At 40.3% G+C, this 144,179-nt stretch overlaps 1 protein-coding gene across 5 annotated transcripts; it reads right to left on the bottom strand.

Moving 5' to 3' along the window:
• Nucleotides 1-35,593: 35,593 nt before the first annotated feature.
• cnih3 (cornichon family AMPA receptor auxiliary protein 3) lies at nucleotides 35,594-123,085 on the bottom strand. Of its 5 annotated transcripts, none has more exons than XR_010096373.1 (8): nucleotides 122,475-123,085; nucleotides 98,087-98,155; nucleotides 81,761-81,808; nucleotides 55,748-55,860; nucleotides 49,314-49,457; nucleotides 48,633-48,688; nucleotides 47,452-47,499; nucleotides 35,594-37,153 (listed from the first exon to the last, which is right to left on the bottom strand). XR_010096373.1 is itself a non-coding variant. In XM_063495845.1 (7 exons), the coding sequence occupies exons 1-6, from the start codon at nucleotides 122,550-122,552 to the stop codon at nucleotides 48,661-48,663; spliced, it is 480 nt and encodes a 159-aa protein (XP_063351915.1). In that variant the 5' UTR covers nucleotides 122,553-123,085; the 3' UTR covers nucleotides 35,594-37,153; nucleotides 48,633-48,660. The 5 variants fall into 5 exon arrangements, 2 of the variants coding, with proteins under 2 accessions (XP_063351915.1, XP_063351914.1); XR_010096374.1 differs by having other exon boundaries at nucleotides 47,469-47,499; XR_010096375.1 differs by lacking the exon at nucleotides 35,594-37,153 and adding an exon at nucleotides 38,764-39,281.
• Nucleotides 123,086-144,179: the final 21,094 nt, after the last annotated feature.

Raw genomic sequence — 144,179 nt, 5'->3', positions numbered from 1 at the left:
TCAGATCGTGCACTCATACAATTGCACAAGACATGAAGCAACAGGATACTCCCCATTTTTTTCTCTTGTATGGTAGGACTCCACCGCTGCCAGTTGACCTACTTTTTCATGAAGGGAAAGACACTGAGGCACATAACCAACAAATGTTTGTCCAAAAGTGGGCCGAGAGGATGCGAGTCGCTTACCAAATAGCTGCAAATAACAGCCGACAGTCCTCAGCCAAAAGCAAAAAGCAGTACGACAGACATGTAAGAGGTATCACTCTCCAGCCAGGTGACAGAGTACTGATGAAAAATTTGTCAGAGAGAGGAGGGCCAGGAAAACTGCGCGCCTATTGGGAGAAGGTAGTACATCGGCTGGTGGAGAGATTGGGAGATGGACCAGTCTATAAGGTACAGCCAGAGCCGTGACTTCCGGAGCAGGATTCCATGCTACAGACTTGTGAACCCTCAACAACAACGACCTGCTATTCAACAGGAGCACCCTCAGCAACAGGAAACTGTCATTCCAAAGCAGGATTCTCAAAGTCAGCCCAAGCTATGTGCAACAGCAAGAGAGTTCTGTCCTCTTGACAGGCCAGAATATGGGGGAGAGCAAGATGTTGTGGAGGCTGAGGAGTTAGCAGAAAAAGAAATGGAGGAAATGGATGGAGAAAATAGAGAAAATGACTATTTAAGCAGGTCACAGAGGAGGGGAAGACCAGCGGAAAGACTCACATACAACGCACTGGGTCAGCCATCATACTGCCACTGGAGGGCAGATATGAACATCCTTTCGGCTAGCCAACCCTGGATGTTGACACAAGGCATCCCATCATTCTTTCACCCCATCTATTCCCAGCCGTACTACCACAATGGCTGCACACTCATACATTGATGGGTCCACACATGAAGAAACAAATGTCAGGAGACATTCTTTTAAGTGGGGGAGAGTGTAGAGAGTTGAAAATAGCTTCCTCTTGTGAAACTGACATCAGCTCAACGTGTGTCCCTTTTTTTATTCTTTATCACAGCACCACACGTTGTTAAACAGGAAACCAGTTGCCCCTCTGGTCATCGTCTTAGGGAGGCAACAGATGCGTGTGGGTATGTGAGTGTGTCTCTTTGTTTCATTACTTTCATTCTTGGGCTCTTTGAACCAGTAAGACCTGCTCTGATTTCCCAGTGTGCACAGGGCAGCTCTCCTCCACTTTTCTCTAATGAAGAGTGAACACTCAACAAATAATGATGTGGTCTCTAACACAAACACAGGCATTTAGCTTAATTTATGCATTTCTATCTATACTCTGCACTACACACAGTGCAGTCAGTGATGAAAACGGGAGTTACATGAACTCTCATTAGCTTCTGGATAAACACTCTAAAGTCTGATTCAGTCAGTGGTCCTGCAGCCCTCGTAGCTGTCATTAGCTCAGCTGTCTAAAAATAGTGGTGTCACATTATTATGGATTGCCTCAGATATTTTGGATTACTGGTTTTAATTTGGAAACCTTTGACTACGGCTTTGGTAAAACTGCTAGTTGCCATCTGTTGCACACACTTATCTAGGAATGACTATAGGACTCATTTGACACATAATGTATGAAATACAAAACATGACAGGCTCAATAAACTTCTGTTGGCCTTATACTTATATATTTTTTTTTTTATTATTTTTTTTTGTTTGGGCAAGATGGCGGCGCGCACGGGTGCAGCGGCTCTTAGCTCTCCAGTTTGGTGCTCGTTTTTACTTTTACTGTGTATATTTTTAAATGTTTGCAATGCCGCCATCTCTTACAGTCGCCAGAACCTAATTGACCTAGGTTTCAAATATAGTTTGTCTGTTTCTGGCGAATATCAGCGAACACACAACATCCTGGAGGAGATAGCGAGACCGCCAGGGCCACCGTGGATGGTCTGCCCGCCCAGCAAGCGTAGGAGGCGACGGAGGGAGAGATAGCAGAAGAGGGGATGCCGGTCGGGCTCAGATGCTAGGCTACGCAAACAACCACACCGGCCAGCACTTCCGAGCCTTTTCGTATCGAACGCCAGATCCATCACTCACAAATTGGACGAATTGGAGCTACAGATAGCCACCACGAGCTTTGCACACAACTGCAGCATCATTCTTATTACGGAGTCGTGGCTTCACCCGCTGATTCCCGACGCTGCAGTCGAGTTAGCAGGCCGCACGCTACATCGGCACGACAGAAACAGCAACTCAGGTAAAAGCAGAGGAGGGGGGCTTTGTGTTTACGTGCATAACGAGTGGTGTTGTAACAGCAGGATCATTCACACACACTGTTCTCCTGATTTGGAGGTTCTGGCAGTCTCGTGCAGACCTTTTTACATCCCGAGGGAGTTTACAGTAGTTATTGTGATAGCTGTTTATATACCGCCGGATGCGAATGTCGGCACGGCTCTCAGCCTCTTGCTCAACACCATAAACAAACAACAGCTTGCCCACCCCGATGGGGTTTTTATTGTCGCCGGTGACTTTAACAAAGCGTGCCTAAAGACTGTGCTTCCTAAATTTGTCCAGTTTGTGGACTTTGCTACGAGAGGTGAACACACTTTGGACCGTGTCTATTCAAACATCAGGCATGCTTTCAGAGCGACACCCCTCCCCCACCTGGCTGGATCTGACCACCTCTGCATGTCCCTCACCCCCACCTACACCCCCCTGCTGAGAAACAAAGCCCCAGACAAAGACAATAAAAACCTGGCCTGAAGGAGCCCTCTCTCAACTGCAGGACTGCTTCTCATCTACTGTATGGGATTTATTCTCCAGCCACAACCTCCAGGAGTACACGGACACTGTACTCTCGTACATCAGGAACTGTGTTGATAATGTCACCGTCAACAAAAGGGTCAGGGTGTTTGCAAATCAAAAACCCTGGATGAATAGCGAAGTGCAATCCCTCCTAAAAAGCCGCAACACTGCCTTCAAGTCAGGGGACAGGGCTGCGTATAGGGCGGCCAGGGCAGACCTGAGTAGAGGCATCAGGAAAGCTAAGGCTGCCTATAGGAGGAGGATTGAAGATCACTTTGCTGACAACGACCCCAGAAAAATGTGGCAGGGGATCAATCACATTACCAACTACAGAAGCAATAACCAGGCGACATCCAGGATTGATGCCTCGCTGGCTGAGGATCTAAATCGTTTCTTCGCCCGCTTTGAGACGACCAGACCCTCAGCTGTCACACCACTTCCACCCGCCCCCAGCACCGGCACACTAACACTTAGGGAGCATCAAGTGAGGTGTGTTCTAAGGTCAGTGAATCCCAGGAAGGCGGCAGGTCCTGATGGAATACATGGAAAGGTTCTCAGAGCATGTGCTGATGAACTGACCGGAGTCTTCACTAAAATCTTCAACCTTTCCTTGTCATTAAACACCGTCCCGCCCTGCCTCAAAACCTCCACCATCATCCCCATCGCCAAGAAGACAGCTGTGGTCAGCCCAAATGATTACAGGCCTGTTGCACTTACGCCTGTAGTGATGAAGTGCTTTGAGAGACTGGTCTGTCAGCACATCAGGGCCAGTCTGCTTCCCACTTTGGACCCCCACCAATTTGCCTACAGGACTAATCGATCCACCGAGGATGCTATCACCATAGCGCTCCACACTGCGCTGAGTCACCTGGAGCACAGAGGAAGCTATGTGAGAATGCTCTTTCTGGACTTCAGCTCAGCATTTAATCATATCATCCCGGAGATCCTGGTCCAGAAACTGTCTCACCTGGGACTCTCCACCCCCATCTGCCTCTGGATCAAGGACTTCCTGACAAACAGACCACAGTCTGTCAGACTCGGCCCCCACCTGTCCAGCACCATCACACTCAGCACCGGGTCTCCACAAGGATGTGTTCTGAGTCCCCTCCTGTTTACGCTCTACACATCCGACTGCTCCCCTACCCATCTCTCAAACACCATCATAAAGTTTGCGGACGACACCACTGTGGTTGGACTCATCTCAAGGGGGGATGAGTCGGACTACAGAGATGAGGTCAACAGACTGACTGAGTGGTGTTCAGTTAACAACCTCCAACTGAACACCACAAAAACTAAAGAACTTATCTTGGACTTCAGGAAGGGCAGAGCAGACCCGGCCCCACTTTACATTCACGGGAACCGTGTGGAGAGGGTGCACTCCATGAGGTTTCTGGGCGTGCAGATCTCTGATGATCTCTCCTGGACTGCAAATACCACTGCGGTGGTAAAAAAGGCCCAGCAGCGTCTCCACTTTCTGAGAGTGCTCAGGAGGAACAACCTGGAGGAGAGGCTGCTGGTGACATTCTACAGAGCCACCATAGAGAGCATCCTAACGTACAGCATAACAACATGGTATGCAGGGTGCTCAGCTGCAGACAGGAAAGCACTGCAGAGGGTCATCAACACAGCCCAGAAGATCACTGGCTGCTCTCTGCCCAGCCTGGAGGTCATTGCAAACTCCCGGTACCTCAGCAGAGCTGGCAATATCATCAAGGACCATTCTCACCCCAGCAATCAACTGTTTGAACTTTTACCGTCAGGCCGACGATACAGGTCACATAAAACCAGGACAAACAGATTCAGGGATAGCTTCTTTCCCAGAGCTATCACCGTTGTAAATAAGCACAAAAACAATTGAACCTGCTTAGCCATACCATACTGTCACTGTCATTATATTATGCTGCTATCCTGTAAATATCATACTTACTTTTGTTGAGTACTTACGTTTGTTTTATTGTACCTTTTATATTTTACATTTATATTTATTATTGCATTTTGCACCAAGGGAGTGGCACTCCAATTTCATTGTACCCTGTACAATGACAATAAAGGCTATTCTATTCTATTCTATTCTATTCTATTCTATTCTATTCTACTCTTGTATTATGGTTAGCATACATGTGGCTAAAGCCATTGTAGTCATCTGTACTTGTGCGCTGGTGTGTCTACTTCCTTCTTCAGTTACACGACCATCTTTAAAAAGCATGTATTAAAAAGCATGTTTATTGATACAGTATCTCCCAAAACAGGCTCTGGTAAACAATAACTCTCAGCTAGGCGTCACTCGCGCTAATTACCTAAAAAGTAATTTATTTTTTTTTAAGTAATTTGGCCCGATGTGTGTAATGATGTTTGTGCTTCAATGTGGTGAGTGAAACTCTAGTGTTTTATGAGTCTGTTAATTTGCACTGTTTAGCACAATTTATAAATGGAATTTGTTAACAATCCTTGCTAGCATTAAAGCATTAACAGTAACCTTGGCACAAAGGAAACACAACTACTTCAGCCCTCTTGAAAAGAGTTAGCGAAAGTCATATCTTTCAACTTCCTTTTCTTTATTTTGTATGCCAGGTCCTGTTGTCTTTGACAGATGACAGGGCAGGGAGCCATCAGAGGCAGGAACCTTTTACAGAAGACCACCAAGACAAATGCATTTGCTCATCTAAACTAAATAAATACATGTGGATAACTGTCATATATGGGAGTTGTAGTCTCTAAATATATAGAGTCAGTTTTTTCATGTGACTCACCAGGTTTAAGCATTTACGGCACCTTTAATGCTTAAATATTCACTGTAGAATGGGTAGAATGCCCATTAGGTAATTTGGCCCAGCATCTAGAGTTAAACTTAACTTAGACTTTATTTTCCAGGAAATCATCTAGAACAACTAAACTGACAATCTTTTAACTGCTTAGCATTTGAACACCAACCCTAACCCTAGAAGGACCACTAAGATTTGGTGTATGTTATGTTCACATTTGATGACTGACACAATATTCTTTGTTGTTATTGTGATGAAATGGGACATACTGATTTTTATTCTAATATATATATATATATATATATATATATATATATGTACACACAAATTTCTGCAGACCATAAAAGCAGCTCCTGTGACATTATCAGACTGCTATTACTCTCTGCATTTGGACTAGCTGTGGTGAGCAGATGTGGAATTAATGTCTGAGATAAAGACTACACAGTGGGCTCAGAACTAATGCACTAAATCCACCAAAGAGCAGGTTCATAAGAGAAGAAAAATGTCTTTGATGTTGCAGTAAACGCATTAACAATTTCCCACTTCTACTACAAGGTAATTGGAGTGTTGGTTTGCTGAGCTTTAACTTTAAGTTGAAGGTTTTATTGTAATTGATTTTTTCTTTTTTTTTTCCTAATAAAAGGTTTTTTACAGTGGTTAGTGCTTCACACGCATACAAGGCCTAATTCCTTTCCCAAATTTAAACAAAACATGTTCATATTTCAAGTAAGCATAAACAGAGGATTTGTTGATGATTGAATACAATATTCCAACAGTTTAGGACGTTATCAGTCCAGTGAATGGCTGCTATCAGCTGGTGTCATATGTAGGCGGTCTCCTCTAACTAGCAGGCTGAGTAGGCAGTTATCATCTCATTTAATTGCAGTTGCTGAACAGATATAATGGCAACAAAGAAGACAGCCACAGCAAAGAGCGTTCGAGGACTATGCTCATTCTTCTTCTATCTCAATATCACTGGGGTATCCATGACAGCTCTCTTCTGGAAAGAGGTGTGGGCAGCTGTTCATTTTATTTTAAAGCTACAAAAATGGAAACCGTTGGCATATGGGCATGGCAGAACAAATGATGTGTACAATATTTTAAGCTGTATGCTGAAAAACATTATGTGGATGTGTGAGTGTTGTGGGTTGGCTCATGAACTGACAGAGGAAACGGAACGTTACACAGGGGAACAAAATTAAAACATCTAGGGGCTACAACCAAATGACATATGTGATTGAGTATGACGGCATGATGTTGAATATGATGTTGCAGTTGTGATTTGTGAATAGGCTCAAAGAATCCTAAATGAAATCCACAAAGGAATTGTACAACAAAGAAAGAGGGGGTTTAAATCAAAGTCAACAGATGCTGTGACATCAAACACAGTAGCTCACATTATAGTCTCTGTGCAGCACGTTACCCTGTTCCCCACATAAGACAGTTTCTGTATGGAGGTGTTTCTCAAGATTATGTCGACTCCAAGTTGTCTAGCTGAACTGACATTATAAACCACAAATTTATAAAAAAAATGGCAACACAAACAACAAAAATCCCCTGTAAAAACTGACAACGAACACCAAAAACTGAGACAATATTTGGTCCAGTGAGACAAAGGAGACACAGCCAAACGGCACATACTACCACAAAACCACACAAAGTTACACTCTGTCCCTTTAGGAGCATTAAGCTATGATGTGAACTGAAATATAACCTGGTCTTAATCTTGCTATCACCCTCGATTAAAATTCATCATCCGAGCAACTATGATTAATTTCTGAGGGTGCCACTGCTCCCTGTGTTATAGCACTGATAAGGCTGCTGAGATACTCACAGGCTTCTGCTTCAGCCTTATCTTATTTAGCTGGAGGCTGTGTGACACAGCTTCTCTGAAAAAGAACACAGCCGATGCAAAAAGCCTTGAGAGCATCATTTAAAATGCAGCAGATGGTGCGTAATGATGCAACAGCAGCTGAACTGAAGATGTTTGGGGTTTGGAACTAACTAGATGTACAATGATGCATTCTCACTGCCCTGAAGAGTGCACAGAAACAGATTTTTCCCTCTTTCAAACAAAACTTTGAATATCCCTGTCCTCATACCTCCACTAAAACCATGTTCTGCCACCATAACCCAGGGTTTTAAATATGTTGACGTCAGTGTTGTTTTGCCAGATCTTACCGTTACGCAAAAGATGTCTTCTGTGTGTTGTTGCCTTTAAATTGGACCAATATTTTCCATAGAGAAACACTAATTTTACAAAAGAGATCTTCAAAGTCTGCACTAAAGGGTTGAAGGAGTGATGCTAGCGTGAGCTAATTGCAGGTTTATTAGTCAGAAGACCTCAGTTTATGACCCTTTAAAAAAAATGTTGTTATGCATTTAGTTCAGTTTTTTTGTTCTTGCTTTTTACATTCACTTTCAGTTACTGGTTGGTGTTTTGGCACTTAAAAGTAGAAGCAGTCATGTGAAAACAGCATTTTTTATGCCCTCGTAATGAGAACAGCCTGGAAATTTACAAGAAAATAAAGTCAATGCAGAAGTGCCAAAAAGTGCAGTTCTAATGACCACTTGAGGCTGGCTTTTTAAGTGACTCATGTTAAAATGCCCTGTTTTACAAGAATCAAAAAGCATTTTTACAGCCTACTACAAAAGGTTTTTTTGGTTGTTGTTTATTTTATAACTAATTTTTCCCTGGCAACTTGCTGTTGGGTTTAGCAATTGAATTCACAGTGACTGCCAGCAACGTTCAGCAACCAGTGGCAACCAGTTGGGGAGTACTCATTTTCCACTAGTAACTAGTGGTTGCCAGGTTACAGCCAAATGGTTACTAGGTCTGTGTGACTGGGCCAAATGCAGACTGGCTAGTCAATAAGACAAAAAAAAAGTCATTTACCATTCAAGTAGGATTGTTAACTGACACAGAGGAGCACTGGTAATAGTAAGTAGTTTTTTAGTTTTAGTAGAAATATTACTAGGTACAAGTTTGTTGTTGCTGGATATTTCTAAGGACGTGTCCCTGATCTCGCATGAAATGACTTTCAGACTGCCATTTGAGTTCTGTGGACCAACAGTAATATTCTTCCTGTTCTCCAAATTGTAATTGCTTTCAATTTCTGAATGTATTCAATATCAGCCTAAATATGAAGAGGAAGAAAACAAAGAAGGGTATGGCCATAAAATAAAGGCAAGTATAGCAATACACCTGGGGATATATTAAACAAATACTTTTGAAATCTCAGCTAAGGGCATATCATACAGTAGGTGCGCGATGCTACTCGCTGGCTACCTAAGCTAATCCACGAAATACCTATTAATCAAAAAGCTTTCTTGCTTCCAGTCACTTACGCATAATGACGATTAGATTTTAACTTTATGACTGGAACAGTCTTGATGAAAACATGCAGTCTGTGGATGTCAGTCAGGCTGTTGTGTCCTGCTGAGGTTGTTAATATTTACACGCTGGAACCATGTGGAGCTGGGTAAAAGCTAATCTAAAGGTCTTCCTCCAACACCGGAGATACACACTGAGAGCAAAATGGAGATCCTGCTGAGACACGTTTAGCACACACACACACACACACACACACACACACACACACTGACACACGGACACATGCATAATCCCAGTGGAAGTGAGGTAAGAGCAGCTAAATAGGTGTCATGTTGAGATATTGAAACAGGAATCTTTCCCTCTGTCATTTAACCAATTGAAACCTTTTTACTTCAGCCAGTATAACTTTCTGTAAATGTTCTGCAACGTGTGTGCAGACACACTGAAGTTGAAATGTCTTTGGAAGCTATTGTTTCAAACTGAATTTGACTCTGTAGCAAAACATTGTTCTTGTTACATGAATTTTGAAGACCCTTTGTTATCCATTATATTCATGTCTTGTTCTATAATGTTTTCTGGACTGTTTCCTTTTCCTTTAATGATGTAGCTATTCTAAGTAACCTGTAATATGTACCACTGACATCTTTTATGGACATCTTCTATCTCATATATTTCTCTTATTCCTGGGTCATTATATCACTTTTAAAAGGAGTGACTGATTCCTCTGACCTTACCAATTTGTATTCTTCTGTCCAGTTCATGGATCTTATAGGTCCTACCATAAACTGTAAAAACTAGAAAATGGTATCACTAGTCCACTTATTATATTATTTTCCATGCCACTTGTGAATATGTCATCCATGAGAGTGGCACAGTACAATTTTGGGTAATTTTAGGGTATAAGCTCATTAGGTATATTATGTTTGGACTATTTAATATATTTTGATATAGTGTTTACCAGGGTTTGGTCTTTTGTGTTTCTAGCGTCCTCGGTTCTTTAGTTTTTTGTGATTCTCAGTTCTTAGGTTTTGTTCTTTTGCCTTTCATGCTTAGTTACTCTTGTCTCCATGTTTCATGTCACTCTAGTAGTTATGTTCCTTATGTCTCCCCAGTCACTGTGTTAAGTTTGTGTGGCTGAAGTCTGAGTTTCGGTCTGTCTGTTTCCTGTTTTATTATGATAGTCCTTGTCCTGTGTGCAGCATATCTAGTTTTGCTTCGCCTTTTTGTCTTGATGTCTAATTAGTCCCAGCTGTGTTTCCCTCCTGTTTCTCACTCCCTCCTTACTGCCTGTGTATTTAAGCCCTGTGCTTTCCTCTCTTTGTTGGTAGTCTGTCTGCATTTTTTCCACTTGTTAGTCCCTGTGTTTCAGGCTGTACCTTGTCGTTTGTTTTCTGGTTCTGTGTTCTCTGTCTCAGGTTTTTATGTTTTGTGTTCTGGGTTTCTAGTCCCAGGGTTTTTGTTCCTTTGAATCTTTTTTAGTTTCTCACAGTTTAGGTTTTACTTTAGTCTAGTCACTGCCCTGTTCTGGGGCATTGGTTTCCATGGGTTTGGAAGTGCTGAAATAAAGAGGACAGGCTGGTGGTGGAGGAATAGGTTTCCAGGGAGAATGAACCAGCTCGGCTTTGGCAGGTAAGTTGATATGTAGCCAGGGCCGACTCTTCAAACAAACTGGGAATACTCGAATATCAGATGGCAAAAACGTTGGAACAGGATATGCAAACCAATACAGAAAAAGCATGGAAGAGCCTGATTTCCACACTACTATATGGAGACAAGGTGGTGATTAAGAGAATGAGGGTCGGGAGATAGTGGCAGATAGGCTGGGTTGGGTAGATATGGCTAACAAAAAATACAAAATGTAACCAAACACACACAAAACCATGAGGGAAGCAGATTTTTAACGTCATTGACTTCCTCAGCTGTTGTCCCCGTTGGCTCCATTTAACCCAGTTTCACCAGTGTTAGCTCAGATAGCTGTTTACTGGTCAGCTGTTACGTTCTGCCAGCCAGTTCAGCTGTTGGTCAAGCCGCTTGTTGGCTAATCATTAATTGCCTCTAAAATTCTAGCTTGTGTGACTTTAAGAACAGAGACCAAAATTTTGAAGTTTTAGAACGACTTTGGAGTTTTGAAAAATCAAAGCTTCAGACCAGGTGAGTCCGCGGTGGAGAGTGGGCAGGCAGGTAAGTAACTGTAGGTATTTCCCCAGGCACATTACGACCAGCTTGAGAATGCAGGTAAGTTGAAGAAACTGTCTTTTCACAGAAGAGTTTCATGCCCTGTAAACATTCGACAATAGAAAATTCATAACACATGGGTCAAGAGAGAACACAAGTGAGCCCAATTACCACCATTGAGGGGGAATAACAAAATGAGCATTTAGTGTTTAGGCCTCAGGGTGGACTTTAGGATTGGGCCACAGAGTGCTTTGCACTCCATCTTCTGAAGCCTTATTTGACAGCAATGTTTGACTGCAACATTGGACTGGAAGCCCTTTTATGGAAAAGATTTTTATATTTTCCAGACTGGAAGCTACAACAAGGAATTGATTCATTCATTCAGTTCATGGCTGGAAGAAGAAAAAACATCACCTTAATTTTGTAATCACAGCATTGTCATTTTATAATGAGGGTATATGTTGCAGGGTTATTGCTACATTACACACTTACATGTGTCTTGGCTGAAGTTACATGGTAACAGAATTTGGGTGGAAAAAAATAAAACATAACCAGCTTTTGAAATGTGACTCTGTGATCCCAACATATTGCTCTTTCTGCACTTCAGGCACGCGTCTAACCATTACATGGTGACAAGCTGCAGGGCTTCTGCAGCATGGCTAACACAAAGAAAAACACAAACCAGCTTTTGAAATCCCTGTGTGATTCCACCACTGTTACACCTCTGATACACTGAAGTCCCCCCACCACACAAAGAATTAAATCTATGCCTGTGAGAACAAAAAGGTGTTGAAAGTTGACACAGTCATAATCGACCTCTGGTCGACAGGCAGCTTTTTCCAAAGAGCAGGACCACTGTAACTGAAACTCTAGGTTTTCTAATATATTGTCAACATTTCCAGATGACTGGGGGCTCCCCGAGCCTAGTTTTGCCAAATTCCCTGGAACTCTAACAGATCTAAAAAAACAACTTGTCCAGTTTAATTTAGTTTTCTGTCACAATAACTTGGTGCTTGTGTAGAACATAAACCGATGCAACATCCAGCAAATAAACTCTACCTAACTTTAAGCAAATCACTGCATTAAATGAACTGCAGTCATTTCTATTGTTTCAAATTGCTACACTGTTTTTTGTACTGTATCATTTACATCAACTAAAAGGCTGTTTTTACTTAGGCAAGCATTAAAATAGAAAGAAAAGTCAATAATTGATGTAATGACTAATAATAATGTATTTGGATAATTGTTGTCCTTTTAGAATTATATTTTATATTCAAAGCATTTAAACTGTGGTAGTGTGAGTGCCAACATCAAGCCATCAGTCTGAGTCATGGTGTAATAAGTAAGAGCAAAAGAGTGTTTACAGAGGTTACTCCCACCTGGAACAAAAATGTATAAAACCTGTTTATACACACACGCACACGCACACACACACACACACACACACACACACACACACACACAGACAGAGAATAGGAGAGAGATTTATGTGAATGAAAGCATGGAGATATTTTATTTATTTATTGCTAGTGGGGGATTTTTTGGTCATTCTTTTTAAACCACACTAGCAGAGTTGTTTTCTTTGTGCGCTTGCTTTGACTCCAGCTACTGAGGACTGTTGTATTTACTTAGCAACTGAATAATAAAAGCAAACATGCGCCATCCAGCAGCTCAGTGTGACTTCTTAATCTGTCCCTTTTCTCAACAAACAGGAGAAGCCACAAGAACAACAACCTTACAAACCTTACAATTTTCTACAGTGTTGAAAAGCATCTCATTTTTATTCTCTACATAAATCCGTGTAATTCTTTATAATAACCATCCTTTGCAATCATAGACTGTAAAAATGAATGGAGCTTCTGAGACTTAAAAGTGATACTAGTGGTCAAGTGCCCTAAATCTTTCTAATGTCCTGTAGGGAGTGACTCCTCTGGTTGCAAAAGGAAGTCTGGTTATAAGTTTTTTATTTTTGGTTTGTTTTTACAGGCCTCAAGACCTATTTTCAGGTCTTTTGTAAATTGTCTCATTTACAAGCAGCATTAGAGTGGGCCTACTTTGTGAGTGACAAGTTGGTATCCTCTGAGCGTGGAGTGTACCTCGTATTCTCAGTCAGATCCCTTACTTGACACACCAACAGAGAATTGCTCAGCTTGAAGCTTCAAAACTATGATAACTATCATAAGCTAACAGGTTACATCACTGTAGCTGCATTTATCTTGTATAGACAGTCTTGTTGAATTAACCCTAGCAACAACAAGGCCATGTAAACCATAGCTTATGTTTATTCATTTTAGAGTTATAAGACAAAAATTTAAGAAAAGACAAGAAAAAAGTTTGCCTTATTAGATTTATTTAGCCTTTGAAAAAAATGTCTAGGTAGACTTGTACAGATGTTTCTGTACACTATCACAGGCTGGTTGAGCCTGTCAGTGTACACTATCCCACCCTGCACCTTTCATCCCGTTGGATAGTTTCTGGGGCATCTTTGCACCATCCGTAACATGGGTCCTGTATACATCTGGTGCTTAGGGCGTGTGCTGCCGTGATCAGACCCCCAACTGGTTGATTACCCCCAACCAGTCAGATGGCTGGCCCTGCCTGAGCCTGGTTCCACTGAGGGGGTTCTTCCTTCCATTGTCACCAAGTGCTTGCTTATTTAGTTGTTGGGGTTTTCTCTCTATTATTGCAGAGTCTTTACCTTACAATATAAAGTACTTTGAGGGGATTTTTGTGATTTGGCGCTACATATATACAATTGAATTGTGATGTCTTTTAGACCGGCCTTTTCTAGTCACTGGTAGTCCAAGGAGCTTGGAAAGAAAAGCCGTTTTCACACTTTGGCTCATGTGATTAGGCAGAGGATCATTAAGGGGTTCATCATCCATCTCAAGGGGGATACTCCCACAGGGCTTAAAATCTGGGACTCTCCACCATTTGACCCTAGAACTGAAGAAGCTTCTCGGATGAGAGGTGAAACATCTTCATGCCACTTAAAGAAGTCCAGACGTTCTTCTTTCCAAGCTCCTTAGACTACAATGACCTGGATGACTGAGAACCTTCATAGACATATCTAGTCACTGGTAGGATTTCTTTTCTTTAGATGCTGACAGCTTGTCTTGGAGGCCTATCTTCCTGATCCATTGATGGATGCACAGATATTTATATACTGTGTGTGCATGTGTACACTCACCACAGTAAATCTACATACGTTACTGGTGTTAAAGACTAATAAAGGAGTCTGTTTGATAACTAATGCAAAGCACAACCTCATGTTTGAAGGTGTTTTTTTCCCCCCTGTGAAATTCAAGAGAAACAGAATCTGTAACACTAGCATAGAAATGTAGAATAAGCATGAACAGTTTTAGCACTACTCTATGGAACTATAATATATCTTAGGCACAGCAGGGAGCTGACATGAACAACCTCAACCTTATGCTTATGGCCGCTGAGCAGCTTAACAGCAGGTTAAGAGTCTCAGCTGCAGCTGAGGGAGGACCGCTTCACGCTGCCCGCCCAGATTATTAATAGGGTTCTGAGATATCTTATGGTATTACAGCTTGAGAAAATATCTCATTATTAAAGTGTAATTCCTTCATAGCAACAATGCTTGCTTAATTGAATGTGTCAGTGGTGCCAGAGGATGAAGTAGGTTGTGAAAGACTGCTGAGGGTAAGGTGCCACAATAGCTTCCAGCAAAACACTGGGTCGAGTGGCAGAAGAGAGGTCGCTGACTGTGACGCATTACCCAAACACAAAGACACAATTCAATACTCGAGGGCTGGGAAATTGATCGGCAACTCTCTCAGAGGAGGCTTTGTTCCCGGCTCCATTGTATTAAATGACAGAGAAAATACGAGAAAATGATAGGAAAGAGAGAAAAAAGGGCTAGGCAGGATTGGATAGCAGGGAAGAGAGAGAGATAGGCAGAGGAAAAGGACAAAATTTAAAGAGTGAGAAATGTCTGAGGTTAGATAAATAAAAGAAACTTGGAAACAAAGAGGGTAAGGTACTGCTCAATAGTAGTGAATTCCCACTCGTGTAGAGTCCAATAGTAGCAAAAATGGGCTCTGTTCCACTAACTTTTGTAACACATGGCGTCACTTGTGAAGGATTTCATTCGTCTTTCAGAAACATTTTCTTGTGCCTTATGCTTTGTCAGTAATACAATTCATAGAAAAATGAAAACATGTAACCCTTAGAGGTCTAACTCATCATATGTGATAATCCTAACTCTAACTGTAACTTTTGGAGAAAGACAAAATCAAATAGTTGTTGATTTATGTATGAGCTGGAATGATTATTATCTTTGACCTGATTGCCAAGACTTGGAAGATCAATCCATTAAAAAACAAAAATAACATATACTTAATTCCTAGTTAGAGTTTGGGTTAGTGTTAGGGTTATCACTGAATCTGTTTGTTTTTGTTATTGTGACTCTCAGTAAGGATAGGTTTTTGTATAAAACCTTATTCAAAATACCCAGTCGTACAAAAGACTGAGGACAAAAAGGTGAAAAGAGGACAGACCAACAAAGGGATGTGATTTTTCCTGTCACAAAATGACTATAGTTTACAAGCATAGCTGCCAATACCTCTAGGTTAGATTTAGATTGCTTTGATATAGGAACTCGGTACTGCTACATGGATCAAATGATTAATTGTTTCATGGTCAGTCCCCTGCTCCAAATTTTAGCAACCAATCATTACACAGACGACACTGTCACCAAATTAATACTTTTTACCTGTGTTCCTAATGCAGCATTCACGGCTCCACCAGTTCAGTTTCTACTAGTGCCTCCAGCAGCACAGCAACGTCAGACACAACAGCAGTGAGGATAGATGGAAGAAGGAAAGGACTTTCCAAGCTAGCGGGAAAATGATGAAAAAACAAAGTCTTTTGTTTAGGTTTGAACTACAGCTAAAAATATGAGTGAATGCTACCAACAGGCATTGATACTGATCGAGACATGATCTCACCTTTGTTAAAGTAGGCTTTTCAAACTGGGCTAAAGCACTTGAGCAAGTCATATCTGGACCCAAGCGCTAGCATAATTGTAGCTACTAATGTTAACGTTGCCGCTTCTTTATCTGTCAGCAAGCATAAGGTGGATGCTACAGTCACTTTCTTGGCTATTCGGTCCTCTCTTCAGTGTCTTTTGCATTGATGGATTAAAGGAAAATAGACACAGAATCCAACTTAATCCACATGGTAAGTTTGTGTATTAAGATACGATCAGTTCATAAGGAGAACAAATGGCTATCTCATGATATCCTCAACAAGATAACTGAAATTATGGCCCTGAAGTCCTGAGAACGATACCTTAAGTCTTTAATTGTGACTATGGCTCAGACAGCTGACATTAAAGTAACATAGCAAGTGTTTATTGTGACTGAAAAAGGTTAAGCGGGAAGAATTATTTCTGAGGTTTTATAAGACAAAAAAGTGACTGACCTGCTCCATAAATTTCAGGGCAAAGACACACCCTCTCTCAGACCTCTATGCTTGATGCAGTAGAGCTAATGTTTTCAAATGAAAAAGGTTATGCCTAATAGAAAAGTCAGAAATGTTGACTTTTTTTCTCCCTGAAGCTCATGATGAAATTCTGCTTCCATTTGGAAACAGGATTTTGACACTGGAAAGAGTAACTGCAAAAATATCATGCAATTCCATGGGGATGATATGGATTCAGCTAGACATCATGATGCATCATGATGTCTCATTTACAGTAGACTAGCCATTCCTAAAGTCAAGAGTAAAGTGGCCAATTTAAAAAAAACAAAACAAAAAACCCCAAAAACAGAAAATCCCATGGGGCCCACCCAATATTAAATCTTCACTGTAATCAAAATACACGGGAAAGTGATGTACTTCCTTGAAAATCTTATTTTAAAACCCATAAAAAAACACAGGCTGTTGTCTATAAATTGCTAATTTACCCTGCCATATACAAAGTGTTGCTGTAACAAGAGACACTTTACCTTAAGACAGTGGTTCCCAAACTTTTTTTTTGCTAGGCCCCCCTTTGTTTTACAAGAAAAATCTTCGCCCCCGCGCACAAACACATCCTCCAACCACACACACCCATATTTTGTTTTCAAACTCCATTGCGGTTTATTTCACACCTCAAACATTTAGTAAACAATTAAACGAATAAAAGTAAATTGCAATAAATTACAGGTAGCAATAAAATACACTACTAACTCTTTTACGCTATGTTCACACCAACATGGGTATTTTTGAAAACGCAGCTGTTTCTATGCGCTTGGGCCTTTCGTCCACACGTAAACGGCGTTTCGAATCACCGAAAACTGAGATTTTTTAAAACTCCACTTTTGCGTTTACGTGTGGACGAGGAATACAGAGTTCGTCACGCAACATCAAGGGTATGTGCCTTTTTTCACGTCACGCTGTGTGCCACGTTATTGTTTACATGAGGTGAATTTCTACAATGGCAGATAGAGACAAAGTACTGTTACTGTTAATCTTACTATCTGCAGTTTTTACACGCTTACATATACATATGCAGTTACTGTCCCTCCATTTAGAAAGGCAGAGGCATCATGGTGTAATTATTTTAGGTGTAGTTGTTTTTTCCTGTGTAATAATATTCAACATTGTTATCAATACATTTTTCAAAAAATGCCTCTCTGTGCAAAATGGGTTTAAAAACATAAACAACTGTGGGATACTGTTTGTCCGTGATTTGAACCAGGGAACAAATGATGGCAGGATAAGCCTGATATTATTTGTATCCCACTGTAACTTTACTGTTTAAAGAGCTAACATCTCCAAAATGTCAGGAGTAGTTAGTCATTATGAGAAGTGTTTGTGAACTAAAAATCAAGAATGTAGGATCCTGTTTGTCCGTGATTTGGAGAGCCCAGCAGCAGGGAAAACCAATTCTGCAGGGGAGACATACCTTGGCACTTGTGCAGGTGAAGCCAAAGGGAAGATATGCTTCACCATATTTTCTAGTCTTTGGCTTGGAAGAAAGTTGGTTTGGAAGCATATTTGGCGATGCTATGCTTCATCTCCTGCTTTGCGTTTGTGTGGGAGCCCCGTCAAAAACCTGTCCATTATGCTAGCAGTGTCCAAGTGTTCTTTTTTTTTTTTTTTTTTTTGTCCATACCGCTCCCCTGCAATGGCTCTGCCCCCCCCTTAGGGGGCGGGCCCTACACTTCGGGAACCTCTGCCTTAAGAAGTAGATTAATTGTAATTGTGACCCACCAGAGGGCTCCACTCACACCCAGGTCAGGAGGAGGGGTTCTGCTGGTTTTTGGCGCAATGTGTCCAGTTGGAATTTGGAGATGAATAAAGTCGGAATGGAAAGTTACAGCTCCTGTGTTGTCTGTACAATACCTCCACAATTGTGTAATTCTGATGTGTTTTTCTGTTAATCAGACCTGTAGTAGTGTCAGACATGGTGGTAATGGACTTTTGTTGTAGTTTGTACTTGAAATTATTTATGTTGGCATTTTCACTAAATAATCTGTTGACATTTCTTATCACGTTCAAGTTATGTGGTGCCTCATAAGTTAAAATGTTCATGTCCAATCAGATCTGTTGGCTAGTGAACATCTTTGGAGCTGTGGAGTAGGTGGGTTTGGGAGCATGAAATCAGCATGTGCTATTTGCTGAACAAGTCGTTGCCACCTGTCAGTAGTATGATGTTGCTGCAATACTATGATGAACTGAGCTGACGGTAATACCGCACTCTTATTTATCTTATGTGTCAGCTGAGCTTGCATAATGCCATCAAGGTTTAGGTGGCCCATTTAAACTAAAGTTTCAAACTTGGTTGCATAATATATTTTTAAGGCTGTAAAAATAGCCACACCACCACTCACTGACTGATTGATGTCACCTTTAAATGATGGTGGCATGGATCCAAAGCTTAAAGCCTATAAAAAGAGAAAAATAATAACCCTGGATCTGAATACTTCAGCATGGGGTGTACTAGTCAGATGTCAAACCACCTCAGCTGGTTCCTTTTGGGTAGTGGCTCTGACTTGAGTCTCTCTCAAATGAATGAACGTATTATACCTATTGCTAAGGGAGGAAATTCATTTCTACAGTTTTCATCGACAATCTCATTCTTCCCAGTCACTATCCAGAGCCCGTGACCATGGGTCACCTAATGAAGCCAAAAAAACCACATCATCCACAAAAAGCACAAAGACACGGAATTGTAAACATTGTACCACTTGCCTGTGCCTAGAAATTCTGTCCATCAAAAAACATGAATAAATAAGTTGCCCTTTGGTGATCTTGCTATAAGTTCAGCAGCGTATAGAAACAGGCTATAGGCTGCTGTAACTATAGCAACAGACCTTGTTGCTATATAAGGGGACTTCCCATGATGCAGCTCCTTTTACCCACCATGTGTTCACCATTTGGCACTACTGCACATCATTAACTCTATAATCTAGTATAGATTAGTATAGATTATTATAGCTCTCCCAGTTTGTGTTTTGTCCAGTTTGTTGACTTGGTGAAACACACAGAGATGAACTAAATGATATTATGTGGTTTTGTCATGGTCTGGGTGAGCTCCAGTGTTTTTCCTATGCCCTCCCTGTGTTCCCTGGTATTCGCCCTGGGCGGAGCTCTCATCACGCCACCTGCTCAGCTCACCTATTCCTGATCCACAAGCAGTCAGGTGACAGTATTTAAGATCATCGTCCCCATCTCTCTTTCGCCAGTTTGACAGCTAAACTTATGCTGGTATCAGGCCACCTCGTTTCATGTTCCTTGTGAAAGACTCCTACTTACCTTATCTTCTCTGTGCTTCTAGTCGCCACATTTCTCCATCACTCTACTACAAGCAGCTCAGGATTTTCTGGACGCTGATCTCCACGACAAGGCATCGCTTTGTTGCCGCACCCCTTAGGTTTGCATTGTTCATCATCTCTCCCTCTGCCCACAGTTTAGACCCGCTCTCCTCGTGCCAAGAATCCCTCCTTTGTGTTGCCATTATTTCCTGTGTTCCAGTAAAATAAACTCGTTGAAACCTTACCATTACGTCCTGTGCTTGAATCTGCTTTGGGTCCAAGTTCTCGCACTAACCTCTGGGTTCCCGTGACAGGTTTAAGAGGTGTTTACGATAAGAAGGGTCCAAGCTTTGTTGTCATCTAGTGTTATCTGAAAAAGTGTGTGCATGCATATGTGTGTATTTGTCTGTGCATGTGTATGCAGAAGGCATAAGTCTGAATGTTCTTGTTATTTTAGACTTCCCAGAGGCGAGGTACTTCACACTCAGGCTGCCCAACAATGTGACATGTACACTAGTATGCCTGGAGATGTATATGCCTGTCTGTACTATACATATCAGTCTAGAACTACACACAAGCATGAACACACATACTGTATATATGATTTTTCATTGTCTTCACTGGAACTGAGCCAAACAATAGCTCAATAACCACTTTGATCAGATCATGGATGAAGCAGTACTTAAGCAGAGTTCTGTTTACAGTTGTAACTATACAGGAAATTCTCTCCTAATAATGGTGAATCACTAACAACACTGTAGCCATACAAAGTGTGGCTTATCAAGCTTGGCACACACCCAGCAAAGCACACTTCTAATAATACATGCGCTCCTCATGGAAAATCATAATAGTGTCCTGTGTGGGTGTGTGTGAATGTGTATGAATTTGTGTTTGAGGAATTTATAAATAAAGAATCTAATCCAACTGGCAACTTTAATTTAAATAGGATGAAAACCGACTGTTATTACATTAACTGGAATCAGCATCATCAACCACGTAAATCACATTAATGTACCTTTTATTGAACTCTCTTTATTGAACACTCTTTATAGGAACAAACATGTACGTCCTGTAATATTTTCAGTTAGCTCTGATCAGTCAATGTCATCAGACTAAGAATTTTTGGTTTTTCAGGAAACATACGCTAATAGTTAACCTCTTAAAATCCAGGCTTGGATTGAGTTTGCATTTTTGCCATATGCTAAAAAAAAAGAAAAGTTAATGACATTAGAAGATGTAAGTTTTCAAATCACGTCTCTTACATGCACTAGTGTGACATGAAGGACCAACACGTACACACTGTTTTATTTTCAGCTTTTCCAAATTTGCTCTCTGCAGCTTTTCAGCTTTGTTCCTGGCGCCACTCTCTCCCCCGATCCCAGATGGCCACTGAAATAGCATGAATGATCACCAAATCAGTCCCAGCTGCTCTGCCAGCCTCCTGGCACTGCCCCCCGGACCCTACTGCACTACCAGTCCTCTGCAGCAAAGCCATAGACCACACCCATGCCACATACCGCCACCGCCCAACTATGGCCGGGAAGTAATCCAGCCTATCCTACTCCCCCTGCCCCGACCTGGGAGGGGAAATCAGCCACGACCATTTGCGCTACTGGACCATGGACCACCTTGAACTTAATGTGACAAAATGGTACAAACTGTACAGAGTGGTGAAGTCCGGAGATTGAGGTGATATACCTGTGTGGCCCCTCCCCTATCCTGACCACTTCATAATTGAAGTGTCCTTGCTACTTGGTGAGTAACTTTGACCCAGAAGAAAAGAGTTATACAATCACTTTGTCTCCCAGTGAAAACTGAATGAGCCTAGCCCCTCTATTGTACTGGTGACGTTCCGAGACCTGGAGCTAATTCTCTCTTGATAACCTCCCCAATTTGTGTAATGTTTCTCTCAGGTCCAGAACGTACTGAATTTCATTTTTAGCTGGGCTTGGACCTTCTCACAGTTGTCTTCAATTAGGCTGGGGCACATCCCAGTCAGTATTTCTTTCGGGATGCTGACTCAGTAGACGATCTGAAACAGCGCTTGTGCAACACTCTTTGCAGAAATGATGTGCAGCAGTGCTTCGGGAAATCGCATTGCATAATAATCTAGAACTAATACTAAGCGATATCTGCGTGCACTCTGGTGAGTGGGCAACTGAATTAGCATGAATGATCACCAACTGCTTTGCTGGCCTCTTTGCACTGAACCCAGCTGCAGCATCGCTCCTCTGCAGCAGAGCCACAGGCCACACCCCTTCCACAACAAGTATTTGAGCTCTTACAACCTCTAATTTAGATGCATTATATAGAGAACAATTTTACATAATTGGTGGGTGTGAACTCAACCATGATCAGATTACCTGTTACCTATTCAGGATTAAGTTTTCATAACATTTTTTTTGAATCTTTCTGAGTTGAGAAACATTAGTTTATTGTATTTCGCATTTTTTGGTAGTAATATCCTAGAAAAAACTATAGGAAAACACGTATAGCCAAGATTTCCACAAAGATTTTCTGCCAAATCTTATGTTTTTCTATTGACTGAAATAGGGATTGTGGAGGTGCTCACCAGCTGTTGTTACCATTGGTTATTGAAACAATTAACAAACTGCATCTAGGTGAAAACGAAAACAAAACAGCAGTCACCTCAAGGTGCTTTTTATATTGTAATGTACAGTAAAGACCCAGCAATAATACAGAGAAAACCCAAACAATCAAATGACCCCCTATGAGCAAGAAGTTTTAACAAGTAGAAACCTCCTGCAGAACCAGGCTCTGGATGGGGCAGCCATGTGCCACGACCAGTTGGGGGGTCGCTGCAGATGGCTTCAACCTTATCTAAAAAAATACAGTGGAAATTCGTCGTATGACTTGTTTCCTGATAACTGTGCAAAAATGAAAAAACAAACAAACCCCAAAATAGAATAAAATACCTTGGTGGAAGACAACGTCATATTTTTGTTATTGGGTTCTTGGATAATAGACAGATAATTTCAGCAATAGAAACACTAGTGCTGCTAGTTTGGCTGTCCTGTGTAACTCTGTTACTTGATATTGACCCAATTACTCTCCCTCCCCCTGCACACTGTGTACAAAATGAAGTGAGTGAGGGAGTTGACTGACAAATTCAGGGCTCACAGTCTGGAAGCAGTCACACAGACTGGGTTAGTATATTATATATTTTTTTCAATTTGACATTTCAAAGAGTTTAAAGCATTTTACCATAGTACAGTGTCAAGGGTGACGACCACCCACCACAACAGAGAAACCCATATACTTGGGCTAGTGAGCAGTTGAACCATATATATAATCAGCTAATCAGATGTTGGCAACTCAGTTATTTAGTCATGTAGGCATGGTCAAGACAACCTGCTGAAGTTTAAACTGTGCATCAGAGTAGGAAAGAAAGGTAATTTAAATGACTTTGATAAACTGCTGATTTTTCCAAAGAACTATCTGTAGGGTTTACGGAGAATTGCCCAAAAAAGAAAAAATAACTAAAAAGCCACAGTTCTGTGGACAAAGATTCCTCTTTGATGCCAGAGCTCAGAGGAGTCCAGACTGCTTCAAGCTAATAGGAAGACAACACTAACTAAAGTAAACTCTTGTTACAGCCAAGGTATGCCGAAGAGCATCTCAGAATGCACACCATAGCCCACCTTGAAGCAGATGGGCTACAGCAGCAGAAGATCACACTGAGTGTCACTTCTGTCAGCAGGAGACAGAGCTGCGATTTGCATGAGAACAGAAGAAAAATTTTGCCTGGTCTGATGAAGTCTCAGTTTCTGGTGTGACATTCAGATGGTAGGGTCATTGCTGACCAAGTCCATGCTGCTATGAGCTCCCCACGAGGAGGGAGGGAGGAGGGAGAGGGCCCACTGCACCACCCACTCTGAATAAATAAATAAATAAATAAAAAACACCCCTCAGCCTGTAAGGAAGGAGCCTGTTTATAGGGGTCAGCAGTTCAGTGACTTTGATATTAAGTGTATGCGAGAGCATAAAAATAATAACCTGGAATACCCCCATTCTCCTGAGACATTACTCAGCTACAGTCTGGTCAAAAGAGAAAGGAAGAGCGTGAAAACGAGATTCATGCCCATTCATTTTTGAGTATGAGACACTTTCAAAATCAAATAAATAAATCAGGCACCTGCAATTCCACAGGTTTTCAATTATAATTTAGTATAGTTCTGAGACATTCTATAATGCTTTAAAATAATTATTCTCCACTTTTCTCATTTAAAATAATCCCTGCTGAGTCAGCACATGAACATTTCTGTGTGGAGTTTGCATGTTCTCCCCGTGTTTGCGTGAGTTCTCTCCGGGTACTCTGGCTTCCTCACACAGTCCAAAGACAGCAGTTAGTGGGGATAGGTTAATTGGTAACACTAAATCTGACAGTACCTTACACCAAAGGCATCAAAGCCCCTAACACCACTGGCTGAAATGCGGCTCCAAATCTCGAAAGATCCTCCACCATGTTTTAGAGATGGTTGTGGACACTCACTGGCACACCTCTCAAATTAAGGTTTGGATTCACCACTCCATAAGACCTGTTGCCAATGATTTTACTCAGGTTCTTGTGTAATTTGGCATAGCTTAGCCTTTTCTCCTTGCTTCAGTTGACAGACACCTTTCAAATGAGAACTTTCTGGTGAGGCTTCATTAGATGGATAAACTGAAAGGACAGATGCAGCTCTCAGGTCCCGTGTCTTGATTTGCTGGATTTTCCCTCTTTTTATTAAGGACATAACTTTCAGATACTGTTCATCTTCTGTAGATTGACTTCAGTTTTTTTTCTGGTCAGCTTGTCCTCCACTTGTCCAGTTTCCTCAGATTTTTTAAAGACACACTCCAAACCATGCTGAGATATGAGCCGTTTTCAGCTAATAGCACTTTGAGAATTACCTTATTGGTGCAAAAATGCTATTTCATGCCTAACAAACTGTGGTATCTTCTTTGTGCTGTATTTTTGTGACTAGGAATAAAGTGTGAAATATACAATTTAAAATTGTCTGTTATGCCCAGACAATCTTGAGGTGTCCTGAATGATTTGATGAAAAAAAGAGTAAAAAAAGGAGTAAAAAAGTAGCTAATATCCAAATAAAACTTTGAAAGACCTTCAGAAAGCCGGATGAAAAATGACAAGATTTGTATTGTAAATCATTATTTGACTGATTGGTGGAAATACTGTTAAAAAAAATTAAGATATTTAATTTCTGAAAAAATAAAATAAACAAACACTTGAAATATTTCACTTTATATGTAATGAATATAGAATATATGAAAACATATGAAAATATATTAACTATTCATATTTTTTGAGATATACCATATGTGAAGTATTTGTATCTTGGCAGCATAGGCACTCCTATGTTTATTTTTCCAAAGTGAATCGCTTTGTCACTGTGTGTTTTCAAAAGTACATGTAAATACAAGTAAGTACAAGTAAATGTATTACTAGAGGCAGATGGAGAACAATGACCTGGACATCCAAAGTGTTTCCTGTGTTAGAGGCCACAGACAAACAGCTTCCTAACCAAAGTGGAGAGTAACTATTTCTCAGCAGTATGAGCATGCTCAGTGCTTGTGTGAGCTCTGCCAGGCTTGTGGTTAATGCAACAATGTTGAAGGTCATCTCAGCTTCAAGGAGAGGAACATATCTGGTAATTAGCACTCCCACAGGGAGCCCAGCATCTGTGTCTAACTAAACTACATTCACTACCAGCACAGGCATTGCACATAAACTTGTGATGCTTTTTTTTAAATTTTTTTTTTTTTTTTTTTTAGAAATGTAAGAAATATACACTCAACAGTTCATTAGGTACACCTTGCTAGTACTGGATTAGACCCTCTTTCTTTCTTTAAAGGTGTTCTATTGGGTTGAGATCCAATGTTTGTGGAGGTCACTGTCACCTTATCCATCTTATACTTGGCCTCTTCTTAAGGTTTTGCCACAGTAGATCATTTTCCTCCATCTCACTTTATCCCTAGCATCCTCCTTTGTCGCACCTACCCTGCATGCTCCCAAAACGAGAGTTAATTAAATATCTTGTATAAATACAAGCTTAGACTAGACAACGGGAAGTAAAAATAGGAAGAAACCTCTGGCAAAACCAGGCTCAGGGAGGGGAGGCTATCTGCTGTGATCTGTTGGCGTTGTTATTTATATTGATATTTTTATTAATATGTACTGCCCCCCCCCCCCACCCCCCCACACACATTTTTTTTTTTTTTTTTTTTTTTACAAATGAAGCAATGAAGAAATTACATATGACACAAAGCTATTTTTGTTTATATAGAACTATTAAGAGTTACACAGCTGGACACTAGGGGTGGGTGGATTGATTCAAATATCCATAGTATTGATACCAATGGTGCTATTGATATCAGTTTAGTATTAGCATGACAGGATCAATACTTTACTTTTCTGTCCTCTAAGTTTAGTATGTCGCTCTTGTTCATCAGGAAGTAAACATGTCCATGGAAACACCTTCTCTCATGCCGGCACACTTTTCTCTGCCCCTCTCTGCTGTGTTTAGTTGTTCTGTGGTCACTTCACTTGGCAGCACTGAGGAGAGACATGCTGCTGTGAGTGAGGAAGCCTAGTATCGGATAGAAGTACGTTATAGCTGTAAATGAAATACTGCATACAATGATGCATGTTGCAAGGAACACATGAAAGACCAAGAAGAAGAGAGCTTTGTCCCCGAATGAGCAGTGAAAGAAATGAAGAGAAGAAAAAGGAAAACCCTCAGACAGATCCAGACCCCCAGCACAGAGACAGATCCAGCTTTCACAGTCCTTTCATAGTGGCAAAGAATAATGAGGTAGCTGAGTGTCGGCGTGGGTTCTACTGATAAAGAATGGTAAATAGAACAGATTCCCAGTCCCTAAAAATGGTGATGTTCTGTAGAAAACTGGTTACAGGGCTGTGCTCAAGTGACTTTGCATGTCCTCATACTGAACTGACCCCTGATTGTTCTAGAGCGAGCTGTGTGATGTTTTTCTTTTGTGTGTGTGTGTGTGTGTGTGTGTGTTTGCATGTGTGTGTATAAACTGCGGCAGACAGGCCCTGACAGATTGGTGACAGTCTGTCTACCCAGGATGCACCTGGGTGCTGTCCACATCACTGCCATATATTTCATGTTAATTAAACTGGGCACACACTGCTGACCTTTTGGCCCCTCATTGTGTGTACTTCTGTGTGCATCTTTGCAGACTGGGACTGATGTATTTGGATTACCCCCCTCTCCTGCACGTCCTCCTCTCACCTCCCTCTGTTTTTGCTCTCTTCCCCAAATCCTTGCCAGCATTCAGCTCTCCTCTTAAAGCTGTGAAATGACACTGAGCTCTTGTCCTGCGGCTCTGGCACACTGTGCTCAGCCATCTGGAACCTGAGGTTTGTCTGTAAAACTCTGTTTCTTCAACTTTTCACAGCAAGGGAGACAATTTTAATCTTCCTCTGCATGGGACAGAAGCTCACTGATGCATATTGCTGTTTTCTCTATGAGAGGGCTCGGCAGAAATAGCCTGTGTGAGTTCAAACACATGGTTTCCAAACTGTGAAGATTGGATGGTGAGTCAGCTTTGGTAGAATGGACTGACAGAGGATGCAAAGGAGCTGTACTTTTTCTAGGTCACTGGTTTTCCAGTGTGACTCCTGAGCCTTGATAGTGCAGGTTTTCTTTGTCATAGATTTCCAACACATCCTCGTCCCAAGGCATGAAGCACTGCCAAAGCAACAGCCACATAAATAATGGGCCCAGAGAACTGGCCTTTATGCAAATCTAAAGTCTGTTAATGAGATGGCCGTGGTTTATAACCCATTTAGACAGTATAACCAACAATTTACCTAAGGGTAGGTGCATTCAAATGTCATGCAAAGCAGTCCTGATCATGTGTCTGATAAGAGTTATCATGTTATATGAAAAACCCATTACCTTAAGATGTCTTTAGCTGATGAACATAAATATTAGTTGTTTTTACTTTAAATATCTTAATTAGGGTCCCTGGGCCACCAATGCTACTCAATCTTATCTCGAAATATGAATATATGCAATGGTTTTTATACAGCACTTTCCTACTTAAATCACTGTATATAACTCGTAATCACCCATTCATAGAAGCACTTTTTTCTGTATAACATTTACACTCTGATGAACACATGAGGAGCAACTCTGGGTTCAGTATCTTGTCCAAGGATACTTTGGCTGGAGTAGCCAGGGATCGAACCACAAACCTTCCCACAAGCAGATGAGATGCTGTACTTCCTGAGTTACAGCCACCCAAATTGAGGGACTTACAAATAAAACTCTACCAATAAGGACGCCGGCTTGCTTAATGAGCTATGCTTCAGATGCTGGGGATCCAGCATATACCATTGAGAGGTGAGCTACTGGAACAAAACACACATGGAAAAGGACGGACAACACAGAAGCACTGGAACTATGTCCATGAGTGGAGTCTATATATTTAAGTTTTGTGCAGATGGGACTTCAAGTGACCTGCAGAAATAACCCCCGAAACCATTATTGAGCTGGCTGCCAAGTGTCGGGCCCACCCTCCAGAAGAATTTTGAATGAATAGATGCCATTTGTACTAAGAAAGGATTCTGACTGGTCCTCGGCTGGATCAATATCTGTTGACCATATTATGCTTACTCTCACTCTAGTGCCACTTGTTCAGATAACAGATGACAAAGAAGAAAAGGACTGTTCATACTTGTAAAATGCAGTTCAGCCTTTTCTGCTTCCTAAGAAATGTATCCAACCCAACGGTGCTAACCAGCATTGTGACTTTTTGTATAAAAGCATGTGAGTCAGCTTTTGTTGTTCTTTGAATGCTGTTCTCTGACTCAGCCACTTTGTCCCTGAATTACCTTTTAACAGTTATATCATCTGAACACACCCCTGGGAGGTGGACTCTTGTTTTCCATCTAGCCACACAATTTTCCTCTGTTGTTGTTTTTCTTTTCTTTTCTTTCTCTGCACATCCTTCACCTTTTTTGCTCACTGCCTCCTCCTGTGATAGCTTTATCCTCAGACTCAGAGGAAAGGTAGGTGGAGGTGGCTGTTGTACTGTCCTGCAGAGCTGGATGGGCAGTTTGTCATTGCCATGTGTGCTTCACAATGTGCAATCCTGTCAAAATGCATTACCCACAAAACCCCTGCTGATACATAGATTATTCCACGTGCAGTTGACTGTGTGTACACTGAAGAAAAATTATATTTTCTTTTTTATTTCTAACAGGTCAAATCTCTAGACTCTTTCTACATGTTTAAATATGATGCAGATTTATTTTAAACACAGTTTAAAATAAATCTGCATGTCTTTTGGATTCTCTGAATGCTGACATTTCTGATTACATGTGGCAGGCTTTCTCCTGCTTACTGTCTGTATTTCACATATAAAATTAGCCACCACTCACTTCCTTCCTAATCAGCTTTTCTGTATTTTCTGTAGGTATCGTTTAAAAAGTAAAGAGTTGCTTTTGTTTTTGAGGCTTTTGACCTGTTTTATGCAGGCTCACAGTCACATGGGCACACCTAGGCCTCAGTCACAGAGACCCACAGACTGGTTGGTAAACCGGTGGCATTCTCTGGCTGCCAGTGAAAAAAGGGTTATTCCCTGACCTGTTGGTGACCGAATGCAGTCACTATGTGAAATCGGTTGAAAAGAAGGTGGTGCACCAACTCCCTCCTGTTGCTAACAGATTGCCACAGTAGTGTGCCCATAGTTTGCATGGAAGATGATGAGTTGTCAGCAAACACTCGCCAATTATTTGCTGAGCAGAAATGACAGTTGAAAAAGTGTGACACAAACCAGAAATCTGTGGCGGGTGCTGGATCTCCTTCAGCATGTCCAAATGTTGATCTTTCAACTTGAGTTTCATTTTCAAAAGTGTGCAAAGTCACAGGGAGATACATTTTGTAAATAGGTTAGGTGACTTTTGGGTTGGGCAAAGAATTATTTTAAATATGCTCTGAGCTGACATGAGATGGTACACTGGAATACACAGCAGTTCTGATCGTTTCCTGTAGTAGAACTCCACAATGACATTCTCACCTGGAGAACAAATTCTAAAATCTTTAATGAATTCAGTTCAATTCAGTTTTATTCATATAGTGTCAAATCACAACAACAGTTGCCGCAAGGTGTTTTATATTGTAAGGTAAAGACCCTACAATAATAAAGAATAGATCCCAACAATGATATGACCCCCTATGAGCAGGCACTTTGGCAACAGTGGGAAGGAAAAACTCCCTTTTAACAGGAAGAAACCTTGAGGAGAAAAAAAAAGAAAAGAAACTATGACCTCTATATCAGCAGATACACATGTAATTCTAGGCAAGTCAACAGTTTGCCTTCAATGACAACAACCTTTTCTTAGACTTAATGTAAATTATTACTATTATCAAATTATCAAATGTTATTATTTGGTGATTTGTATATATTGTACTATTCCTAATATCTTAACATATTGTACTGCTAACAGTCTAGTCTGTTTTTGTTTCTGTTTTTCTTAATATTACTGTACTGGAGCAACTGTAACCCACATATTTTCCCTAGGGATTAATAAAGTATTCTGATTCTGATTCTGAAAAATTATTCACCTTAGCAACTAAACTAAACTAAATCAGTTTCAGTTCAAAGAAAGCCACTACTACTGGGGCCTTTAGACACCAGCACACTGCTGGTGTGCACATTGTACACTGCTTAGAAATGTTTTAGAGGTGAGTCAAGTCTGAAATGTCTAAAGCAAGACAATGTGCTAAAGGTAGGCTACAATCCCAGGACACCGTAATCCTCAAAATGGTTACAGCAATCCTTGAAGAGTCATTAGGTAACACCATCAAAAAATCATTCATGAAGAAGGATTAGGTTGCCAACCCACAGAACATTATTTGGCTGTGATTATAAAAGACAACAGTGAATATTACTTAGTCTTGGGTAGTTTCCAGAATTGAAAGGCTATAATAGAGCACCTGCTGGTAGACGTCACAAGGCTCATTTTTCTTCTTCTTACTTTTGGCAGAAACACGTATAGTGCTGTAACAGGGTTCACAATGGACTAATATCCCCATGCAATACCCTAATTAATCCAGTCCTTTTTCTGTCTGAGCATCTAGAATAAAAATTCTTTATTAATATTCTCAATGAACGAGTTGGATTTACTCTTTAAGAGAGAGAACAGATTAACACTGTTTATAATTCATGGTTTGTTATTTTTGGTTTCCTCTGAAGGGTGTCTGGCTACACACATATAGTTACCCTTCCACAATGAAAGGGACAACTTGAGGCGGTACACCTGCAGCAGAACCAAGACACGATAGATCTACCTAAACTATATCTATTTAGTTATAAACGCCTAGAGAGTGGTTGGTGACATGCTGGCAGGCAGCAGCTGCTAAGGAAAAATGTGAATTGTCTGACCAATTAGTGAAACAGCAGAACTTCTACTGAGGGATCACAGCTGTACTGAAATGATCCTGAGAAGATGACCTTGAATCTGAGATTTAGTATAAGTCAACTAAGGCTTTGGATTTTTACAACTTGGTCTCAGATTTTGATAGTACCCTGTTTATTGAGGTTGTTGCTATTCCCAGGGCATCAAATAATACATTCCTGGCCAAGCCATTTATGGGATATGCATTGGTTTCATGGCACAAGTAATACCAATATTGGACATTTTTTTCCCCTTTTTTCCCTTGGCAACAACAGTAGTTCTTCTTGATAGTTTTCAGCACAGAGTACCTTTGTCTTGAGTATTGTTGCACTGCACCTTTTTCTTATTTAAATGCAGGAAATTAAATATTAAATAAGTTATCACTCCGTACAACAACGTCGTCGTCCCCCCCCCCCCGACCTCTGTAGTTAGCTTCACCATCATGAGCTGTTGTTTCTTTAGCATCGTACTGAAGAAAGCAACTCATATTTGAAGCACTGTACAAGGCTATGTGACATTTTTCCACTTTTCGCGAAGTCTTGAAGATTTAAATGAAGCATTTTGGGTAGACACTGCCTTACACAGATGTGACTTCTCAGGCCCTAAAGCATACCTTGCTTTTCTCCTTTTTGACTGTAACTGGGGCACAAAATGCCAACTATCAAAAAGAACTCAGATTAAGCCACTGCTGCTTTGGTGTGAATACTGTCGAGCCAAAAGCTGCATGGTTATATCAACCATTAAAGGTTTCAGTGGTGGAGGTTTTGGGCAAGACTACATATTTGAAGTTCTTGTCTTTTCCTCTTTAAAATATGGTCAGGGAAAAAAGAGTGAATCAATGAAAAAATAGAAAGATTAGTGAGTTGTGAAAAGTAATTGTTACATGCTCCCTAATAGAAAACACTGAACTGTTCTCAAGTGACCAACAAAAGAATGTGTGAGCATGAGTAGTGGATATAAATGTGTAAAGTGTTGAAGTGCTTGGGACACCAGAATTTTACTGTTAAATGACTTATACATTAAGGTGATACATTTATTCACCAGAGAGAATTAAGGAGTGTTTATGCATCTTAATTAAATATTTTCTTTCCTTGTTTGTTTAACAATAAAGTGCTCTTATATGTTAAGGTGCTCACAGTGTCTCTTTGATGAAGGGGGTGGTTTACCGCAGCAAGATGCCAGAAACAGTTTGTTTTATAGTTACGTGCTACTGGGAAGGAGGATATTGCTGACTTCAACATTTTTTTTAAATATTATTATAATTTTCAGTAGAAAAAGAAAATATATCAAGTATCTCCTGTGAACCCAGCCTGGGACACACTCACATAAGCCAGTGTACCCCTTCTGCTATTCCCTGAATAAATGGGTAGGGTTGCGTAAAGAAGGGCATGAAACATCAAATCTTTACCAAATCTTTACCAAATCAACATTTTCATACCAAATCAGTTGGGGCTTGTTAACAATGATTGCCTCAGATGCTGTTAGACAACTGGGTGCCAGTGTAAACTTTGGTACTATGGGCCAAAAACAAATGAAGGGGTGTAAGTAGGTGAGAGTAGGGACTTTAAATATAGGAACTATGACTGTTAAAGGGAGAAAGCTGTCTAATATTATAGAGAGAGGGAAGGTAGATATATTGTGTACAAGACACCAGGTGAAAGGGAAGCAAGGTCAGGAGCACTGGAGGTCGATTTAAGCTGTTCTACCGTGGTGTATATAGAAAGGAAAAAATGAAGTAGTGATAATCTGGAAGGAGAAGTATGTGAATAGTGTTATGAAGGTGAAGAGACTGTAAGACAGGATCAGTTGTTTGAAGCTGGAAATCAAAGGGGTTATACTGAAAGTTGTTGGTGTGCATGCCCCACAGGTTGGATGCCAAAGCAAGAATAATTCTAGAGTAAGCTTAATGAAGTGATGTGTCCCCAGGCAGGAGAGAATGGTGATTGAAGCATACTTTTAATGGATACGTAGGTGATAAGGAGGTGTTGGGTGAGTTTGGTGTTAAGGAGAGAAATGCAGAACGACCGAGTGTAGTGGATTTTGCAAAAAGGATGTGGCAAGGAAAAAATGGTGAAACTTGGAGAAGGAAAAATGCTGCACAGAGTTCAGGACAAACCCCAGACAGTCCCTGGGTGTTAAGGAAGAGTTATCAGATGAGTGCGAAACTACATCACAAATGGCGAGGGAAACTACTGGGAAGGCGTTTGTTGTATTCTCTGGAAAGAGGATCGAGGAGAAAGAGACTTAGTGGTGAAATGAGGAAGTGCAGGACAGTATTCAAATGAAGACGTTAGCAAAGAAAACATGGGATAGTTGGGGAGATAAAGAAAGGAGACAAGCCTAGTGGGAGGTGTACAGGAAAGTGATGTGTAGCAAAGAATAAGGCTTATATATGTATGTGTGGGCTGATTAGCTAGGCATAGATGTTAAGCTGGAAAGGATGTGCAGCAGGTTAGGGTGACTAAAGATAAAAAGGGAAATTTGTGTTGAGAAGATGGGAGGAATAGTATTCATCAAGAGCTGAATAAAGCAAATGAGACAGAGGAGACAAATCAGGAAGTGCAGAGGATTAGGAAGGGCAAAGAATGATAAGGCAGATAGTCCAGATGGCATACCAGTGGAAGTATTGAGGTGTCAAGGAGAGAGGACAGTGGAGGTTTTGACAAAACTGTTCCTCAACCGTGGAGAATGAACAGATGAATAACAAGTGTCAAGTGCCAATTTTTAACAACATCCACTAGCTGGGACACATCCTCATTTAAATTTGACAGCATTTCTAGTAGATGATGACAGATGGTGTTAGCATGAATTGAGGCTTGGGGAAGGCCTGAGAGGGGACTGGAGGCAGCTCCCTGGCCAGAAGAGGTATCTATGGAGGTGTGGTTCCACTCCTGAAATTCAGGTAAAGGGTGATGTGCAGAGCTGTAGCAAGAGGGATAAAGTCATGATACCATGACCATGGCAAAGTTGCTGAATCTAGGTTGAGCAGAGAGGTGATGATTATTGAGCATTTGTGTGGCTTCATGTTGATAATCTGAACAGATGTGATGTTTGCTTCAAGAGTATTGATGGAGAAGTATAGAAAATATCAGAAGGACTGTGTGTTTGTGCATCCAACTAAGCATAAGCCAAGAGAGGAACAGTTGTACCGCATGAGCAGTTCAGGAGTGGCAGAGATGTATGTGAGGGTGGTGCATGAAATGTATGGGGGCAAAGAGATTGCGGTGAGGTGTGTAGCAGGAGTAACAGTCAAAATGGAGATGGGATTACATCAGGGATCAGCTCTAAGCCTTTCTTATTTGCAGTGATGATGCAAATAAGGCAGATAAGTTCAGACAGGTGTCTCTGTGTAACATGATGCAGATGACACTGATCTGTAGAGAGAGTAGGGAGCAGGTGGACGAGAGCCTGGAGAGGTGGAGGAATGCCCTGGAAAGAAGAGGAATGAAAGTCAGTGGGAGCAAGACAGAATACACGCGTGTGAATGAGAGGGAGACAGGTGTAACAGCAAAGATGCAACGAGTAGAGTCAGTAAAGGTGGATGAGTTGAAGTATCTAGGGTTGACCACCGGACGGGTTAGAAGAGAGGTTAAGACGCTGCCTACAGTCTCTGTAGGCAGTGTGAGTGGATGGAGACAAGTGTCAGGGGTGATTGGTGATAGAAGCATAGCAGCAAGAGTGAAAAAGAAGGTTTATAAGATGCTAGTGAGACCTGCTATAATGTATGGGTTGGAGATGGCACTGATGAAATTACGAAATGTTACGATTTTCATTTGAAGCGAAAAGAATGGACAAGATTAGAAATAAGTGGATGGAGAGGCAAGGCTCAGACGGATTGGACATGTGCAAAGGAGAGATAGTAGATAAAGGATGTTAAATGTGGAGGAAGATTCATAGATTTGTGAAAGATGATATGTGGAGGATTGGTGTGACAGAGGAGGTTGCTAACGACAGGGAGCAAATCATCTGCTGCTTACACACTCCCAATGGAAGCAGCCAAAATAGACATCAGATGGTTAAATCCCTCAATGGTTACCAGTGACCTATCTAGGGTTATAACCGAGTTTTGGTATAGTCAGAAGCTAAAATGGCATATTTTTATAAACCAGAACAAATCAAGCGAATTTCTCTGCATTATTGTTTTTCTGATAGGTTTTCATTTGGGTGATCAAACTGGGGGGGATTCCTGTCCCGATGCAACGAGGCTAAATCAATATGCCAAATGTAACATGATGCAGAGAGGATGCCACAGAAATTATGTTTGAAATAATATTTGAAAACATTGAAACATTGAAAACACTTTAAGTACAGTGACTGAGTCTTTAGATTTTAAAATACTTTATTTCATAAACAATATCTAAATTCAACTTTGTTGGTCACATACATACAGGTTACGTTAGAAAACGCTTGACTTAGAAGAAGAGAAAACAACAAGAACGGGGCATTCCTATCTGCTCTTTGCTGCTGCCGCTTTACAAAGTGAAGCTCATCAAGCAAAGATGGTGGGGAAGGTTTAACGAGTTTCTTAATAGTTAGAAAACTGTGCTACACATTGATGATGCAGGTTCAACCACCTGCCCTGCTGAATTAATTCTGGTGATTCATGACAGCCTCTTCACAACCTCTTGCCAACATCATTTGCTACAGTTGCTTTCATTCGAACCAGAGAGAAAAACCCAATTAATACCAGGCACCTTTCCCATCTTCTGCTTTGTTTGCTCCTGGCATTAGTTACATTGGAAATTGATGTTTAAAATAAAGCATGGAAATGAGCAGTCACAAAATAAATAAATCCAAATAGTGGAAAAAAGACAATATTTTGGTCCAAGGTGTAAAGAGAGCTAGAAAAGATTCACATTGTTTCCCTATCTTCAAATAGGGCTGAAAGGTTCTTTACATGTTGGAAGACCGTCACCTGTGTGGACAGACCATTATAAATGTTCTCTAATATAGCCAAATATTGAGCACATTGTGCAAGATTAAAGACACTAATTGTGCAAAGAATGTGTGCTCCTATCAAAGCTTCACCAAGTTTCAGTTGTTAGCTTGAGTTTTCGAAAAGTTTACACAATAGAACAACACTAGGACGACACTAAGAAGGCATTGCTGTAAAGAGAATACGTTTGCTGAAGATCAATTTGAAATGCCTTTGTTTAAAGAATACACCAAAATGCACACATCACAAAAGCCATTCACGTATGTTTGAAAGAAAATCCCACAGGCTACGTACGGACCGCGTGTGTTCCTGCTCAACTCCCCCAAAACCCCACCTGCAATGACTCATTTCTCTTTTCTATACAGTGTGATCCGTTCATCTATCCCTCGTTCTGAGCTCACCGGCGAAGCTACAGTTGGTGAGGCATCGAAGAGGAGTGACTGAGGGTTCGGTGAGTTGTGCTGGGCCTGACAGTGCTTCACCGTGCTGTGCCTGAGACAAACTGTGCAATACTGTGCTCTTCGTCCTCTGGGCTACCATCGCCGTTACCGTACAGCAAGTACAGTAGCACTCCAGAGGAGGCTGTGGCTGTTTGTGTGTCTGTGTATGTTTGTATTTGTGTGTGTGGTACAAACGTTGGCCAGGCAGTGATTAACTTGGGTCTCGCTATGAGGAGTCAAACTGTAAACAGTAGATTTAGTTTTCAATTTTTATATACAGTTGAGGATAAAGCATGTCCTTTCTTCTTTTGGGTATGAAGCAGAAAACAAGCTTCAACCCCATGTATGTTCGATGTTTGGCTTCACAGCAACAAGAAAAAAAGAAAGAAGGTTTTTGTTATTCTACTTTGAAATGTATTGTCTTTTAGTGTTCTTTAGTCCCGTCGTATCAAATGCCTCGAAAGGTGTTCCTGTTTCTCCCCAGTTGTTGATAATCAGTTGTTATGAGGTAACCAAGGAGTAGATCATACTGAAACACAAGAGGAAGAAGAAGAGGAAGAAAAAGGACAGGAAGAAATAGGAAGTGAGTCATCATGTCTGTGATTGAACAGGCAGGCAAACAGGAAACTTTCATAAATATTGAAATGATCTAATTTCTTGTTTTGGAATTATTTAGTATTCCAGCATTCCAGTGTGTGGGGGTTTATTAAGCGAGACCACTAATTCTTAATTCTTTTTTCTTGTTTGAAAACAGCTTACTCTGCTGCTTTCTGATTCAATTTGAATTATTTTGGTTGTTTGTCTGGGTTAAGGAGAAAGAGTGTGTTTACTTGTGACCAAAGGTACCTTTTCTAGTCTTCTTTTCAGTTACCTGAACTTTTTTCACCAAAATCTCAAAAATCTAAAGAAGACCAACTCAACTGACCATAAATGTTTTATCAATCTCTTAATTTTGTCTTCTAACTTTTGAACCTTTAAGGGCAAAATAACAGTTCTTTTTTAATTTAATGTACACTAAAAAGGACATAAAAAGATGCAAGTTAATGACAGACTCTTTACTACTGTCTGACTAGCTAATGCCATTAGATGATTTTTGTTGTTTCAATGTTTCTTCCTGAGTTTATGGGCTCAGTCAATCATAGTTGGACAAGGAACGAAACCACTGTCTATTGCTACTGTCTAAATGAGTAGATAGTAGCCTGTGTTTAGTCATGCCTACCCCTCTTGGCACATTTGTTTTTTGTAAACCAAGATACTGATGGTGAAAATGTTAATCATGAAGCTTCAAAATATGACTTCAGAAACTGGATGATGTCACAGTAGCTACGTCCACCTTCTATACTTTCTATGGTTATCAGTCTTTTTATCCACTTTAAGTCTGACGTCCTTATTATTTCAAATAAAAAAATATATAAGGATGACTGTTCTCTCCAGAAAGACTTATGTCCAGGTATTCATATGATGGGGATTTAACAGGTTTAATGGAGTTAGAAAATACCAGCATGGAAAACAGGGTAGACATCTAAAGATCAAGAACAATATTCTGTCTGAAATCTTAAACTTTGGATTAAAACAAAGATGGAAAACTAAATACCAACAATGTTTAGGGGGTTTGTGATTTTGGGCTAGCTGGTATTACATGGGTAGCTACAAAGCTCTGAGTAGGCTAACGAACCTGAATGCTCTTGTGTACAATGAGTCACTAAAACTTAGCTCGAAGCTGTGCTACACTTGAATAGTGCTAATAAAAAGCTACACATGGCTAGAATGACAACTGAATACTTTTGGGAGGACCCATTTTCAAAGAAAAATTGACAAATTTAGCAGTTTCTTAAAAAGGCGAAAGCTTTTTGCAGTGTAGGACCAGGAAATAGGGTTGATATGTCATGACGCAATTAGTAGTGCTAACTGGCCAAAATATATTAGCATTCATCCAAATCCCAGTGAGACCTCCAGTTTGTGTTTCATTAAAATTTGTACATCAGTTTGAGTCCAACACAACGCATTTAGTGATAATTAGTGATGTTTAACCTTAATAATGAAATAATAGCAAAAATACATATGTATATTCATGCTATGTAAGAATATCATATTCTGTGGTTTGGGCGTTTTTTTGTCTTTCAACTACCATCACACAACATTTAAGAAAAATGGAATTAAAGTATATCTCACAGACAGAAATACAAAAACACATATTTATTTATTTCAAACTGAAAAAAGTAGCTTGTCTTTAAAGGGAGGGGATACATGTTTGACAAAACGCTTCTTGAATGCAGTAATAACATAATGCTTTGCAGTAAATATCACAAATTCACATTTTTAGGTATTTACCATGACCTAAAAATGTAAAAACAACTATCCTTCCTGGCATGTTTTTTATTATTTCCCAAAAGCCAGCAAAAAAGTTGCCACTGGATGCAAAATAAAACAAACAAACAAAAAAAAAAAACCCAGAAGCCAATGAGCATCATGTAATGCAATGAGGATGGGACAACGAAGCTGTCAAACACACATTTGCAAGAAAGTGGCAAAGTGATTGCACCAAAGTTTTTCTGTAAGTCAGCTAACAACACTGATGAGCTTGTGACCAAATGTAGAGCAGATACAGCACTATGGCCTCATTTGACCACAAAGAAGAAACGGTGTGTTGTGTTTACCTAGAGAAAAGAGAGAGAATAAAGAAGGGCTGAATGACATAACAGCAGCACAAATCACAGATCGGGGGTTTGACACTTGTCTCATTGAGCTGTGACTTGACAAGAACAGATCAGCACTTTGTTGACAGTAACAAACAACTTGAAACATTTGTGTTCATCTCAGAAGTCTTTGCCAGCTCTCGACACCTCTGTTAATCTCTGGTGGTGAAAAGCAGGCAAGTGTGCTAAGTTGACTCATGAATATCCGTGGACAGAGAGAGAAAAATGTGATTCAGAGAAAACGAGAGACAGGAACAGATATCAAATGTGAAAGGCCTCATTTCCCCTCTTTAATAGTAACCAACTTCCTCCTGTTAAAACCTCTGAGAACTGGCCTCATTATTAATAGTTTGACTTTTAGCTCTTTAAATTACAGGTCTTTCCCTTTCACACCCAAAGTAGATGTAAACTAAACATAATGCAAATGATAAAATATGACCTTTGACATTTGTAGCTGCTCACATATGTGGTTTTGGATGATAGATTTACAGTTACATCCCAAATATTTTTTTTATACATTTAAATCAATCTGGAAACTCCAGAGCTGAGAAATGAAGCCAATGCTGGAGTGTCAGAAACTGTGTTCCTCTAACAGGTGGGAATCCCCATACGACTACCATGTTAAAGTGCCCAGTTTTACAGCATTACATGTTTACAGCCTCGAATACAAAAACTGTTTTGCCCTTTAGAACTATTGTAGACTGGGCGAAAAATTTACCCTATATCATTCATTTGGATTTATTTAGGATCAGAATTAAGGGTAGCTGTAGTTTGTGGTGCATTATCACATTATCTTGTGCATTATCACTTGTATTTTTTTTCTCCCATTTCTATTTCTTGCCTCAAAGTTAAAATAAGTTTAATTCCTGGGGGGCAAATCTTCCGTGCTAAAAGTGATTTCACATGAATTTTCACGCATATTCCATGGACGGTCATTACATAGCCCCCAGTTCCCTGTCCATGGGCGTCCTTCCAGTTTTTGTTCCAGTCATTGTGCTATACACCATATGGATATAAGTAGCTTACCAAGCTTGCTAACTGATCACTAAGCATTCTAATCTAATCTAAACATGGTAACTTTGGATCAAAAAACAACATCAATGTTCAGAAACCAATTGGCTGCTACATCTAACTTTTACATATAGCCTATGGTTTGTGCCTAGAGCAGTGTTTCCCAACCACTGTGCCGAGAAATGATCAGGTGTGCTGTGGAAGATTATCTGGTTCTGCTTGATTAGTACTCTAAGCGATCAACATGAGTAACGGGCAGAACAATTACATTCTCTTCCACTAGGGGGCAGTACAACTACCTGTTCTAATTAAATTGGTTGCTAACTGCCAGTAAAACAGAAGAAGATGAAAAAAAATACATAATAGTCATGCTGTGAGTGAGACAACGCAGCGCTTAATAGCAATAGATGAATATTTGAATAAAAAAAAGTAGTCAATCTGACCTGGGACCTGGAGAAAATTCTGACCCAGATGAAGGCCCTAGCATGAGTAGTGGTCATAAGAAAGCAAAAAAGGTATACTGGGGACAAACCAAGCCAATTCTGCTATACCTGGTGGTTTTGTTTGGTGGTGTGCCGTATGATTTTTCTAATGTGAAATATGTGCCAGGATTCCAAAAGGTTGGGAAACACTGAGCTAGAGAATAGGAAGAATAATAAGAGTCTAACACTTGCTGTTGGCATATGCTACCATGCATATGGTGGACTTGTATTATAAATGCCCAATTAATTGGGCATTTATAATATAAACTGAATTAGCGGTGAACATGTGCCCTTTGAAAGACGCCTTATTAGACAGGAACAATGTGTGTTAACAAGTTAATGTCCAATTAGTCTGAGTCTAATTAGAGTGTAGAGCAGGTTTGCATATCCTAAGGACAGTTTTATAATAATATTGAAACAGAGATCTCACGCCAAGCTCATTACAAATAGCTGCAATACTTTATTCATATGCACAACATGACTGAACTACTTAACAGGTGACCCCAGAGGTCGTTTTTGTAGCAGCCTATTACGACCCACAGTTACATTTTACCATTAACTGTTTTAGCAACAAAACACATCTTTTTTCTTGCTGTGAAAATTTAGTGTGACAGGGAAGTCAGTAGATTTAGCTATGTGCCAAGTCAATAAAGTGAGGAGGTTGGGATCGATGGATGGCGTCAACAAAACATCAACAATATGAAAGACCACTTTTTGTTTCACAATTCAAACCAATAATCATTGTTTCTTTGACCGATGACCTTTAACCCTATTGTTCCAACTAGGGTTGTCAGAAAAAATCCATACTGAGATATTAATCGATACTAAAATGAATATTGAATTATAATATTCATTTGCACCAATATCAAAATAAATAGGTCCAGCTGATTCACACAGCACCACTGCAGGAAAATCAGGGGCACTGATGTTCTCCTAATTAACAGCTGATGTAGTTGAATTTCATAACACTGAGCAATATTTTATGAGAGATTTCAGAAGTAATTAAAAGTTATCAAAAATGTTACACAGTGCACACATTAACGTTACCTGATTAAGTGTTTGCAGTTACCTGACTGGCACATTTGCCATCTGTTATCATGGAGCGGAGGCAGTGACTGGTTCAATCTTTCACACTGAAGGCGCCATTTTTAAAATATCTTTTTTATTTTAGCATAACTAATACCACAAAAGTTCATTTTTAAGTTTTTCATAATACTTTTGTTCTACAAAAATTGCTATGATTTAAATGTGTTATGTATTGTGTTGTTTCATTTCTTTATTAGTTATTACTTATTAGATATTGTGAAGGTAAGATACATGTCACAGATAATTGATTATCTAATTTATAATTTGGAAAATTGGTGGAAAATTAACAACTTATCTTTTTCAAAAAATGGCTTCTTTGCCATTACTTCTCTTGTTGCAGGATGAGGTCAAAAGTTTAGCTGCGATATGAAAAAAAGTATCAATATTAAGTTTGAAATTCTGGTATTGTGACAACTCTACTTGCAACTATGACAAGAAAAGTTATCTAAGTTTCCTTCTCAACCCTCTCAACATTTTTGTGCACTGAGCCCAAACAAGCCATTATTATAGCATTGTTACATCATAAAGGTTACTTATTTATTTATTTTCCAACAGTAATATATAACTGTTGGTGTATGTGCTGTCATGAGTACACTCTTGTGGGTTCAGTTATAAGGTAAGATCAAGCTAAAAAACATGTTTAGGTTACACAGCACGTCATGCCATTTCTCTCTAGCATAACTGGAGGTAAAAAAGTTGGCTGACAATGGTATCAGTTAGTTTTCAGCAGTCAGTTCTAATAATATTTGCTACCGAATAGCAAAGGCATTACAGCAGCAAACATCAAATCAGTTCTGGTCCACTGGCAGGTACAATTCATTGAACATTGTGACATAAAAGTGAATTAACATGTTTTGCTTCTGCTTCATTGAAATGTAGTTTGTTTCCCCGACCTCAAATATCACCCCAGTAGCTAACACAGTAAAAAAAAATACAATATGTAGTTTCTGCTCATCTGCAGTCCTGCAGGTAATGGAGTGTTACATCATCTGTGGTAAATTTTCAGTATATTCTCTGTATTAAGGGTTAATATAGTAACAGATGTGGGTCCTACAAAACTGCTCAAAGAAGTCCTGCCATTAATTAATTCTTCAGTCTTAAATATGATCACCCTATCTCTAATAATCGGCTATGTACCACAGGCCTTCAAGCTGGCTGTAGTTAAAGCTTTACTTAAATAGCCATCACTAGACACAGCAGTCTTAGCTAATTATAGGCCAATCTCCAACCTTCCTTTCATATCAAAAGTCCTTGAAAGAGTAGTTGTCAAACAGCTAACAGATCATCTGCAGAGGAATAGCTTATTTGAAGAGTTTCAGTCAGGTTTCAGAGCTCATCACAGCACAGAAACAGCTTTAGTGAAGGTTACAAATGATCTTCTAATGGCCTCTGACAGTGGACTCATCTCTGTGATTGTCCTGCTAGACCTTAGTGCAGTGTTCGATACTGTTGACCATAATATTCTTTTAGCGCGATTAGAGCACGCTGTAGGTATTTCAGGTACTGCGCTGCAGTGGTTTGTATCATATCTATCTAATAGACTCCAATTTGTGCATGTAAATGGAGAGTCCTCTTCACACACTAAGGCCAATTATGGTGTTCCACAGGGTTCAGTGCTAGGACCTATTCTGTTTACATTATACATGCTTCCCTTAGGCAGCATCATTGGAAGACATAGCATACATTTTCACTGCTATGCAGATGACACGCAGCTCTATCTGTCCATGAAGCCAGATAACACACACCAATTAGTTAAACTGCAGGAATGTCTTAAAGACATAAAGACCTGGATGGCCGCTAACTTTCTGCTTCTTAATTCAGATAAAACTGAGGTTATTTTACTCGGCCCTGAAAATCTTAGAAATATGGTCTCTAACCAAATTCTTACTCTGGATGGCATTACCTTGGCCTCCAGTAACACTGTGAGGGACCAGGATATGTCCTTCAATGAACATATTAAACAAATATGTAAGACTGCTTTCTTCCATTTGCGCAACATCTCTAAAATTAGAAATATTCTGTCTCAGAGTGACGCTGAAAAACTAGTTCACGCATTTATTGCTTTAAGGCTGGACTACTGTAATTCATTATTATCGGGATGTCCTAAAAACTCCCTGAAAAGCCTTCAGTTAATCCAAAATGCTGCAGCAAGAGTACAGGGACTAGAAAGAGAGAGCATATTTCTCCAGCATTGGCTTCCCTTCATTGGCTCCCTGTTAAATCCAGAATTGAATTCAAAATCCTGCTCCTCACATACAAGGTCCTAAATAATCAGGCCCCATCTTATCTTAAGGACCTTGTAGTACCATATCACCCTATTAGAGCACTTCGCTCTCGCACTGCAGGCTTACTTGTTGTTCCTGGAGTATTTAAAAGTAGAATGGGAGGGAGAGCCTTCAGTTTTCAGGCCCCTCTTCTGTGGAACCAGCTTCCAGCTTGGATTCGGGAGACAGACACTATCTCTACTTTTAAGATTAGGCTTAAAACTTTCCTTTTTGCTAAAGCATATAGTTAGGGCTGGACCAGGTGACCCTGAATCCTCCCTTAGTTATGCTGCAATAGACGTAGGCTGCCGGGGGATTCCCATAATGCATTGAGTTTTTCCCTTCCAGTCACCTTTCTCACTCACTATGTGTTAATAAACCTCTCTGCATTGAATCATATCTGTTATTAATCTCTGGCTCTCTTCCACAGCATGTCTTTCATCCTGTTTTCCTTCTCTCACCCCAACCGGTCGCAGCAGATGGTCGCCCCTCCCTGAGCCTGGTTCTGCCGGAGGTTTCTTCCTGTTATGGTAAAAGGGAGTTTTTCCTTCTCACTGTCGCCACAGTGCTTGCTCATAGGGGGTCATATGATTGTTGGGTTTTTCTCTGTATCTACTGTACAATATAAAGTGCCTTGAGGCGACTGCTGTTGTGATTTGGCGCTATATCATGATGCCAGGTCTCTCTTGAAAATGAGATTTTTAATCTCAATGAGATTTTTTACCTGGATAAATAAAGGACTAATAATAAAAAAATATATATAAATAAATTGAAGTGAATTGAATTGGGTTATTTCATGTTCCATTAACTTAATATCTTTGAGCCAATGTTAAACTTATATGTGTGCTGAGTGAACGGCTGACACAAAAACAAAACTTTCATGCCCCAGGAAGATCAGAAGAACAGCAATCGTGATTTTTCTTTTTAAACAAAAGGTCAGACTTGTAGAATATGCAGGCAACAGCATGCCAAGGCCCAGTGTTTCAGAGCACAGGGGTAAATCCAAGCTGAGGAAAGACACAAAACCTGTATTGATCTTGCAGGAAGGGAAAGTGTTTGTTAGTGTAGTGCACCACATTCCACACAGCATCCCTGTGACAGAAATTACACGAGGAGAGAGGGAAGAAAGAAGGTCAGAAGTTTGAGGGTTGAGGTCAGAGGTCACAGTCCAAAGGAAGGGGACTCCATTTGTCAGGCATGACTTCATTACCATCCGGTGTCAGGAGATTGAGGAAGGTGAGAAAGCACATAACTCACCTGGGTCTAAGACAGAAAACAAGCTAGGCAGGCGTGAGGAAACTAGCAAGTGCGTTATCTTTCAATTTGTGAAGTAAGCCAGCTTCGTTATAACACATTTTACTGTTTTGTAATCTTGTGTTGTCTGATAATGTATCTCTGTAAAGTAAATATGAAGGCACAGATGTAGACATCTGAGAAGTATCTGTTCACTAAGTGCCCTTCAATGCATCTGGCCTCCCACTGTGTCCAGATGGACAAAATCATGTGTTACAGAGTAACTACAGCGGATCATCTGCACAGGCTAAGCTCCACCGAGCAACCAGAAAGGATTTTTGAATTATCCATTTCCCAGGTGTGAAGGTGAGTGCTCAGGTGGAGCTGTGTGTTCATTTGTGCCTACACAGCATGCAGAATTTCATTATATGCATACAATACACTGGGATTTCGGTGTGTGTGTGTGTGTGTGTTAGCATGATTGGTTGCAAAGGTGTGAAGGTCACAGATGCAGACGAGTGCGTTTTGGTTTGGGGAGCAGTGGAAAAAGGAGGGTCGCGGAAACAGGTACAAGCTGCACAGATCTGGTTTCAGGCTGCTTCACTTTCAATTCAACCTCATGAATTCTTTATGCAGACCATCACTATAGTTATATAAAATTAGAGTTTACTCTTTGAATTTGTTATTTTTAATCATTAAAACAAAGCTGAAGTGTGATTTCTGTTGCAAGGGCCATCATTTCAACGGGCCACATTGACCTTCCAGTCATCAGCTTTAGAGCTACAGTACTACAAGTATGTAGCAACAGCTCTAAATGGAAAAAAAATTGAAGCTTTATTTGATAAAATTCAAACCTCACATAACAAGAAAAAGAATTGCAACATCAACATAATATTATTGATGTTCTCATTATTGATGCCAGTTCAAGTTAATCCCCTGCTTAGTTTAAGACAGTGTTTCAACATGAATTTTCCACTTTTTAGTTCATATTTGTGAAAATTTCGGAAGATTATGTATAGGCCTTGCAAATCCCAGCAAGACAATGGTAAACACAATACTGTGTCTATTACAACAGAAGAGTCAGTTGCTGAACTAGCCTGCCTACAATCTAGGTCTTCAACCAGTTGAAAACATTTGGTGTATCATGATGTGAAAAATACAACAAAGAAGACACAGGGCTGTTGAGCAGCTAGAATATGATATTGGACCAGAATGAGACAAGATTCTTCACCCAAAAGTCCAGCAGTCTTCTCAGTTGCCAGATATTTATGGCATGTGTTTAAAAGAAGAGTATGTCCTTTTTTTCTGGTAATTTTGAGATTCATAAGTCATAATTAGGATATAAAACCTTCCTTTAGTGGATGCTTATGTGTGTTGAAATCCTATTTAAAGTGGAAAAAATTTTGTAACATTGTATAAGTCCTGCTTATAGAGTGTTACATGCCAGTGTTAAGGCTGTTGACCAGTTAACACCAGCCCTTCTTTTTTGTAACTACAAAAGGGCTGAAAAAAGTCTCAGTTTTAGAATTGCTACTCATCTAATTGGCAATGAATTTATGTTACACGCACTCACCTTTTAGGCATGCAGATGTGGAAACTTTATTAGCCTCAAGAATCCGTTGTTGCAGTTGTACTGGGGACTTAAACAAATTAACGTAATAGTTTCGTGAGGTTTTGTTCTTTTGGTTTATGCATAATTTGTGCAATTTGATTTGTAATAAGCCAGTGCCATTCAAAATATAGTAACAGATTTTTCCCTCATACATTCCCTCTTAGGCTAGCCATTGGGAAAGGGGTAGCATTTTACCCAAATGCAACCGGATTGAAACTACTCAAATTTGGCTTGCTTTGCTTTCAGCAGAACTTCCTGATACTGTAACAAACAAACTGTTTAATCCTTGGACCCTTGATCAAGAGTGTAGAAACAGGGAGGATCATAAAGGTCAGCAAGTCGCTACAGAAATCACACCAAAAAATCTTGGGCGGAAAAGAGGCAAGGACAAATTCTCTTCAATATGTCTTTGGCTTTAGATTTGAAAGTGAATGCACCATCACCTTGTATTGTAGAATACCTGCTGCTGCTGCAGATCAGTCCAATATGAGCTAGAACAGGACAGGATGAAGTGAGATGAAAAAGCAAGATGATTTAACTTTAAGATGAACACTGTCTTTATAACAATAGGCACCCAATTCAGTTCAAATGATGATACATTTTTGATAGCCAACCAATCTTACTATAAATGTTTGTCCCCATACTGTAATATTATTTAATAAAGACACCCTCTGTTGGTTGAACCTTCCACACAAGCTACTCCATCTACTGACTGATGTAGGCTCTGGTATGAAAATGAATGGGATACATGTGAGCGTAACACATTAGCTCTTTTTCTTTTTCATGCCAGGAGGGAACGCATTACAATCCAACTACCTTTGTGATCTCGGATATATTTTAAAACTGAAAAACCTTTGAGATTAGTTTTTTCTTATTGGATATAACTAGGTTCATGCCATGTGTCCTGCATTAGGGCAGGAAGGGCAAGAAGTGATATTTAATATTTCATCCCAAATTAAGCCTGCATTGCCAAAATGCTGCACACGTCCTTAAAAATCCAATTAATCACATGCCTGTGGTATACATTTACCCAGGGGTCATGTATTGAAACTTTAAATAGACTGTGTTTAAATAGCTCAATGTGTTTGGAAATTTAAGGACAATAAGTACCGCCTCATATCTCTAAAATATGTTGAGTAATTGCAGCCATTCTCAAAAACAAACATCAGGATTTTGTGCAAGAGTCTAAGATCAACACTCTCATGACGTTGCTTTTCTACCTGTGTGGTATTGCTGCGATAAACATTGCTGTTAGCAAAGTATTTATACCCCAAGCAGATACATAAATGCCATTTTTCTACAAGATGAGGACCTTACTGCAATGTTAAGTTGCGGCATTATCACACACATACAAGAGCAGCTCCACGTTAAAGTTGCAATCCTTCTTTAGTTGCCATCAAAAACCGTCATCTGAGTTCTATAACTAGACTTGGAAAAAATGATGTAGTCTGGTCAAAATCATCAAATCCATATAACCACAACAGCCATTCACAGTCCAACATATCAAAATTGAGAAAAGGGCAAATACTGGGGTGGTCATATGGTCAAGATTTCTTCTCAATAATGCTGTTCTGCCTCAATATACTATCATAGAATGAAATATCAAAAAATATAAGGATTGTACCTTTAAGTGTTTCCACTGATAAGACCTATTAGAGGGATATTTCCAGGTTCCACACACTGCAGCACCCACATGACACATGGAACAAGAATCCGGGGTTAATAATAACAGCATCGTTAGACATGAACAAGAAAATTGATTTTAGCAGTAACATCAGGACATGGCAGACAAATTATACAACAATAGACATGTGAATATATCATCAATATTATCGATTATCTTGTTGCACACAAACAACATTTGAACCAATATGTAGTAGTTTTACCCATCAGCTACACACAGCATTATTGTGGTGCTTGTCAGTGAAGTAAAGAATCAAATTCTCTTAACATCACATGCATTAGCAGTAGTACACATTACTAGCCTGACATAGCAAACTGGACTTCACAAAGTCATATGAGTACATGGAATTGCATGTGATTGCTGGAGAAATGGTTACTTTATTCAGTGATTTGCACTCACATTGCTTCATCAGTTGGGAAATCAAACCAATGTTACATGACCTGCTGATGTTTAGTCCGGGCGGAAGTCAAACACCTCATCAACTGATCCTTTTCTCCCCATGCTTTTTTAAAAAGTAGCTTCAGTTCAGTTTTACTGCTTATTTATGTGTTGTAATTAGATTAATGCAATCTATTTACATGTAATCCAATTATCTCCCCATACCACCTGCCCTGTGCTCACCAGTAGAGATAGTAGAAGAAGGAAAGGACGAAGAAGGACAGCTTGCACCAGGCCTCCTTCAGGCAGAACTTGAGTGTGTCGCCATTCATCACGGACGCTGGGTCGTACAGCAGCTCCTTAGTGTCCGTTGGGGAATGGAAGTACCTACCACAGAGGGCAAAGACCACACCACGGGTAGTTGACCCGTTCCAGACCACGTGGGAAGGGGTGGGACGTGGGAGAGATGATGGGTGGAAGTGGAGGAGAAGACAGCATGGAAAAAGATGGCATGATGAGTTTTGAGGTACGCCATCATGCAGAAGAAGTGGGTGAAATTGCAGTTGAATATGTTGATGGAAACAAATCTTTTGATAAACCTTTCCCCTTCACAGTGATTGCTCATGGTTTAACAACTATTTCTAGCTATGAAAAACCTGTCAAGCTTTTGGACTTTATCTGCCCTATTAGCAGCAACTGATGCATTCTAGCTTGCTCACAACCTTTAAAAATCAAGGCATTTATCAAAAGGTATCTAAAAGATTAGAAACTAGTCGAGCATGATGGGTCAGAGTTATTTACTGGTCACAATTTTTCTCTTTTTAATGCTGGAGTTAAATAATAACATCCTCAAAGTAAAACACATTTAAAAATGAGTTTATACAGCTAGCATCCAAAGTTTTTTGAAGAAAACATTAAGACAATTTTAATACATGTGCAAATTATCTACTGAGGAAGTCAAAACCACTACTGCTTCAAAATTCATGTATTTTGCCATTTGGTAATTTTTACACGGCCTCAGAGTGAGCCTTTCCAGTGTGATTCATATAGAAATAAAAGATGATTTTTATAGATACGGCAGAGCTGATACATGATAGTCCAGCTCCTAATAATTCAATAAAGAATGCTAACTAGTGTTAATGCTAATAAGCTAGCTAGAAAACAATGATCTGCTATGACGTGATAGTTAACAACATTGACAGATGCTTAAACGAATGTTCCTAATCACTCTACGCTGGGAAGAAATCTGACCTTGATTTACTATCTGTTATTAATAGTGTTACATTTTTACATATTATTGTAGGAAAGCAGTGCTAGCTGTGAAAGGGAGGCAAGGTTTAGCAGCTACTTGACTCTGGAAATATCTTGCAGGAATTCCCATTTTCAAGAAAGTGAGCAAAATATGACATCATATTTGAATAGATATTCAAATATATTTTCACCCAGGTCTGTTATGCCCTTCTAAAAGTATCAGGGCTGGGGTTTTTCAACTCAGTTAGCTCATTAAGCTAACAACAAATTCAACAGCAGTAGATTAAATATATAAACTTTATTATGAATTTTCCACTAATTTTTCCTTTCTTCAACTGAGACCTACTGACTGATTCACAAAATAAAGAGAAAATCCAACCCAACATCTACACGTCCCAATGTTGTGCTTTTAACATAACCAATACTTGTGAACACTAACAGTTCTCTTCCTTAAAGCTGTGTACAAAGAAGATGTGCAGTGTAATCAGAACACAAAACTTAGTGTGATAGGGGAATTGTAAGATGTTTCCTGGAGCTTTCCAGTGAGACCTACTTCAGGATGTCTGTTCAAATTATGACATGGAAAATATTCTATACAGGAAATGAGACATGAGGAAGGAATTGCTGCCTGTTGCTTTAAGGGAGAGCTATTACTGATGCACATTGTCGATGGGGTAATTTGCCCTTAAACGACCCCAGAACTGATATAAATGAACAGCAATCTGTAACATGGAGTGCTGTGTAACAATGCACCAGGCCAGTTGCAATAAGAGAGTTGGCTTCAGGTTATTTTTCTGTCTCCTGCTGTGTTTTGCAGGATTTAATGGGAAATGAAGTCCAACCAGGAAGCTGCCATCATTATGCAACTGGTATTTCTGCTTCGAACCAAAGCTAACAGATGGCTTATGTTCATACTTTATGGTAATCCATGTATATTTGTCATTTACAACTGGGAGATGGTTGTACATTTAGGTGTCAAAAATGAATTACATTGTAAATTCACATATTTACATATGTTTGCTGATATGTCATGCATATATGAAATATTCAACAATGCATTTGAAAATGAGCACCACACAAGGGTTCAGTAATGAGTCACTGTACATGTCCCAACTATACATTACTGAGGATGAGGTGAAAATGTCTGGGTAATCATTAAGAGTCTACTAAATATCTAATTTACATACTAAAAATATCATTAATAATTGAATAATAAATGGAAGTCCCTCGAGTAAAGGTGACAGATGAGACATGAAAACATTTGAGACACACTTCTTCCTTTATGCTAGACATAGAGATGTTTGGTGTTAATAATTTTGTTCACACATAACAAACAGCACTCTCTTGCTTGCTCTCTAACTCACACACACAGACACACTCTTTGGGAAGGATTCAGCTGGCAAGCAAAGAATTTTAACAACAACACTACAGTGGCCAGGCTGTCTTGGAATTCCCTCTACAACCCCCTACATTGATATTATTGCATTCTAAACTAGTTTTTAAATAATCAAGAAAATATCCCTCACGAATGGACAAGTTGTCAGTTAAATCACTGCAGGCTGTATGTAATTACGGTTGCTCTACCGAGGCCTTAATGTTCCTTGTAGCATATGTAGATCTACTTTTGTACTGTGACTTTAACATCCAAAGGATAATTTGAAAAGTAGACAGGCAGTCCTACAGATTATTTCAACTAAGTTACAAGAATTCTGATATTTGAAGATTATCTTTTACAAAATTAAACCTTCTCCAGTTATTTCCTTTCTCTCTACAGACTCAGTCTAAGATCCTAGCTAAATACTTTACGCTTTCTGGGGATTAAATTGCAAATGTTGAAAATTTGTAATTCTCCCACCACGTGACTAGAATAAGATCCAAGATTTTAGAATTTAGATAGACTAATTAGGTTTTTTGAGAATCTCAAAAGAAACTTGAAACTACCTGACATGAAAGTTAACCATGACATGGTTAACTGTTATAAGCCATCTTTAAGTATCAGTAAATAGCTTACTATCAGCTGTTTTTATGAGAAATCTCATTACAGTAGTTATTAATACATTCACTCCCCCATCCACAGCCTACTGTCCTCTGTCCATCCCTCACTCTCCTCTGAATCACCTTGTCAATATTAGATCTTTCACCCATCACTCACTCACTCACTTTCTCTGTTCTACTTCCTGCCAATCCCTACTTTCTCCCCATCTTCCTTTTCTTGTCTACTCATCTTTCAGCTCACACATCAGTAGCTGGTGGGCATCTGCAAACTCTGCAGTTAATGAGATAGCAAAATGTTTTCTCTTCTTTCCTCTCCTCTTCTTCTGTAACTTCAACCAGCTGAGCACACGAGCTTGAACCAATGATGCTGCCAGCAGTCCATTTCTATCCCACTAACCAGCGGGAGGACCAGCAACAAAAATGACAACAGATAAGAGGGAGCAGCAAAGGAAACGTGAAGATCATTGAGTGGTGACTCATCTTTTAGACTCTGCATTTAAGAGTCTTGAAAAGCAAAGAAAAATGTACTTGCAACAAATATGGATTTGCTTATACAAAACTGATGTTCTCAAAAATCTGGTCAATTATGCTTAGGCAATATCATGGTATCACAGTATAACATGATTTTTAATTTCTGACTATTAAACTCTGTTCAGGTGATGAAGTGAAGGTTCTGAAGTGTGCTGCAAAAAGCAGTATTTAACCATGGACTAAAATAGAAAGAAAATAGAAAATCTGAACGTAGCAAGCATTATGTTATCCACTAATTTGTGAAGTCCCATACTAGCCATCTCTAAAAATTTGTGACGGTCACTAGCCAATCAGCATACCTTGGTTTACCCTCCTTTCTGACACTCACAATTACCTTTAAAATCATGCTGTATTATAAATGACTTAAACTAGCAACTGAGTTGATAAAATCATCAGGAGAGTGTTTAATGTGGTCCAAGAAAAAGGGAGCACAAGGCCATTTTTTGGCCACAAATCTCAGACCAGAAATTGCCCCAGTGCAAGTTGCTCAACGAAACCAACATAACCATCTCATCGATAAAGCACAGATATGACCACTGTGATTACTGAACCAGACTCCTTTCACTCATTTTCTGTGTTTAGAAGTTCCATACACAGAAATTATGAATAGAATTAGTGACAGAGAGCAGTCCAATTTCCAGCAGTCCAACTTATTGCTGGCAATACAGCTATAGCTCTGGCCATGGTTGAACAGGGATCGACTAGCCTGTAGCCATACTCCTGTGACTCCCTCAGGACACCATGGGGGACACAGTTTTATGCATTCTCCACAAAACACATATAAACTGGTTAGGCAAACTCCCAAGCACCCTGAAATATCCTACACAGGATGAAGAACTGGTCCAGTGTTTAATGACCAGCATGCATTGTTCTTCCAGAATTGCTGGTTCAACTAACAGATGGACTCTCCTCACCTGTACCCTAGCATAGACTTTCCCAGTCAAGCTGAGAAGTATGATACACTTAAAGTTGAAACATGCTCTCCAATCCCCCTTCTTGAAGAGGGGAACCATCACCTCAGTCTGCCAATCCAGAGGCACCATCCACACAGTGTTGCAGAGGGGTGTCTGCCCTGACAGTTCACAACATCCAGAGCCTTGGGAAACTCAGGGTTAATCTCATTCACCTCAGGAGCTCATCCACCAAGGAGTTGATTAACTGCATCAGTGACTTCACCTCCAGTGAAGGGTGAATCAGCTTCTTCGTCTCCACACTCTGCTTCCACTACGAAGTAGTGCCAGTGGGATTGAAGAGATGCTCAAAGTAGTTCTTCAATCATTTGACTATGTTCTTGAGGTTGAGGTTAGCAGAGTCCCATTCCTACTGTATACAATGTGGATAGGGAGCTCCTTCCCATTCCCTGAGCTAGGGTTAGGGACTAGCTCAGTGCCTAACTGGAGTTTTTGCCTTGAGCTGCACTCTGGAATCACATAAGTTGCCATGCTCAACAGGACCACTTCTTCAGCTTGACAGCTCTCTTCACCTCCAGTGTCCACCATCTGGAGATTACAGCCAAAACATGGAGCATAACATACAGCCTCAAGTCACCTCTGCAATAGAGGTGCTGAAGATGGTCCATTCAGACTCAACGTACCAAGCCTCTGTCAGAATGCTTTCAAAGTTCTATCAGAGGTGGGAGTTGAAGATCCTGCGGACCGGGGCCAGCACATCCTCACTATTCACATCTGGATGTGTCAGTCCTGTCCAGTATTCTCCCCTGCAGCTGACACCTCTGCTCCTCTCTTCACTCACGTGTCTAGAACATATGTGTGAAGATCTGACAATACAATTACAAACTCGATCATTAACCTTAAGCTTAGTTTCTCCTGGTGCCACGTGCACTTATGAATACTCTTATTTTTGAACGTGGCGTTCATTATAGACAAACTGTGATTACCACAAAAGTCAAACAACAAAACACCATTTGGCTTCGGATCATTGTTGACTGTTTGACTGTCGTTTAAGATTTTTGGGGTATGGAGTTGTGGTTCAAGGTAGTTTTAACTGTGTGGTCAAGGCCACATCTACTTGCTATCATCCCTTACCATAATAATAAGAGGTAAGTTTACTTTTAATTTTTCTTGGATAAATGTATTCGTAATGTGAATTTGCATGGCATTTATTCGGCTCTGGTAGGATGAACTGGCACTCTGTACTGAGCTGTTAATAAGCAGTCAGGTTTTGAAAAACCTGTACATGTATTTTTTTTTAATATCCCTGGTGACCATTAAAGCAAAGTTATAGATCTTATGACATTCGTTAGATAGGAGATTTAAAACTGCCCAAACGCTTCACAAAGACATCTGCAGAGAAGTACTTCGAGTACATCCAGACAGAAAAAAGGGTTCTAGAATTAAAGTAGTAAACTATAAGACTTCTTCTTAAGCAATGGTTGAAAATTGTGCATTAACATAAAAGAGGTTTATAGCATTAAGTAGCATTTTTATTCATGTTGTATTGCCACTATTGCGCAATACAGTTATCATTTATTTAGTTCTCTTTAAAGGCTCGGTATAAGTAGTTTACAAAGAAATTTTGCTCAAATGACAGAAAAAGTACATCTGTTGGGTACTATTTCCATCTCAGGATTTATACATATATTGTGCTCTAGTAAGTATTTACAACAGCAGGATAAGGGATTCACTTCAAATAGTGCTGAAATAAAACATTAATGTTCAGCTACATATATTGTATATGTTAGGTGAAAAATTCATTGCTTGAGTCTCTTGCTAACAGGTTTTCTTATAAATAAAATAAAATATCTGAATCATAAGCATCATCTTTTAATGCAAATGTCTTTGGGCCAAAACAACCTTAGCCAATAAGATGCCATCTGAAAAATCAGGGCAAAGTGTACACATTCACACAGATACACACGGGACGATGGATTGGATAGTTACCTCCACGTGTTGTAGAAGAGCAGGGGAATGTTGAGGCCCACAGTCAGCCACTCCTGAGCACACAGGAACATGATGCAGAACAACACATGGATGGAGTACTCTGGCAGCACCAGCTACAGGACAGAGAGAAATAGGAGAAAAATCGATTGCTAAAGTTAAAGACCTTTTCAGCAGGCTTATGTCTCCTTGTTGCATTACTTGGGACCATTGTTATCGGATATTGGGTGAGTGGCATTTGCTTTAAGACAAGGACTGAGTGATAGTCCAGAACTATATTTAATTAAACACAATGGCAGTTGGTGAGCAGATGCCACATTATCATTTTAATTCCCAACAGTGCAGGAAAACACTTCATTGTTAGCATTTAAATCCTTAACCCAACATATATTTACCCATTAAAAATCTGCTTATATGCAATTCAAATGGCCAAATGCCCCAATTCATAATACAGAGAGCTTTGCGTCATAATGGTTATTTCATATTGATGGCAGAGCTTCGCTGTTATTGTTATTGTCATAATTGTTAAATATTAAAATACATATAAATTTCCTTTTAAATATTAACATGTCAAAGTATCTTTATTTATCCTTTGCTTTTTGTGGTTCAGTTACTTAAGTTACTTTAGGTCAAACTAAACAGATATATATTTGCCTGCCAAAGGAGTTGGCGTGCAACCAGCCTGGCTAAAATTGCTTGTCATGCAAATCCCTGTGAACACCTGAATACCCAGTATTTTTGTCCACTGAAATCAGTGGCAGCTTTTTACCACTTTACAAAATATAATTCACAAAGAAAGCCACTTCACTTTTCATGTATATTTAACAGCATACAGGGCCATGAATTATGGTGCCATTCAAAACCGCCTGGCCTTGAACATTGCTCAGTACGCTGCCATAAAGGGGCAGTGTTCAGGATGCATTATTCAGATGGCTACACGTTTCCTAATAAAGGAGAAACACATTTCCATTGAATAGCTCTTTAAGTGCAGGAGACCAGAAATATGCTGCTAAGACAAAACCTAAATATATCGATTCGAGTTCACACATTCAGCAGGGATGCTCCACACAATGCACAATGCACATGCCAATGCAGCATTCATGTTGTACATTGACAACAACACAGACACACACACACTCCTCTCCCACCAGGGATAAAAACGTATTAAAATACAAAGAGTGACACTGAGCTGAACAGCAGCCCTCTTGTTCAAATCCTTAATTCATGTTGGTTGACAGCACAGATGACGGTATAAACACAATCCATCAGCGCAGAAGACACGCAGGAAAGCTAAGCACTTAAAACTTTTTTCCTGTTCTCTCAATGTTTAAAAGGATTTTAATGTACCTAAAGGCCTTGTTTAATGGCGTGACACTGGTCGCAAAATTGTAAAACAAGAGTAAACTCAGACGAAAAAATGTATAAAATATATTATGTGTAATTCTGAATACTCTCAAAGGTATTTAAAAATTTTTTTTGTGCGTACAAATGTGTAAATATCTGGGCAAACAGGAATTTGACCACAAGAGGAAAACTACAGGTAACATCAGGAGTGCGTTCTACATGCTGGAAAATTTGTTTGGGATTAAACTTAAGAAAGAGCTCTCTTCCTGGAGAAGGTTGGCTACTGATTATAAAACTCAGATCTGCAGTTTTCTACTGGGGGAATCCCACTAGAACCCAGTAGCCATGATAGTGTGAACAAGTCTTTTCTTTGGTCTGTTTGTTTTTAATTTCTTTTTCTTACTAGAACACCCTGTTGGCTGCTAAAGTGGCGACATCATACCTTCTTAAAAAACTGCACAAAAATTGTTTCAGGTGACAACACACATTTAGTTGACCTTCTAACGTCTACAGCTGGAAAAAAACAACAACCAGGCACTGCGTCAGCTGTTTACACTCTTACAAATGGGCATTCAGACAAACAAAAGAGTTAAATCAAATGGTCTGATCACAAACTATTCAGTCAAGGTCAGCTGAGCAGTCAGCCATATTTGTATGAACAGCTGTTTAGGAATTTGTCATCCTAATAAACTACTATTTTTTTATTGTGTGCTGTCACATTCAACTTGGTGACCACATAGTATAGTGGTTTACCCATTTGCATTACAAATAAAAGGTAGCTGGTTCAATTCCAGCCAGAGACAGAAATCCCCTCTGGGCCAATGTCAGACAGGGAAGCAATGAGAACTCTGTGGAACTTCCTGCTGTGATGGTAGATTCTGCTTCTTCACAATCATAAGTGCATAGAGATTAGTACTGAGATTGCCATTACTGCAACCACATACATGAATCTGTTACAGCTTTATAATTTATTTCATGGCACAGAATGGAAATGCAGAAAAATAACGAGAAATGCAAATAGTGATAATTATTAAACCCATTATACAGTGTTGGCAACTCTGCTGTGATTAATTTGCATTCAGTGAATGTGTTCACAATACAGAAAGTATATTTGTATGTGAAAATACATGTACATATGTGTAGGGGGATTTTGTTTGTATGCCTCAGTGAGGATTATGAACTACACACTGACCCATTAAATGGGAGTTTTTCCTTCCCTCTGTCGCTGAAGTGATTGCTTACTCTCTGTATATATATTATTGTAGGGTCTACCTTACAATATAAAGTGCTTTGAGGCGACTGATGTTGTGATTCAGTCCTGTTTAAATAAAACTGAACTGAATTGAAAAAAAAAAAATCAAGACTATTGCCGCCATTTTTGTGTTCCCTATGCACCCAGACTGCTATTCAAGGGTTAAGTCTTGTTTAGAATTAGGGTTCAGATATAGAGTTGTGATGGTTAACATTAGGGTACGCTTGAGAACACATTATTCATCAGTCATCGGATGTCTTCACAAGCACATATAAAAAAAATGTGTGTGTTGGAGCATATGCAATCAAATTACATGCTAATGGGTATCAAACTATATCTTTCTGAAGCTCTCTGTGTGTCTGTGTATGTGTTGACTGAAAACCCATCTGGGACTGCCTGGCAGGGACTGGAGATCTGTTTCTCTAGTTGTGGAGCCCAGGGGCCACCCTTACAACCATCTGATCCATCGTTTATCAGTCTTCACATGGGGCTCTAGATTTTACCCCCATGTGAACACTTTGTAGAGCTTCCTCCACACCGAGCAGAGAGCACTCATGACATTTGTGCTATGACACTGAATGGATACATAAATGCACGAACATGTTTATTGCTGTGACTAAAATATGACAGGCACAAGTTAAAGATGCAATATGTGACATTACCATTGGTAGGAAACAACACCCCTGTAACACATGTCCAACCAAGCATCAGTCTCCAGGGCTGAAACATGAAGCCATTGTGGAGCTGCCAAGGATTGCACTTCTTCTGATTGCCACTTGAAGCTGTCACCAATAGTGAGTCAGTCACCATAGATTCCCATTTTGAAATGTTTACAGCATAAAAAAGCACGTTTGTAGTCTTGTTTAGCCTGGATATTGGAAGTGTTGCCTTTCATGTCAACTATATGTTGTATGTTGATTGATTTTTTTCTTGTATTACTGGAGTTCATGGTGTAGACACTTTGTTTCACAGGTGTCCTTAAACAGGAAACTGTAGCTGCTAGCTGTTTGCTAGGCCTCACCTTCCACTAACTGGAGCTGCTAACCTGTCCAATACATTTGTGCTGCAGTGTGCGAGAATGCTATCGTAATATTTTATCAGTTCCTATTAAGCAACAATTTAGCAAGTGTTTGTTGACAGCGCACTGCAACTGTACAGTTTATGAATGATTGCACTAGCAAGCTTGCTAGTCAAGCTCCCTAGAGTTCACTGATAAATCCACCCACTGTTACTAATAAGGCTGCTTCTAGCGCCAAAAAAAAAAATAACAGAAAATGTCAAGGTTCAAAATGCTTAGCCATCATGATGCCACCCACTGGTTTCGAAGTTTGTTTTCTATATTTACTTATACATACATAGAATATCTATGTATATGCAAAGCTATTGCATTGGATTGAATTAGTATGTCAAGAATTCATCATAATTTGCTGCAGCATTTACATCATATTTAGAAAGTTTAAAAACAGCTTTATAGAGTTGCATCAGACATTACACTCCTTGGAGTTACCACTCAGCTAAACCTCCCCCAGAATGTATAATTATAAACCGTGTGATTTTCATTTCTCAAGGTTATCCTTAGCTCCAGTATCCCTCACATACTTGTAAAAACATACACATACTTGTAAAAACATACAATCTGAATTAACTCAGATTGATCACATTTTTTCTAGTATCAAAGCAACAGTTATCTATTTATCTATGTAGATATACATAAAGAGGATTTAGCATGCTTTCTCTGTAGGTGTCAGTCTTATTTTCTAACAGTCAGTACTGAATGACTGTTAAATTAGGGTTGCTGAACCACAAGAAAACTGGTTAAATTGCCACAAATAAAGAATGTGTTATATCAGGGGTAGGCAACCTTTCTGATGATGAGTGCCATCTAAAATTTCCTCAGAAGTCAATGTGCCATATGATTGCATTAGCAATAAATTTAATAACGCTCTATATTTTCAGTTTCAGTTGATGAGAATGAATCAAAGCACCTATGGAGGATTTTGGGAAGATGAGTTCACTGTTCACATCAAATTACCAAATATCTTTGGGAAGAATGGCGAGCCGCTCTTCTCTGGTTTAAGAAACTTGAAGAAACCATGACAAGGTGGAGAGAAGCTGAAACTCTGCTCTGATACAATGTGGTGGCCCAGGGCCTTAATAAGACCTCATGATGTCATTATATTAGAGTGGACATTTGTAAGAAACACATTCATCTTGTGTCTCTTTTCTCCTCCATCCATTGTATTTCCATCCACTGTCACTTTGTCTGGAAAACAGCCTATTTTCTTACAGGCGCCTTTTCCCTCTCATTACCCCTACGCTGAGGCAAATAGCTCCCAGACGCCTTACTGCATTTCTCCATCCAATGTGGTAAATGCGAACTCCTGCCCACGCTTCTTTCAGAACCCAAGTGGAGCCTGACAGGGCTGTCTCAAACTCGCCCTCAACCTCTCCTTGTCCAATTAGTGAGGCCACCTGCCATGGAGTGTGCTCGCTCACAACAGCTTTTAGAAAATGTGTCTTTTCAGGCAGTCCCACTGAGGGATGCAGGGTAAGAATGCCAGGTCACAGAGCAACACTCACAGCTAATAAGGGAAATAAATCAGAGGATAAAAGACATGAGAACGAGAGGGAAACGATGAAGCTGAGCAAGTATCACCACTCTTCATATCACCTCAGTCATGCTGACGCCTAGTTTGTCACCCGCCTGACTATGCTGAGCAGACTGTCTGAAAGCACACAGAACAGTGCACTTCAATGCAGGGATTTACTCACTGACTGGACTTTGATGCGGTGACTGAGTTCAACCATCTGCTCTAGGTAGGTGGGTTGAAAACAGCTCCTGACTCTGATGTTCCTTTCACCATATCACATTCTTATATTGTTTATGCTCTGAGTCACTCTTTGATATTTGACTTTATATAAAAGATCGATGTAGCCACCGTAGCAACACCCATCTGTTAGCAAAAAGACTGAAGCAGAAAGATTTAGCTGTTGCCATGTTAGCTTTTTTAAATCAGTCATCATGAGCATGGAATAGCATGCAATAATGGCACAATAAAGCACACTCTACTTTATCATCCAGAAGGGCATGCTTTAAAGCCAATCCAATACAGGTTTATTTTTTACACAATCAAATTACAACAACAGTTGCCTCAAGATGCTTTCCACTGTGAGGTAAAGAGCTTCTATACTGATGGGCACCATAATTTACAAAATATATAATGTTCATTGAATCTAGAGATTAGAGGCAGAAACTCATTAGTAAAATGTTTAACGGGGACAGAGATTAGGGGAGCCAAGAGCTAGACTTCCATCTTCAGGAACAGAATGAAAGGAGTGACACAGAACCATGATCATATCAAAAGGGTTATCAGATTTAGTGGAACAGTGAACAGACTCTCAGGCAGTCTACACGATCTTGCTACTGTATATACGCAAGTCCTGACAGAGCCAGATGATTATTTAATGGGCATAATAAAACCAAGGGATCACTGAAGACAGCATGCAGCTATGGAAACTGAACCAGGGAAAACTGGTGTATGGCTAAAACCACTGCTTGATTAACCAAAACTCTTTTAATTAGTGATATTTATTAATAAATATTTTGATATTTCATTTTAATGAAGAACACAAAGCTAACCATTTGCTTCCCCCAGCTACCTTTCATGCTGCTTTTTGTCATTCATGACATATTTGGGATTTTTAGTGGGACACATTAAATTTTTGAATAAACACAGCTCAATTTGTACTACAATAGCTCATATACTTTCCAAAACAAGGGCACAGTAATCAGTTTCTCTACAAACCTACATAACTATGTATACATTTTTGAATGGTGAAATAGTACAAATTCTACTTAACAGTAGCTTATTCATTTGTGCCCACTTGGGGCACAAATGTGCACTTGTACAGTGGGGTGGCTGTAGCTCTGGAGGTAGTGCATAATATATAACTAATGATAAAGGTTGATGGCTCAATCCCTGAATGCTCCAGTTTGCATGCAGGCAGGATAATAACCCCAGGTTACTCTCTCATGCTTCCATCAGTGTGTGATTGTTAGATGTAAAGCACTCACACAGAAAAAACATTAAAAAAGCGATTGTGTGAATGAGACATGTTGAATAAAGTGTTTTGAGTGCTCAGGTAGAGTAGAAAAGTGCTATGTAAGAACAGGGCCATTTCTGACTCCTCCATTGAAGAAATTTATACTTTTATTTTTTCCTCACAATACAATCCATGATGCTTTGGGTGTTTATTTTAGCTGCAGATGCTTTCCCTCCCCAGCTTAGCATAAAAAGACTTAGTTGTCAATTATTGTTTCAAACCCCATCAGAGAAAGGAACTGTAATTAAGTTTGGCAAATAAATGTGTATATTTTTACTAACTTTAAATGATTCATATCCCTGTGAGATGCCATGTAGCAGAGACCTGCATGGATCATTTTAGCTTCTCAAACAGATTTCAGATTATTAAAGCCATATTCAGAACGCTCCTGTTAGGTGGGGATGTACTATCCCTAACCTTTATCTGGTCTAGTTAGCAGTTGTATTTGGTAAATTAAACTTAAGATGTGAAATGCCTGCTGAAAGCCAGCAGGTTATTTAACTAAAAGCTTTTACATATCATATTTCGAGCTTCTTACTTTAGCATCCCCTAGTGTATGTGGAAAAATAAGTTGTGGCTATTGTGTCAGTTAGGCCAAAAAAAAGTAACGCCAGGCTATTTAATGATGAAATGAGATAAAACTGTAGCAGCAGAATGAAAGAAGGAAATTAACTTAGAGACCCGAGTCAGTGGTTTCAGACAGAAAACAGTACAACAGTAATAACAGATATAAACACAAAAGGACAATTTGGCTGATATTAAACAGCTGGTATGGCTTTAATTAAAAGCATATAAAGGTGAACCAGAAAAGTGTAAATACAGAAAACAAAAAAACAAAAACAAAACAAATAATACACAAAGAGAAATCTGGGCTGTAGTTACATCGTAAGGTTTTAAAAACTGAGCTTTAAAATGAATAGCGGTAATAAAAACCGAGGGAGGCCGACAGTGATCACTGACTGTTTTTAGGGCTTGTTCAGATTAAATACAACAAGATATAAAGCATTAAAACATGTTAAAAACACAACAGCCTTAATAAACGCTAGCGCTTTGAGGGGTCCCGAAAAGCGCTATATAAATGCAATCCATTATTATTATTATTATTATTAAACGCAGAGTAGTTTGGAGTTCATATGTCATCACTTAAAGACGGGATATACACACTGACTGGGCACAGAATCAAATTTTATTTAGAAATGATCCCATCATCCATGAATAAGTATAATCACAATGCAAGGAAAACATTACAATACAGCATACATTTCCTTTAATTTAAAACACATGCTCTTGGATGAATTGCTAAATCTAAATTATTGATGTACTGATATCATTAATATAAGGACAAGACTATGACAGGCCAACCCAAGAACTGCTTTCATGGAGTGCTGGACTGCTGAGAGTCCACTTCCCCTTGAGCTGAAACATCAAAGTGTGCTCTTATTCAGCTTAAATAAACTGAGCCCACTACAGTATTCTGCTGATGCCCTTTAACCCCAAGGGCAGGAATGATAGGCATGAAATTGGAAGTCTTTCTGCAATTGAGTTGATGAAATTCTCCTTCTGCATGAGTTGGCAAGGAACAGCTGCCCAGGGCCTCTGTATATTCTAAAAGCCCTCACATACTCGGGTGGAGTTTTGAGACTTGCGACATATGCAATATTGCCTTCGGCTGGAACAAAAATTAAAATGGTCACTGAGACAAAACTGCACATAGAGAAAAAAAAACATCTGTTTATTCCAATTACGGCTAGTCATTTTGAGATTTCCCTATGAAAGAAAGGATTGGATTTTCTTGGAAATACTACCAAATATATTGGAAACTACAATAAATCCAAGCCTCTCTGTTTTCTTTTCAGACAACAGTAGTGATTTTCTTAATATGTAACTTAAAGCATATTCAAGATCTGTCATATTGTAATAAAAAATGGCTGAGTGTTCAAGTTGGAAAGATTTTTTTTTTGTCTTTCATAAGTCACACACAGACACACATTATCATATGGTGTTGATACAACCATCGAAGGATTTTTAAAAAAAATTTCCTCATATTTTATGTTTTTACTCATCACTGCAAAATGTATTTAGTGAATGTCAATTATACTGATATCACCTGCAGAAAATGATTGCGTGAACATTTATTCAGCAGTAGATGAGACTGGATATTCACACTTTTATTCTTTGCTACCAAACAAATTTCATTTTGACAAATGTCAAAATGTGGGCTCGGAATAAAACTAACTACACAGTTCCACTTTATCAATGTTAGTTATGCTGTAGTGACAGGAAGTAAAAGCAAGGACATGTGGACAAAAATGATGAATGAGCTGGAAAAGGGTGTGAAATGTTTTATGTGAATGTCCTACTATGTTTCACTAACAAGCAAATAAATTGCTTTTGTATTTGCTCAAACAATTAATTATGTAAACATTTGTAAACATGTGACAGGCCACATGTTTACAAAAACAATAAGCCTACATGGAACTCAGTCAAATCCAGCCAGTAGCAGTTCTCAGTCTAGAGCTTAGCCAGCCACATCCAATATTCGATTCTAGCTCAGGGCCCAGCTGTTTAGCATCAGCCCCTAGCTTGGAGTTTAGCCACCAACAGCTAGCAACACATTCGTGTATAGATGTAAGTCAGCCACAATCAACATCATGTTCCAGCCCAGAGCCCATCCAGAAACAGCCGACAGAATCTTCCAACACTGAGTCTAGCCAACCACTACCAGCAAGGGAAAGGAAGATGGAAGATAGGAAAGATCAGATTCTGTGGCCCAGATCCAGTGAGAAAAGAGAGTAGGAAACCATTGACTCGGAACTGGCTCTTATACTACAGGGTGGGCCATTTATATGGATACACCGTGATAAAATGGGAATGGTTGGTGATATTAAAGTCCTGTTTGTGGCACATTAGTATATGTGAGGGGGCAAACTCCTCAAGATGGGTGGTGACCATGGTGGCCATTTAGAAGTCGGCCATCTTGGATACAACTTTTGTTTTTTCAATAGGAAGAGGGCCATGTGACACATCAAACTTATTGGTAATGTCACAAGAAAAACAATGGTGTGCTTGGTTTCAACATAACTTTATTCTTTCATGAGTTATTTACAAGTTTCTGACCACTTATAAAATGTGTTCAATGTGTTGCCCATTGTGTTAGATTGTCAATGCAACCCTCTTCTCCCACTCTTCACACACTGATAGCAACACCGCAGGAGAAATGCCAGCACAGGCATCCAGTATCCGTAGTTTCAGGTGCTGCACATCTCGTATCTTCACACCATAGACAATTGCCTTCAGATGACCCCAAAGATAAAAGTCTAAGGGGGTCAGATCGGGAGACCTTGGGGGCCATTCAACTGGCCCACGACGACCAATCCACTTTCCAGGAAACTGTTCATCTAGGAATGCTCGGACCTGGCACCCATAATGTGGTGGTGCACCATCTTGCTGGAAAAACTCAGGGAACGTGCCAGCTTCAGTGCATAAAGAGGGAAACACATCATCATGTAGCAATTTCAAATATCCAGTGGCCTTGAGGTTTCCATTGATGAAGAATGGACCCACTATCGTTGTACCCCATGTACCACACCAAACCATCACTTTTGTTGTTCCAACAGTCTTGGAGGGATCCATCCAATGTGGGTTAGTGTCAGACCAATAGTGGTGGTTTTGTTTGTTAACTTCACCATTCACATAAAAGTTTGCCTCATCACTGAACAAAATCTTCTGCGTGAACTGAGGGTCCTGTTCCAATTTTTGTTTTGCCCATTCTGCAAATTCTGTGCGCCGATCTGGGTCATCCTCGTTGAGATGCTGCAGTAGCTGGAGTTTGTAAGGGTGCCATTTGTGAGTAGCTAATATCCGCCGAAAGGATGTTCGACTAATGCCACTCTCCAGTGACATGCGGCGAGTGCTACGCTGTGGGCTCTTGCTGAATGAAGCTAGGACAGCCACTGATGTTTCTTCATTAGTGACAGTTTATGTTTGATGTGTCACATGGCCCTTTTCCTATTGAAAAAACAAAAGTTGTATCCAAGATGGCCGACTTCTAAATGGCCACCATGGTCACCACCCATCTTGAGGAGTTTGCCCCCTCACATATACTAATGTGCCACAAACAGGACTTTAATATCACCAACCATTCCCATTTTATTACGGTGTATCCATATAAATGGCCCACCCTGTAGATCAACAAAAGGGTCCAGTTCAAAGGAAGTTAGAGAACCTGGGAACCATCATCTACAGCTATGGGGCGGTTTGGGGTAAAGAGCAAGACTCAGAGACAGCAGAAGGCCCTTTAAGCCACTTAAAGTCCAGGAGACAGCAGAAAATTGACAGATTAGTGAAAGAGAGAAGACAACTGAGGAAACAGTGGAGGAGGGCCTATGAGACAGAAAGGGAGGGACTTACTGCCCTGTCCTATAGAATAAAGCAACAACTTACTAAGCTACGAAGAGCAGAACACCTCAAACGACAACGTAAGAAGAAATAATGGACAAGGACCCTTTTCTTCAGCAACCCATACAACTTTGTTAAGGGCCCTTTTGTCGAAGAAAAGAGCGGGTGCCTCAAAATGCCCATAAAAGACCTGGAAGGTTATATGAGGAAAACTTACTCTGAGGATCAGCGGCATGAGCCAGTTACTATTCCGAGTGATATGCCACCTATCCAGGCACCTGAACACCAAATGGACACAAGACCACCTACATGGAGTGAAGTGGAGAAGGTAGTGAAGCAGGCAAGAGCAGCATCGGCCCCAGGACTTAATGGCTCTATAAAAACACCCCACGAGTCCCCAAATACCTGTGGATGCTGATGAAGGTACCGTGGCAGAAAGGAGTGATTCCAAAGGCTTGGCGAAGAGCAGGAGGTATTCTGATCCCTAAGGAGAAGAACTCCTTATCCATCAACCAGTTTCGCCAGATCAGCCTGCTGAACGTAGAGGAAGATCTTCAGTTTCTTGGCCCAAAGACTATCTACTTCTTCTCAGGATGTCTTGAGCATGCCAGCGTCATCTGGCACCAGATTCAAACTGCCAAGAAAGAACAAAGAGACCTTCATGTTGCCTTTTTAGACCTTTGGGTCAGTTCCGCACGAGATCTTGTGGATGGCCTTCAACTATTTCAGCGTACCAAACCACATCACCGGTCTGGTCAAGACCTACTTTGGGATTTACAGTTTTGTGTTACAGCTGAGAACACCACCACAGCCTGGCAGCAACTGGGAATTGGAGTTATGGTAGGCTACACGATTTCCCCTCTGGCATTTATCATGGCAATGGAGTTGGTCATGCAGGCATCTCGGTGGGTAGTGGGAGGTGAGAGACTCAAGAGTGGCCTTCGTCTTCCTCCCATTAGAGCCTACATGGATGACATGACCATCATTACAACAACAAAACCATGTACTAGGGGATTGCTACAGAAGCTCCAGGAAAACATCGAATGGGCAAGAATGGAGTTTAAGCCAAGTAAATCTCGCAGCATCTCCATCATTAAAGGAAAATTGACAGCCGAGCAATTCTATATCAGTGGAGAACCAATTCCAACAGTCTTAGAGAAGCCCATAAAGAGCTTGAGACGGTGGTATAATGCAGACCTCAATGATACATGGCAAGTAGAACAACTAAGGCAGAACTTGGCTAATGACCTCAAGCGGATTAACAACACAGCACTCCCAGGGAAACTGAAGCTCTGGTGCTTCCAGTTTGGGTTATTGCCCAGACCGTTGACAATGTACGAGGTTTCACTCAATCATGTCAATCGACTAGTGAAGCTAGTGAGCTCCTACGGTAAGAAGCGCCTCAGACTTCCCAAATGTCCATGCCCGCTGTGTACAGTCCCAGCCACACTCAAGCACATCTTGGTTGGTTGTAGGACTAGCCTCAGGGCAGATACACTTGGAGACACAACCAGGTCCTCAGGTGTCTAGCCGAGAAAGTTGAGTGCAAAAGAACCAAGAGGAGCGTCAGTTTTCTTCAGCATTTGTCCGGGAGGGAGACAAGCCGAGGGCAAGCCCCCTCAACCCTGGACCTGGGCCCGCTGAAGGTTGCCAGGGATTGGCAGATGCAAGTGGACTTGGATCAGAGGCTAATTTTTCCCACAGAGATCGTAACAACTACTCTGCGACCTTGTCCTTTGGTCTAACTCTCAAAAACTTGCGTATGTCATTGAGTTGACGGTACCATGGGAGGAAGCAATTGAGGAAGCATTTGAGCGTAAGAAGCTGCGGTATGCCAACTTGTCCGCTGAGGCAGAGGACAGAGGCTGGAAGATCAAGGTGCGCCCGGTGGAAGTGGGCTTTGTTGCCAGTACAATAGCAAAACTGCTTAGAGAGATTGGGATCGGAGGAAAGGCACAACGGCAGGCTATAAGAGAATTAGCTAACACTGCTGAGAGGACCAGTCACTGGCTGTGGCTAAAAAGGGCTGACATCACTTGGGCAGATAAGGCAGTCAGCTAACCGCAAAACACACTCTCAGGATTGATCAACCCGTGGTGGACCTGCCTCAACATGGGGCGTCAAAAGGGTAAAACATAACATTAGAAATTTCGCTGGTTGAGTGATACAGCTGTCTCAGGGCCTCCTGGGGACTGTGCAGTTAACCTCATGGTAGTGAAACCAAAAGGAGGAATGAAAGAAAAGAAAAGAAAAATGTTCTGCCCTTCTCCCCTCTGCTCTTCTTTCACTTTTCTGGCAGACAGTGGGGAGGTAGAGTGTACAGCCCGATCCGGCGGAGAGGTGTGGGAAGCCAGATCGGGCGCCCCCCTTCCGGCTCTCCTCTCTGCTCTCTCCTATCTTGTCCCTTTTGTCTTACTTCTCTTTATCACCTTTTCTATCCCTTTGAAGAAGTGAGTCTCCATAAATGTTAAAGAGGTAAGTATAATTTCTTAGTTGCAGTGAAGAGATAGAAGAAAATAAACTGTAGAAAACGAAACAGAAGAAAGAAGAAGAGAAATAACAATTTAACATAAACCAGTGAGACACTCTGGGGCCTGACCAACCCTGGCAGGGCCTTCTTGGATAAGGGTGTCTAGTGAAAATGGCCGAAACACCTGATGAATTCAAGGTCCACTACTGATGATATATCCCAAACCTGTAAAGTTTCTGGGCTGCCTTTCCTCATAACAGCCATCCCTCAAGATTTTCTCCATTTAAAAGAATGCATTATCAGGTATTGTAACAGCTAGTCCTTTTACTGAATCATGTATTCAAAGAAATATTTATGCCTAAAAATGCATGGTGAAAATATGTGTATTTTTCTCATGATATCTGAGGGTGTTTCAGAATTTACTTGTAGGAAAAATGTAGGGATATGCTTAAAAAAAATAAAGGTTATTATTCCTTGTGTGGCCCTTGAACTATAAATAAGTTTAATGCCGTTTCTTTACATTAAAACCCTGGTTTAGTTCCTAAAGCTAGTACTAGCTAGCATTTCACTGCACAGTATTAGTGGAATGACAATAAAGATTTACCTTAAAATTAAAATGGCATCGCTTCTTAAACTCGCACTAAACATTTATATTGGAGGTAAACTGTGGTGGCATCATCCATATGAACAGAATTCCTGGTAACATTTCAGTGAGAATTTTCTGTTGATTGAAATATTTTGGAATTTGTGTGGAAGCAATGGGCTTCCTCACAGTGTCAGTGCTTCTAGTCATTACTCTCTCCCTTTTTTTCCCCGCCTAGTCTCTTTGCTCCATGATTCAAAGACTCTCTGACAAGTTAATGAGTCCTCCTCTCCCACTCTTTCCTCTGCACACCCTCGACTTTGGCAGACCTGATTATACCCTGTCCTATTTTGGAAAAAGTTATGCTGGTTGTTGTTGAAGATACTACATAATGCAGGAAAGGGGATGTTAGGGCATTTAAAAGTGAAACGCCTGTTTTTAAGGCATATTTCTAACCGTGCTGTCACAGCAAAAGTTCTACTATTATCCCAACTGTGCAGTGATATTGTTACTTCTATCCATCCATATTTTGCCTCTTAACTGGGTCCAGTTGGCCGGGGGAGAGATCCCCAAACCTCCCTTTCCCAGCCATCCTCCTTCCAGTTGGACATGACTAAAACATTTATATCTGACAATCACAGTGCCCAAACCATCCCAACTGTCTCAGTTCAATATGAAGGACTTTGTACTGGCTTGACTCTGATCCCTTTTTGAATGACAGAGCTCCTCACCTTATCTCTGTGGGAAAGCCCTTTAGAGGAAGCTCATTTCCGCTCCATCTACCTATAACCTCATTCACCACAGCTTGTGACCATAGTTAAGGGTGGGAATGTAGACTGACCAGTAGACCGACAGCTTTGCTATCATTCTTAGTGCCCTTCACCATAACTGAATGTTAGCACTTATAATACTGCAGACGCTGCACTAATCTGTTTGTCTGTCACTGCATTTACTGCCTGTGTCAGAGTGTCAGAGTCTCTGACCATCCAACCAATGTGAAGATTTAAGCACGGCACTATCACAGTGGAATTGGTGAACATAGTCACCACTCTTTGAGCCCACTGCTGTTGCTATTTGGGTAAAACATGATAATGATCATAGGAGCCAGTTGAAGAAGACGACCAATAAAGATTCGACTGGGATCTTCAAATTACAGTAATTAACCAGAGCCCAGAGAAACATTGTTTCAAATGGCCCACATATTCTAGCAGCACCCTTACTTGTGACTTTAAATGACTATGAATATGTTGCTGTTTAAATCAGCCTTGGGATTGTAGCATGGTGAAACAGTAATGCAGCTAAACCTCTGTCACTGAATGCCTTGGCCCTGATCTGAAGCACTGTGTCATTAAGGGAGCAAATTAACTACAAATCGCACATAATGATAATGTTGCTCTCTTGGACCCTAGTTAGGATTTTTTTTCCTCTATCAAAAGTCAGTGGCGGCAACAGAGCTGGACATGAAAGGCATTCAGTGTCTTGCTTGAGGACATATAAGTGTGGAGAAACTCACTCCCCGCATGATCACACAGAATAACACATCTGCTACAGCAGATGTTGGCAAAGGAGTCTGAATGTATGAATGTAACAGTTAGAAGGCAAAAGCTCATATGTGCAGACAAAAAGAGTTGGTATGTGACTGTTGCTGTAATATTACTGTATGACTGACTAAACATATACAGGGCAGCTTTTCTGTAAACATGCTGTTAGACAGTGAGTGGCTACCTGTACCATCTTCACTGAATACAGTATAAACAATACAACTGTTTTCTAGGCAGCAGCAGCATCCAGGATGCTGTCAGTGTTAGGTTATTTCCCACCATGGTTCGCTGTTCAAAAGCAGAAGGTCATTTTCACACATATTCAAACAGTGACAGCTCTTCCTACTAAACTACATGTTGGGTTATGTGCACACAGCTGAGTAACCCAGAGAATTACGCTTGGCATCATGGATGAAACTTTTGACAACCAGCTTTTGCTGCTAGAATAAAAAGCTGTCACACTGGCACCGCAGCACAGGGTCTAGTAAAGGTTTAACATAAAGTGGTGTAATTAGCTAAATGTAATTAAGAATCAGTGAAGCTGTTCTGCTTTTTGGGGGGGATTTTCCCCTTTCATTTACAGTTTTGGATCTAATATTTTTATTCTTTTTTCAACTTCTTTTTCAGAAGTGCACAAAATGCCATAAAATGACATTATATAATTTAGCTATTTTTCCAAACTCTGAAACACAACGTATCATCAAATGACTGCTGTGTATTCTATTTATTACAACAAAGTAACTGTATTCTGATTACCACCTATTTAAACTGTAACTGTAACAGAATACAGTTACTCATATTTTGTATTTTAAATACGTAACATGTATTCCCCAACACTGTTCATCACAGGGTGTTGGCACAAGCAAAACTATTACACATATACATGAAATGGTCTTTTTTTGTTTTGTTTTCTAGAGAAAGTTTAAGTGAAATCAGCTAGCGTAAAATTAAACCACTCATAACAGGGATGCCCACTTGGAGTGTCAATGAAATTAGCAGTTACATGAGCAGTTGCTTTTTTTGATATACAAAATGTGCATATTTTGCAATCATACTGAATGATTATTGGTAAATTCAGAATTCTGCCTATCTGTCTAGAATCCGAGAAACAGAACTACCATCTGTGCAGTGCACCTATCGTTGCTTTGTGTTCAGTCTCTTGACAAACTTGAGAGTTTTATCTGAGTATGCAGGACAGGCCCTTAGTGGCCACACAACAGACACCACACAGATTACAGCACCTGTGTACACAGATGCTGACTTTCATGCCATGTATATATTTATATATACTCACAAACTTGTGTAGGAGTACAAAAGCAAAGGATGGCAAGTGTGAGATGTGGAGATGGATGTCACCTGCATGAGGGACAGTGACTGAGTCAAAGGCAGATAGTAAGTGAAGAAGAGAGGCATTGTAAACTTCAAAAGCAACATTAGAAGCACACATGGGTTCTAGCTTCATTAGTCCTTATCCAGTTTCTCTGCATCATCATTTCCTAACTCGAACGCGGAGCAAGCTTTACCTAGACATCAGTAACATGTAGAAGAGAAGGAAGGCAAGTAGAGATGAGATTATTGATCTCTGAGAATCCCATTTTATATTACTTTGACATATTAGGACCAGTCTTCAAGGTGTGGGAAAGTCAACGTGAAAGAGGACCCAATGTAAATTGTACTCTATATGAAGTGCAAAAAATATCATTTCATTAGGAATAGTTATGGTGTAAAAAAGAACATTTGGATGGGAGGTTAGTTAGTTTTTAGATCATTTATTTATCACAGCAGTCAAAGTAACTGTTACAAACTTTAATCAGTGGCCAGATTTGCTAATGTGATGAGCAAACTGGGTTTTGGCATAAAAAGAGTACTGTCTGTATCTACAAAGACAGCGTGATGACAGGATGGCATGCAAGAGGTGGGAACGCCGAGATTTTTGCAATTTACCTTGTTGCATATGTACTTTGAGTTCCTTTCCCGTGTAAAATATAGGGATGAGAATATTTCAATCAAGCATGCAAATAGATTTGCTAACATAGTTGTACTAACTGACATAAAAGTTAATGATAATTGTGCTGAATGCCAAAACAAGTTTGTAGTATTTCAGTTGGTTTCTGAAATATTAGTCTAGAAATATTATTTCTCAACTAAGATAAAGAAAACAACAGCAAGCCAAAGAGCAGCCACATGTCTGTATGAAATGACAAGCTCTACAACATTACAACCCAGCATTCTTCTAGCCTTTTGTACAGTAGGTAGATTAAAGAGTCCTTTCACAATGAAATTGTTTTTGCAGCCAACAATAAAGTCTTGCTTTTTGTTTAACCCACCTCATCTTCGGGTAGCTGCACTTGGGTCCTGTCACTCAGGACCTCATTGGGTTATAATTTTAAAAATGTTCCCACAATTTTTAAGTTGCTAGTACCCTTTATTAGCACACAATCTGGGATTGGTCACACATTAACACAATGCAGTTTACAACCAAACACCATCCATTATTTTAAACTTTTTTGACAAATTATATTACCAGTGTTCTGATTTTCTATACCTGCCATATACTGCACGATATATGTATCAGTAATGTGTAACTGGCTTCATGGACACATGCCGTCTTATCAGCTTGACTGGGAAAACAGCAATTTAACTCTAAAGGAAGAAAAGGCAATCCTGCATTCCATATAACTTGCAAATGTGCAGAACTATTAATGTATCTTATTTCATTCAGCAGATGGAAACTTACTGCCCCACCATATGCCTGCAAAACAGTTAACCAAGCAACCCCCATGATTATTTAATAAATATTCCCAATGCATTGAGTGCTGTTTTGCCTTGGGCTTGAATCCACAGTGAGTTAACTTTCAGCAGGGTGACAGGCAGAGTTGATATTCTTGTTGAGAGTAAGTCTGCAGTGTTCCAGTTTGGAAATCCTGCTTTCCATGCCATTTACAGAAACCTTGTGCTGTGGTTTGGAAAAGGTTCTTTGTAAGAGAACTGCATTTTTATGTACGTATGGAAGGATGAATGGAAAAGGTCTACAAGTTGGATTTGGATGGACAGATGATTGAATGGAGGTTGTACCTCATGAAAGAATTTTGCTACCATGTTTGACTCAGTGGAGGAATCAAACTAAGACAGAATTAAAGATTTCTGAAGAAATGTTCTGTTTTTTTCTCCCCAAATGTCAATGTTTATCACTTTGGGGGGAAAAATAAACAAATAAATCAGATCCATTTTTTAATTGCAATACATTTTTGGTGCCAGCAGGTTCTGCAAATATCTAACAACCCTCATAAATTTGCTTGTGAGGTTGATCTATTCTGATCAGTAATAAACAGAAAGAAAACCACAGTTCACAGGCAACTTGTTGTGGTTCTTGGAATACATTCATATGAACTTTTAGCTACTGTCCTTCAATCCAGTATCCTACCAATGCATATGATTCAAATAACAACAGGACTTGATACAGTGAAATTGTTCTAAAATAAAGGCTGAAAAGCAAAATGGAAGAAATGCAAAGGAAACAAAAACAAAACAAAACAAAACAAACATTATCCTAAATGACAATTCTGAAAATGCACTGGCACAAGAATTGTTATGCCAGTGCATTCTCAGAATTGCCAAAGTTTGCCAAATTTTACAGAACAAGATCATGGATACAAGCAGCAGAAATTAGCTTCCTCCGAAGGGTGGCTGGCTGGCCTCTCCCTTAGAGATAAGGTGAGAAGTTCAGCTATTTGGGAGGGGCTCAGAGTAGAGCCGCTGCTCCTCCACATCGAAAGGAGCCAGTTGAGGTGGTTCAGGCATCTGACAAGGATGCTTCCTGGACGCCTCCTGGGTGAGGTGTTCGGGGCATGTCCCACCGGGAGGAGGCCCCGGGGCAGACCCAGGACCTGCTGGAGAGATTATATCTCTTGGCTGGCCTGGGAACGCTTTGGAGGTGGCTAGGGAGAGGGAGGTCTGGGCTTCTCTGCTTAGACTGCTGCCCCTGCGACCCGGCCCCAAATAAGCGTAAGAAGACCGATGGATGGTTGGCTACTCCTAGCCATATTAAAGGAAGTAATAATTATTTTTTTAATGGGTTGAACCTTTCAAAATCTACCAGCTGTCATATGTATAACATTAACAAAGCTAGAGTGATTTACAATTGTTGAATACCAAATACAAATGTGGAATATTCTAATCTAATTATAACAGAGAAAAATACAAAACAAAGTTGTGAAATCTTGACTCTTTCCAGCATAAAGGCAAGTGCTATTATGCTAAATTGTTTTCTTCCTCTTATCTCTTACTTCCTTCCCATCCAGGTCTCCACCCTTCTCTCTACCTCCCCAATCTTCCTTCCCGGTAAAAGTGTGTGGGATACAGGAAGCTCTGCGTTTTGCATATAAGCTCATTATTGTGACTGACAAGGAACTTACACTGTTCCCGCAGTGCTGCACTGTACTTACAGTCTTTTTCTTCTGCAGAAGACTGGATGGCATTGTTGTTGCTTGGACTTGTTTAGTGTATGGCAGTTGCATAATTTTTCTTTCTTTATTAATTTACCCATGTGTCTCTGTTGGTCATCACATGCTGAGGCAGTTTAAAACTAAGCTAAAATTTAAATATATGTGAAGTTGTACACATTTTTCAGACTGGTCTTTTTTGGACCCCAGTTAGTTGTGTGGGAAAATCCCAGTAGATCAGCAGTTTCTGAAAAACCCAGACCCGCCTGTCCCAGACCTTGAGTATTGGTAGTTGGAGGCCACAGCAGATTTTAGCACAGACAGGACTGGAGACTATTTGGGAGATTCGTCCACATTTTGTGCTGCTGATATCACAATAATGATGACATTAATCTGTTTAGAACGAAGACATTGTGAAGTGAACTTTTAAATGCCCTTTAAAATAGTTTTTGTATTTTCCAGTAAAGGAAATCATTGGAGACCAATGATACAATTTGAAGGGACAGAAAGACTGAATGTATCTGCTTTTAACCTTATCAGCCAAGATGCAAATGAACTACTTAATGCTCTTATTGCAGTTTAGATTAACAGACAGTAACAAATATGTGTTATGTGTTACTATGTGTGTACAGACACGGCTATACTGACTTTATGTATCCGTGTCTGTTTTCTAGACTGTGGGTTAACTTTCATCAAGTCCAAACCTTTTAAATCATCGCAGTCTCAGTTTTGAGTTATTCTATGTGAAGCAGCTCGGTGAGTCATGTTAATACAGACAGGATGTCAGTAGACTGCAATAGGCAAATAAGTGCCATCATTCCTTTGTTACACCACTGACTGATTGACTCTTATGGAAAGTTGCCTCTGGTATTTAACCTACACTATGCTAATAAGCACAAATGGCTTGTGGCAACTTAGCCAAAGGAACTACTCTACAAATACCTTCAACCCAATAACATGCAGAGTTCTTGCAGACAGCTCACCATTTTAGTGATAGAGATAAATATTGGTGGTTTTGGAGTGCTTTTGCATAGACTGGATGTCATTATGAGTGAGCTCTGGCACAGTCACTTCTTCAAGAATAATATGCAGTGGTTTTTGTGTGCTATGCATTCACATGTAAAAGAAAACATACATACTTGTACTTTTTTTTTTTTTTTTTTTAAACATGCTGTTGTCTACACCAGCCATTACCATATCATGACGCCTATTTCTTCAATTCTCTGAATTTGAAGTCTGAAGCTTTTTAGTAAGTTTGCTCCTGACTGGGTAGTTATTTTCTTCCAGTTGTCTGAATACAGCCTTTGTTAGGCAATCCGTAGAACATGAACATGAGCTCAGCTTAAGTACAGGAAAACTCTTTGTTATTAATGACACCTTTATAATCCGACACCAGATGCCCCCACACTAAGCTTTTAGACAACAACAATATGTAATATATATGTGCTATTCCTGTTTAATGATGTATTGCTAACCTAAATCAGCATCATTTGACTTTAAACAACTCCAATTCCATAAAAGTTGGGACGCTGTGTAAAAATATACACTATGTTGCCAAAAGCATTCGCTTGTCTGCCATTATTCTCAAATTGTTCCACAATTTGTAAATGTTTCTTCCTAGTATCATTTACTGTAATCTTCCAGTCTTTTACTGATGCCATTCCAAATTTCTTCAGACATGTTGATCATCATTAAATTTAAACTGAGGTAATATTTTCTGTTTAAACATCAGATACTTTTTCTATTTTCTATTTGGAATAAAATATGCATTTGTAAGATTTGCAAATCATTGCATTGTTTTCATTATCTGTGTGTAAAATAAATGATTAAAATACGCATAAAATATTTGTCAAAAAAGTGTTGCCACAATAATAAGAAAAACAGTTTTGCCTCTTTTGGTGATCTGTCCAATTAAGTTCACTAATTAAATACGGTGGGGTTAATCCTCCATTTCTCTGTGTGCACACAGTTCGCAGTGACTCAGAGCGCTGGTATAACCTTTCTCTTCACTCTGTGAGTGCAAAATAAAGCCCCCTTTTCTCCCTTTCTATCATTCACTGTATTTATACATAAACCAGCTACCTCCACCTGTTTGTCTAGCTCTACCATACAGCTAGCATCATAGTCATAACATCATAACATTAAAGTAGTTCACTAGCTGGGCCCACGTCCTCATTTTAGGTTTGACAGCGTTTTAGTAGGTAAAGGTGAATGCTTGGACATGAATTGAGCTGTGGTTTGGGGAAGGCCTCGAAGGGGACTGACGACAGCTCCCGGGCCTGGCAGATCCCCATGTACTAAATAGGAGTGAAGAAGTTAAAGAATTGAGAACAAGGAGGGAGGGAGGGTGGGGCACATAAACGAGAATGAACAGCTTGCAGAACTGGGGGAACTTATATAGATGACAACTGGAAGGAGTGTGTTTGGAGGCGTGGTCCCGCTCCTGAAATTCTGATACATAATCTCCAAGTAAAGGCCAATCCACATCATCCCTTTCACAGCTATTTCGTTTAACGGCTCCTCTGGTAGGAAGTTTTCACTGTCAGCATATATCAGAACATGGCAAACATTAGCATTAACAGTCTTTACAGTCTAGAACAGCTTATTTTCATCATTTATTCCTTTGCTTTAAGAGCTGTCTCCGGGGTGAACGCTACTGTAGAGTTTAGTCATTTGGTCCTGCTTTCGTTGCTTCCGAGCAAACATTCTATCAGAGAGGTTTTGCTGATGGCAGTAAGTTTTTCACAACACTTTCCTTTCTTAACTTCCCAATTGACTAGGATATCTCTGTCATTCCCCATCTGCTTTTCCATCGTCATCCTGTCTTGTGCTCCAACAGAATTGGTATTACATAGAATTTGTTCCATCATGTGAAAACTAATTATAAAATTTTGAGCCAATCTCAAAAACTGAATGCAGGGCTTTTTTTGGGATACATCACATTCATTATTTCTTCTGATTGTGTTGATAGCATTAGCTATTCCTGGATATTTGTAAACTATCTTAATTTATGATGAGTACCTACTAGAGGGATGGAAAAAACTGCCTTTGCTGATTCGGCAATACCTCACTCATTCTCTCATTATTACACTTGTGAATCTGTGGACTAGGAGAGATGGAGAGACTAGAGTGAGAGGGATAAAAAAGAGAAAGGTAGAATAATGTTAAAATAGAGGAGAGAGAGAAGAAAGGCCCAAGACAGACCCAAAAATAAAGGAAGAGCACTAATGAATACGCTCAGGTTTGCTCAGTTGCTGTGACAACGCAGTGGCTTCAAGCCGCAAGAAAGCACATCTAATGAACACACACACACACACACACACACACACACACACACACACACACACACACACACACACACACACACACACACACACACACACACAAGAACACAAGAACACAGTACATCCCCTCAAGCTATTGTCATCTGCATGGGTTTCCAGTCATCCAAAACCCATCAAACACAACACACTCCATTGAGAACAAAAATGGCACGTGTCCATGTGCCTGCTTGTGAATGTGTGCAGTGAAAACTACCAAGTGCATATGCCAACATAAAGAAATACAGCCAAAGCTTTTAACCAAATCAGTCAGGACCAACATGCTGTGAGCGTGCCAGTCAGTGTGAACTGAACAGTTTTCGAAGGGGAAAGAAGAGCTCTCAAAAAAGGATTTAAAAAGCACCACAATGCAGCAGATCCTCATGCATCAGGACCTTAGGCAATCATGCTGACAGGCACAGTATGCAACACAGTGAAATATAGTTTCTAAAAGCGTGTAACTCATAATGTGTGATTCTGTCTGAATGTATGAAATAAGAAGCTGTCGCCTAAGGCACTTGGCAGGAATTTCCTCTCCTGCTGCTTCTCTTTGCCTTAGTTCTCTAGCCAGTGGATAATCGTCAGTCACCTCATATGCTGAATAATGGTTAGACAAAATTATGATCAATGTGTTGACAGATTAAATACATTTGTTACTCTATGGATTTTACCACTTTTTTGAGGTGGATATCTCTGCTTGTATTAGGCCTCTGTGCCCATTAAAGGCTTTATACTATGATTCATGACTTTTTTTTATCATGCACCAAGGTCACTAATGGCAGTGTAGGCAATGGATTTAGTTAAAAACAACCCCTTTTATAGAGTTTCCACCTTAAGACTGAAGATTCAACAGTCTTTATTGTTATTATGCTATCATAACAAAATCCTAGCAATATTGTCTCACATGGTGCGTAAGATTTATATACAAAAAGGGACAATGTGTAATCTTACAGTAGCGGCTTTTCAACCACAGAATAAGCCTGCCCTATACAGCATACCACTGGTTTATTGTCCTTCTGGAAATTAATTGACAATACGGAATTTGACAATCGTAATTTATAAAATATGCAGTTATTTAACAGAATAAAAAAAAATAACAGTGACTAAGGAAAAGTGTTTTACTAAGTTCATTCTATACAACTACACTTGTTTTTGCAACTGCAACACATAAACCCCCTGCTAGCCCTTTTAGATCCACAAGCTACATCCATTTTTTTTAAACAGCCTATGGTGTCCAGCAGCCTTCACTGTTACCTGCACAGTATATCACAGCTCCAAGCACAGCATGTCTGGATGTCTGTGTAAGTATGTCAGTGTGTTTATCCATCTCAGCATATGATCTGTAGGGGAAAATGTCCTCCCCGGGGACTAGTGCAGGAGCTGGGTGCTGGGGTTAACAACAATGATGATCAAGATCAGCTGTTCAGCCAGTGAACCTCCAGCATGACACAAACATATGCACAAACGCACGCTTGCATGCACAAATTCAAACAGTATGTGGTTTGCGTTTCAGAGAGGTGGAGGGAGAAACAGATGCCAAACTGAAGCTGGGAGGAGTTCTCTCAACCTCATACTGAGCCCTCAAGGCACACAAAACCTGAAACAGACAGCACAGCTCTGCAAAACACAATGCAGAACCTTTCAATGTGTGTCTCCCATTTGATTTCAGTACATTGTGAGGAAAGATAATAAACAAAGCATCCTTGTTCAAATTGAAAAATTAATTTAAAACCTGTAAAACAGTGGTGCACAACCCTGGAAACCAAAAAATATATTGTACACATGCTCTGACAGGCACTGGCGACTATGGGACAACATATAGGCAGGTGTGTGGCTTCCCAAATCTATTCCAATCTGCTGAATTTATCACATGTGGACATCCATGAAGTTGTAGATAAATCTGACAAATGATTGGTGGAAACAGGATGCACCTGAGCTTAGTTTAGAGCACAGGTGTCAAACTCCAGGCCTCAAGGGCCGGTGTCCTGCAGGTTTTAGATGTGTCCTTGATCCAACACAGCTGATAGAAATTGCTAAATGACCTCTTCAGCATGTGTTGAAGTTCTCCAGAGACCTGGTAATGAATTAATTATTTGATTCAGGTGTTGCGATCCAAGGTGATATCTAAAACCTGCAGGACACTGGCCCTCGAGGCCTGGAGTTCGACACCTCTGGTTTAGAGTGTCATGGCAAAGGCTTTGAATACTTATGTACACAATTTATTTTTGCTTTCTATTTTCAATAAATATGTAAGAATTTCAAGCAAAGGTTTTTCACTGTGTCATCAGGGGGTATTGTGTGTAGAATTTCGGGGGGAAAATGAATTGATTCCATTTTGGAATAAAGCTGTTACATGAAAAAAAGGTGGAACAAGTCAAGCGCTGTGAATACTTTCCGGATACATTGTATCAGATGTCACCTGAAAACGGAATTTTCACTGCAAGATGCATTTCTTCTTTCCCTCTTATTCTATGCACTTCCCTACCAGTCTCCAATCTGCTTTGTTTCTGACCATGTATAGGACTTGCACAAGATGAATGAAATTTGTTGTTCACTGCTTACCTTCCTCAGCAGGTTGCAGATCCTCTCGATGTTTCGCAGTCTCTCCCTCTGTAAGAGGAGCAAACAGAAAAGTTATGATGAAAGATGAAACTACAGAAATACTGCACATTTGTCCTTGCACTGTTAAGTTGCCCTTCTTTTGAGAGCCAGTGCTGAAGGTGAAAAATCAATGGTTATCCCAATTTTGCTACTGCACAGAATTAGTAACGACCTTTAAAAAGTTGACTAAAATTTTGAGATAATGTGGAGAAGCACGGTGGCGTGGTGATTAGCACTGTTCCCTCAGAGCAAGAAGGTCCATTAGGGACTTTCTGTGTTGAGTTTGCATGTTCTTGTTTGTCTGTCTGGGTTTTCTCCAGGTACTCCAGCTTCCCCCTAAAGTCTTTGGACTGCAGTTAGGGGTTAGGTTAACTGGTTATTCTAAATGGCCCATCTGTGTTAGCCCTGTGACAGACTGACAGTCTTTCCAGGGTGTACCCTGCCTCTTGCCTTATCACAGGTGTGATAGGTTCCAGCCCAGCCCACGACCCTGAATTGGATAAGCGGAAGAGGATGGACGGATGACTGAATTAAGATGTGCTCATTTTCCTTCAACAGAAAAATCTGTTGGAGAAAATTATTGGTCAATGAATTTAACACTTGTGTTGAAGAGAAAGCTGAAGACAAAGTTTTCAATTCACTTATTTCTAATTGCTTCCTCCATCTAGCCTTACCCTAAGAGTATAGTAGATAACTCACTCATTCAGGATCAGAGGAGAGTCACTGATCCCCCAAATCGAAAGCAGAATGTCTCCTGGAAGCTCTCATGTGTTTCAGTCATGTAAAACTGGGAGAAGACCCCAGGGCAGTCCTGGATATAGTGGACAAATTATGTCTTTTATTTGACCTGGGTATCCACCCTGGAAGAACTGGAGGAAGTCTGTGCATTTTGGCTTCAGTTGATGCTCCTGTGATACGTGGTAGTGGTGGGTAACATATAAATTCTGAAAACATTTGAATTTTATCTACTCAAAAAATATATCACAGTCTTAAAGTACTTGTACCCAGTTGAACATTTAGGAAACATCTGGTCTGGGGATCAGGTTCTCCTGCACTATGGTCATTTTTTCTCCACATTGGTAGAGAAAGTTATTCATTCATACATAGCTGATTTGTGGAGCTTTCTCCCAGCAGTAACGGTGGCTGCTACTTGTTTATATAAGTTTTAATATTTGAGTGTTCTCAGCTTGTATATTAAGCTGTAAGATGCTTAAATCAGCACTCACAACAATGCTGACTCTAAAAGCAGCTATTTCACCACTGCTTTTAACATCATGATCAAATATTAATCAATTCCTATGGATGACGCAACCTGCATTTGACTGGCGGTGCTGCAAGTCCACAGGGGGGCAATGCAAAATACCGACTGCTTATAAATCATGTATTGACCCGAGTGTCAGCCCGCTTGTGCTTGTGGACAGTCATTTTGAGTTTATCTGTGCGCCTCATAAACCGCCTGCAAATGTCAACAACAGAGGCTCTGTGGGAATGACGAAGTATATGAAAAAATATTTATCCACGTGCAGAACATCAAAGGTAGCATGTCAAAAGCTGAACCGATATTTAGTTACCACATAAGAAAAATGGTAATAAAATGCATGAAAATGAGCTGAAATAACTGGAGTGAAAAGACACTCGGGTGCCTATGAATACAGCGTTTATGAACATTGCTCTGCAGCGCTGCTTATTGTCATCCTTCCTCACATACTGAAAGCCACAGGCAGTCTCTGCATCTGTTTACAGCATAGTTTGACCTAAATTTAAGCCCTTTGCGGTTTTTAACCTACCTGCACATTTTTTATACCACATTTTTTAATGCTTACTGCAGGCGGGGAGCAGAAGAATTCGATTTTTCTGCAAAAATGTGTCAGCGAGAATCCTTCCCTGTGTGTGTGTGTCAGAGACAGAAGCAGGCTCTCATTGGAAAGACATAGGCTTAGAGAGACAAGATGCTGTGTGTGTGTGTGTGTGTGTGTGTGTGTGTGTGTGTGTGTGTGTGTGTGTGTGTGTGCATGCGCAGAGGCAGTGAGAAGTGGCTTCTGTCCGTTCTGGCAGTGAGTTACTTCAAACACACAGCAACACCATGAAATATGATTTGTATTCAGCCCGAGGCTTAACTTTGATTCTTATATTCACTGTAATTTAAAAGTGTTGAACTTTCATTTTGTGAATATAATTTTAGTTCAGAACGTAAGCTATTCATTAGTAACAACAACATTATTAATAGTATTCTTATTGTTATTATGAATTGTTTATTATAAGAATATAGTCAATGAACAGAAAAAGTGAAATCACTGTAGCTAGATTTGTTGGTAATTTACCAGGTTCAGTACTATTGTATGTATTAATCCAGTTTCCCATTTCATTAAGCAAGTCACTCTGACATGAGCTCCATATACTTAAAATATGCCAGTGATATCTCATATGTATCAACATCATATCAACATGTAAAAAATTCTGTGTTATGAGATATTTGACGTAACTATTGCTGTCCAGTGCCAGGACTTAGCTACCTTCTTGACACTAAAACTTTGGCAATGCCTAGTCTGTAACTGGTTTCATACTAGGGCTGTTCGATATAAGGATATATATCGGATGACGATATAAAAACGTCTATCGTTTCATTTTACACTATCGTTTGTTTCGTGGTGTCGCAAAATAAACTGTTTACGGCAATATTTTTTCATCGTTTTGATGGTCACTGTAGTGGCTATATTGATTTCTTAAAGTTCTCTCTTTCTCTTATATTTTATACAACCACACGGACAAGCGCCTGTTTTTATGCATTGTCGTTAGCAACAACGACGGTAAAACCATCGCATGTCCGGTTGTTTATTTTCCACATAAATCTTTCACAATAAAGCTCAAGATCCTGTTGAGACTTTTCAACATAAACTGAATCATGTGAAAGAGTCTGCAGAGTATTTACGGATGAGAAGCAAAAAAGAGCCGTCAGTTGCTAAAAAATAAACCTTAGACTTAAATGTTAGAACAGGCTTTTCCCCGCAGCACGCTGTGTAATAAATACTCACAAAGAAAACGGCGGCCGTTACAACTTATGTCTAAAAATGCATCCTTTAATGCATCCGTTAAAACACTCGACTCCAGGTACACGACACCCAGCTGGGAACACTTCACGCAAGTCGACCCGCCCGAGATTCACAGAATTTACAGAAAACGTTAAATCGTTGTGATTTATATCGTTATCGGGATGATAGATGTCTTATATCGGGATATGAGATTTTGGTCATATCGCACAGCCCTATTTCATACATTTCCACTGGAAAAAACTGAACAAAAAAAAAAAACCCTAGCCAGTACCAGAACCCTTGTTTTACAAGTCACAACCAAACTGCCGAAAACAAAGTTGCAATCAATGGCTATTGAGGGTGCTACTATGAAATTCACAAATGATGCACAGATGCCTTCAGATTCAGTCTGCCATGACTTTTTTCCATGAAAAACAATTGAACTTTCATCACTTTGGTTACATTCTTTCACCCATACATAGTGCATACCTTTCTTCTCTTACTTCTCTCTATCTCTTAATAAGACCTCAGAGGATGATCCTCAAAGACCTGATCGATGACAGTCAAATGCAGCTGTGTCACCAATTGGTCCCTCATTGTCACACTGATGTATTGTGGGAAAGCTATGGTCTTGTCTGAACTTCTTGATTCAGGTCATTTATCGAACAAACCACGCAAGAACCCACTGATAGGAGTGTACATTTATTTTATCATATCGCAGACCTTAAAATAAATTGTCGTTATGAGATAATACATTACTCTGTGAGTGGATCTGGCTCACTGGTATTTGAAGGTAAGAAGCAGAAATGTTGTTCTAACTCTGAACACCAATATATCATTTCCTACAACTGATGAGGATGTAAACATGAATATTTGATTATTATTTTTAAGAAGTACAGACTGCAACAGAGGTTCCTTCTGGAAAATGATTAATTTATGTCTGCGCTGTAAATAATGAAACCAGAGGTTCCTGGGTTGGAGGCTGCAAACAGCTCTGAGGTAACACCACTGCAAGAACAGCGAAAGATGAGAGTGTAGGACATAAATAAAACATGGTGGGAAAATGAAGGTGGCCACTGTATCTCTTTATAGCATTTAGGTGTTAAGAACCTCATTCCCAAAAAGATTAATGGGACTTTACCTCTACAGATAGATGCTATTTATACTCATAATTATTTGACTACTCTTAGAAAAACTCTCCAAAATCTGCTCTGAATGAACTCTTCAGAGTTTATACATCAATTTAATTCAATTCAATTTCAATCAATTTTATTTACAGCGCCAAATCAAAACAACAGTCGCCTCAAGGCGCTTTATAAGGTAGATCCTACAATAATACATACAGAGAAAAACCCAGCAATCATATGACACTCTATGAGCAAGCACTTTGGCAACAGTGGGAAGGAGAAACTCCCTTTTAAAAGGAAGAAATCTCTGGCAGAACCAGGCTCAGGGAGGGGTGGTCATCTGCTGCGACCGGTTGGGGTGAGAATTTAACATCAATCTGATTCTGGAAATTAAAAGATCAACAATTCTGGAGTGGCTGCAGCTGAGGAGATCCACTGATTGGAAGGTTGGTGGTTTGATCCCCACATATCCTTGGGCAAGATACAAACCCCAAGTTGCTCTCCGATACATCCATCAGATTATGAATATGTGTGAATGTTAGATAGAAAGTACTTAGAAAAAGCATGGATAAATGAAGCAAGTTGTATAAAGCACTTCGAGTGCTGAAGTGCTTAATAAGAATCAGTCCATTTAACGTGTCTAGGTCTTTGTCATTATCTTGCTGAAATACGCAAGCCTTTCCCCAAAAAGATCTGCATGGGAGCATATTTCTCTAAAAACTGTATATGCCTTTCAGCATTGATGTGCCCTCCAGATGTGCAAGCTGGCAGTTCTATAGGCACTAATGCATCCCCATAACATCAGTGATGGAGGCTTTTGAACTGAACACTGCTAACAAACTGATTGGTCTTTCTCCCTCATAGTCTGGAGGAAAAGAGATCGTCCTTGTCTTTGAAAAAGAATTTTACATTTTGATTCTTCTGAACCACAGAAATGTTTGCACTTTGCCTCAAACCTGTTTAAATGAGCTTTGGCACAGAGAAGATGGTGATGTTTCTGGATCATGTTCACCAATAGGTTTTTCTTTCCTTGATGGAACTTTAACCCATACTTGTGGATGGTATGGTAAATGACTTTGGAAGTGATCCTGAGTCCATGCAGTGATTTCCATGACAGAATGATTCCTATTAATAATGCAGTGCTGGGTGAGGACATGAAGATTACGGTCATCCAATAGTGATTTTCAGCCATGTCCCTTTCAGGCTTTTAACATCCATGAGATCAACAGTAACCAGGTGAGGGTTAGGGCTGAGTTTGTTTTAACCTTACATGACTCCAATTCACGGGGCCATGTCAATGCCAAGATATTCAGAGTGTTCATATTTTTACATTCAGGAATATTATTCTGAAATTCATCCACAATTTGTAGAGTTAGTTTACTGCAGATTGATGAAACTTGGGGAAAAACTTTCCATCTATACTTCTGAGAAATGCTGAGATGCTAAGAAATTAATAAAGTTGTGTCTAAGAATCTAGATTACTCACTGATGCTTATCAAATAAACACCAGGACTTTAGACCCTACTGGACAACGAGGGTCTGAAGGATCTTCCAGGAATGATGACACTATATTCCGGAGGACTGGTTGGTGATAATTTGATACCTGCTGATCTCTAATCTTGAACGTAACCTGCTCTCAAATAGGTCTGCACTACAACTTACCTTTTCATAATAATGAAAATGCCGGAAGTTGCCTGGATGAGACAAAATCCCAGTTGATTGCAAAGTCCACTGGTGGACGTTAACAGGTTAATGGTGGTTAGTAAATGGCTTCTAGATACAGTATCACCACCGTCTATGGTAGTAGTGTGTTATCTTCCAGATACAGGCAAAAGCATGGAGGAATGTACTTTTTAAAGGATTTAAAGGAAACTTTAAATATAAATTACATTTTATAGAGAGATATAGAGATTATAGAAAATTAATTTAGAAATTTAAAATATAAGATAAAGATGTTTTAGCTGAGGGAACTTTAACTCTGAGGATATGCTGAAAAGTTCTGGGTAAGAATTTATATTAACAGACAATTTGAACTCTCGCTCTGTCCTCTGATGTGACCTCAATCACTAGACTTAGAGACAGTTGCACATAGTCCTATCTTTCTGACATAAACAAGCCACAGCAGCCATGACGGACTCTGTCTGATAGCCAATTATCTCCACTGCTAATGTCCGAGACTGAGCATCTCATCAGGGACCAGTCCAATTCACTTCTGCACCGTCTCCCCTTGCCTTCATCTCCTGCCGGGTGTGAAAGACAAATATATTCTGCTATTATATGTTCAGTAATGTGTGTTTGTGGGTGTATGTGTGCACCCCCCACCCCCCCAAAACTGTCTACTCATTTGCAAGCAATTAGGCTGATGCCTCTTTGAAATGTTACTTTGGTTGACAAGCAAGCGAGCAGCATGGAAGTATAAACAGGAAATGAAAAAGAAGGGGAGAGTGGGTTGGAGAGGGATAGATGGAGTGGGGAAATTAAAGTTACCTTCATTTTAAGAGGCAGAGCAGTTTAAGGTCACCAGTGACCTGTTTAGCGTAAGGGTCCTAGTTACATCACAGCTACCCCTTTATATGTATTATTCACCTATTTTTCATACTTAAAGGGAACATCTTCTAGTTTCTAACCATGACTTAACCACACCCTAAAATGGTTTGCTTGTAGCCTGAAGGATGTTAAAAGGACCTGCCTAGCGTACACTTAATAAACTGATGGAGTTTGTTCATAATGTTTAAATTCTGCAAAATGATGTCACTAGGTGTCGAAAGGTGACAGGCAAAGGAGACAAAGTGTTGGATAGGTTGCGGTAGCATTTAAAGAAGTTTGAAGAGGCTATAGAAGCTGTCATCAGTTTTGCCTGCATGCTTGGTGTGATGCTGACGCTGAGCAAAAAATGAATATTGGAAACACTCAAAAGCCACAAAATCCCAGTTTCTCTTTTTGTCATCTCTCTTCTCACTTATCACTCTGATGTCAACTCAGACAATTTTATCAGTGCCGCTGGCTACAGGTTCATCCCTTTATAATAAAGTGGATGGGAATATGGTGGCACGAGGAGCCTCGCTATAGTCAGTCATATAGGCATCAGAGGTCACAAGGAGGAAATTCCACTTAAGGCAACAATGTAATGAATAGTAAAATGTGTTTTCCTCAAAGGACATCTGTGTTTGTGTGCATCGGTGTGCGCACCACTGAAATGTGTGAACTCCTAACAGCCATGCAAAGCAAGCTGTTTTTTAGGATTGTGTAGAACAGAATATGTTCTTGTGTGATAATATGTACTCCAGTGAACATTAAATCTTTACAATGTAGTGTTCTGCTCTGGCATTCATGTGGATGTTGCTTTGACTCTGAATACCCATCGAAGCATTGCCTGCAAGAGGTGTTTTTTCATGCAAAAAACTTGCAACTTGCACATTCAGGTTTGTTGTTGGGACTGTACAATAAAGCAACATCTGAAAATACCCATATTAATTGACACCACTGTAGGCCCACATTAACTTGATCCTTACTTGAAAATGCTTTCTCACATGGAGTTCTTGCACAATGCAGTAAAAGATTTAAAAGATCTCTATTTGACCTATTTGATCTCTATTTAAAATAGTTTGTTACTCTCTAAAAAAAAAGCCCTCCACAAAGCTAGAACATCTTACTATTTGTCACTGGTCAAGGAAAACAGGAACAACCCTGGAGTCAAAGATCTGTTGAGCCAATTATTTCTTTGATCTGAACTAGTATTCCAAAAATGTTGATTCTGTTCATCTGGACATAACATTTTCAGTGGAGAAACTTTTCGTCGCTCATACAAGTGACTTCTTCAGTCTCAGCTGTCTGCAGGTCAGCTAATTCAATAAAATCCTAATTCTGGTCTTCCATTTTCACGAGCTATCCTGATTGAAAAACAGCCATAAAATGATAAAAACACACGTACAAATTCTGGAAAAAAACTTTAGAAACCCACTCAGAACATCTGCCTCCAGTAAAAAACAGTCCATATGTTTTATGGGTAAAAACCAGTCCTCCATGTGATGTGACATTTTTCATAAATTTATTCCTCCAAGTTGCCTAGATTGCTACTCCATATTTGAGTGTGTGTGTGTGTGTGCGTGTGTGTGTGGCAGTTAGAGGGGAAACAACAAGAGAGCAACTTTTACATAAAGTTTACTGTGCAGCAGGGATGGATTGACAGTGATGCCGAGAGATAGCACCTGACCATGTGTCTGCATGAACAATGTGCCCAGTGTGAGGTTCCTCCCTCAGGGAGCAGGCTGACAGCAACTGCTAATTAGACTTGCTGGTTTCAAGCAAGAAAGATGGAGACAGACAGAGCGGAAAGAGGAAAAGAAAACTGAGAGACATTATGCAAAAGTTAGGGAGAGACAGATCATATGGACAGTTTCAGTAAGAGGCTGTGTGTGTGTTAGAGAGATGGAGGGAAAATTGTGGCTGTTCAGAAGGAAACCATCAAATTGCCAGAAAGGTAAATGAGAGAATGTTTTCTTATTGTATACCAAAAACCAAGATGTGCAAAATATGTGGGAAATTTGGTATTCTTAGTCCTTTTAATGGAAAAAAAACCAATTTATGTGTACTGTGTAAGTTATTCAGTAAAAATTCTATTATGTCTTATTGTAATTTCAACCTTTCAGTTAAGGCTTACATGGCCTAGTTAAATTTATTAGTGTGCACACTCACACTATATCCTTGTGGGGACATCTCATTGATATAATGCTTTCCCTAACTCTAACCTAACCATAACCTAACTGAAACTTTGACACTCAAACAACATTTTGAGTCTCATAAATGCCTTCAAACTTGTGGGGACCGGGATTTTAGTCACCCATAAGGGCTGTTGGTCCCCACAAGTATCGTAAACCTCCAATTTTTGGTCCCCAGAAAGAAATTAATACACACACTACACACAAAGAAAGAAAGAAAAAGAAAGCACCAGATGTCATACAGTGGCTCTTTAACACACTTTATCCTGAAAAGAGTTGAATACCCACTTTGCAACCCACTTCCTTTCATCCCCTCCTTTTATGCTGTTCCTGACTTAATCAATTAAATGTAATTTTGAGAGAGTTGCTTTATTTTCTTACAATCTGTTCTGAGGTTTTCCCATTCCCCCAAAATTTCTAAGATTTTCAAGGCCCCTGGGAACCCAGCAGAAAACTAAAACATCAAGTTGAACTTGCCGTAAAAACTTTTACGAGTAGCCAAAACTTTAACAATGCCTTTAATGAATGTGTATTTTGGAAAGAAATCATGCAATTCAAGGCCACATTTTCATGTTAATATTGACTGCAGTGATGCGTTTCATGTAAGAAGGAGGAGGAGAATGGGGGAGGGATGGGTTAAGGAAATGTGGGAGAGTGAGAGAAGAAAGAAAAATGGAAGAGAAAATTAGATGGAACCTTTTGTACCCATTCCCTCGCTGGTTTCTTTGATACGTTCAGCATTGCATAATGATATGCAAATATGACAAAATATGAAAGTGGTACTGAGCGGGGAAATCTGGTCTAATGCACTGTTTTCAGAGTTTTGAAAATGCCTTTCAATCTGAAGAGTCCTTTTCATTTGCCTCTTACGAAATCCTCATTCAGCCAGCTCTCCCCTTTTCTGTCTGCCAGCTTCCATCTCAAACTCTTTCACCCAGTTTGCAAATTTTTTCGGAAGTCTTGCTCTTTCTGCAACTTTTTTCCCCTGCTTCTGACACCCATCCCCAAGCATGTACGTATAGAAGTCAATAGTCCTAAGAAGCTATACAGTCCAGAGCTTTTAAGTCAATGTCACCTTCAGACTCACTGCTGGTGCTGTAGCAGTGTGCATTATTAAGAGCCAGCTGTAAAAGCTCAGAATACTCTGGGGAGAGGGGTTTAGAGCCCTGGAACTGATCCTGAAACAATTTCACCGAGAGTAGGTTTCCCACGCTAACCAACCCCGAAGAACATCTTTCTCTGCAACGTCTCCTGATCGCTTTTGGGAGTGGTAACACTGAATAATTTTATGTTTGGGAGGAAGAAGAAAGAGAAGGGAATGAATTAGATTAAAAAAAGAAATTTATACAAACCAACCAATCGTAAAGCTGCTGCTGGGCGCTGAGGTATGGGCAGAAATCTGTGCCATCAGAAACTGAATTTGAATAAGTTAAATTTGAATTTGAATTGCTCAGATTGAATCTGAATTGTAACTTGAATAAATGCTTTTGAAAACTGAATTTGAATTAGTCTAATTTGAAATTGAATTTATGGTTTGAAAATGATCATCACTAAATTGAAATTGAATTTTATATTTTGAAAATGAATTGATTTGCTTTGAAACGGCATTTTATCCTTTAAAAATTCAGCTCTCGAATAATTTCAGTTTCACTCTCACCATTCAGTTTCAGTTCTACAATTCAATTTCAGTTCCAAAATTCAGTTTTTTGGAACTTACATCCGGTTCCGGTTCAAGCGCAGATTAATAGAACTACGTTTTACTAGCGGACCGAAAGTGTTACTGAAGGGAATCTACAGCATCTTGAGCTGAATTAAGACTTCAGAAGTCATTCGTCATGTCGAATGACCAGCGGATAAACTCTCAGGTTGGTAATAAATGTATTACATGTATAAGAACAAGCGTCATGTTAACAAATGATAGCCGTAAGGTAACTTTTATGCTTATTGTAGCTGTTAGCTAAAAACCCTAATTTAGTGTAGTTTGCCCTGAATTCAGCTTTGACAAACAAATATGATCGACTGTTTCTAGTCGATCTGTTTCTTTCTCAGAGCCCTGTATGCTTGCAGAGACCCCTACAGTAGGGAAACATGCAAAACGCTGTCCAAACCTTTGTATTTGAGCTTTATTTATGTCTTACACAGCATCCCAACTCTTTAGCTAACTTAATAACTTTAGCTAAAGTGAATAGTTAGTCTAATTTATTAGTGCAGCATTACTGGATCACCTCTGTTTGAAGTGATATAATATGATATACAACTATCACTGTGTTTAACTACCATAACAATTCTTAGGGTACTGAGTGCATGCTTAATTAGATTTTTTTTAAACATACTGCTCCATTGCCATGTTTGACAGGCTGAAGTTGTCGGGTCACCTCCTAAATCGACCATCTTTTACAGGTGTTTTGTGCCAGAAATGGAGTGTCCACTGAAGACTGAAGATACTGAATCTCTACGCCTTGCCATTGATCCCTCTTGTGCCTTCATCTAGACAAGAGACATTAACTTAACCACTCTCACATGCTCTGTACCTACATCACCTTCCCTGACAGTCGTAGCTTGGCTCATCTGAGGGTGAAATTATAAGAATGTGTTATTTTGCAAAGTGCTCTCTAGGGTTCCTAAATAAAATATGGCATTGAGGTCATTTTTTTTGAATTAATCCCTTCTTCTGAAATATAAGAACCTCTCCTGGTTTTAATGGCACTTTGGATTTCCTTACTTTCTGTTCCACTTCCAAACCCAAATAGATGCTGACAAGCTGACACAGTAACATGGAAGAGGGAAAGAAGGTGGAAAGGACTACTACAAATAAACCTAATGCCTAACAATGAAAAATGTAAAATAAGAAGATAAAAGATGAAGTAACAAGTTTTTAGTTTTTTGTTTATTCCAAATGATCATCCAGATGTCTGTGACGTGATGACAAACACCATAATGGAAGGCCTTAGTCATCACATGCTTAAACTCATCATATATTTTTGCATATCCTGAACAGGCAGTCAGACATGCTGTAACTGTGGGGTAGAAAACTGCATGAACACCATACGGCAGGGGTCTCAAACTCCAGTCCTCGAGGGCATGGAAAAGTTGCATGACACCGGCCCTCGAGGACTGGAGTTTGAGACCCCTGTCATATGGAATATGACAGGTGTGGTTGAACTGCATGAAGACTCTGAAGTTTCTCTTCTCTTCTGGCAGGACAGGAATGTGGCCTTGTCCTGTGAGCCACCGTAAGGATGTACTTAGAGTAGAACTGGACTGTCACACCGGCCTCAGGCTCTTCACCTTTTCAAAGACAAAGCAGTCATTTAGATAAAATATTAGATATTGTTTACCTGTAAATGCACAAAGAGAATTTAGAAATGTAATTATTGTCAAGAGTGAACAAGCACTGATAGTGTAATCTACAGCTGTGGCCAAACGTTTAGAGAATGAGAAGTGTTGTTTGTTTATTTACAAAGTTTGCTGTTTCAGTGATAGTTGTATATCATATTATATCACTTCAAACGGAGGTGATCCAGTATTGCTGCACTAATAAATTAGACTAACTATTCACTTTAGCTAAAGTTATTAAGTTAGCTAAAGAGTTGGGATGCTGTGTAAGACATAAATAAAGCTCAAACACAAAGGTTTGGACACCGTTTTGCCTGTTTCCCTACTGTAGGGGTCTCTGCAAGCATACAGGGCTCTGACAGGGTCCAAGATGACAACTTTGGAATTCTACTAGAAACAGTCGATCATATTTGTTTGTCAAAGCTGAATTCAGGGCAAACTACGCTAAATTTGCGTTTTTAGCTAACAGCTACAATAAGCATAAAAGTTACCTTACGGCTATCATTTGTTAACATGATGCTTGTTCTTATACATGTAATACATTTATTACCAACCTGAGAGTTTATCCGCTGGTCATTCGACATGACGAATGACTTCTGAAGTCTTAATTCAGCTCAAGATGCTGTAGAATCCCTTCAGTAACACTTTCGGTCCGCTAGTAAAACGTAGTTCCATTAATCTGCACTTGACCCGGAACCGGATGTAAGTTCCAAAAAACTGAATTTTGGAACTGAAATTGAATTGTAGAACTGAAACTGAATGGTGAGAGTGAAACTGAAATTATTCGAGAGCTGAATTTTTAAAGGATAAAATGCAGTTTCAAAGCAAATCAATTCATTTTCAAAATATAAAATTCAATTTCAATTTAGTGATGATCATTTTCAAACCATAAATTCAATTTCAAATTAGACTAATTCAAATTCAGTTTTCAAAAGCATTTATTCAAGTTACAATTTAGATTCAATCTGAGCAATTCAAATTCAAATTTAACTTATTCAAATTCAGTTTCTGATGGCACAGATTTCTGCCCATAGCTGAGTTCCTAAAACTCTTACCCATATAACTAAATCCAAAAGGGCTATCTTTTGAATATATGTTGCCCTACATGAGATTTTATTCCTGCCTATAATTTTCTGCATATATGTGGATGTAAAAAATGATCCCCTTTAATCACAGCATCACAGTAACAAAATTCAAACGCAGCACATTTGTAGGAGAATGAAAGCCTTAAAGGTTAACATAGATGTTTTGTCTGCACACGTCAGTCTCAAGTCAGGAAGTGTATGACCTTTGTGGTCTTTAATCTTGGGATTGGACCAACTTCAAGCTCTTTTTGTGTGTGTTAGTCCAAAAGTCCAAAACAGTTAATGTTTACAGTCAAATCAATTAGTTTCAAACATTGTCAGGGATTGGCTTGCAGCTTCGTGTCTTTGTGTCTCCACGGTTCTCATGAGGGAAGAACCAGTCTGAAATGTGGAGAGCACATCAGACTCAAAAAGCAAGATTTCTATCAGTAACAGTAAAAGTCTCATCTATTCAGTTCAGTTTTAAGTTAAAGCTATCAGTAGTTTGGAGGTATTTTGCGATTGCTGTAACAGTAAGTTCTGGCATGTAGTTTTCAATATTTGCTAAAACTCCACATGGTGCCCAACTGAGCTGATGCAATTAAAAGACTAAGCTGACCTTCTCTGGCATCTTCTTTTACACTATAATATCTTTGGTAACACTTCTTGGGATCATGTGTTTATACACCACTCTGCATTTAGTCACTAGTAATTCTTGTCTTTTCCTGTCTTCCTCCCCTAACCGCCAGCCCATTGTGACGGCTGTCCCTCCCTGAGTCTGGTCATGCCGGAGGTTTCTTCCTGTCAAAAGGGAGTTTTTTTCTTCCCACTGTCACCAAGTGGGTTTTACCTCTCTTATTGATGGGTCTTTACCTTACAATACAAACTACCTTGAGGCAAATACTGGGACTATTGATACTGGTGCTATATAGATCTTTACCCGTTTAACTTCTGCTCAAAAACTAAGGTGTGAGGATCTGCAGTAATAATAAAACTGAGGGCAGGAAAAAAGAGATTCGCACAAATAAGAGCCATGCACATTAAAGACTTTCACAGTCAGCTGAAATAAAGAAAGTGCAAATTTTTCATGTTATTTATTGTGGTTCTCTTCTCTATTGTTTTTATTTTAAATGTAAATTGTGTACATTTATATATTTTGTGTATTAACTTTTTTTTATTTATTATGAGCCTCTATTCATATCAGAGCTGAAAAAATTGAATTGGTGTATCGCTTCTTATCTCACTATACTGTAGTCTTGTGTAAAAGCATTAATGTGACAACAATAATTTATTATTGTAAGACTTTTTCTGAGTTAAAAGATTGCCTTTGTTATTTTTATGGAAATTTTAGCAGAGTGTACTAATGCGCCATAATGCCAGCACGTTAAACTGCTGTCAGATCACCGAAAAAGCCTCTTTGAAATAAATAGTGTCACAAAAATCATTTTTAGAATCTCAACCAACAGATCTGAACTTTACTTGTAAAGAGTAGAAAATGGTTGTCAATGTTTTGCATCTTTGGAAGGTTGAAGTTTGGGTTAAGCTGCTTGTGGAAAACTCTGATAAATGATGCTGCCCTGCTGAAAGGGCTTCCAGATCAGAACTGCCAATGACACAATTTAATGATGTGTCTCTGCATGCTTTAAAAAAAAGAAATCACATATTTAGTGAGTCTCTTAAAGGAACACCTAAGTTTTATAAATGCCTTGTGTATTAGAGCAAGAATAAATGTACCAGCAGATACAGAGATTATGATTTCTCTTGTCTGTTGATGTATATTTGGTTGGATTTTTGTGGGTGGCTGTGGCTCAGGTGGTAGAGCAGATCAACTACTGATCGGAAGGTTGGTGGTTCGATCCTTGGCTTCCCCAGTCTGCATGCCAAATATCCTTGGGCAAGATACTTAAACCAAGTTGCCCTCTGATGCGTTCATCGGACTGTGAATGTAGTTTAGTTTGCACTTGTGTTTAGAAGTGAATGAGGCATGTTGTATACAGCGCTTTAAGTACTCCGGGAGAGTAGAAAAGCGCTATATAAGGATCAGTCCATTTACCATGAAATGTACATCATATTGCTAAATGATTCAGCAGGAACTTTAATCTATTAAGCTGTGATAGTATCTCCCACAACTTACAAAAGTCCTGCAGTAAAGAAAAAAATATTTTTGCACAAAAACCAAAAAGTTACACTCAAATAAATTTCTGCCTCAAATGCTGACTTTAACTGATTTTGTTACATTAAAAAATTCCACATAATTTTGTTACATAAGTGCAAAGTCATTACATTTAGTGGAATATGGTCAAGTGAAATTTACTTGCGTTTATTTTCCTTCATGATTAAAAATAAACCCTTGATTATATATATTTCAGTTGCTTTTTACCCCTGAATTATTGCTTCATGTTAGTGGAAGGTGAAGAATCATTTGAAATCAGTTGAAAGCTTAGGTAATGATGTCACAAGCTATATAGCTTGATTAGCATCCCTCTTATAATTGTGACTCAGCAAAGATTGCCATACACATGTGTCTAGCACTGAGCTTGTATTAAACATCTAGGGGCTTGAGGTTTTAGAGTTGACAGTTTAGAAATGGCTTGCATTGTTAAAATCATCATTGGCAGGCCACATTTACCTATGTTTGTGGCTTGTCACTTCGATTTTATTTATAACCATATTCAAGGTTGTTTTTTTGTAAAAGATGAATCATTCATACTTAATGCTTTGGCCTGAAGTCTTATAATAGGAGTTTGCTTGTCAGCCAGGAAGTGAGAAGAGGAGGGCATACAAAACTAGAATGTTGCCAACTGCTTGATTTGAAATTAATGGAAAGAGAAACAGGGAAGAAACAGTCAAATATACTGGGAAAGACTGAGAACGACTTCTTGCAATGTTTTTGCATTATGCGGGACTTTTCATTTTTTCTCAAAACGCAACACACAGACAGTAAGATAATCATGAAAAGAAATCTGTAAAAGAAGGGTGTATGAATAAAAATGAACAGGGAAAGCAGACCTACCGCATGGAGTGGGTTGCCCTGATCGATTGGCACCTTGAAATCTGCCTGAAGCTCATCAAAAGCTGTTATCTGACACAAAGAGAGGGAAAGAAATGATCACTGTATAACCAGTAAGATAGAGGGACTGTAAAGAGCAACATTTCTCACTTTGAAAGAACATCATTATTTCACAGAAACAGCCTGCAGTGTAGATTTATGTACCGAGCTGAGCTGCAGAGTGCCAGTGTTATTAGACTGTCTTTGCTTTATGCTAAATAAGTAAAATTAATCATAACCATATAAATCAGAAGTACTTTCCAAATACAATGAAAAAAAAATGTAAAAAAAAGTGTATGAGTTCAAAGATTTACATCTCTTTAGTCTGCTTCACCATAAAGCACTATTGCTTTCCAGATAGATAGAGCGAGGTAGAGAGATTCATATCCTCAACAACCAAGGACTATACAAGTACATTTCCACCAAAAATACTTTGAACTTTCAGTCCTGAACCTTGTTTCTCACACACACAGACAGAGGCCCTGAAAATGTCTTCAGCTCACTGGATGACTGCATTTCCACGTGGTCTAAAACCTCACAGATTAGGCAAATTAGTCCACTTATGTTTAAAATCCATCTGAATTATGTAAGGACAACATGTCTGCAGTTTGATGTTTCATTTGCTGAACAAACTAGTCAACCTGCTGCAATGCCAGAAAAGCCTTTGACATGGAGATTATATTCTGTACTGTAAAACCTCATCTCTCTCCACGTTGCTTTTACTAAGAGCCATTATTGATCCATCCATCCATCCATCCATCCATGAGTAGTAGCTCAGTGTCTTTCCCTCTGACAAACAGTTTGATTACATTCTCACATTGTGGGAGAGATTATTCGCTAAGTGTCCAAGATCAACAATTTTGATCCACTTCAACGAAAGTTGCACTAATATCAGCTAACAGCACCTAACAGAGGCTAACATCAACTAACAGATACTAACTGGACCTAACAAATGGTAACTGCCGCTAACAGGCAAAACATAGAAGTGAGCTACACTAACTTATCAACCCGTATCAGACCCCTTTCACAAAAATTTACAGCCTCCTCCAGAGTTAATAGACATGGACACATATTGACAGCTGAGGTAAACAGCAGACTGAAAGTCTAAACTCACAACAGAGTTATTTGTCCTACAGCAGCCACCGTAGCAATGATTATGCACTTGAATTGGGAGGGTAAGCAAACAGAGCTCAGGTGACTGCAATATGCAATCTACTGACATCAAGTGGTGAGATTTTACACACTGTAACTTTAAGGAAATATAAAACATTTTGTATGGGTTTGGAGTATTACATCATCTGCCATTTGAAAACGACACTTCAGCTTCATCATCATTCACACAATCTGCCATAATTAATCAGATCTACCCACAAGTGACATCAAGCCATTCACCCACCACTGCACTGTAGGTCTTAGTTGATAACAATGCTATTGATGAATAGCAGTAAAAAACGATGCAACAGTTCAATTGGTGTTATGTGTTGCAGTGGAAGCAATTGCACTACAAAGACAGATGCCACTGCTTGACTAGCTGGGCCTCATGAGGCAATGAGAGAGCTAAAGTGACAGTGCTGGAAAAGATTAGTGTATTTCTAAGTGTATCCATGAGATACTCTGTGTCTCCAGTGCGTGTATACCATGGGAGAGCTGTGAGTTGTGAGAACACCATCAGCACATATATCAGTGTGTGCGTGCCATGTTTAGATATCTTTGTGAGGACCAAAAATTGGAATGCTACTACTGGGGACCAACAGTCCCTTATGGGGACAAAATGCTCGTCCTCACGAGTTTGAAAGAATTTTGGAGACTCAAAATGTGGTTTTAGTGTCAGTTAGTTTATGGTTAGGTTTAGACTAAGGGTTAGGGTTAGGTATTCAAGTCTGATGAGTAAGCGGTTAAGGAAAGCATTATGTTAAGTAGATGTGGTCACTAAGATATGAAAACAAGTGTGTGTGTGTGCAGAGTCAGTAAAATTGGATTTCTGTGTGTGTAGTATAAAAATACTATCAATGCATTATATGTTATATGAGCAAGAGACCAATGAAGCAGTGTCATATGTGTTTGCACATGTGAATGTGTGTACGGGGAATTAACAGTGATGACAGAGGTTCACACCAATCTTAGTTATTTCCCTAGGCTCTCCCACACAGTGAAAGGAAGTGCTTTACATGTTATTTCCCAGTGGATCCTAACAGTGATCGTGGCTCATTACCTTGGTCTGTTACAGCGCGTTAGCTTCCCCCAGGCTGTTCCTCATGGAGGATACACACACACACACACACACACACACATATGTCTGGTTTGCTATCCTCGTGGGGACATCCCATTGACATAATGCTTTCCCTAGCCCCTTACCCTAACCCTAACCATTAAAAATGAATGCCTAACCCTAACCCTTACCCTAAACCTAACCATAACCTAATTGTAACCCTGACAGTAAAACCGCATTTTGAGTGTGAAAATTGCTTTCAACCCCGAGGGGACCTGGATTTTGGTCCCCACGGTGCAGAAAGTCCCCACCAGGATAGTAAAAGTCAGATTTTGGTCCCCACCAGGATAGTACGAACCCGTACACACACACACACACACACACACACACACACACACACACACACACACACACACACACATCAATCCAAGCACAGAATGTACTCTTCCACAGAGACTACACATCATGCAGCAGAAAATTATCACCTATACATTTTTATGAGCACGATATGAGAAGAAACACTCAATGTTCTGAGTGCATGTCATCCTTAGATGATCATTCACAGTTAGAAAAAAAAACAGTAGATACACCAGAAATCAGAGGATTGTATGCAAAATATAATTTAACACCTCTTATTCAGGAAGGGGTTGAATTAAAAGCAATATAGCAAACAGACTGTTATATAGTGCTTTTCTATTCTTACTGAGTGCTCAAAACACTTGTACACAACAAGCCATAGCCACCCATTCACATTCATATTAATAAAGTGCTTATCATTGCCTCCACTATCAGATGTGCCTTGCACTCTCCTTCTTTTTGATTCCTCTGGAGATGTGTCCAACCAGTGTCCTATCATATGTCCAAATTGCCTGGAATCGATGGTTCAATGGTTTTCAAACACCGGCACAGGCCAGATTTAAAAAAACAAACAAACCACATTTCAATGGAGAGCAAATGAGGTTCTGGTGCAGCAAATCATTTCACAACAAATTTCAGAGATGTTGATCACTATGTTGAATAATCACTTGGTTTTATGTATTTAGTTTAAAAAAGAAACTATGTGAAACCAAACGTTTCAAGGCGACCTCAACCACACTACAAAGAGAACTTACTTTCGTAGCTTGTATCTATGATCTAAATCTTTCAGTTTTAACCTGCAGGTACAGTCAAATATAACTTAGACTGAGCTGTAAATCTGGAGTTTCACCTCTTGTACTCCTTCAGCGAATCCTACGTTTACCATGTTAGAAAGTTTTGTGTGCCGGATTAAGAGGAGAAAATAGCTCCTGGCTGGGTCATTCAAGGTAAACAGTTTGGGCATTTTGAGAAGAAGCAATTTATGAAAACTTCAACATCTGAAGAAAGGATAGCACTGTCGTTTGCTGAAGCAAACCCTGATAGAACAACTCGCCCTGAGGCAAAGAAGCCTGAGGCATGGGTTTGGAGCAAGACAGCAGAAGAACCCTTGTGAAGTGGCAACTTTCAAAGAAAGCTTAAATTGCTTGGACTTTGTTTACTGAGTACCTTCTCCTGAAGCAACTCAGGGGCAAAAAGGGCTTTGAGTGAGGCAAAAGATCAGAGCAAGAGCCCATTATGAAATCAAACCAAAGCTCTGTTTGCTTGGATTACAGATACCAGAACCAGTACGGATGCTTTGGTTTCTTCTCCCAACAAACTTATTTTAGCAGTAAATCCAAATTTTGCCAGTCATATAGCAAAACTGTCAATAATATATTCCATTCTCATCTTCAAACTGACATTGCCTCTATCAGTGACAATGATGATGCTTGGCAACAAAAACACCTTTACAAACAAGCACGATACAAGCCATTGGACAAAAGAGTCAGAGCATCAAATTCCACATTTCAAGACTGAGCTTATTTTTACAATTGACTGTTCTGATCCTTTAAGGGAAAACACACCAGAAAACAGAATTCCACCCCCTTATCTCAGACTACTCAGTCATGATCAGACACAAACATCTGCCCCCGAGCTGCAGACCACACAACCAAATCTCAAATTTGTCACATGCTCGAAGGGTGATTCCTTTGCAGTGACTGCATGCTGTGTTTTTGCAAATCCAGTTTTATTTTGATGTGGATGTTCACTGTAACAGAGTGCTTTGAAGTTAGGGTTGGCTGGCAAAAACAGCCAAACTGGCACCCTCCGCTCTACTTTTGCCATGCCAAACTCTCCAGTGTCTTTCATTGCGACTAAGAGACTGACACCGTGCTGTGTGTGTCTTTCATGGGAAAGATAGAGCAAAAAAAAATAAGCTTATTTAGCCTAATTTGTTTGCCAAATTAAATTTGCAATTTCAGCTATGCCCGACCAAAAACATGTTTTAATTCTACCATGTAGGCGTTCATTTTAGAAACAACAAAATTAAAATCAGTAATAACAGAAATATGAAATACGCCAACTCTAACTCAACCCCTAATTCTCCACAGTGGATGCTAACAGGTAACAAACAAGCAATGGTTAAAGTGTGCTGCAACAATCCAAAAAGGCATTCTGGCACCAGTTAATGTGAATTTAAATCAGATAGGCAGTTCAGTATAGGGCTGTGCGATATGACCAAAATCTCATATCCCGATATAAGACATCTATCATCCCAATAACGATATAAATCACAAAGATTTAACGTTTTCTGTAAATTCTGTGAATCTCGGGCAGCTCGACTTGCGTGAAGTGTTTCCAGCTGGGTGTCGTGTACCTGGAGTCGAGTGTTTTAACGGATGCATTAAAGGATGCATTTTTAGACATAAGTTGTAACGGCCGCCGTTTTCTTTGTGAGTATTTATTACACAGCGTGCTTGCTTCTCATCCGTAAACACTCTGCAGACTCTTTCACGTGATTCAATTTATTTTGAAAAGTCTCAACAGGATCTTGAGCTTTATTGTGAAAGATTTATGTGGAAAATAAACAACCGGACACGCGATGGTTTTACCGTCGTTGTTGCTAACGACAACGCATAAAAACAGGCGCTTGTCTGTCTGTAGGGTGGTTATATTAAATATAAGAGAAAGAGAGAACTTTAAGAAATTAATATAGCCACTACAGTGACCATCAAAACGATGAAAAAATATTTCCGTAAACAGTTTATTTTGCGACACCACGAAACAAACGATAGCGTAAAATGAAACGATAGACGTTTTTATATCATCATCCGATATACATCATTATATCGAACAGCCCTAGTTCAGTAACAAATATTGTCAAGCTAGTTCATTTTTGGTATGCTGCAGCCACATTCTGCCACATAGTTCTCTTAGTCGACTAGAGTTGTCACTAGTGATACGAACTAATAAGAATTTATCGATTCCATTATCGATATAATGCATTGATTTGATTCATTATTAATTCTCTTATCGATTCTCATTGGCTCCACTTTGAAGACACCACTGTTGCTAAGTAGCATATCAAAGATATTACATTCATGCTAATTATTTGCATGCTGTGGTCAAATGTTTGTGCATGTCGGGGGTATTTCTTCTCTTTGTAGTGATCAGTGTTGGGGTCGTCACTCAAAACAAATAGTGATTACACATATTATACGGAACACTTTTCTTAGAAGTAGTACAGCAGTGGAAGTGCAAGTGGAACTGATAAGTGGGATCGATACGCAAGCAGACTTTGCTGGAATTTAAAACTCAATAACAATACCCAGGGAAATACTCAATACTGAATCCAATGCCACATGGAAAATTTTAACCCTATCCTGCAAAAGAAGTAATGGTGAAGAAATCATATCTCAAAAGAATTAACTGTTTACTTGTTAATTTAACTTGTTTTCAACTAAATTTCCCTAAATATGACTTAGCTTTAAAAAAAAAAAAGATTAATGTCAAGTCTGGAGGTTTTAATTTGTTTTACAAATTATTTAGATAGTTTCATTACAGATTGTGCAGGGTACAATAGATTTCAGAACCTAACAAAAAACAAAAGGGTACAACAAACAACACAATACCTCACACAACTAAACGATTTATGGAAAAGTAAAGAATAAACTTTGGGTTAAGTTGGTATAAGTTATACTAAAATAAAGAAGTTCTAAAAGAACACTGTAAAATTGAAACCGTTACTGCCTGCATTTTAAAGCTGACCTTGTTGATGGCTACAACAAAATAAGAACCACATTTTATTAAATAGTTGTACAAAGACGCACTGCCACGGCTCCATCCATGACTGGTTCAGCTCTGCAATAATTATTCACAGTTTACCCAACTACACTTTTCATCTCCTAGCTGCTAAGTTATTGATACCAGATGGCTAATATGGCTTTCAGGTAATTGCTTGTAGTGCGTGCTGGATAGGTTAACATTTATGATAACTGTTTCAGTAGCTTTACTGACCTCTGAAATTCCTCCTAAACTGTTATGAATGCCTAAGTACTTTAGCTGTTAGAGAGAGGAAGATCAGTGGGCCTTGCTTTCTTCACTGCATTGCTGTGTGAAGTTATCAGCAAGAGGAGGCAAACAGGGCACTGTTGCTATCAATACCATAGCAAATGATTATCTTAATTTAGTATTGTTGATTTTTACTATTAATTAATATCTGAGTATCAGTTTTGCTGACAACCCTTACAGTGCACATCCTGTTTTTTCTTCTTCTCACTGCTGAACTTTCAATAAAGTTATCATGCATCCAAAGTTCAGTCGTGCAGTCATTTATGTTCGATTAACAATTGTTATGAAAGTTTAGTTTAGTAACTGTCCAAAAAAAGTTACCGGAAGGATTATCAATATGGCTGCTAACTAACAGGACGTGCTTCTAGAAGACTTTGGTAGGAGCCATCACTTTGAATTTAAAGTTATGATGTACTTTAATAGCAGTAGCAGCAGTTTAGTAGCAGGCTTGCTATATCATGTAACATTGTGCATTTTAGAAAATAGTTGCTAAATCTGCAAAGAGAAATAAACCTCAGAACCAGCACAGGTCAGGTGACCACACCCTGTCCACAGAGAAAATAAATTAAAAATGTCTTAATAGAACCTATTAAGTGACTTATTTCTAAGTGAGCCATTTTGTGCGACTGCCCTGCTGCACCAAAACATAGGGCTTTCCCCACCTGCAGAATACCACTTTAGGTACTTTGAACTCTCAGTGTGTTACAGTTTCTACCACTCGAGCCAGTGGGCCGGTATCTGAACTGAACACCTTGGCATGGCGAGACAGTTGGAAAAGTCCGTTTTGTTGATGCCCTGTGGCCGCACATTTGCACTCGACCACACCTTACTTTGAAGAGATCAAATGAAATTGATTTTTTCCTTTTTAAAAATTTCTACCAGCGTGTTGTTATTTATGCACAGTTCGCTTGTCAGGACTTTCTACAAGGTGCCAAAAGCAAACGAACAGCACGTGTGATAGTTATGAAACACATATTGTATCCATTTGTTTACATTAAACCACCTGTGTGGCCACACTATTTGAATAGTCCAAAGAATCTGACGTAATTGCAGGCTCACTGAAATTGTAATAATAATATCTTTTTGCCACTAGCAGGGTTCATATTACCATGGCAACACTGATTCCAGCAACACTTGCTTTCTTGGCCTTACAGGCTGTTATTGAGCCACTACTGCAAAGGTTTGTTATTGTTTCACACCCATAAACCAGAGGCCACCAAAGAAGCATATACCTGAGAGGCAGGTTTATTAATCAAATCGTACCATGCCATTCAATACAGGGCTGCAAATCCTTTTGAAAATTACATGTCAGTACACAACATTAAAAAACTTGCATCTAAAAATTGACCTATTATGCTTTTCTGTGCGTTCTGTATTGTTGTATTGTTCTGTATTGATGAATCTGTATAGGGTTACAAAAGTCACAGTGATAAGGTTTAGGTTGCATATTGGCCAACAACACCTTAGTACCTCAATTTCCTTTTCTGTGCTCCATGAAACAAGAAAACTTCTGAGTGTGAGGCCAGCACACTCACGCTAGCATAATTTCTGGTTGTCGTTTTCCTCAAAATCAATGCTGCTACTACCGTAATACTATAAAGACTAAAAAAACTACTAAAACCTAAAACAAAAAAACAAAACAGAAGCAAAAAAAATTAAAAACTCATTATCAATACAACTAATGTTTGTAGGCTACGTACATCATACCACCACTTCAGACTTTCCAAACTGATGTCCAAACTTCACTACTTTCGCCCTTTTATGCTCATATTATATATGAGCTAGGTCCGTGTTTATGCAAGCAATCCCTGTGAGATGACTTTCAGGCTTTTCCATTTTATTTTTTTTAATATCATTTTACTATCCCTCACACACACATGGGCAAAATTGTTGGTTAAATTCCTTTCTATGAGCTCTGATCTAAATCTGACTATAACATGAAACATGAAGTCTGGAGAAAGCACCTTTTCAACCTGAAACAGCTAGAGCAGTTTACTCACGAGGAGTGGGCCAGGAAATCTGACGACATGTGCAGAAGTCACACTGACAGACAGCAAAAGAAATATTAAGTTAAGGGTACTATAATTTTAATTCTATTGAACCACAATTCAAAAGCAATGTCTGATTTTCATTAGCTAACTTTTAGCAGTTTTTTTCAAGTTACTTCAGTGACCATTGTGGATTTTTCTTTCTTTAACGTAAGAGTACAAATACAGGTATGAGGTAAGCTCAGCAGTATGGGTAGTGTTGGCCTCAGCTGTCCAATATGTACCTGTTAATTTTTTTTTAATTCAGTGTAAATATAACATGAAAATTATGAGTAACAGTTACAACTTGTCAGCAGTTAGGCTCCATTTGGTAGTCCCCCCAAAAAACATACTTGCTGTGCAACCCTGTGATCTGAAGAATAAGTGAGCTGAGTTTTAAAAATAAACCCATTAAGAAATTAAATACCTGTTACACACTACAGTATACACAAAGCAGCAGTGATTTTTTTTCCTTTTTCATGAAAGACAAATCAGTACAAGTCAACAAGCCCTCAGAGACTTTACCTCGTCAACTGTGATCACGTTGCCCAGAGAAATATTCACAAACTAAACATACCCACAAAGAGATGATGATTCCTTTGATGTTTAAAGCAGTCTGTCCAGAGGATCGTTTAAGGAAACAGTCAAAAAACTGTGGAAACCTGATCATCTCTAATCAAGACTACATTCATAATGTCATGGGACGTGTACTGTGGGTTGTGTGAAATTGCCACCAGGCTACTGTAACATCATCACTGACACAGCAAATGAATTTTGGATAAAATGAAAGAAGAAAGTCTACTGTTAAAATTGCACACTTTCAAAACCTCACACTACCGACTACCTAAAATTTTTTAAACAGAGAAGTGCCAATATAACCAAAAAGAAAGGACATGAAATGAAAAAGGAGGCAGGGCGAGGATCACCCCTGAAATCCTCCAAAGCAGGCACTGTGTAGTGGAACAACAGACACAGTGGAGTCAGGATGATGGATGAGGAGCCAGCAGGGGTTAATGAACAGACAGATCGATTCTGAGCAGCCCAGCTATATACTGAACACAACCTCTATTAGCCTTAGGTTCCTGATGCCTGAAAACCATGCTGACTGTTTGCTTCATTAAGATTACAATCAATGGTATCATCCTATGCAGTTTTTCAGTGTGATGTTGTGCTAAGGCACATTAAACATGAAAAAAATCCTCATTTGTCCAATTTACTGGAGCCTGTGCTAAACTCTAAGTGAAATGTACACAACCTGTAATCATTTGGATGATGAGCTCAGCAGTTGATAAAGGTCATAGTGAATGCCAATAGCTTCCAAATCGAGGCAAATTTTAAGATGTTTTCACGATGTTCAAAATCTAATTTGTAATAAAACGGTAACCTGTAATGTAAATCTGCATCTGAATCAGTTCATAAAAAGACCATGAACAGTTTGAAGGGTGGTTGTAGCATAAGAAAGCAGGGCACCGCCTAATCGGAAGGTTGGTGGTTCAATCCCCGTCTGCTCCAGTCTGCATTCCAAATATCCTTGGGCAAGATACTAACCCCATGTTGCTCCCTGATACATCCACTGGAGTGTGAATGTTAAATAGAAAGCACTTACATTGGAAAAGGATAGAAAAAAAAAGTGCTTGTATGAAAGGGCGTGCATGGGTGGAATGAGGCAAGTTGTATAAAGCGCTCAGAGTAGAAAAGTGCTAATTCAAGAACCAGTCTTTTTACAATATATTTATGCAAGCTCTATAAGTCAAAATTATGGGTTATATTAACTTTATTGTTGTGTTTCAGGTTCTCTGTAATTTAATTTGTATTAGTAATGTCCACTGTGGTAAGCTATCGCCAGCTTTTAGGATTACCGTGAATTACTGTTGACTTTTTGTCAGGTTTGGCACTGCAGTCACAGCTTTAAGCCATCCATCTATGCAAAACTCATTCTGCTAACATCTCTTCCAATCATTCCAAATGAATGCAATACAATACAATCATATTAGGTGCAAAATAAGACATGCCATTTTTTTGACTAATTGTAGGGCAATTTGTAGTCAAACAAATGCCTGAAATCCCATTTGTGACTCATTTAAATATTCTCTTCCCAAACCTTTGTGCACAATAAAATGCACATCTTGTAGTCCATCTTCTAAATACTGTAGTGGCCTCTGCCATGACATTGTTAAGGAGTAAATGTGGCTGGATTCTCTGCCCTTCTCTTTTGCTAAATCTTCCTTCATAACTAGTTCTAACAATGTAAATGTTATAAAGTCAAGTGGAGGAAAGTAGGGTATAATTTTTTTGGACTACTCAGCCATACCCTCAGTCTACTTCACTCTCTGGTATGGAGCCTTTCTGTTTCCCCCGTCTTAAAATTAATTATTGGCATCCCAAGTAAGACTGCTGTCCACAGAGCTGTCCATTCAAAAACCCATTGTGGAACTACTGTTTAAATCGTGAGTACTTTATGAACACTTGCTGGTTCATCAATTCAAGCTTGCCAGGCTCTTTGGTGCTCAATGAATCAAAAAATAAAAAAATCACTCTAATTAACAATTTGTTCAAGATATTTTTCCTCAAAGTTAGAAGCCTTCCAAGTCATAAAAATGTTTTAAAGAAACACCATGCCTACACTGCATTCCTAATCACACAGAAAAAAGCTGCTTGACATCTAGCAAATGGCTAATTCCAGTAGCTTTTTCATTCAGCTTCCTCCATGTTATTTGAGTAGCTAACATGCACAGATTACTACCCTATAGCAGGTAAGTCAAATTTGCATGATCTAATGCAAATGTGACAAATTGTTCATTGTTGGGAGTTTGCAAGTTTACGTCTTTGTTAATACTAAAATTCACCATTTCACACCTTCGTAAGACTTAAAGCCATTACACAGAGTCAAATATGATGACAAACAAAAAAACTATCCAAGTATTTGCTGTGGGAACCCCTTGTCAAGAACGGAACAGCCAAAAGAACGTGCTTCTTATTAAGACAAGTTATCTATTGGAAGTTAATGTGAATGTCAAGTGTCAGCCGTATAACAAAACACTTTACTTACTGTGGTTGATGTCTATTCTATCTCAAGTTAAGGAGATTAAGAGGGAAATAATGATCTATTTCTGCATTTTGTCTCCAGTGCTGTCACACTTGTCTTCTAGAAAAGCTTGATATATCTTAGCCCTCTCCCCCACCCCCTCACTATAGGAAACTCAACCTTTTCAACAAAGAACTTTCATTTTATTAACCTTGTTTCCTTTTGATCTGCATCGCTACCTGCTCACCGCTTTGCATCTGCCATTTTCCTTTCTTTTCATGTCTTATGTTAATTTTGCCCCAGTCACCTGTCCAGCAGCTGAATTGGGCTTTTGTCTTTGACTGGCCTCATCTTCTTTATCAGTCCTTCATTGTATATTTCATTATATATCCTATATCCTTCATTAGACTTTGCCTCATCCCCCTTCCATTCATCTTCCTGTGGTGTTATATGGCCCTTTCCTCCAAGGATTTTACCAATGCATCCTCCAGCAAACGTGTGACGTACATGTCAGGGGTATTACAGATCAGTAGAACAAGCTTGGGCTTCATGGAGAACCAAAGTTGGCCAGATATCATTTCCACTTTTTTCCCTCTACATAAAAACATCTGTGTCTACAGATAAACCTTCTGTCACTTGAAAATCTAATTTCCCACAATTTAATCAAGAGAAAGTAAAACAAACCCTTTCTTCTCTCTTCTCGGTGCATTTCATTTCTACTCTGTCCAACACCATTAGCTACTCTCTCCTTCCTGCAGCTTCCCCAAAAAGCTAATTGTTTTGCTCCATCAGTTGAACACCATAGAGACAGTCACAGATGAGGGTGTATTGTGGCTCTTCAGCGTGAACAATTATTCACGCAACACCTCTGTTAAACCTGTGAATGCCCTGTACTTGTCAAAATCTCAGTGTAATCCAGTGCAGCGGTAAAAGCGCACTGTTAGCTGATCTGCTCCCCTCCAAATCCATCCTGAAGTGTGCATGAAACTCTGATGTGCAGTGTCACCTCGGTTTTTCTTCAACAAGTATTCTCTTTGTGTGAGGCAGTTTTAAAAAATGGATAGCTATCAGAAGGTAAAGTGTGAAAAGTATAATGGGTTATAGAAATAAACACATTCCTCCATCACTGCCAGGGGTGCGTTGACCTACAGGAGGACACCCTTAAATATTGAACTGTGCAGCGTTAAGTCTATGACAGTCAGCTTCATCATGGTTTGCTTTGGAATCACCCAGTGGGGCAAAAAAGTATTTAGTAGCCACCGATTGTGCAAGTTGTCCCACTGAAAAAGATGAGAGAGGTCTGTAATTTTTAGTCTAGGTTCACTTCAACTGTGAGAGACAGAATGTAAAAAAGAAATCCAAGATTTTAAAGAATTTATTTGTATACTGGTGCAGAAAATAAGTATTTAGCGCCTACAAACAAGCAAGAATTCTGGCCATCACAGAACTGTTACTTCTTCTTTAAGAAGCTCTTCTATCCTCCACTCGTTACCTGTATTAATGACATCTGTATGAACTCGTCATCTGTATAAAAGACACCTGTCCACACCTTCAGACAGTCAGACTCCAACCCCCACCATGGCCAAGACCAGAGAGCAGTCTAAGGACACAATGGGCAAGATTGTACACAAGACTGAGATGATCCAATCTCCAATAGGCAAGCAGCTTGGTGAGAAGAGATTGACTGTCGGAGCAATTATGAGAAAATGGAATAAATACAAAACCACAGAAAATCTCCCTTGACCTGGGGCTCCATGCAAGATGTCACCTCGTGGGGTACAAATGATCTTGAGAACGGTGAGGAAACAGCCCAGAACTACACGGGGGGAACTGGCCAGTGACCTAAAGAGAGCTGGGACCACAGTAACAATTTTACTATTAGTAACACACTACATCGTCATGGATTTAAATCCTGCAGCGCTCGAAACGTCCCCCTGCTTAAGCCAGCACATGTCCAGGCCCATCTAAAGTTTGCCAGAGACTAACTGGATGATCCAGAGGAGGATTGGTCATGTGGTCAGATGATACCAAAATAGTCCAAAAAGTCTTTGGTATAAACGTCACTCACCGTGTTTGGAGGGGGAAGAATGCTGAGTTGCATCCCAAGAACATCATACTCACTGTGAAACATGGAAGTGGAAACATCATGTTTTGGGGCTGCTTTTCTGCAAAGGGGACAGGACGACTGATCCGTATTAAGGAAAGGATGAGTGGGGCCATGTATCGTGAGATTTCGGGCAAAAACCTCCTTCCATCAGTGAGAGCATTGAAGATGAAACGTCGCTGGATCTTCCAGCATGACAATGATCCCAAACACACCACCTGGCCAACGAAAGAGTGGCTATGTAAAAAGCATTTCAAGGTTCTGGAATGGCCTAGCCAGACCTCAATCCAAAAGAGAATCTGTGGAGGGAGTTGAAAGTCCGTATTGCCCAGCGACAGCCCCCAAACATCACAGCTCTTGAGCAGATCTGCATGGAAGAATGGGCCAAAATACCAGCTACAATGTGTGCAAACCTGGTGAAGGCCTACAGGAAACATCTGACCTCTGTCATTGCCAACCAAGGTTACATTACAAAGCATTGAGGTGAACTTTTGTTACTGACCAAATACTTATTTTCTGCACCAATATACAAATAAATTACAATGTGATATCCTGGACTTCTTTACATTTTACACTTTACATTCTGTGTCTCACAGTGGAAGTGAACCTATGCTGAAAATTACAGACCTCTCTCATCTCTTTCAATGGGACAAGATTTATAATTTACTCAAATTTATAACAGAAAAAAAAGGTAGTAGCCTATGTTCAGAAAAAAACATTTGGATGGTTAAGACCAGTAAAGATTTTACTGCTTGTTTTTAAAGTTCTTATATTAGCTGTCTTCTATGTTTACATTCAGCTCCCAGGGGTGTGTACTATGAAGTGAGATTAACGGCTTGGCGAGCTATGTCGAGCTCGCTTTTAAATTAGCCAAACACATACAGTAAGATTCAAGATTTTTATTTGACATTTACGCACAGGACCAACAGTCCATGCACATTGGAATTCTTGTACAGAGCTGTCCAGGTCAAGTTACTCTTTTTACAAGATAAAGACAAAGCAACTTAAAAAAGAAAAAATAGAAATAAAGCAAGGAATGGAGCAATCATAGTATTTACTATATACTATTTACTATATACAAAAACACTGTACAGTAACCTAGCTGGAGCAGGTTATGTTCCAAGTCTCGATTTAAAATCATCTGGAAACCCGTTGTTTTCATTGATTTTTTTTTTTACAGCATGTTTTAATTCTCTGCTGGGGGAATATGTTTTGTATGTGCAAATTATTAAGCTCTACCTTAGTAAAAATGCTAAATGAAACAAACTGTTTGTTGGATTACCCTAAATTACCAGGAATATTCTGCGGCATGAATCTTTCTTTTTGCAACTGTGTTTTTTTGTGTTCTTTATCAATTTAGAATCACCATTTTATCATTCTCTGATAACGCCTATGACTAGAGTAAGCTTTATTCAAGAAGAAGAATTATATGACTTGTGAAACCCCTCTGTTTATGTGCGTACACAGAGCCTGGAGCAGAAAGCCTGGCTTATTAGAGAAAGTTGATAACCACCATAGTGATATCTGTTCTCTCCATCTGGGTTTCAGGTTTTGTTGAGCCAGCTAACACAAAGAAAGCCTGGCTGCTCTGAACTTCGCCGTACTGTAGTGCTCAGGTCTCTCAGATCCACTTGCAAAAATCTCTTACATTTTCATTTTCAAACAAAATTGTGTCAGAGCCTTTGCAGTCGCTGCTCCGTGGGTGCAGAATTAGCTATGACTTGACATAATAAGCATGTGCTGCTATTGGACCACCAGAGACCTCTGCTTTTAGTCTAGGCTCAATGCTCGCCTTTACTCTCTGGCCTTTCCAGCCCACCGATCTCTCTTTATTGTTATATCTGTAGCTCTGTTTATCCTCTGCTGTCCTCTGGTTTTGTCATTATGTCTTAATTCTGTATTCTCTACTTACACTTATTACTTTTTAAATGTATTTACATAACTGTGTGTAAATATGTAAACATTCTACAGCACTTTGACAATGAAAGCTGTGTTTAACTGTGCTTTATAAATAAATGTTACATACTTACTTAACCAGAACGGGGTTAGCTTTAACTGGCACTAGACTGAAAACAGCTTAAAACATGGAGGCCATTTTTGTGCTTATATTTAATTTTAAATCTAATAGGGCCTCTATATTTTATCAACGGAGTGTATCATAAAAAAAACAATTATTTTATAGATGTTTTACAGAGTTGCAACATATATTTTTGTTGTGCCTCTTATATTAAGGAAAAGCTAGTCAACAAATTTACAGGCCATGCCAGGTCGTGGAAAATTGATTATGTGTATCTACTCTCCCCTTCTACTTGACATCCTGAAGTATGTTTTTATTACTGATGATCATGCCCACTAACATTTCAATTTTTCCACTAATTATGCTACCATACAACTACAGTTAAATTGTTATAAAGGGTACTTCTGTCAAAAAAGTGTTGACAAAAATGAATGAAATGACTACAAACAGTAAACTATGAGCCTCTGGTGGGTCCCTGGTGCTTCGACAGCTACACACACAAATAAACTAAACTGCTGTAATTTAGTAGAAACCCTAAGTGAGAGGGAAAACGATGTTAGTTTGACATTCCGACCTTTGCAATGCTGCCGGGGTAACCTCTCCATCATATCTGCACCACAGGGCTTTCCCATCTATCAAAGGTGCACCAAGGGAGCGTCTGGCCTGTTCCAGGCTGTAATGACTCATTAGGGGCTGCTGTTACATGGGAGGAGAGTCGCTCAAGCAGAGTGGGGCGTTGAAGCGCTCAGCCATAGAACTCAGAGGAGCTTGCAGTTCACCTTGTATTTTAATTAAAATGGCTTCATAATCACTTCAGTGAGTGCTCCCATAGGTAACTGTGGAGTTACATTTTATGTGAGAAACAGTTTGATTGTGGTTGGATGTGAACAGTTCTAAATGTCATTATGCCCCACAGCAACGAGAATAATGGAATCTACTTATTATCAGTAGAAAAATATATTATTCCAAAGAGACAAATGCATTTTTTTGAGTGTGTGTTTCTGACTGTTAGCAAATGTGCCATAGCCTTCAAACAGGGGTATGAAATTGTGGGAATGATTGTATTTAATTAATAATTATATTTAACTAAAATTACATAATTAAACCCGTGTGAGCGTCAACACATGCGAAGTAGCTCAAAGTTTAAGAAAAGAAACATCCAAACTGAGGAAATACATTGAAAAACTGTGACTGATCAGGTAACATGCTTTTACACTTACAACATCAAGCAAAATGAAACTAAACTGAACAAAAGCAAATCAAAGCTCCCACATGTGGGATAAAACTCATCACCTCTTGGTTAACAGCTTAACTTTAGCACTTCTTTAAGGAGGCCATAGGACATGTATGGTAACAGTTAACATTTCTTTATCTCAGTCCAACAATGAGAAAGACATGTGACATAGAGGAGGTGAAAAAAAGGGTAAATACTCCATTAAAGATGGGAAAACAACTGCCAAAGACACAAAAGGACTACTGGCTGGAGAACAGGTGCAAAATAGCATCAAAGAAAGTAGATAACTGCAATGGGACAGAAACAACTATAAAGATACTACAAATGTCAACAAAAGAACTACAACTGAACACAAAGATATCAGAAACAACTATGGGGACTAGAAATTTCATCAAAGGGACTAGAAAGGTTGAAAGACCAAAAACAGCTAATCAGAGACTATAAATGTCCACAAAGAGCCAAAGCAACTACAAAGAGACAACAAATATCCTCAAAAAGATCCCACACAACAATAAAAAGGACACAAAAAAAATGACTGAAAAGATAACTAAACAGCGCGTTCTCATCCCAACATGTAACACACCGACAAATGTGACAAATCGTCGGTATGTTACGCGTTCGGAGGCATGAGAGCCAGACGGAATGAATCTATACATGTAAGTGTGTTTTACGTTTTGATCATAAATTACTTTGGAAAACACTATGTGATAGGGTTAAGGTTAGAGTTAGGGTTGGAATGGACGGCTGGAGCCTTTACTCTAAGCGTGTGTTACCGCTGCGAGTGGCATTCTGTTGGATTCAATTGAGAACCCGGCGCATTTCATAAGGCCACGGATGGGTACCTTTCGTGTTACTATGAGACACCTCAGGCCGTGACAAATCGTTGGCATGTTCAGTGTTGGGGAGTAACGGAATACATGTACCGGCGTTACATATTTAAAATACAAAATATGAGTAACTGTATTCCATTACAGTTACCGTTTAAAAATGTGGTATTCAGAATATAGTTACTTTGTTGAAATAAATGGACTACACGGTAGTCTTTTCCTGTTTCATATGTTAAGCTATGCCCTCTCTACTTTTGGTAATTCCACGCCAGTGGAAACCCAAACAAAACACACATTAAGAGGCTCTAATGCCTGTCTCTCAATCTCGCAGCTCATGTCACCTCTATAATAATGTGTTAGTCCCCACAGGGAAATTACTCCTCTGCATTTAACCCGAATGGGTTATTCACCCGAATGGGTGAATACCCAGTGAAGCAGTGGGCAGCCACCAATGCAGCGCCCGGGGAGCAGTGTGTAGGGACGGTACCTTGCTCAGGGGTACCTCAGGGTAGCTGTTCAGTGGAGTCGAACCCCCGACCTTGCGATCATGGGGCAACCACTCTACCTACTGAGCTATCCCTGCCCCTCTACACTTACGTGAAGAAATATTTTTAAAAATTATTATTCAAAAAATTATTTAATATGAAGGCTAAACATTGGACATTGAATAGACGTGCAGATAATCTCTATATCGGGTCCTTCACTCAGTAACCAATTCTGGATATCTATATGATCAGTGTTGTGGAGTAACGGAATACATGTTACGTATTTAAAATACAAATTATGAGTAACTGTATTCCGTTACAGTTACTGTTTGAAAAGGTGTTATTCAGAATACAGTCACTTTGTCGAAATAAATGGATTGCACGGCGGTCTTTTCCTGTTTCATATGTTAGGCTATGCCCTCTCTATTTTTGGTAATTCCACACCGGTGGAAACCCAAACAAAACACGCATTAAGACGCTCTAATGCTTGTGTCTCAATCTTGCGGTCCATGTCACCCCTACTTGCATAATGACGTGAAGAAATATTTTAAAAAATTATTCACAAAAATGATTTAATATGAAGGCAATAGGCAGAGTGTTACAGTCGTAGCCCTAAAGAATGTAGCCTCATGGGCAGTGTAGTCCGTGCTGCAGGGAGAATGGAACTGTTATACCCATTGTGTGTCTGTGAGCGTGAGGGAGGGAAAAAAGGAGACTCGAAAAGTACGAGTTGTCACCGACCAGAAACGGGAGATGGAAGCATGTAAATATAATAATAACCACTGCAGCCTAAAAGAGTGCCTGAGGAGCCCAGTTGTAAGTAAGCTATTAAGACTCAACTGTACACTTTTTTCGTGTTTTCCTCCGAAACAATAAGTTCCATTGGTGCCTCTTTGTCTCTCACTTGCAAAGTTGGCCCAGACAACACAGTAAAGCTAGTTCTCGGCTACGAACCCGACACGGTTTGTATTACAGTTACACCCCCCCACCCCCCCATGGGAGGGATAAGTAATCAGTTCCGTTTGTTTGTTTGTCAGTTTGTAAGCAGTCTAGCGTCCAAAGTTTTTGAGATATCATTTTCAAATTGTTTTCACCGAATGTAAAAATCAGAAAAACTTTATACTACCAACATTTTTTATGGATTGTCTTCAAGCTGCATAACTGTATACTAGGCCTTGTAGTACCTAGGTTGGCTAAGCGGTCAACCTTTGACATCCATTGTTAGCGCCCAAAGTCAAAGTTTTTAAAAAAAAATTCAAGAAACAATATTGAGAAATACATTAAAGAGCATGGAGAGAGCTGTATCACATTTTTTATTTAGTCAATGTCACAGTGTCACCATCACAGGCTGACTTCATCATATCGTAATAAAAAGATTAAAAAAACACATACTCTGGGGGGGAGTTGCACGCTCTAAGTGTTCTTGTATTTCAGTGCAGTTATTGGGTGATTTCATAGAGTTACCTCCAATCAATGAAGCACTTATACAGTCTGATTAGTGGAACAGTGATCTAACAAACCTGTCAACAATATGTGTCTTTGTCTCACACCAGTTTTAATAGAATTTTGCACAGGCAGGACCTGTTCCTTCTTCATTACCTCTTTACTTCAGCGAACGGTGAGTCCACAGATGGCCATGGAGACGAAGGTGATTAATAATAATAGATATTCCAAAGATAGCCATCATGTCTTTTTTTGTCTTTTTTTTACTTACACAGATGTTACAGAGTAACTTCATATGAATATAAATGAGAGTGAATGGAAGACCACTTATCAGCACCTGTGAATGACTAAAGGGGTAGATATAACTAATTAACTCTGACTTTACTGGCCAATTAATGACAGAAGTCCATCCATGTGCAGCTATTTGTCACTGACTTCTGTCTACTTCTATCACTTGTGTTACCTGTTGACAGAGTCTGTAGTGTTTCACTTCTTATTTTATTTCCCTTTTCATTGTACTTTATGTATGGGCTGCTTCACAGCCTCTGTCTTTATCTGTTCATTTACACTAGCTTGTTTTATTTATAGCCTGAGTTGACCCTGGGTAGTTTGACTCAGCACACTTGCTCTTTTTAACCATGCACTGCTGCTTGGGGCTTTAAAAACTAACCTTTTGGCCAAGCAGCAACTGTGGCACCAGGGTTCAGTATTTTTTTTTTTTTGTCTTTGAAACCAGATGAGAACTTGAAAAACAAAGACAGACTGAGAGATGGACACCTGCCAAAATGATTGATAGAAGTGAAGGAAGAGTTTGAGCCAAATTTCCCTAGAATTTTGGCAGGTGGCTGGTGTTAACATGCAGCTTTGGCTCAGCAGCTCCCCACACTGCACAGCCTTTTCCTAATTATGTTTCCTCACAGTATGGAGCCCCAGCTTATTATCCTGCAAGTCTGTATGGCAATGTGAATGGGGAATTATTGGAGGAGGCATCTCCACACTGTTTCTGCCTCCTTAAGCAGAATGCACAATAAGGCAGGCTTTGACTGGATTATTATTGCTGAACGCACAGAGCAAAATGTTGAATTGTGATCTTTCTTTTCACTGGTGCAGAATTTACATTGCAGGCAACACACTGAAGGATGTGTTGTGGATCGTGTCCCTCTGTAGACCTTTTTAATGTTTCTAAGTACTAATGATGTGTTTTTGTGGCGTGGCAGAAAGTGACAGCTCTGCAGTTGCATATGCATATAGCTTTAGAGAGCTTTATAATAAGGGTTTCTGCAGGCAAAAACATGGATGTGCCATGGGCTCCCCAGTGTCACCTATAGTAGCCAACCTTGAAGGAACATTAAGGAAGTGGAAAGTAAAGCTCTTGGCTCTTTTAAAGATGACACCTGGGTCAATATCAAAACCCAAGAAGTAGAAGCCTTCACTGCTCACATATACTCAGTGGATAGAAACATAAAGTTCACCAGCGAATATTTGGACTGTGCTGTGCATGTTGAGGAGAATGGAAACTTCAACACTGGAGTTTACAGGAAGCCTGCACACACTCGGGCCAGTACCTCCTCTTTGACTCCCACCACCCTCTGGAACACAAACTTGAAGTAATCAGGACCCTACAACACCGGGCAGAAAATGTTCCCTTTAAGCCAGAAGGGAACATGTGATTATCCTAATTGAGCCTTCACGAAATCAGCAAAGATGCACAGAAAAGAAGGTCAGACACCGACTACGGACAAACAGAACAATATTGTCATCCTTTATGTAGCAGGTTTGTCAGAGAAATCAGGAGAGTCTTCTCCAAGCACAAGATCCCAGTGTACTTCAGACCCAGCCACACACTCAGACAAAAACTGGTGAACGACCATCTTTAAACAAAGGCGGTGGCTTTCGACTCCAACTGTCTGCCATCTATAATCCAGTTTTGAGATCCCTTCCCAGACGCCTTAACGCCCACTCACATCTTGCATCAGGTGATCTCAATAAGTCACATGATAGTTTGAGGCCCACTACTGAAGTCAACGACCCTCCCAAGGGACGTCTTGATGCATGCTCAATCATCCAGGTAAGTAAATCTCCAAAAGTTGATTCTGTTCATCTGGACGTAGCGTTTTATGGGAGAAACGTTTCATCACTCATGCAAGTGACTTCTTCAGTCTCAGCTGACTACAGGTTTCCCCAATCTTATAAACAGCACATTTTTGAGAATTTGCATAATTACGATTAAGGAACTGACCTCCCAGCCCATTGGTCCTTCAGTGGGCTGGTTTCAGTCATTATGCAAATGTACTGTCACTTGGATGAGTGACGAAACGTTTCTCCCACAAAACGCTACGTCCAGATGAACAGAATCAACTTTTGGAGGCCTCCCAAGGGACAACTCCCACTAGGTTTAAATACCCGGGACTCTCCACCATTTGGTCTTAGAACTGAAGAAGCTTCTCGGATGAGAGGAGAAACAGCTTCAAGAAACTTAAAGAAGTCCAGTTGCTTTTCTTTCCAAGCTTCTTAGATTACCATGACCTGGATGACTGAGAACCCTCACAGACATTTAATCCCTGAAATGTCTCAATGTAAAATGAAATGCAATATCAATATCACATATCAGTTTTTCTACAAGACAAAGAAATGCCAAAGTAAATGAAGACATCTATATCATTCACCTTTTTCAGAAATTTCTGTATTGGATGGTAAAAAAGAAGGAAATTTTCTGTCATTTATTTTTTTTATCAATTAGTTAATTACTATGGTTTTCAATCACTCAGAAAAGTTACAAAATTTGTGAAAATACAGTTCACATTTTCCAAAGCCATCAAGTGAACCGGACTGGTGTCTTTATTGGGCCAATTCTTGCCGCTGGGGCCTTATGTTTGACACTCCCGATCTATACACAAGAATAACTAGAAATATCTTAGTTCTTTGTAGTCACATATAAAGCAGTTTGTGTGCTGCACATCACCCTGGAGCTGACAGGTGTGTAGGTAACCCTCCAATGTAAAGACGAGGAAACATCACATTTTGGTGACGTCCGTGGTTTCTAGACTTCAGGGAGACTTTGACTGCAAGTTTTTTTTTCATCTGAGTATTAAAGTCTTTACATTTAATCTTTATGTTTATATTAGCCTCTCATCAATTTTGAGGCTGTGAAATTTGGGGACTGCTCATTAAAAAAATGGCTGCATCTCTGAAACCGTTCATGCATTACTGTGTAAAACCCGCTTAATCAAAACTGACAGCCTGCATTTCAATCACATATTGATAGTTGATTTACAGTCCACTGTTGCTGTGGACAGAGGCAAAACTACAAAACTTGTGTCTTTGACCCAAGCATTATGGAGGGCACTGAATGTCACTCAGCAATAACCTATTGGTAGAAAAAACTGACATTGGTAGATGCTTTAGTTGTTTACTTCAAAGCTGAAAGAAAATGAACTTATTTACTTCACCGGAAGAAACTGAATTTCACTAACTGACACACTATGGGGTCTGGTTGCTACATCGGTGTTAGTCTTTTCTGTCTTTAGTGATATCATGTGTTCCTAAGGCTTAGTTAAATTATAATTTCAGCTGAATGTCATAATGTCATAATACCCCATTATGAAAAAGTAATAACGTTTCCTTGAAATTCTTGTTAAAAACTTTGTTTAAACACCTAAAATGTCACACAATTCTGTTTTTGCTTTAAACAATATCTCTGATGAAAGCATTCTATAAAAGCAATAGAAACCTTTTTTTTTACATGTATATCATGACATCCTACATCACATACATTTGTTTTGTTTCACTTGGCTCCTGTTTCTGCCACCATGACATCTACTTCAAACGGGGGAGTACACTTCATTTGTGAGGCATCATAAAGGTGTTTTCAGCATGATCACTTAGTTGTAATTGTGCTACTACGTGTGTCTGTGCCCTTACTGTCTAGGACTCTTTATTTATGCTGACACATGGGTCATTGTCTGACAGACAGACACACCAACTATTAGCTGGAATTGCCAGAGGATCAGTCACCCCAAGTGCATCAGGTCTATGTAAAAGACAGACCCGGGGCAAAAGGCTGGAAGACCTGACCCAAATCTGTCTTTATACAAGGCCCTACATGATGGAGATGTTGCTCAGGGAGCAACTAATAAGATTATTCAAATATCACAATGCAGTCAGCCATATTGGCACTGGTGTGTAGCTGAGCCGATGCTTGATTAAAAGGATATGAAGAGAGCAGGAAGATGAGAAGAGAGAGAGATAACGCTCTACAAGATTCCCTAATTGATCTGGAAGGGAAGTGTGCTTAATTGATCTGGAGGATGCTGCACAGGGATGCAGGCGCTTTCTGTGTGTGTGAAACTGGGTCGATGGGGATGTGTAAAGTCTGGAAAATTTTAAATTCACATTGTAAACTAAAGCTAAAGCCAACTAGCACTGTTACGTACACCTGCGAGTTCAGTATACGCTCACATACCTTGCCAACAACAACGAGTAAGAAGAGCCCCCCCCCCAAAAAAAACACAAAAAAAACAGAAAAACAAAAAAACATATACATCCAATGATACCCAGTGTAAGGTACTTACATGCCATATTGCGAAGAAAATCAGGGACACACAGAGGACCAGAGACAGCATGTAGCAGAAGGCAGCAAACGTGAACATAATTGAAAAGGGAAACGTGGATAATTTCCCGAGGAAGCACGATCCTGCAGCCAAACATTTAAAACAAAAGAGAGGCAAGGGGGAAGAAGAAAGAGGGGCAAGGGGTGTATGAAAAGAAAGTTCTCACAGTGCCATGGAAAGCCGAGGCGGTGCTGGCACCATGACTTCGCCCCTCACAATGTTTGCAACAATTTGTTGCAGATAGCCCCTCTCCGGATGATCAGCTGTGCGTCCACCCAGCAGCACCAGCAGCAGCGAGGCGACTCCGAAGTCAGAGCTGCTCGCAAATCAGTGCATGATCAGTGGTCGCAGTCCCGGCGAGCATAGAAATCACAGAAAGGCGACGAGACGAGGAGGTGTCCACGCAGAGCCACTCGGGGAAGGTGAATAAGTAGGTAATCCATTCAGCGGCGGCAGGAGGAGCCCTGCTGCTGCGGCCTCTGCGCTGAGCTGCTGTTAGAGAGGAGCCCTGCCACAGTACACAGCACACAGGCGGCAATAAACGCCGCTCTCACCCTCACAGACCTATAAGCAGAGGCGAGCGGAGCGCGCGGGGAAGAGCTGTGAACAGGTGGATTTAAAAGAGCAGCACCCGGTGTGCGTGCACGTGCGCGCGCGTGCTTGCAGATTCCTCTCCGCACACTCACAAACACACATACAAACACATACACACCGTTTTTTGTTTGCTAAATACTTGTGACTTGTGAATTGTTAGCTCTTGTTTGGCTGTGTGTTTGTGAGAGTATTTTTGTCCTGCGACCAAGTCTGTAACCAGCTAAGTGCTACAACCAGATATACATACCAGCAAACAAAAGGACAGGAGCAAAACATCTTCATGTCGTGGACGGACTTCAGAGAAAAAGAAAATGTGCACATTATTAAAGCAAGTACTGACTTATGCACACATGTACATAAATACATGCAAACACATGTAATAGTGAAAATATAAATGTCTAAAATTATCAATTAATTTGAAATCATAAGTCATTTCTATCGTAAAGAAACTAATGAGGCCACAGCCTGCAGAACTGATAAACTGTGAGACTAACCCCACCGTCTGGCTCCTTTATAGAATGCAAGCTTTAAATCCTAATGGGGAAAAAAACCCTCAACCAGATATTTTGCTGTCTGCTGCTCTGCAAAAATATTAATAATAATATTGAGAAAACAGACTGACTGTTAACCATTGTTGAATCCAGCTGTTTGGGTTATCCATTATTTTTTTCTTCATTCATTAAAGCCACAGACAAATAGCCAAAACTCCAGAGAGCAAGCGAACAACAGGTGTGTGTTCTCTGAGTTGTTTTTAGTGAAATCACATTGTAATGTTTGATGAGGTCCAATGCTGATAGTTAGTTTTAATTTTTGTAAGTTTCAGTGTTGATTTTAATCTTTTTGAAAAATGATATCATGGGTTAAATTTGTCACAGGTGTGTGTTCACATGCTGAAGAATGTGAGTGTTCACAGCTCCTTTATACGCAAGTGTTAAACTCAGTCTGGCACAGAATGGCTGTGACTGGGTGATGACTTGCATGTTATCATGGTTTGTGTCTGTACCAGCTGTACTCTGTGCTGAGTACTCACACTGACAAATTCAGTCCAATTCAATGTATATAGCATCAAATCACAACAAGGCACTTGTTTCAAGGCTCTTCATATTGTAAGGTAGAGACCCTACAATAATACAGAAAAAACTCCGGCAATCATTTTACCCTCCATGAGCAAGGACTTGGTGGCAGTGGGAAGGAAAAACTAGTTTTTAACAGGAACCAGGCTCAGGGAGGGACAGTCATTTGCCACGACTGGTTAGGGGTGAGGGGAGGGAGAGGACAAAAGACGAAGAGAGACAAAGATGAATAATAACTAATTTATTAAATGCAGAGTTGTGTTTGAACACGTAGTGAATGAAAAGAGGTAGGTGAAGAAGAAACACTTGGTGCATCATGGGAAAGCCCTAGTAGCATAAGTAAACATAAAAAGTAGTATAGATTAATTTGACTGAAGGGGTGTTTTTGGTGTTTTTTGAACCTTTTTTTAAATGTTATTGAATATTTACTGAGCATTTTTAATGCTGTTTTCTCAGCAGCATGAAAAATGCTCAATAAACTAAAAAGAAGGCAGAACTCTAAATTGCTGTCTTATTCCTTTTCATCAGCATGTAGTCAGTCGCTCAGCTCTCCTGTGACGCTACAAAAAATGACTGCAGTGCAGCTATGATCCTCTTCACCCTAATCACACACACAGACACAAGCATTCACACTCACTTCTGCTAAGCTTTTAGGACTCATCTTTGTCGCTGTGATACTGTGGTGTCACAATGTTATTCTTCCTCCAACACATGCGGCAATATGATAGCACCGATGGCCACTTTGTGAGAATGTGTCAAAGTGTCAGGCAGAGACAGACAGGAGGCCGTGAGGATGAGAGGCAGACAGGTAAAGATAGGCGGCAGTGCACCGAGAGAAGTCTGCACATCAGCCAGTGATACAGTGGACTGAGCCATCGGCCAATCAGCCACAACATTAAAATCACCGATAGGTAAAGACGATCTCATTATAATGCAATGTACTGCTGTGAAACCTTGGGTCTTTGTGGCATCTTTGTTTGAAAGGTTCCAATCAAGCATTAAAAAAATAAACTGAAAAATGAAGCCAAATGGGGAGTCCCAAAATCTCCAGTTCCTCTAATGGCCACTCTAGCAGAGCTCTTGCTTCTGTGTTTGTGGCTTTGATGCCTTTTGGAGCACTTGGCCACACCAGAACCTTCATTTTGGTGGTTTTGCGCCATTCACAGGTGGATTTGCTAGTGTGTTTTGGACCGTTGTCTTCCTACATAAGTGTAAGCATAAGTGTGCTTGAGCTTGAGCCTATCAACCACTAGGCATCAGTGAGCTGGATTTTTTGGCAGACAGATTCATGATTCCATCAATGACATAAGGCCATCCAATTCCTGAAGCAGCAAAACAGCCCCATCACACTATCACCACTATTTTTGACTTTTGACATGATGTTCTTTTTATGAAATGTGAGACGAGCTTTTAATAAAAAAAATCATCAGTGCAAATTCTTTGCGTTGAGGCTTTGTTTAACGCATGCTCTGTGGCACTCTGACGTTACCATTTAAATGCAAGCACTTCACCCATATGTGTGACTAAAAGTAGACCTGCAATAGAAATGTGTTTAGAAGCACACATGTTAATACAATGTACTACAATATTAAGACAATGCAGCCTCCATTTTTAACAAAAACACTGATAACACAACATCAGCAGTGAGAATGATGCTGTCATGGTTTAGCGTGGAGGCGGAGTGTGTCTACACATGCCCTGCAAAGAGTGAAGAGGCGGAGCTGTTGCTGAAAAGGTGAGCTCAGGTGGAGTGAAAAATGTTTTTTTCTGGCATCAAACCACATGATCAACAAATTCATGATGAAAAGTGAACTTTTTAGCTGCTGCATCCATCGTTTGTTTTATACAGCAAAAGTAAAGCTGCAGAAGCAAGGCCACATAAATAATAAGCAGATGAGGTGTTAACTTAGTCTGATACAGTGATAAAATTAGGCAGCTTGCTGAAGGTGACAGCTTTTAATTGCAGTGATACCTGCAAGCACAATAACCAGGGCTGAGTCTAAAGGGGGGCATGGGGTGTAGTAGATCACATTTATTTAAACACTTTTGTAACCCTATTTTTAGATTTAAAGTAAACTAATATAAAAATACATTAAAACATATTAATATTTGAAAATCTTAAAATAAAAGCTTTTTTGCAGGCCAATAAAAATACACATAGGGCAGCAAAACCCACATGCTCTTTTAAAGGCTTACAACGACATGCTGTCACTCATTCACTAGCATGCTTAAACACACATTCAAATACAGATACAGATACACATTCACATGAACACACACCAAACCTACTTCACTGAGCAGATAAAACACTCTCAGAACTTGTTTAATGTAAGAAAGCATCCCAAAATAAAACTAGAGTAAAGAGCATTTTATTTTATACTTTAGTTTAGGTTGCCTATTTCTATCCATCCATTCTCTTCTGCTTATCCTTATCAGGGTCACCGGGGGGCTGGAGCCCATCCCAGCTAACACAGGGTACACCCTGTTTGTATTTAAGAAAGTGTTTAATACATTAAATGTTAATATGGTACGAAAATACAATAAAACGGTTTCGTTTTTTGGACAGATGTATGCGGTTAATTAGCGTTGCAAGTGGATAAGATGCTTTATGCTGAATTAGATTTTTCCTGGCTACCATCACAGACTTCTCACATTTTCAGTTTGAGTAATTTGTAGATGAAACACACTCTTCAGTGTTATTTATTTGTTTGCTGTTCTTTTTTTGACTGATCATTTGTAGCTGAGCCAAATTTTGACAGTTTTCTTTTCTAGTACTTCACTATCTTCAGTGCCACTGTGGGCTGTAGTGGGAGATACATTGCACTCAGGAGAAGATTTATCAGCCTTACAAATTCAGAACCATATTGCATTTTTCTGCTTGTATTGAGATGAATGAGATGTTTTACCAGCAGATGGAGCCATTTCTGTTCCTACTGGGGGGAAAGGCAGATTTTACATATCTCAGTGTTTCAAAATCTCCACTTTTCTTTGATAACTGATAGTATTTATTCTTTATTTTTTTTAAGACAAGGACACATACCATCATTACTCTCAACCCTTCTGTGAAGACACAGTGAGTTGAAAACTCATGTATTATATATTCTCATATGAATAAGTATTTCTGAATGCAGCTATTTTGTACAGAAAAGCTAAGCCACAGGAATCCACCATCTCTTTTTTTGTTTCCTTTGCAGTCTGTTCACTATTTAAAGGAAAACGAGACTGCTGGACAAAGAAGACAATATTGAGGAAGGAGTGAAACAACTGGATGAGTGCAAAACCTTTCATTGATGGTGCCCTGGTCAGAGAATAAAACCTTTACCATTGCATTGAAAAAAATCAATAAATCTAATGAGTAAATGCTTTCAATAAAAGGAAACAGTTTATAACGGCTGACATGATTGATTGATTCAATTTATTTATACAGCGCCAAATCACAACAACAGTCACCTCAAGGTGCTTTTTATTGTAAGGTAGACTCTACAATAATACATACAGAGAAAAACCCAACAATCCTACGAGCCCCCATGAGCAAGCACTTTGGCAGCAGTGGGAAGGAAAAACTCCCTTTTTACAGGAAGAAACCTCCGGCAAAAGCAGGCTCAGGGAGGGGCGGCCATCTGCCACGACTGGTAGGGGTAAGAGGAGGAAGACAGGATGAAAGACATGCTGTGGAAGAGAGCCAGAGATTAATACCAAGTATGATTCAGTGCAGAGAGGTCTATTAACACATAGTGAGTGAGAAAGGTGACTGAAGAAGAAATACTCACTGTATCATGGCCATTATTACAGTATAACTAAGGAAGGATACAGGGTCACCTGATCCAGCCCTAACTATATGCTTTATCAAAAAGAAGATTTTTAAGCCAATGCTGGAGAAATATGCTCTCTCTTTCTAGTCCCTGTCAGGACTCTTGCTGCAGCATTTTGGATTAACTGAAGGCTTTTCAGGGAGTTTTTAGGACATCCTGATAATAATGAATTACAGTAGTCCAGCCTAGAAGTAATAAATGCATGAACTAGTTTTTCAGCATCACTCTGAGACAGGATGTTTCTAATTTTAGAGATATTGCGCAAGTGTAAGAAAGTAGTCCTACATTGTTTAATATGTGCATTGAAGGACATATCCTGGACAAAAATGACTCCAAGGTTCCTCACAGTGTTACTGGAGGCCAAAGTAATGCCATTCAGAGTAAGAATGTAGCTGGTCTAGCACCTGATCTAGCACTTAACACTCACTGACTGCTTTGTTAGATGGACTTTACTGTCAGGTTTGGCACAAGCAGGACCCAAATGCATGACTTTCTGTATGAACACAGTGCATTTACAGCTACAATTATAACAAAGGTGCCAGTAATCCACAGTGCACATGTTTCTCTGTGTGTCAGTTCCCAATTCCTGTGCAGTGATTTTCCTCTGTGGTGAATGTTCCGCCTCCTTCAGTGTCTATGTACATTAGTGCCCAGCTCCCTCCACATGTTTCCGCAATCCTCCTGGAAACAAGAGACGCTACAGTAAGTACATTCCCAAGACAACGACCCGACAGAAACACTTTCACCTCACGAGCAGGAGACCTGACTGTGTTCATCATACAAGGACATGTAAATGGCAAGTCCTCTTCACACACTAAGGTCAGTTATGGTGTTCCACAGGGTTCGGTGCTAGGACCAATTCTGTTTACATTACACATGCTTCCCCTAGGCAGTATCATTAGAAGACATAGCACACATTTTCACTGCTATGCAGATGACACCCAGCTCTATCTATCCATGAAGCCAGATAACACACACCAATTAGTTAAACTGCAGGAATGTCTTAAAGACATAAAGACCTGGATGGGCGCTAACTTTCTGCTTCTTAATTCAGATAAAACTGAGGTTATTGTACTCGGCCCTGAAAATCTTAGAAATATGGTGTCTAACCAGATTCTTACTCTGGATGGCATTACCTTGGCCTCCAGTAATGCTGTGAGGTAGGGCCGTGCAGAGACGTTTATAGGGGCGGGTGCTCGAAGTTTAAAAAGGGGCACATTGAACCAGGCTGAATAACAACAACACACATTCATCAAGAATCTAATATGGGATCGCATCATACTATATCACTGTTGTGAGGCAAAGCAAACGTAGCCTATGTTGCTGCTGCTCCTGCTGCTGATAGTGCTGGAGGGCAGGGCTGTGCTGATCTGAGACTGTAGACATTAAAAAGTTCATAGGAGAGATGGTAGCTGATTAAACAAGTGTTATGAGATAATAACAAAATGCAAAGATTGGTGACAGCGCTTGGAACCATAAGGCAACAAAAAACTGAGAAATAAACATGGCTCTGCCTGTGATTCACTCTTTGCTTTTCTTCCTCCTTCTATTTCCTCATCTCATCTATCACTCTACACTTGCTGTCCATCTGAGAACAAGGCACAACTTGCTTTTGCAATAAACTATAATTTAATTATCTACACTTAACAACTCTTGCACCTAATCTATAATAAAATGATGACAGAAAAATGTTATAGAAGCAAAAAATTTCAGTTGTGCTTATTATTATTTTTATACTGGAATACCTCTCCAACATCTGGTACATGTGTTAATGTTACCTGTGCTCTTTGTAATCCAGCTGCTGAGGGATTCACTGCCTTTAGTAGCCTCACAGAGCTCCTACTGTTTCCTCCTCATGTCCTTACCAGCCATGTCTGGACAATGTTATATCATGAGTAATAATTTAAAAAATCCATATACATAAAACACACACATGCACGTGCACACAGTGACATTTTAGACCTTCTTCAGAATACTGTATATACTGTGGGCACAAGTTTCAATTAGGGCTGCCACAAACGATTATTTTGATAGTCGACTAGTCACCGATTATTTTTGCGATTAGTCGACTAATCAGATCATGCATCCATTGGACATAAAATGTACAGCTTATTGCACCAGCAGCATCTGCTCTTATATGACTATCATTAGCTTACAGCTTTAAGTTGTTGTGGAAGTTTTTCCCACTTAAATAAAGCCTGCAGACGAGCGGTGAGCGGTAGCTAACATTCTTTAATCCGGACACACAAAGACAACGGACAACCAAGCTTGATGAAGAGCCTGCATGACATGGGGCAGGGTCAGCAGAGTCTCCTTGAGCCTAGGATGGCTCTCAGTTTAAATACCTTCTTCAGGAACAAAAGGCAGTACACAGCTGTTTCACACCTTAAGGTTTACACTCCCTTGCTACCTCCCAAAGTCCTGGAAGAGACAAAAGACTCTTCCTGTGGAGTGGTCTGCTCCCCCCCAACTTCCCTCTTACAGTATGGGTGTCAGACATGTTAAAATCCAGTGGCACCAAGGCATAATACAATAAAATAATGTGATTAGTAAATCAGTTGAAAGAAATTCCTATACAAAGTGTTTAAGGTATGTGCTAACTAAAAATAAAGACAAGATGATAGTTTATTAAATGTTAATGAAATTTGCAGATTGTTTCGGTGAAGTTTAATAAACTCCTTGCTATCTAAAATGTAACGGGACACCGGAGTATATTCTTGAGCATCTCACACTTCTGATAATCAGTTGTCTGCTTGACGTTTATTCAGCTGTGTAAAAACTATAACTTTAATCTCAGCCATACCAATTTACTCAGGAACAAATAAAATACTAAAAAAAAAGCCAAACAGTAACATTTTAAGTTATCTAAGTGACTTATATATGTTTAACCTGAGTAGCGAAAGACGGCAGTGGGTTTGAAAACGATTTGCCGGGAGTCCGGTGTTCTCACGGGCTCTAGTGAGCCTTGCCCCCGGCTAGCTATCGAGCTAGTGGTTAACAGACGTCTCCGAAAACGTCGGAGCGCTTTTGAAAATATGTGGTGTCTGGATAAACTGAGCAGATATTTGAGGTTTGCACAGCTACATTCTCGCCTGAAAATATGTTAAACGTTTATTTTGTGACCCAGAAAGAATAATAAGAGTAATATTAAAACTAACTAGCTGCCGCCATTGTTGGAAACTGAGCTGCGCTATGAATTCTGGGACAGAGCTACTTCTTCTTCTTCGGGGTTTAACGGCAGCTGGCATCCTTGTACATGCAGTGCTGCCATCTTCTGTTTCAGTCCGTTATTACACTCTTAAATCCTGCTACTTATTCCTGCGTCTTTTGGGATCTTACAAAGCTTCAAACGACGCGTCGACTATTAAATCAGTCGTCGACGATTTTGATAGTCGACGTAATCGTGACTAGTCGACTAATCGTGGCAGCCCTAGTTTCAATCATGGTGCTGATCCAGAATCCTTCCCTTATTATTTATTACTAGAGCTACAATAATAAAGCAATGACAGAAAAAGTAGTAAATATGAAATAATGTATTTATGATGATTCCATTTGTTTCACTATCCAGTCTGTGCAGGCAGAAAGCTTATTACATTTTTAAACTGTAGAGATACAATAATTTTGCTGCTGTAAAATCAGCATTTTGTCTTATTTAAAATATAAATCTAATATAATCTGTTTCTTAATGTATGTTCTTTAAAATCCAGCGTGTTTTTAAAATATTGTAATTATAATAATCCATAATTATGTGGACATGCATATTAGATCGCTTTAAGTGAAATATAATCCCCCCAGAAAGGCAGGAAAAGCCCTGTAACTTACTTTAAAACTAAATATGTTCCCTAAAACGGTGACAGAGCTACAGACCCATGATAGCCTTACCCAGTTAGCCAGCAGCTACGACCAGCACTACTTGTGCAGTTAATAAAAGGACAGGTAATGTTTGTCGCGCTGTTACACACACAGCACGTTTGTTTCAGTTCGTCCATTGCCACAAGACAACTTACCAACGTGTACATGATAAGCTAATACTGCTGTGTGCTGTAGACTACAGTGTGCGCTGTACACCTACTTACTGGTTTTGTCGCATCAGTCTGTGTCTCTGAGTTAATTTGTGTTTCTCCTACAGCTCCGGGCCGCAAAAAATGCGCGTGCTCTTTGTGAGCTCGTTCCCTGCTCGTAACCAGCGCGTTCTGCCGTCAAGGGCGATCATTGGTTAATGGTGATCATGTGACTGATGCAAGCCAGATCCTTTTATTTAGCAAAACTTTGATTAATAGTTAAATATTATTGTTGAGGGGCACAGACAGGACTCCGCATGCACACACACATTAAAAAAAAACAAACTAAAAATTAAAAAAAAAATTGCCTCAACAAAAGGGCACTTTGGGCACCCATCAGGAAAGGGGTGGGTGCTCAAGCCCCTTCCGCCCCCCCCCCCTCTGCACGTGCCTGCTGTGAGGAGCCTTGGAGTCATTTTTGACCAGGATATGTCCTTCAACTCCCATATTAAACAAATATGTAAGACTGCTTTCTTCCATTTGCGCAACATCTCTAAAATTAGAAATATCCTGTCTGAGTGACGCTGAAAAACTAGTTCATGCATTTATTACTTCCAGGCTGGACTACTGCAATTCATTATTATCAGGATGTCCAAAAAACTCGCTGAAAAGCCTTCAGTTAATCCAAAATTCTGCAGCAAGAGTCCTGACAGGGACTAGAAAGAGAGAGCATATTTCTCCAGCATTGGCTTCCCTTCATTGGCTTCCTGTTAAATCCAGAATTGAATTCAAAATCCTGCTCCTCACATACAAGGTCTTGTAATCAGGCCTCATCTTAAGTTAATGACCTTGTAGTACCATATCACCCTATTAGAGCACTTCGCTCTCACACTGCAGGCCTACTTGTTGTTCCTAGGGTATTTAAAAGTAGAATGGGAGGGAGAGCCTTCAGTTTTCAGGCCCCTCTTCTATGGAACCAGCTTCCAGTTTGGATTCGGGAGACGGACACTATCTCTACTTTCAAGATTAGGCTTAAAACTTTCCTTTTTGCTAAAGCATATAGTTAGGGCTGGACCAGGTGACCCTGAATCCTCCCTTAGTTATGCTGCAATAGACGTAGGCTGCCGGGGGATTCCCATAATACATTGAGTTTTTCCTTTCCAGTCACCTTTCTCACTCACTATGTGTTAATAGACCTCTCTGCATTGAATCATATCTGTTATTAATCTCTGGCTCTCTTCCACAGCATGTCTTTCATCCTGTTTTCCTTCTCTCACCCCAACCGGTTGCAGCAGATGGCCGCCCCTCCCTGAGCCTGGTTCTGCCAGAGGTTTCTTCCTGTTAAAAGGGAGTTTTTCCTTCCCACTGTTGCCAAAGTGCTTGCTCATAGGGGGTCATAGTGTCACAGTGTCCGTGAGCTCATCCAGGTTATCAGATGCAGCTTCAAAAACAGTCCAATCAGTGCAGTCAAAACAGTCCTGTAGTTCCTGCTTTGCTGCGTTAGTCCACTTCTTCACAGTTTTGACTACAGGTTTGGCACGTTTGAGTTTTTGCCTATAAACTGGAATAAGATGGACCATGCAGTGGTCAGAATGTCCCAAAGCTGCCCGGGGCACAGAGCGATAGGCATCTTTTAGAGTGGTGTAGCAGTGATCCAGTATGATGTTGTCCCTGGTGGGGCAGTCTATATGCTGTCTGTATTTAGGGAGTTCGTGGTTGAGGTTTGCTCTGTTAAAATCCCCAAGGATAATTGTAAAGGAGTCCGGGAATTTCCTCTCCAGGGTGGTGATCTGGTCAGCCAGCTCGCACAGTGCGTTGTTCGCGTTGGCCTGAGGAGGGATGTAAACACCGACCAGCATGAAGGAAGAAAACTCCCGCGGTGAATAAAATGGTTTACAATTGATGAAAAGACTTTCCAAGTGTGGGCTGCAGTGTTTCTGTAACACTGTGACATCAGTACACCAACCTTCATTAATGTAGAAGCAGACTCCACCACCCTTTGTTTTCCCTGAGAGCTCCGTTTCGCGGTCCGCCCGGTGAAGTTGGAAGCCCGGCAGATTTAAGACAGCGTCTGGGACACGCTCACTGAGCCAGGTTTCAGTGAAGCAGAGGGCAGCAGAGCGTGCAAAGTCCTTGTTAGTCCGGTTTAAGAGCAGTAATTCGTCGACTTTGTTTGGAAGAGAGCGGAGATTCGCGAGGTGAATGGAGGGGAGTGCAGTGCGGAATCCTCGCCGACGTAGTTTCACCAGTGCACCAGCGCGGGTCCCCCGTCTGCGTCTCCTCCAGGAGCCACAGAGAGCTGCTGCGCCTCCAACTAAAATCTCCAAAAAACTTTCCGGGTTTGTGAAAAATGGATAAGAACTATAGTGAGACGACTGCCTGATGTTTAGCAGTTCATCTCTGGAGAAAGTGATGTGGTCTGAGTGACCAAAAGCGCAGAAAATAAACAAAAACAAGAAAAGTGCGAGAGAGCGCAGTACCGAGGCTGCCATCTTGAAGTAGACGTGTGTGTGCCAACAAAGACCTTTTGCACATACAACAACAATAAACCATGGTTCACTCCTAAACTCCAACATCTTCGTAAAGCTAAGGAGGACGCCTACAGAAGTGGTGACAGGGCCCTGTACAAGCAAGCCAGGAACACACTGACCAAGGAGATCAAAGCAGCTAAAAGGATCTACTCCCAGAAGCTGGAAGAACGGCTCTCAGCCAACGACCCTGCGTCAGTGTGGAGGGGCCTGCAGGAAATCACCAGCTACAGACGCCCCCCACCCACTGTTGAAGCAAACAAAGACCTGGCCAACGAGCTAAATACATTCTACTGCAGGTTTGAGACGGACAGACTCCCACGCCTCATCCTCCCCTCCCCAGAGACACTGCTTCAGACAATGACCCCCAACACACCTTCCACTTCTCCCCCCTTCACCCTCCCCCTCCCCAATCCAGTCTCAACGACAACCCCCACCCTCCCCAATCCAGACCCAACGACCACCACCACCCTTCCCATTTCAGACTCAACGACCGCCACCACCCTCTCCAATCCAGACTCAACGACCTCCATCACACCTCCCACCCCCCTTTCCTCCTCCCTGGAACTCAGAATACACACTGAGGATGTGAGCCGACTATTTCAGAAACAGAAGCCCAGGAAAGCCCCCGGACCAGACGGTGTTTCACCCTCCTGCCTCAAGACCTGTGCTGAACAGCTGGCTCCCATCTTCACTCACATCTTCAACAGATCCCTGGAGCTGTGTGAAGTTCCATCCTGCTTCAAACGCTCCACCATCATCCCTGTTCCCAAGAAACCTACCATCACAGGACTGAACAACTACAGACCTATCGCCTTGACGTCTGTGGTCATGAAATCCTTCGAACGACTGGTGTTAGCCCATCTGAAGGACATTACAGGCCACCAGCTGGACCCTCTGCAGTTTGCCTACCGGGCAAACAGGTCGGTGGATGATGCAGTGAATATGGGGCTGCATTACATCCTGCAACACCTCGACCGCCCGGGAACTTATGCCAGGATCCTGTTTGTGGACTTTAGTTCGGCTTTTAACACCATCGTGCCTGAACTTCTCTCTTCCAAACTCTCCCAGCTCAGCGTGTCTCCAGCTACCTGTCAGTGGATCACCAGCTTCCTGACAGACAGAAGGCAACAAGTGAGGCTGGGGGAGATCACCTCTGAAACTCGGTCCCTCAGTACTGGTGCCCCTCAAGGATGTGTCCTCTCACCACTACTGTTCTCCCTCTACACTAATGACTGCACCTCCAAGAACTCGGCTGTTAAACTCCTAAAGTTTGCAGATGACACCACCGTCATTGGCCTCATTCAGGATGGTGATGAGTCTGCATACCGGCAGGAAGTTGAGCGGCTGGTACTCTGGTGCAGTCAGCACAATCTGGAGCTGAACACTCTTAAAACTGTAGAGATGACAGTGGACTTCAGGAGACACCCCCCAACTCTGCCCCCCCTCATCATATCAGACAGCCCTGTGTCGACTGTGGAGATCTTCAAGTTCCTGGGTACCACCATCTCCCAGGACCTGAAGTGGGAGACCAACATCAACTCCATCCTCAAAAAGACCCAGCAGAGGATGTACTTCCTGAGACAACTGGGGAAGTACAGTCTTCCACAGGAGCTGCTGATCCAGTTCTACACTGCAGTCATTGAGTCTGTCCTGTGCTCCTCCATCACAGTCTGGTATGGTGCAGCCACTAAACAGGACAGGAGCAGACTGCAGCGGACTGTACGGGCAGCAGAAAGGATCATCGGTGCCCCCCTGCCCTCCATCCAGGATCTGTACCTCTCAAGAACCAGGAAACGGGCAGGGAAAATCGTCACAGACCCCTCACACCCTGGACACAGACTTTTTGACCTGCTGCCCTCTGGCAGACGGTACAGAAGCCTGCAAACCAAGACCACCCGACACAGGAACACTTTCTTTCCCCTCGCCATCTCCCTCCTAAACAGTTGACCTGTCACACTGCTTCCCACTGCCAGACTGCAACTGCACCTTATGTACATTCTGTAGTATTCATTCCACCTCATTTCATTTCTGTATTTTATGTACATAAGTTTAGTTATTTATAGTTGGTTTACACAGCTTTGTGTATGTATGTGTATGCATGCGTAATGTACATATAGGTGTGTGTGTGTGTGTGTGTGTGTGTTTTTACATTGCTGTGCTTGAGAGCCACCATCTACCGGAACCAAATTCCTTGTATTTGTCTGCACATATACTTGGCCAATAAACACGATTCTGATTCTGATTCTGATTCTGATATGATTGTTGGTTTTTTCTCTGTATCTACTGTACAATATAAAGCGCCTTGAGGTGACTTTTGTTGTGATTTGGCGCTATATAAATAAAATTGAATTGAATTGAATTTAATTGAATATTCCGGAGAAATATTTTGGACCTCATGCAGTCATTGCACATTGTGAGCTGCACATCCATGATGCAAATTCTGCCAAATTCAAAAGGGGCTCCATTGGATTGAGCTCAGGTGACTCTCACCTGAGCTGTGAAGGTTATTTGAGTACAGTATTGTTATATTCATGAAACCAGTTTGAGATGATCTGAACTTTGTGAGATGGCATGTAAGTAGGCTGAGGTGTTTAAATGCTACACTACTACCAGTAGCCTGAAGTAATGATAAGGCAGAATGGATCCACACTTTTGTATTGTTTACACCAAATCTGACTCCTTAGTTCCGAGGAGTGCCACCCAGTGTGGTCTTCTGCTGCTGTAGAGATGGTAAATGATCTGATTCTTATATAGCGCTTTTCTACTCTCCCAGAATACTCAAAGCACTGTATACAACATGCCTCATTCACCCATGTACTTCTAAACACAAGTGCAAACTAACACTTCACACACATTCACACTCCGATGAACGCATCGGAGGGCAACTTGGGGTTAGTATCTTGCCCAAGGATATTTGACATGCAGACTGGGGAAGCCAAGGATCGAACCACCAACCTTCCAATTAGTAGCTGATCTGCTCTACCACCTGAGCCACAGCCACCCCAGATGTTTTCCTGGTTGTAATCAGATTACAAAACAGTCAAAACATCTTCCCAAAGGGCACATCCATGTTTCTTTCTCTTTTTACTCTCATAAGTGTTGTGAAAATTTGGACTGATTCCCCAGCTACTCCAGTCTTTTTAATGGAAGTATCTTTGAACAACATAATAAACCACGAGTTTTGCTCAATGAATCCACAATAGTATGAGTGTCTGTGTAAATGTTAGACAACACACAGATACAGAAAAAAGTGCTAAATGTATGTGTGGTTGGGTGAATAGGGCTTCAAAGGATAGAGCCATCTGATTACTAGTCCATTTACCATATAAAATAATCTGTAAACACAGAAATTTGAATTTTGATATTTAACAATTCAGAGTTCAATTCATATTAATAATAATGTACACTTTATTAATCCCGTAGGAAATGAGCCCTCTGCATTTAACCCATTCACTCAGTGAAGCAGTGGGCAGCCACCAATCCAGCGCTAGGGGAGCAGTGTGCAGAGACGGTAGCTTGCTCAGGGGTACCTCAACAATTTGGCTTTTTTTTTATATGTTCACACACTCAAGGAGTTTTTCCATATTTATTATATATAACAAATAATGTTTTTAGAACAACAGCAATAATATAAAAAATAGAAGCCACTGAGTCATTATGAAACACAAAACTCCATATGCTCTTTGAGTAGATTTGACCACACAGTAGTCAATTGTATTTTATCTATTTGAGTTATTTACAAATATTGTTTCCCAAAACAATTAACAAAAAAACATAATATTATGTGTAGTCGAAATAACTTTAATTAAAAATGAAACACTGTTATAATATAATATCATCAAATCAGTAATACACAAATGATAATATAAATATTGTGTAATTGTTCTTTTTGTATGCTTTTGTAATGTCCACCTCCATGCACTTGTATTTTTAGTTAATTATTAGACAAAAGGAAAACATAGAAAAATAGTTATAGATACATATAGACTGATATAAATGGGGTGTTTTGTATATTTTTTTTAGATACTAGAATATAAAAGTGATTACATTTTTAGCACATTAATCGGGAAATATGTCAGCATTATTGACCTACTTGCAGTGTCGCTTAGCCCAAAGAGGCTCTTTGTCTCTACCTGTAATTGTAGCTCATTGTAATTCATTTTAAATGATCAGCTTTATATTCATTTAAGCCAGTTCAATACCATTCAAGTCTCTCCTTTAATAGTATATGGTCACAGCAATAACCAGGACCGAGGCACCCTATGCTGGCTATATGCTGGCTGTTTCACTGATCTGAACAGACCAATGTTGTGATAATGATTTAATCAATTTGCCCCAAGGCCCCTCAGGCCAGCAGAATAAAGCAGAATTACTGTTTCAATATCACACACCCTGCTGCTGCTGCTGCTGGTAAATCTTCTATATATCTTAGATGATATGTAAGCAGCTTTTTTAAAATTTATTTTTAAACTTTTGTGCTACTTTCTATGAACCAACCTTTCTTCACACAGTAAGCTATGATTGTGGATACCTGCTAATGGAGGAGCCTGATTACCACCAGAGGGGTAGCGGAGAACTGTTGTGCACACTACAGTTAAATACAGTTCAACCACAGACTGCATATCAGGTGCAAGGATAAGTGTCTGAGTGTGAAATGCGACCAAACCAAAGACATGTCCACCGTTGCCAACTTGAGAAAAAACCCCACAAAGAGCAAGAAACAGAAAATACCCTGGCCATGACAGATACCTTATGTACTGTTAGGGTTGAAAATGTTTGATTTCTCTTACTAAAATAAGTGGTTATAATCATTTTCATACATTTACTGCAAATGTGCTCATAATGAGTTGGCACTCAGTCTTCTGAAGGTTATAAGCTTCGTTCGGTGTGACTGTCCAGACTGATATATTGTAAGAAATTACTTAGAGTGCAGAGGGGTAATTGCAAACACGCTTACACACATAGATAATAATTAGAATAAGTCTCTGGGTCAGAGAGTTCCGAATATGATATTCTAAACCAACTTTGAATCACTAGAAGAACAATGGATAATAACATTAGATTATCAAGGCTAGGCAGAGAGGTGTTTCGCTTTTCTGTCTCTTACAGAGGAGGGAGCGAATACCAGATGAGGTCATGGAGATATGAGGATCCTTCGGAGCAGACACCAAGACTGCCACGTCCGTGCGGGAGGAAGATAGCTGTTATAATCTGTTTTTGTCTCACTATATAATGTTGTACAGCCCACTTGAGGGTCATCCTTTTTGTGAAACATGCTGCAGGTTCACATAGAGGTCCACAGCGCTGTGTAAGCTGTGTAAACGTGTAATTTCAACTGCCAAAAGCAAATCCTTTTTTAAAAGACAAGCCTTTCTTCTGAGATTCCTTCCAAAAATTCTGAACACGACAGTACCCACAGACTCCCACAGCACTGTAAACCCAAAGAAGTTAGCAAACGTTTTAAAAAACATTTATGCAGCCAAGTTCCTTAAGTTTTTGAAGTTGATGAACTTAAAAGCTAAAACCTATAAGAACGTCAATATTTTGATTAGATTACAATTTGATTACAAAGACTGGGCACGTTGAGTCACATGTCCTAGCCTCCTGGCCTTGACACAAACTATGTGAAAGTGATCTTTTTTATTTATTATTAGTTTTATTTGATTTTTTAAAAGTTTATTAAATAAAAATCTAGAAATGGGGGAAACAAATAGAAACACACAACGTATCGCCAACTGCTGCCTCAACTTGACCTGTAAGAGTCAAAACAAAACAAACACACTTAAAGCACCCGAAACACACACAAAAAATACAGATACAAAAATCAACAATCTTCCTATAGTGTGTGTGGACGGCTATTAACATCTTTGTGGTGACCAAAAATTGGAAGTTTACTATAGTTGTGGAGACCAGCAGCCCTTGTGGGGACCAAAATCCTGGTCCCCACGAGTTTGAAGGCATTTTTGAGTCTCAAAATGTGGTTTTAGTGTCGGGGTTGCAATCTGGTTAGGGTTAGGATTAGGGTAAGGGTCAGGGTTAGGCACACAGAGAACCGGGACAACCACGCCATCCGCAGCTTCTATGAGTACTAAAGACGTGATGCCACACATCTCGGTGACATGTGCGTGCCCACGCCAGCAGGACAAGAAGGGAGCCCTCATATGGGTGACCCTTAGTGTGTGAGTGAGGTGTTGTATCAGGGAGAGGGGAAGGCAGGGACAGGTAAGACCGGAAGGTAGAGGGCTACCCCCGGAAGGAGAGATCCAGCAAACGACTGGCTCAGGAGCATCCCCATTCCTCACACCCTGCCATGGGGCACTCATGGTACTCATGACAGATTCCCCCCTCAAGGGTTGCCTCTTGGCGACAGATCAGACTGTGACCTGTGAGGAGATTAGCCAAGGGTCAAGAATGAAGGATTGGAGGACCCAGGAAAGCTCTCCTCCCAATCCACCAGGAACAGCTGGTGGCGATGACCACGCTGGCAAACGTTCATGATTCTCTCGACCGTGTATGCTGGATGACTGTCGACAAGCCTGGCAGGTGGTGGGGTGTCACGGTTTGGCAGGGCAAACCGTGGGGATGTAGGGAATGAGGACCCAGGCGCGGAGCTCTGTGTGTAAACAGTGCGTCTATTTATAGTGTGGTAAATACTGATGCACAATTAATCCCCGTGCTCCCCAAGACTCCCGTGTGTGTCTTCCAGTGGCGTCCATGTTCGTGCTCCCCGCTGTCGTGACTCTGCACACCCTGTGCGTGCTGTCCTTTCTCTTCACGCTCCTCCTGCAGGAAAACAATGGAAGCAGCCGTTAGACACTGATGCCCTGCGGGCAAACACGATCTGTACTTCCTGGACTAACACACAATGACTGGGGAGTCTAACTCAATGATCCCGCGTCGGTGGGAGCTCCAAGACTCTCCTAAGTAGCTCCCCCGACGAGCCCTGATCAGCAGCAGGTGTGTGGCTTCGGGTGTGGCCAGTCCCCTAGCAGGGCCACACCCACCAGGCCTGAAGGCGCTTGTAAACAAGTGTTCAGACACACCTGCACCCATACACACACCCACACACACTCATATCTACAAGCATGGAGAAGAGGGGCAGCAACACCAAAAATACATATAATATAATAAGTCCATAACTGCTCCTGGGTCGCTCAGACCCAGGACCCTGACAGTGGGGGGTCAGAAGAAAGAGCAAAGTCAGTCTCAGTCTCCAGAAACAATGGTGGTTGGTAACCTAGAGTGACTTTGACAGGCAAAAAAACTGTATTGGATGAGATGAGGAATGTGATGAGTGATTGGTGACAGTGCCGTCTCCAGCTCCTGATTGAGCCTTTCTGTTTAGCCGTTGGTCTGAGGGTGGAAACCTGAGCTCAGAATAACCTTTACTCCTAAAGTGGTCCAGAAGGCCTTCCAGAGGTAAACTCAGTGCCATAGTCATAGGGATTCTGTGGAGCTTGAAAAAACAGTCGACAAGCAGTTTAGCAGTCTTGGCTGCGGTAGGTAGCTTAACGAGGGCGACAAAATTAGCTTATTTAGAAAACCTGTCAACAATGGAGATGATAAGTGTCTTTCTGGATGGAACTGGATTGGAACGCTGGAGGACAAGCTCAATGACCTAAGAGCAAGAGTCACCTTCCAACGTGACATGAGGGACTGCAACATTCTGTGCTTCACAGAGACATGGCTGACCCCCACTGTGCCGGACCAGGCCGTAACGCTGTCGGATTCATTGTTTGTACTCCGCGCGGACAGAATGGCAGAGTCAAACAAAACCAAAGGTGGAGGAGCATGTCTCATGGTAAACAGAAAGTGGTGTGATGCCAGGAGCATTTCTACTCTCTCCAGCGGCTGCTGGCCACATCTGGAATTCCTGAGCATTAAGTGCTGCCCTTTCTATCTGCCCCGTGAGTTCACCTCGGTCATCGCCACGGTGGTCTACATCCAACCACAAGCGGACACAGGTATGGCTTTGTCCGAACTACATGATGTGCTGAGTTCGCTTCAAAACAAGGACCCGGGCGCATCCCTCATTGTAGCAGGAGACTTTAATAAAGCAAACCTCGGACAAGTCATGCCCAACTTCTACCAGCATGTCTCGTGTCCGACGAGGGGTGACCACTGCTACACGCCATACAAGCAGGGCTACAAAGCTGTCTCACACCCGGCTTTTGGGAAGTCTGACCACAACGCCATCTTCCTCATCCCTCAGTATAAACAAAACATACGGAGGGAAGAAGTAGCCATGAGGGAGGTGAAACGTTGGTCTGCCCAATCAGAAGCTACGCTACAGGACGCACTCAATGACGTAGACTGGGACATGTTCAGAGCATGCGCAGTCGACATCAACGAGTTTACGGAAATAGTAGTAAGCTTAGTCAACAAGCTAGCGGAGGAGATTATCCCCACTGTGAGAGGGATCACATTCACGAACCAGAAACCGTGGGTGGAGAGATCAATCCGCGCTGCAGTCAACGCCAGGACCGCCACCTACAACGTGGGTCTTGCCACTGGTGATATGAGCGCCTACAAAGAGGCCTCATACGACTTGCGGTGCGCAGTGAGAGATGCCAAACGCCGGTACCGGGAGCGCTTCCACCAGGGTGACACACGGAGTATGTGGCACGGACTACACACCATTACGGACTGCAAAGCCAGGGACACTGCGCCGATCAACGCCGACTTCTGCATTCACCAACGAGCTGAACCAGTTCTACGCCCGTTTTGAGGTTAGCCAGGCGGCTAATGCTAACAACGGCCTGACAACCGAGGACAGTGACGGGAGCGCGTGGAGTCTCGCAGTGACGGTGATGAGCATCGCGGAGCATGACGTCCAAGTGGCACTGAGGAGAGTGAATACAAGGAAAGTGGCGGGGCCAGACGGCATCACCGGCAATCTGCTGTGCTGCTGTGCTGACCAGCTAGCAGGTGTGTTCACTTCCATCTTCAACGAACCCCTGGCGAAGTCTGTGGTCCCCACGTGCTTCAAAAGATCCACCATCATCCCTGTGCCCAAGAACAACAAGCTCTCATCCCTGAATGATTACCGGCCAGTTGCACTGACCTCGGTAGTAATGAAGGTGTTCGAGAGGCTACTGAAGAACATCATCTCCTCCTCCATCCCAGACACCACAGATCTGCTCCAGTTCGCCTACCGACCCAACAGATCCACAGAGGACGCCATCACCCAGCGTCCTGCACACCACCCTTAGCCACGTGGACAAGAAACAGGGTAACAATGTGAGACTGCTGTTTGTTGATTACAGTACAGCGTTTAACACAATAGTGCCCAGCAGACTGTTCACAAAGCTCAGGGATCTAGGACTCAACAGCCGTCTGTGTGCATGGATGTTAGACTTCCTCACTGGCAGATGTTGAGGGTGGGTAGATGCGTCTCTAACAGCATCACCATCAACACAGGAGCACCACAGGGCTGTGTCCTCTCATCACTGTTCTACTCCCTCTATACTTCAGACTGTGTGGCCACCCACGGCTCCAACATCATTGTGAAGTTTGCTGACGACACAGTGGTGTTGGGCACCATCTCCAACAACGATGAGGCGGTCTACATGGATAAAGTGAAGAATCTGGCATAATGGTGCCAGGATAACCATCTCCAGCTGAACGTTGGCAAGACCAAGGAGCTGGTGGTGGA

Source organism: Pelmatolapia mariae, linkage group LG15 (assembly GCF_036321145.2).
Source record: "Pelmatolapia mariae isolate MD_Pm_ZW linkage group LG15, Pm_UMD_F_2, whole genome shotgun sequence".
NCBI lineage: Eukaryota > Metazoa > Chordata > Actinopteri > Cichliformes > Cichlidae > Pelmatolapia > Pelmatolapia mariae.
The sequence above is the reverse complement of the archived record's forward strand: the minus strand, read 5'-3'. Positions and strand labels throughout refer to the sequence as shown.

Coding starts and splice junctions, on each gene's coding strand:
- cnih3 (XM_063495845.1), bottom strand. CDS start 122,552: ATGTTCACGTTTGCTGCCTTCTGCTACATGCTGTCTCTGGTCCTCTGT. Junction 98,156..122,474: donor TTTTCTTCGCAATATGGCAT/GTAAGTACCTTA, acceptor TCTTTGTGTCAG/ATAACAGCTTTTGATGAGCT. Junction 49,458..55,747: donor CTCTTCTACAACACGTGGAG/GTAACTATCCAA, acceptor CCTCTGTGGTAG/GTACTTCCATTCCCCAACGG.